Raw genomic sequence first — 144,179 nt, 5'->3', positions numbered from 1 at the left:
ACATAATGATCAAAGGATCAATCAAAGAAGAAGATATAACAATTATAAATATATATGCACCCAACATAGGAGCACCGCAATATGTACGGCAAACGCTAACGAGTATGAAAGAGGAAATTAATAGTAACACAATAATAGTGGGAGACTTTAATACCCCACTCACAACTATGGATAGATCAACTAAACAGAAAATTAACAAGGAAAAACAAACCTTAAATGACACAATGGACCAGCTAGACCTAATTGATATCTATAGGACATTTCACCCCAAAACAATCAACTTCAACTTTTTCTCAAGTGCACACGGAACATTCTTCAGAATAGATCACATCCTGGGCCATAAATCTGGTCTTGGAAAATTCAAAAAAATTGAAATCATTCCGGTCATCTTTTCTGACCACAGTGCAGTAAGATTAGATCTCAATTACAGGAAAAAAAACTGTTAAAACTTCAAACATATGGAGGCTAAATAACACGCTTCTGAATAACCAACAAATCATAGAAGAAATCAAAAAAGAAATCAAAATATGTATAGAAATGAATGAAAACGAAAACACAACAACCCAAAACCTATGGGACACTGTAAAAGCAGTGCTAAGGGGAAGGTTCATAGCATTACAAGCTTACATCAAGAAACAAGAAAAAAAAACAAATAAATAACCTAACTCTACACCTAAAGCAATTAGAGAAGGAAGAAATGAAGAACCCCAGAGTTAGCAGAAGGAAAGAAATCTTAAAAATCAGGGCAGAAATAAATGCAAAAGAAACTAAAGAGACCATAGCAAAAATCAACAAAGCTAAAAGCTGGTTTTTTGAAAAAATAAACAAAATTGACAAACCATTAGCAAGACTCATTAAGAAACAAAGAGAAAAGAACCAAATTAACAAAATTAGAAATGAAAATGGAGAGATCACAACAGACAACACTGAAATACAAAGGATCATAAGAGACTACTACCAGCAGCTCTATGCCAATAAAATGGACAACTTGGATGAAATGGACAAATTCTTAGAAAATTATAACTTTCCAAAACTGAACCAGGAAGAAATGGAAGATCTTAACAGACCCATCACAAGCAAGGAAATCGAAACTGTCATCAAAAATCTTCCAGCAAACAAAAGCCCAGGACCAGATGGCTTCACAGCTGAATTCGACCAAAAATTTAGAGAAGAGCTAACACCTATCTTACTCAAACTCTTCCAGAAAATTGCAGAAGAAGGTAAGCCTCCAAACTCATTCTATGAGGCCACCATCACCCTAATTCCAAAACCAGACAAAGATGCCACAAAAAAAGAAAACTATAGGCCAATATCACTGATGAACATAGATGCAAAAATCCTTAACAAAATTCTAGCAAACAGAATCCAACAACATATTAAAAAAATCATCCACCATGACCAAGTGGGCTTTATCCCAGGAATGCAAGGATTCTCTAATATCCACAAATCGATCAATGTAATACACCACATTAACAAATTGAAAGATAAAAATCATATGATTATCTCAATAGATGCAGAGAAAGCCTTTGACAAAATTCAACACTCATTTATGATTAAAACTCTCCAAAAAGCAGGAATAGAAGGAACATACCTCAACATAATAAAAGCTATATATGACAAACCCACAGCAAGCATCACCCTCAATGGTGAAAAATTCAAGGCATTTCCCCTGAAATCAGGAACAAGACAAGGGTGCCCACTCTCACCACTACTATTCAATGTAGTGTTGGAAGTTCTGGCCACAGCAATCAGAGCAGAAAAAGAAGTAAAAGGAATCCAGATAGGAAAAGAAGAAGTAAAACTCTCACTGTTTGCAGATGACATGATCCTCTACATAGAAAATCCTAAAGACTCTACCAGAAAATTACTAGAGCTAATCAATGAATATAGTAAAGTTGCAGGATATAAAATTAACACACAGAAATCCCTTGCATTCCTATATACTAACAATGAAAAAACAGAAAGAGAAATTAAGGAAACAATACCATTCACCATTGCAACAAAAAGAATAAAATACTTAGGAGTATATCTACCTAAAGAAACAAAGGACCTATACATAGAAAACTATAAAACAGTGATGAAAGAAATCAAAGAGGACACAAACAGATGGAGAAACATACTGTGTTCATGGATTGGAAGAATTAATATTGTCAAAATGGCTATTCTACCCAAAGCAGTCTATAGATTCAATGCAATCCCTATCAAGCTACCAACGGTATTTTTCACAGAACTAGACCAAAGAATTTCACAATTTGTATGGAAATACAAAAAACCTCGAATAGCCAAAGTAATCTTGAGAAAGAAGAATGGAACTGGAGGAATCAACCTGCCTGACTTCAGACTCTACTACAAAGCCACAGTCATCAAGACAGTATGGTACTGGCACAAAGACAGAAATATAGATCAATGGAACAGAATAGAAAGCCCAGAGATAAATCCACGAACCTATGGACACCTTATCTTTGACAAAGGAGGCAAGGATATACAATGGAAAAAAGACAACCTCTTTAACAAGTGGTGCTGGGAAAACTGGTCAACCACTTGTAAAAGAATGAAACTAAAACACTTTCTAACACCATACACAAAAATAAACTCAAAATGGATTAAAGATCTAAATGTAAGACCAGAAACTATAAAACTCCTAGAGGAGAACATAGGCAAAACACTCTCCGACATAAATCACAGCAAGATCCTCTATGACCCACCTCCCAGAATATTGGAAATAAAAGCAAAACTAAACAAATGGGACCTAATGAAACTTAAAAGCTTTTGCACTACAAAGGAAACTATAAGTAAGGTGAAAAGACAGCCCTCAGATTGGGAGAAAATAATAGCAAATGAAGAAACAGACAAAGGATTAATCTCAAAAATATACAAGCAACTCCTGCAGCTCAATTCCAGAAAAATAAATGACCCAATCAAAAAATGGGCCAAAGAACTAAACAGACATTTCTCCAAAGAAGACATACAGATGGCTAACAAACACATGAAAAGATGCTCAACATCACTCATTATCAGAGAAATGCAAATCAAAACCACAATGAGGTACCATTACACGCCAGTCAGGATGGCTGCTATCCAAAAGTCTACAAGCAATAAATGCTGGAGAGGGTGTGGAGAAAAGGGAACCCTCTTACACTGTTGGTGGGAATGCAAACTAGTACAGCCGCTATGGAAAACAGTGTGGAGATTTCTTAAAAAACTGGAAATAGAACTGCCATATGACCCAGCAATCCCACTTCTGGGCAGACACACTGAGGAAACCAGATCTGAAAGAGACACGTGCACCCCAATGTTCATCGCAGCACTGTTTATAATAGCCAGGACATGGAAGCAACCTACATGCCCATCAGCAGATGAATGGATAAGGAAGCTGTGGTACATATACACCATGGAATATTACTCAGCCATTAAAAAGAACTCATTTGAACCAGTCCTAATGAGATGGATGAAGCTGGAGCCCATTATACAGAGTGAAGTAAGCCAGAAAGATAAAGAACATTACAGCATACTAACACATATATATGGAATTTAGAAAGGTGATAACGATAACCCTATATGCAAAACAGAAAAAGAGACACAGAAATACAGAACAGACTTTTGAACTTTGTGGGAGAATGTGAGGGTGGGATATTTCAAAAGAACAGCATGTATACTATCTATGGTGAAACAGATCACCAGCCCAGGTTGGATGCATGAGACAAGTGCTCCGGCCTGGTGCACTGGGAAAACCCAGAGGAATCGGGTGGAGAGGGAGGTGGGAGGGGGGATCGGGACTGGGAATACATGTAAATCCATGGCTGATTCATATCAATGTATGACAAAACCCACTGGAAAAAAAAAATAATAATAATAATTTAAAAAAAAAAAAGAAAGAAAGAAAAGCACAAAAGTCCTTTTTACTGCTGCTGGGCATCTTGGGTCCAGGTGGCTGTGACGTCATAACAAGGGCAGCTTTAGGAGCTTGCAGCCCTGGGTACCACGGTCATGGTCATGGGATGGCCTGAATCCCCTGTGTGGCCCTAGGACTCCAAAAGCACAAATCCAGCAGCTTCCTGGACAGCTTTCCCCAAGCAAGACAGATTTCTGATCTTGATGTGAATGAGGGTCACATGGCAAAACTGAGGAAATGGTGTGTGCTTGTTCCATAGGCTTATCTAGGTGGCTTGTGTCTCCTGTGTGTAGTATGTACAATATTTTCGTCCCCAAAAACGTATATGCACGTGTGTGTTTATAATACATAAAGTCTGTAAACAGACAGTCCTCCACACTGCCCCGCAAATGTAGACCAAGCAGATGTGGAGGGCATCTGTGGATTTTGGTTTCCATGGGGGTCCCAGAACAAACCTCTCATGGATACCAAAGGACAGCTTTATGTTATTATACATTTAAGATTATGGAATGATGGAAATGTTGGCAATGATCTGAGCATAGTCAGGTCCTAAGCCCATGTAACCAAAGCTACGGTTTTTCACATAGTCATGTGTGGATGTGAAAGTTGGGCCATAAAGAAGGGTGAGTGCCCAAGAATTGATGCTTTTGTTGGAGAAGACTTGGGCTGCAAGGAGATCCAACCAGTCCATCCTAAAGGAAATCAGTCCTGAATATTGAATGGAAGGAGTTATGCTGAAGCTCCAATACTTTGGACACCTGATGCGAAGAACTGACTCCTTGGAAAAGACCCTGATGCTGGGAAAGGTTGAAGGCGGGAGGAGAAGGGGACAACAGAGGATGAGATGGTTGGATGGCATCACCAGCTCGATGGACATGCCTTTGAGCAAGCTCCGGGAGCTGGTGGTGGACAGGGAGGCCTGGCGTGCTGCAGTCTATGGGGTCGCAAAGAGTCTGACATGCTGAGGGACTGAACTGAACTGAACGGAAGCCTGTATCAAGACAGGCAGAACGAGCCCTGTTTAACGCGTGCAGAATTTTGGAGAATAGTCAAGGAAGAGAAGAGAGAGCCTCAGGGAGGTAAATGCCTGGAGAAGCCTGAGATACAGGAAGAGGCTATGATTACGACCAAATAAAAGCAAGTGTGTGCCTGTAGCGTCTCCATGACCACCACACGAAACCCTACCGTGGCCTGCGGGGGGAGAGGCACTCGCAGAGTCCTCTTGGGGCAGGATGAAGGTGAGTCCGGGGGGATATAGGTCGGAATAGGTCACACCAAGAGTGATGAGCCCTCAGAGAGCAGAGGAATTTAGAAGATGGGGGAATGGGGGAAGGGCTCACGTCCACGGCCATGGACCCTGCAGCCACATCTCAGGAGAGTCCAGGTTGCCCATCGAGATGGTGGGAGCAGCCGTTTTACTGGAGCAGAGAACCCGCTCCTCCTGGAGACCAGGCAGTCAGTTCAGTTCAGTCGCTCAGTCGTGTCCAACTCTGTGTGACCCCGTGGACTGCAGCACAGCAGGCTTCCCCATCCATCACCAACTCCTAGAGCTTGCTCAAACTCATGTCCGTTGAGTCAGTGATCCCATCCAATCATCTCATCCTCTGTCGTCCCCTTCTCTTCCCACCTTGTCTTTCTCAGCATCTGGGTCTCTTCAAGTGAGTCAGCTCTTCGCACCAGGTGGCCAAAGGATTGGAGCTTCAGCTTCAGCATCAGTCCTTCCGATGAATATTCAGGACTGATTTAGGACTTTAGGATGGACTGGCTGGATCTCCTTGCAGTCCAAGGGACTCTCAAGAGTCTTCTCCAACACCGCAGGTCAAAAGCATCTCCTCAATTTTCTTTATAGTCCAACTCTCCCATTCACACTCGACTACTGGAAAAACCATGACTTTGACTAGATGGAACTTTGTCAGTAAAGCAATGTCTCTGCTTTTTAATATGCTGTCTAGGTTGGCCATAACTTTCCTTCCAAGGAGTAAGCATGTTTTAATTTCATGGCTGCAGTCACTGTCTGCAGTGATTTTGGAGTCCCCCAAAATAGACTGCCACTCTTTCCCCATCTATTTGCCATGAAGTGCTGGGACCGGATGCCATGATCTTAGTTTTCTGAATGTTGAGTCTTAAGCCAAGTTTTTCACTCTCCTCTTTCACTTTCATCAAGAGGCTCTTTAGTTCTTCACTTTCTGCCATATGGGTGCTGTCATCTGCATATCTGAGGTTATTGATATTTCTCCTAGCAATCTTGATTCCAGCTGGTGCTTCTTCCAGCCCGGAGTTCCTCATGATGTACTCTGCATATAAGTTAAATAAGCAGGGTGACAATATACAGCCTTGATGTACTCCGTTCCCTGTTTAGAGCCAGTCTGTTGTCCCATGTCCAGTTCTAACTGTTGCTTCCTGATCTGCATATAGATTTCTCCAGAGGTAGGTCAGGTGGTCTGATATTCCCATCTCTAAGAATTTTCCTGAGTTTGTTGTGGTCCACACAGTCAAAGGCTTTGGCATAGTCAATAAAGAAAGAAGTGGATGTTTTCCTGGAACTCTCTTGCTTTTCTGATAATCCAGCAGATGCTGGCAATTTGATCTCTGGTTCCTCAACCTTTTCTAAATCCAGCTTAAACATCTGGAAGTTCACGGTTCATGTACTTTTGAAGCCTGGCTTGGAGAATTTCGAGCATTACTTTACTAGCGTGTGAGATGGGTGCAATTGTGCAGGAGTTTGAACATTCTTTGGCATTGCCTTTCTTTGGGATTGGAATGAAAACTGACCTTTTCCAGTCCTGTGGCCAGTGGTGAGATTTCCAGATTTGCCGTCATATTAAGTGCAGCACTTTCACAGCATCATCTTTGGGATCTGAAATAGCTCAACTGGAATTCCATCACCTCCACTAGCTTTGTTCGTCATGATGCTTCCTGAAGCCCACATGACTTTGCATTCAAGAATGTCTGGCTCTAGGTTGGTGATCACACCATCATGATCATTTGTGTGATGAAGCTTTTGCTTATATAATTCTTCTGGGTATTCTTGACACCTCTTCTTAACATCTTCTGCTCCTGTTAGGACCATACCACTTCTGTCCTTTATTGAGCCCATCTTTGTGTGAAATGTTCCCTTGGTATCTCTAATTTTCTTGAAGAGATCTCTAGTCTTTCCCATTCTATTGTTTTCCTCTATTTCTTTGCACTGATCCCTGAGGAAGGCTTTCTTGATGTTCTTTGGAACTCTGCATCCAGCCTGTGTTACAGGTCCCAGGCTTTTTGCAATGAGGACGGAGTGCTCCTGCCCCCTGCTGGAAGCTTGTGCTTACTACACCCAGGCATTTTTCAGCAAGAACAGAGCGCTCCTGCCCCCTGCTGGATCCTTGAGCTTACTACGCCCATGCTTTCTGCATAGAAGACAGAGCATTCCTGCCCCCTGCTGGCCGATTGTGCTTACTACTCCCAGGTTTTATGCATAGAAGAGGGAGCATTCCTGCCCCCTGCTCGACGCTTGTGCTTACTACTCCCATGCTTTCTGCATAGAAGACAGAGCATTCCTGCCCCCTGCTGGCCGCTTCTGCTTACTACTCCCAGGTTTTTTGCATAGAAGAGGGAGCATTCCTGCCCCCTGCTGGCCGCTTGTGCTTACTACTCCCGGGCTTTTGGCATAGAAGACAGAGCGATTCTGTCCCCTACTGGAAGCTTGTGCTTCCTACTCCCATTCTTTCTGCATAGAAGACAGAGCATTCCTGCCCCCTGCTGGCCGCTTGTGCTTACTACTCCCAGGTTTTTTGCATAGAAGAGGGAGCATTCCTGCACCCTGCTGGACGCTTGTGCTTACTACTCCCGGGCTTTTGGCATAGAAGACAGACCGATCCTGCCCCCTGCTGAACGCTTGTGTTTACTATTCCCAGGCTTTTTTTTTTTCTTTTTTTTCCCTCCCGTTTATATTTATTATACTCCCAGACTTTTTGCAGAGAAGACAGAACGCTCCTGCCCCCTGCTGGACGCTTGTGCTACCTACTCTCAGGCTTTTTGCATAGAAGCCAGAGCATTCCTTCCCCCAACCTTATGCTTGTGCTTACTACTCCTGGGCTTTTGGCATAGAAGACAGAGCGCTCCTGCCCCTGCTGGACGCTTGTGTTAACTATCCCCACGCTTTTTTTTCTTCCTTTTTTTCCCCCCATTTTTTTTAATAATGCTCCCAGGTTTTGCAGAGACTGCAGAGCGCTCCGCCCCCTGCTGGACGCTCGTGTTTACTACTCCCATGTTTTTTGTAGAGAAGGCGCAGCGCTCCTGCCCCTGCTGGAAACTTGTGCTTACTATTCCCAGGCGTTTTTACAGCAAGAACAGAGTGCTCCTGCCCCCTGCTGGACACTGTGTTTAGTACTCCCAGGCTTTTTGCATAGAAGACAGAGCATTCATGCCCCATGCTGGACGATTGTGTTCCCTACTCCCAGGCTATTTTCGGAGAAGGCAGTGCACTCCTGCCCCCTGTTGGAAACTTGTGTTTACTAATCCCGGGCTTTTCACATAGCAGACAGAGCACTCCTGCCCCTTGCTGTTTGCTTGTGTTTACTACTCCCAGGCTTTGTTGGCAGAAGGCAGAGCACTCCTGCCCCCTGTTGGAAGCTTGGTTTCTCTATTCCCAGGCTTTCATTGCTTTCCTTTTTTTTTTTTTTTCAACCTTTGTGTCTCTTGCAGAATGAAGTCAACTCCATCAAATGGGATCCCTCTGGCATGTTGAAGGCCTCTTGCTCTGATGACATCACATTGAAGGTAAGGCTGGAATGACCCTAGGTGACCCCCGGAGCCCCCACGCTGTCTTCAGTTCCAGTGCTGCTCCTGCAGCTGACAGTTGTGTCGTGAGCTCCCTTACTGTCTCTGTCATCTTTTGTCTTGGCAAACGGCGTCCCGCTTGGCCCGGCAATGAAGCCCTGTTTATCGGCCACAGTCCCGCGGAGCTTCCTTTCATTCCCGAGTCCTTTCTCCCATCCAAGTACTAACTAGACCCAACCGGACCCTGCCTAGCTTCTGAGATCAGAGTAGGGTAGTAAGGACCGCCCCCCTCCCCCCGTCCCCGCCCTCGCCCCCGCCCCCGGCCTTTCTCACGGGCGCCCCCTGGTGGTCAGCGGATGCCTCTGCCTGTGAAGCACCTGCTCTTTGTCAGCCGCCCACCCCGCTGACCCTGAGTTTCCCAGAGACAAGAGAAACCTCTGCAATACTCCAGGCAGGAGCCGTGACCAACTCCCCACACCCCGGTGGGAGAATCAGCCTTTGCTCACTGCGATCCCGTTGTGTCCCCTAGATCTGGAGTATGAAGCAGGACACGTGTGTCCACGACCTTCAGGCGCACAGCAAAGTGATATACACCATCAAGGGGAGACCCACCAGTCCAGCCACCACAACCCCAACTCCAGCATCATGCTGGCAAGGTAATGGACAGACAGCCCGCAACCCAGTCTCAGTTCCCGAAAGCTCCCTTGATTGCTGAGGCTGTGCCAGCCACGCAGCCGGTAAAAGTCACTCACGTCCCCAAGAGACCAAGAGATGCTGTCAGGGTGTCTTACAAACGTGTTTATGCCCTCAGATGCTAAAGAGTCTGCCTATAATGCAGGAGACTTGGGTCCGATCCCTGGGTTGGGAAGATTCCCCTGGAGAAGGAAATGGCAACCCACTCCAATATTTTTGCATGGAGAATCCCATGGACAGAGGAGCCTGGTGGGCTACAGTCTGTGGGGTCACAGAGAGTTGGACACAACTGAGCGACTCACACTCAAAGTTACTTAGAAACCAACTAACTCAACCAGAGAGACCGCTCACTGTGCAAGGGCTGCGAGATAGAGCTTATCACATCATGGCTAAATTGGGATGAACATGCTTTTAACCTTGAGGCTGGAAGAAGGAATCACGTACCTCCAGTCTCTCGGCACTTTGCTCTGATGAAGCTTTCTACTACAACTGAAAAAAGGAAACAATTGAGCTTGGACTTCACGCTTTGTCGGGCTTCCCTGATAGCTCAGTTGGTAAAGAATCCACCTGCATTGCAGGAGACCCAGGTGCGATTCCTGGGTCAGGAAGATCCCCTGGAGAAGGGAAAGGCTATCAACTCTAGTATTCTGGCCTGGAGAATCCCATGGACTGTGTAGTCCATGGGGTCCCAAACAGTCAGACACGACTGAGCGACTTTAACTTCGGGCTTGGTTTACTTGGCCCAACTTGGCTGCAGCTGGGAAGAATGTTGAATGGTGATCAAAGGTCCCCCAGCCGATACCAGATCCAGGCTAACTGTTCATCCTGGCTGTCCCTTGCTTTTTTGCCACCAGGGACCAGCTTTGTGGAAAATCACTTTCCCAAGGTTTCAGGATGATTGAAGCGCACTACATTTACTGTGCTCTTTATTGCTGTTATGATTGCATCTGCTTCAGCTCAGATCATCAGGCATCAGATCTCAGGGGATGGGGACCCCTGGTATAGGCAGAAAACCCCCTTAGACGCCAGCATTGGAGGCAGAAGACTAGTCAGTCAGTGATACGCTAGAAGGGAGCAGAGTGGTTAGACGTTCACAAAAGCTCATCACTGAGGCTGCATTCTGAAGTCTTGTGTGTTCCTGGTCCTGGTCCGACGTCACGCAGGATACAATGTTGCACTCCCAATAGGGTATTTTAGTAAGAACCTTGAGGGACACAAGCTAAAGATATTCCAAGTGAAGGAAGGATACCCTGAGGCTTCTAGAAACCATGATCCCACGAAGTGTGGGTGTGTCTGGCCTGGGAAAGACAGGACTTGGGAGGAAGCAGCAGTGGGTTTTTTTTCTGCGTATTTGCCGAGAATGGCGTGGTGGGGAGGAGTGGCCGGTGGCCCAGCCTTACTGTAAGTTAGAGGTAGCCCCCTCCCCTTGTCTTTGTCCCATAACAGTGGGATGAACAGGCTGTTACTGAAAGTGCATGACCCAAGGCCATCTCTCAGAAAACACAGAAAGGAATTGTTGCATCAGCTGAAAAGCTGATCCAGAAAAACATGAGATGTGTTATCCTCTTATTGCCAGTCACAGTCCTCAAATCCACTGAAAGGTCTAGGAACAAAACAGTGTCTTTTGTTTTGCATTGTTTTGTTTCTGAATCACATGGTACCCGTGACGGGCGTAAGTGAGGCTTCTAGACAACCAAGCATAAAGAGATGGATGTAAGTCCCAGAAGAGGGAAGAAATGCTGAGAGAAACAGCTTTGTGGTGGGTGAGCTTCCCAGGTGGCGCTAGTGGTCAAGAAGCCGCCTGCCAGTGCTGAAGATGTAAGTGACATGGGTTCGATCCCTTGGTCAGGAAGACTCCATGGAGGAGTGCACGGCAACCCACTGCAGTGTTCTTGCCTGGAAAATCCCAAGGACAGAGGAGCCTGGCGGGCTGCAATCCATGGGGTCACAAAGAGTCAAACATGAATGGGACAACTTGGCACACATACGTGCCTGCTCCTCTTTCAGATTTAGACACAACACAAATTTCCAGCTCCCGGGAGTTTGATTATATATTTGGATCCGATTATATTTTAATTCCCGTGGAGTTAATATTTGTGTTCGCTCACTTAGCTATTTCCCCAAATATGGCTCTCGGCTCTATTTTTGGCATTGTTTTCGTTGGCAGCGATAACATGTGTTGTCAGTGGTGGGACCGTTTTACAAAATGTCACGAAGATGTAACGTTCGTGTCTCAGAGACATGCAGAAATAAATGAGTGTGGTTCTCAATTTGTTCCCCTGACAACGGCACCCAAAAATAGAAAGAGATTTATTGCATGACTTTTTTTTCAAATTTATTTTAAATGGAAATGAAACACTTTACGAGGTTGTGGTGATGGTTTTTGGCATACCTCAGTGCGAGGTGGCCACAGGCATGCCTGTGTCCCCTCCCTGGACCATGGCTCTGTGCTCAGTGCATCTTGAGTCATGTTCTAGAAGAGGAAGAGGTACCCATTTACAGTCTCTGAAAGGTTCAGAGTCTGCGCAGGAGAGCCACTCTTTTACTGTGAGAGTCGCATCCTCGGGAGACTGGCGGGAAACTGCTGGCAGCTGTGGTGAGCTTTTCTGAACCCACGGGCATCCTCGGTGACCTCTGTGTCCTTCCAGCACCGCGTTCGATTCTACCGTCCGACTCTGGGACATGGAGCGGGGCGTGTGCATCCACACGCTCACCTAGCACCAGGAGCCCGTCTACAGTGTGGCCTTCAGCCCCGACGGGACGTACGTGGCCAGCGTCTCCTTCGACAAGTGCGCGCACATCTAGAACACTCAGGTCAGCCCCTTGCATTCCCGCCGCCCGTGTCTCCCCCCTCCCCAGCCCCACACCCAACACAGTCAAGTTCTCACTGACCCGTGGGCTTCCCTGGTGCCTCAGGTGGTAAAGAATCCGCCTGCAATGCGGGAGACTCGCGTTCGATCCCTGGGTTGGGAAGATTCTCCCGGAGAAGGGAACGGCAACCCACTCCAGTGTTCTCGCCTGAAGAACCCCATGGACAAAGAAGCCTGGCAGGCTACAGTCCATGGGGTCGCCAAGAGTCGGACAGGACTGAGTGACTGACGCTTTGATTTCACTTTCTTTGTGACCCCAGAACCCAAGTTTGCACTCAGGAGTGCCTCTCGTTGGACACATATCTAGACACATCCTCAGTTCCCTGGAGGGGAGCATAAGCCAACCCAGTGCCATCTACCCGGGGCTCTTTGTGGGAGCTGGGTCGCCCCTGCCAGAGACTCGGGTTATGTGTTTTCTGAGTCCTTGGCAGGAAACGTTGCACCCGCCACTGCCCTCCATTGGCAGCAGCAGATATTGCCTGTGGTCCCAGAATGGACCTGCCCTCTTGAACCTCCCTCTCCCCACCCATCTCAAGTCTTCAGGTTATCAGAGAGCACCGAGCTAAAGTCCCCATGGTCTATCCAGCAGCTTCCCACATTTTGCATTCTCCTCCCCCCACACCCCCTGCCGTGGCCGTAGTTCTGATTTAGACTTTCCGCAGCCGCCAGAGCCCCTTTCACTGAAAGTTCTATCAGCATCCGTGTCTTTGGAAGCTTCTGAGCTGACATACCCAGCGGGGGGTGGCCTCGTCAGTGTTCCCCTCTCGAGTGACGGTGCATTTGCTTTGCAGAGTGAAGTCTCGTCCACCGCTACCGAGGCACCGGGGGCATCTTCGAGGTGTGCTGGGTCCCCCAGATGCACAAAGTGGGCGCCAGTGCATCAGACGCTCCGAAACAGCACCCTGGGGTTCCCCCGGGTGGGAGAGAGAGGGGATGCAGGGGGAGTGAGGGTTCAGGGAAGGGGTCACGAACGGTCCAGATCCCTGAGACCCACGTGGGCGCGCTCCCAGGGCCGGGACGGGCCTCGGAGATGCCTGTTGGCGAAGGAAGCATCTGGGCTGGGCAGTGCTCTGGGAGCGGACATCTCTTCTCGCTTTCTGGATGTTGTTTTTCTTTTCTGGCAGAATTGGTGGTTCTCAGCTGGAACGATTGCACCCCTGGAGACATTGGAAGTGTCTGGAGGCATTCGGGCTGTGGCTTCTTTTGGGGGTGTGTGGGGGGCGTTGCTGGCATCTGATGTGGAAACTGTGGCTGCTGCTGGAACTCTCGGGTTGCTCGGGACCTCCCGCCACAGCAGAGAAGTTCCCCCCGTATCCCAGGTGCTGAGCAACTTGGCCCACCCTTGGCTTCTACGTTCGTCCTCCCACCCGGACCCTCTGGTGACGAAGGCCCAACCTTCCATTCCACCGGTCTCCTGGGTCCCAGTAACCGTCTGCTGGTGCCCTGAGGTGTCCAGCTTGCGGATTCACTCCTGCACTCTGGAATTGCCCTGAGCTGTAAGGCAGGGCGCTGGCTGGCTGAGTGTCAGCCTGCCCCCCTGCCACAGATGTGTGCTGAGGCTTCAGTTCCCTTCTGCTCCGCCGTGTAGTGGTCTGGTCTGTGACACCCACCCACGGCCGTGGCCTGTGGTTTGGGTGGTAATGATGTTTAGACAGTCACCTGTGCGCTAGAGCTGGTCGGAATGAGCCCTGAGTGAATTCACTCTGAATGAATGTTCATTCACGCTGAATGAACACAGAGTGGACTGTGTGCAAATAAAACTTTATTTATAAACAAACGGACGCCTGGCCAGGTTTGGTTAAGGGGCTGTGTGCCATCCTGTGGTATTAAAGGCATCTTATGGTGCCTCTCAAGATAACAGGTGCTTTTCTCTCTCCTTCCAGGTGTGCGTGTTAGATCTGTGAAAACAAACACACACAGAAAAAAATATTATAGACACGAGAAGAGAATTCTAATGGACCAGCAGTGAACATGTGGGGTTGTAGCACTATTCAGACACAATTCCGTCAGCTCTGAAACTGCACCAGCCAGAACGTAGGGAGTGTCCTTTGAGACCAAGTCATCCCTGGCTACCAGAGACTCTATTTTATTATTATTATTATTTTGGTAACCTTCACTGAGAAGTTTAAAACAGAAAACACACATGCAAGTCCTATCAGACGGCGAGGAAAGGAATGGTTTCCACCCGGAACCTCCAGCCCCATGGGAGCACGAAGCTGCCAGCTTGACATGGTGCACAAATCGGTTTCCACCCAGAACAGGCTCCGATGGTTGAGAGGAATGAGCAAAAAAGGAAAGGCTGTGCCGAAATGAAAAGAAGAAGAAAAAATGCCGTGATAAACCGAGAGGGGAGGAAAAACTCCTCCCGTCAATGGGTTTTTTGTTTTTTGGATTGTTCCCTAAAAATTTGGTCATTACAGTTAAACTCTCACAAGGACGTTCGAAAGACCAGTTTGTATGGATGAAATGGGTACCTTTGTAATCCCAACAGTTTCTGTTTTCTAGAATCTTTGTCTCCATGGTTTTCCTATGGGCTGGAATCCTGTCGTCTTGGTTCGTGGGGTTGGGGGGTGGGGTAAGGGGCGGGCGTTGGGTCCGAGGTGGAAACTGTTCCTGGGTGTCTTGCTTCTTTGCTGTTGTTTCACCCACCAGAGAGACAGCCCCTCTCTCTTGGATGGGGTGACAGTCTCTGAGGACAGCTTTCTTGCCTGCATCTTCCCCTCCCCACCCCCCCACGCCCATCCTCCTCCCGACTACCTTCCCCCTCCCTCCCCCATGCCCCTACCCATCCGCCTCCCTCATAGTCACCTCCCATGCTCCATCTCAAGGGCACTTTTGGCGCATAGTAAGTGCTTTACTTAAGAAGGCATGGCAAGGGGGACTTTTCACAGGAGGAGAAAGAAGGAAAAAAAACAGGACTTATAAGAGAAAGAGCCCGGAGTAGTTTTGGAGAAGAAAAAAAAAGATATTTTTTATGCTAAAACAATTTTAAAATTGTAAAATGGCCATTCAGACATGAGAGCTTTGTGTGATTCATATTTAACAACAACAAAAAAAAAAAAAGAAAGAAAGAAAGAAAGAAAGAAATCAAGATACCTTTAGGAAGAGACGGGTAGAAGAGACCCTTCACTTTCACTTTGGTGGAAGGCAGCGAGGGGACTCTGGGTGGGCAGCTCTGGGGTTGGCCTCGGGGCTGGTCTGTGCGGCTGGAGCTGAAGACCCCAGCCCCTTTTCTGCTCCAGGAAGACCTGGGCGTTGTTTTGTTTTCTTTTCCTGCTGCGGCCTACCATAGCCGTGGACAAGTGGATGCCCTGGAACCCAAGAAGCATTCCCAGAACCAACATCAGTGAAACGGGGTCGACAGAACCACCCCGCTCCACACCACCAATGCTGCCTAGTTCAAGACTCAGGGCCACAGGTGGGACCCCCACCCCAAAACCAGGAGCAGTTCGGCCAAGTCCCTCCAGGGATGACCAACCAGAGGGGCCTCTGGGACCTCATGGGCTTTCCCAGCAACAGAAGCAATCTGGGAGAGCTTTTCAGCCCTGGGGGCGGGGGGGTGAATTAACAGATGTAGGGTGTCTTCACAGGTCATCTTCACAGTTTGCTTTCTCTGGCAGCAGGTCAGGGGAAAAGAATTGTCTTTTTTTTTTTTAAAGCAAATCTTTTTACTGTTTAAAAAAAAAAATTAAAACATGGCTTTGTGTGTCCCTAGGAGAGTTTTCCTTTCCCTTGGATCAGGTGATCTTTGTACTTAACAGTTGTCTTGACCCAATGCTGACCCAGCTTGTAGATTAGCAGCGGGGACTCTGGGCTTATCAGTTTTCCCCCTACCCAGCAGTGGGGCTGGCCATGGGTGGGTAGGTTGCAGCACTTTTCTGTCCCAGCAACCAGCCCGGATGGTATATGGAGTGTGCTGGTATCTGTCCATGGACCCAAAAGCCAACCGCAGGGCATGGCCAGGCCTTTGTGCAGAAGGTGGATTGTCCCGGAAGCAGCCCCAAAGCCAGAGTGCATTCATCTCTCTCAGTACATTAACGAGTCTCCGTGGATCTGAGAGGTTTTCAAACCGCCCCGCCACCCCCAAAGGTACAAGACCAAAAGACACTCTCTTCAGGCTTCGGGCGTGTTATTCAGGCTCTGCTGTATCTAAACGCTTAACCTTTCAGAAGAAGGTCAGTGTTTGGTTGGAGTCTCCACTCCCACCTTTGAAGACAGCAGACGCCCTCAGGGGTCCACGGATAATCACTGCTCCCCCACCACCCCCTAAATGACTAACTTTGAGATGCAGTTTGCAGAGGGCTAGTTGAACACCATATCTGTACCCCTCCCTGAGTAAAAACGTCGCACTCTCCACACAGCACCAGCTGTCCGGGTTCCGGACGCAATTTGCGTTTGATGAGCCAAATGCTGCTGGAGGGTGGTGATGGTGGGATTCAGTATAAAAGGCTCAGGAGAGGATCATCACGGGGGAGGTCAGTACGCAGGGTCTCCCAAGTGTTGACATTGGCCTCCTGGTGAACGTGAACCAGTCTGGAAGTTGCCGGGTTGGAGCCAGTGGGAGGTCAAGGACGCGGACTGGATACCAGGTGCAGCGATGATGTGATGCTGGTGAGATAGGCAGAACTGCCGGTGTACCATCGGGGAAGAGGCCCCGGGGGGGGACCACGAGGAGGAGGCAGCCAGCATCCCTGGAAGCCATGCCTACCCTGAGTCAGCCCCGCTGTGCCTCCTGGCAGTGCTCGGCGGGAACATGGCCTCGGCAGTGCAAGCAGCTTCTAGACGTCGTGCAGAGCGCTTCGCGGTCCTCAGTGCCCGGATGGGACCTTGGTGCTGAAAGCAGAGAATAACGCACAGAACAATCCCAGAATCGTCCGCCGTGCCGGGGAGCTCGTCCGATGCGCACACACGCATGCAAGCCCCCAGAAGCGCATCCGATGCCAATGGATGGCTACAGAACCGCAATATTCACTTTGTCTTTCTGAAAAGAGATCTCGGAGCCAAGCGAAGTGCACTTTGTCGGGACTAAGGGTCTACTTTTTTTCCTGTTTTTTCTTCTCTTGTTTTTAACCTTTCCGCCCACTTTTTGTTGTCAGAGTTTCTTTTTTCCCGATCGTGTTTCCCATACAAAGCAGAGTGTCTCCCTCCCTCCGCTCCCCGAAGTTTGTGAATTTCTGGCTTCTGCGGTTTTTATTGTCTGTGTCAGTCGTGCAGGTATATGTTCTGTCCGCCTCTTCCAGCTTCTGTTCCATCCACACGGCCCCCACCCGCTGCCCGTTCCGTTCTCTCCCCCTATCCCCCACAAGAACCCTCACCCTCACGCGCTCCTGGAAAGAGAATCACAGTGTGTGTGTGTGTGTGTGCGTGTGTGTGTGCGTGTGCATGTGTGTGTGTGTGTGTGATGGCTCATTTGTTCCAAGAGAGAATCAACAGACCATATTCGGTTGGCTCGAATATATTGCTCTATTTTGATAGAGACCTTTCCGTGTGTGCTTTCTTCTTCGTCTGGGGCAGCATCTCTGGGGGGCCCATGCTGACTGCTCTGCTGAGTCAAGTCCCCAAGCTCTTGTGGTTTTTTTCTCCAGGAGAGATGGGCCCGGGCCGGGGCTGCTTTTACAACTGACTGGTTGTAAACCAGGTCAAGAGACCAGAGGGGTGTAGACGCATTAGGATGTGAAAGGCGAGCATGCTTTTTTTGTTTTTGTAACTAGTTTCTCTATCGTTAGTTTGTTTCAGGCTGGCTGTTTTAGAAAATCTTAAAGCAGATGGATGTTCTGTCGGCAGAATTGGGTCAATGGCAGTTTTTGAGTTCCACAATGAATAGACTTAGAAGAACCTAAAGTCATAGGGATGGCCGGTGACTGCAGGCAGACACGTGCAGACGATGACTGGTTCCCTTTATGCGGCTGTAATCCATAAACAGAAGCCACATTGTCACTTTGAAGCGATGTCCGCCCCACCCCCAGTGACAGGCAGCGGGGAACTGACACAGAGGCAGCCAGACGGGCTGCATCTGGCCATGCATGTGAGTCACCCCAAAGAACCTCCGGCCACAAGCTGACCCTGCGTGGGAATCGCACAGAACCTGGGCTGTTGCTTCTGCCCCAGTGTTGCCAGTGTGCAGACCTGCCTGATTCTAAATTTCTCTTTCTCTCTGTTTTTTTTTTCTTGTAATTATTACCGAGCTGACTGTGCATGCTCCCACGTGGCAGAACTGGGGTGAGACTCTGAGCACTCTCAAGCCCTTCTGCTGAAGAGTCTGGGGTGACCGGTGTCATGAACCCACAGGGTACAGGTTGTGTGGCAGGACTTAAGCACTGGTCAATGAGGGTGGCGGAACTCGGGCTTCTGTAGCTGTAGCCACGGACGCTGGTACCTCGGTCACAGCTTCAAGGAGGTCCATTTGTGCTGTGATGGAAACTGGGTTGAGACCAGATGGCCCGAGCTTTTACCTAAGTATCATCTCTGTGGAACCCTTTGCAGCACTGATTCTAAAAATATTTGCACTTTGAGACCCCTCCCCTCCGCAATTTGTTTTGGGAATCTGAGTTTCCACTCACAGAGCAGAGAGCTTGTTTTTTTTTTTTTTTTTCAGGGCCCCACGTCTGGGTGAATCTACCTGAAAAAGAATTTAGAATAATGATAATAAAAATGATCCAAAAATCTTGAAAACAAAATGGAGTTACAGATAAATAGCCTGGAAACAAACATTGAAAAGATTCAAGAACTGTTTAATAAAGACCTAGAAGAAATAAAAAAGAGTCAATTAAAAATGAATAATGCAATGAATGCGATCAAAAACACTTTGGAGGGAACCAAGAGTAGAATAACAGAGGCAGAAATAGGATAAGTGAGGTAGAAGATAAAATGGTGGAAATAAATGAAGCAGAGAGGAAAAAAGAAAAAAGGATCAAAAGAAATGAGGACAACTTCAGGGACCTCTGGGACACTGTGAAACGCCCCAACATTCGAATCATAGGAGTTCCAGAAGAAGAAGACAAAAAGAAAGGCCATGAGAAAGTACTCGAGCAGATAATAGCTGAAAACTTCCCTAAAATGGGGAAGGAAATAGCCACCCAAATCCAAGAAACCCAGAGAGTCCCAAACAGGATAAACCCAAGGCGAAACACCCCAAGACACATATTAATCAAATTAACAAAGATCAAACACAAAGAACAAATATTAAAAGCAGCAAGGGAAAAACAACAAATAACACACAAAGGGATTCCCATAAGGATAACAGCTGATCTATCAATAGAAACCCTCCAGGCCAGAAGGGAATGGCAGGACGTACTGAAAGTAATGAAAGAGAATAACCTACAACCTAGATTACTGTATCCAGCAAGGATCTCATTCAGATATGAAGAAGAATTCAAAAGCTTTACAGATAAGCAAAAGCTGAGAGAATTCAGCACCACCAAACCAGCTCTTCAACAAATGCTAAAGGATCTTCTCTAGACAGGAAATGCAGAAAGGTTGTATAAACATGAACCCAAAACAACAAAGTAAATGGCAACGGGCCCACACCTATCAATAATTACCCTAAATGTAAATGGGTTGAATGCCCCAACCAAAAGACAAAGATTGGCTGAATGGATACAAAAACAAGACCCCTACATATGCTGTCTACAAGAGACCCACCTCAAAACAAGAGACACATACAGAGTAAAAGTGAAGGGCTGGAAAAAAATATTTCATGCAAACAGAGACCAAAAGAAAGCAGGAGTCGCAATACTCATATCAGATAAAATAGACTTTCAAATAAAGGATGTGAAACGAGACAAAGAAGGACACTACATAATGATCAAAGGATCAATCAAAGAAGAAGATATAACAATTATAAATATATATGCACCCAACATAGGAGCACCGCAATATGTACGGCAAACGCTAACGAGTATGAAAGAGGAAATTAATAGTAACACAATAATAGTGGGAGACTTTAATACCCCACTCACAACTATGGATAGATCAACTAAACAGAAAATTAACAAGGAAAAACAAACCTTAAATGACACAATGGACCAGCTAGACCTAATTGATATCTATAGGACATTTCACCCCAAAACAATCAACTTCAACTTTTTCTCAAGTGCACACGGAACATTCTTCAGAATAGATCACATCCTGGGCCATAAATCTGGTCTTGGAAAATTCAAAAAAATTGAAATCATTCCGGTCATCTTTTCTGACCACAGTGCAGTAAGATTAGATCTCAATTACAGGAAAAAAAACTGTTAAAACTTCAAACATATGGAGGCTAAATAACACGCTTCTGAATAACCAACAAATCATAGAAGAAATCAAAAAAGAAATCAAAATATGTATAGAAATGAATGAAAACGAAAACACAACAACCCAAAACCTATGGGACACTGTAAAAGCAGTGCTAAGGGGAAGGTTCATAGCATTACAAGCTTACATCAAGAAACAAGAAAAAAAAACAAATAAATAACCTAACTCTACACCTAAAGCAATTAGAGAAGGAAGAAATGAAGAACCCCAGAGTTAGCAGAAGGAAAGAAATCTTAAAAATCAGGGCAGAAATAAATGCAAAAGAAACTAAAGAGACCATAGCAAAAATCAACAAAGCTAAAAGCTGGTTTTTTGAAAAAATAAACAAAATTGACAAACCATTAGCAAGACTCATTAAGAAACAAAGAGAAAAGAACCAAATTAACAAAATTAGAAATGAAAATGGAGAGATCACAACAGACAACACTGAAATACAAAGGATCATAAGAGACTACTACCAGCAGCTCTATGCCAATAAAATGGACAACTTGGATGAAATGGACAAATTCTTAGAAAATTATAACTTTCCAAAACTGAACCAGGAAGAAATGGAAGATCTTAACAGACCCATCACAAGCAAGGAAATCGAAACTGTCATCAAAAATCTTCCAGCAAACAAAAGCCCAGGACCAGATGGCTTCACAGCTGAATTCGACCAAAAATTTAGAGAAGAGCTAACACCTATCTTACTCAAACTCTTCCAGAAAATTGCAGAAGAAGGTAAGCCTCCAAACTCATTCTATGAGGCCACCATCACCCTAATTCCAAAACCAGACAAAGATGCCACAAAAAAAGAAAATTATAGGCCAATATCACTGATGAACATAGATGCAAAAATCCTTAACAAAATTCTAGCAAACAGAATCCAACAACATATTAAAAAAATCATCCACCATGACCAAGTGGGCTTTATCCCAGGAATGCAAGGATTCTCTAATATCCACAAATCGATCAATGTAATACACCACATTAACAAATTGAAAGATAAAAATCATATGATTATCTCAATAGATGCAGAGAAAGCCTTTGACAAAATTCAACACTCATTTATGATTAAAACTCTCCAAAAAGCAGGAATAGAAGGAACATACCTCAACATAATAAAAGCTATATATGACAAACCCACAGCAAGCATCACCCTCAATGGTGAAAAATTCAAGGCATTTCCCCTGAAATCAGGAACAAGACAAGGGTGCCCACTCTCACCACTACTATTCAATGTAGTGTTGGAAGTTCTGGCCACAGCAATCAGAGCAGAAAAAGAAGTAAAAGGAATCCAGATAGGAAAAGAAGAAGTAAAACTCTCACTGTTTGCAGATGACATGATCCTCTACATAGAAAATCCTAAAGAATCTACCAGAAAATTACTAGAGCTAATCAATGAATATAGTAAAGTTGCAGGATATAAAATTAACACACAGAAATCCCTTGCATTCCTATATACTAACAATGAAAAAACAGAAAGAGAAATTAAGGAAACAATACCATTCACCATTGCAACAAAAAGAATAAAATACTTAGGAGTATATCTACCTAAAGAAACAAAGGACCTATACATAGAAAACTATAAAACAGTGATGAAAGAAATCAAAGAGGACACAAACAGATGGAGAAACATACTGTGTTCATGGATTGGAAGAATTAATATTGTCAAAATGGCTATTCTACCCAAAGCAGTCTATAGATTCAATGCAATCCCTATCAAGCTACCAACGGTATTTTTCACAGAACTAGACCAAAGAATTTCACAATTTGTATGGAAATACAAAAAACCTCGAATAGCCAAAGTAATCTTGAGAAAGAAGAATGGAACTGGAGGAATCAACCTGCCTGACTTCAGACTCTACTACAAAGCCACAGTCATCAAGACAGTATGGTACTGGCACAAAGACAGAAATATAGATCAATGGAACAGAATAGAAAGCCCAGAGATAAATCCACGAACCTATGGACACCTTATCTTTGACAAAGGAGGCAAGGATATACAATGGAAAAAAAAAAACAACCTCTTTAACAAGTGGTGCTGGGAAAACTGGTCAACCACTTGTAAAAGAATGAAACTAAAACACTTTCTAACACCATACACAAAAATAAACTCAAAATGGATTAAAGATCTAAATGTAAGACCAGAAACTATAAAACTCCTAGAGGAGAACATAGGCAAAACACTCTCCGACATAAATCACAGCAAGATCCTCTATGACCCACCTCCCAGAATATTGGAAATAAAAGCAAAACTAAACAAATGGGACCTAATGAAACTTAAAAGCTTTTGCACTACAAAGGAAACTATAAGTAAGGTGAAAAGACAGCCCTCAGATTGGGAGAAAATAATAGCAAATGAAGAAACAGACAAAGGATTAATCTCAAAAGTATACAAGCAACTCCTGCAGCTCAATTCCAGAAAAATAAATGACCCAATCAAAAAATGGGCCAAAGAACTAAACAGACATTTCTCCAAAGAAGACATACAGATGGCTAACAAACACATGAAAAGATGCTCAACATCACTCATTATCAGAGAAATGCAAATCAAAACCACAATGAGGTACCATTACACGCCAGTCAGGATGGCTGCTATCCAAAAGTCTACAAGCAATAAATGCTGGAGAGGGTGTGGAGAAAAGGGAACCCTCTTACACTGTTGGTGGGAATGCAAACTAGTACAGCCGCTATGGAAAACAGTGTGGAGATTTCTTAAAAAACTGGAAATAGAACTGCCATATGACCCAGCAATCCCACTTCTGGGCAGACACACTGAGGAAACCAGATCTGAAAGAGACACGTGCACCCCAATGTTCATCGCAGCACTGTTTATAATAGCCAGGACATGGAAGCAACCTACATGCCCATCAGCAGATGAATGGATAAGGAAGCTGTGGTACATATACACCATGGAATATTACTCAGCCATTAAAAAGAACTCATTTGAACCAGTCCTAATGAGATGGATGAAGCTGGAGCCCATTATACAGAGTGAAGTAAGCCAGAAAGATAAAGAACATTACAGCATACTAACACATATATATGGAATTTAGAAAGGTGATAACGATAACCCTATATGCAAAACAGAAAAAGAGACACAGAAATACAGAACAGACTTTTGAACTTTGTGGGAGAATGTGAGGGTGGGATATTTCAAAAGAACAGCATGTATACTATCTATGGTGAAACAGATCACCAGCCCAGGTTGGATGCATGAGACAAGTGCTCCGGCCTGGTGCACTGGGAAAACCCAGAGGAATCGGGTGGAGAGGGAGGTGGGAGGGGGGATCGGGACTGGGAATACATGTAAATCCATGGCTGATTCATATCAATGTATGACAAAACCCACTGGAAAAAAAAAATAATAATAATAATTTAAAAAAAAAAAAGAAAGAAAGAAAAGCACAAAAGTCCTTTTTACTGCTGCTGGGCATCTTGGGTCCAGGTGGCTGTGACGTCATAACAAGGGCAGCTTTAGGAGCTTGCAGCCCTGGGTACCACGGTCATGGTCATGGGATGGCCTGAATCCCCTGTGTGGCCCTAGGACTCCAAAAGCACAAATCCAGCAGCTTCCTGGACAGCTTTCCCCAAGCAAGACAGATTTCTGATCTTGATGTGAATGAGGGTCACATGGCAAAACTGAGGAAATGGTGTGTGCTTGTTCCATAGGCTTATCTAGGTGGCTTGTGTCTCCTGTGTGTAGTATGTACAATATTTTCGTCCCCAAAAACGTATATGCACGTGTGTGTTTATAATACATAAAGTCTGTAAACAGACAGTCCTCCACACTGCCCCGCAAATGTAGACCAAGCAGATGTGGAGGGCATCTGTGGATTTTGGTTTCCATGGGGGTCCCAGAACAAACCTCTCATGGATACCAAAGGACAGCTTTATGTTATTATACATTTAAGATTATGGAATGATGGAAATGTTGGCAATGATCTGAGCATAGTCAGGTCCTAAGCCCATGTAACCAAAGCTACGGTTTTTCACATAGTCATGTGTGGATGTGAAAGTTGGGCCATAAAGAAGGGTGAGTGCCCAAGAATTGATGCTTTTGTTGGAGAAGACTTGGGCTGCAAGGAGATCCAACCAGTCCATCCTAAAGGAAATCAGTCCTGAATATTGAATGGAAGGAGTTATGCTGAAGCTCCAATACTTTGGACACCTGATGCGAAGAACTGACTCCTTGGAAAAGACCCTGATGCTGGGAAAGGTTGAAGGCGGGAGGAGAAGGGGACAACAGAGGATGAGATGGTTGGATGGCATCACCAGCTCGATGGACATGCCTTTGAGCAAGCTCCGGGAGCTGGTGGTGGACAGGGAGGCCTGGCGTGCTGCAGTCTATGGGGTCGCAAAGAGTCTGACATGCTGAGGGACTGAACTGAACTGAACGGAAGCCTGTATCAAGACAGGCAGAACGAGCCCTGTTTAACGCGTGCAGAATTTTGGAGAATAGTCAAGGAAGAGAAGAGAGAGCCTCAGGGAGGTAAATGCCTGGAGAAGCCTGAGATACAGGAAGAGGCTATGATTACGACCAAATAAAAGCAAGTGTGTGCCTGTAGCGTCTCCATGACCACCACACGAAACCCTACCGTGGCCTGCGGGGGGAGAGGCACTCGCAGAGTCCTCTTGGGGCAGGATGAAGATGAGTCCGGGGGGATATAGGTCGGAATAGGTCACACCAAGAGTGATGAGCCCTCAGAGAGCAGAGGAATTTAGAAGATGGGGGAATGGGGGAAGGGCTCACGTCCACGGCCATGGACCCTGCAGCCACATCTCAGGAGAGTCCAGGTTGCCCATCGAGATGGTGGGAGCAGCCGTTTTACTGGAGCAGAGAACCCGCTCCTCCTGGAGACCAGGCAGTCAGTTCAGTTCAGTCGCTCAGTCGTGTCCAACTCTGTGTGACCCCGTGGACTGCAGCACAGCAGGCTTCCCCATCCATCACCAACTCCTAGAGCTTGCTCAAACTCATGTCCGTTGAGTCAGTGATCCCATCCAATCATCTCATCCTCTGTCGTCCCCTTCTCTTCCCACCTTGTCTTTCTCAGCATCTGGGTCTCTTCAAGTGAGTCAGCTCTTCGCACCAGGTGGCCAAAGGATTGGAGCTTCAGCTTCAGCATCAGTCCTTCCGATGAATATTCAGGACTGATTTAGGACTTTAGGATGGACTGGCTGGATCTCCTTGCAGTCCAAGGGACTCTCAAGAGTCTTCTCCAACACCGCAGGTCAAAAGCATCTCCTCAATTTTCTTTATAGTCCAACTCTCCCATTCACACTCGACTACTGGAAAAACCATGACTTTGACTAGATGGAACTTTGTCAGTAAAGCAATGTCTCTGCTTTTTAATATGCTGTCTAGGTTGGCCATAACTTTCCTTCCAAGGAGTAAGCATGTTTTAATTTCATGGCTGCAGTCACTGTCTGCAGTGATTTTGGAGTCCCCCAAAATAGACTGCCACTCTTTCCCCATCTATTTGCCATGAAGTGCTGGGACCGGATGCCATGATCTTAGTTTTCTGAATGTTGAGTCTTAAGCCAAGTTTTTCACTCTCCTCTTTCACTTTCATCAAGAGGCTCTTTAGTTCTTCACTTTCTGCCATATGGGTGCTGTCATCTGCATATCTGAGGTTATTGATATTTCTCCTAGCAATCTTGATTCCAGCTGGTGCTTCTTCCAGCCCGGAGTTCCTCATGATGTACTCTGCATATAAGTTAAATAAGCAGGGTGACAATATACAGCCTTGATGTACTCCGTTCCCTGTTTAGAGCCAGTCTGTTGTCCCATGTCCAGTTCTAACTGTTGCTTCCTGATCTGCATATAGATTTCTCCAGAGGTAGGTCAGGTGGTCTGATATTCCCATCTCTAAGAATTTTCCTGAGTTTGTTGTGGTCCACACAGTCAAAGGCTTTGGCATAGTCAATAAAGAAAGAAGTGGATGTTTTCCTGGAACTCTCTTGCTTTTCTGATAATCCAGCAGATGCTGGCAATTTGATCTCTGGTTCCTCAACCTTTTCTAAATCCAGCTTAAACATCTGGAAGTTCACGGTTCATGTACTTTTGAAGCCTGGCTTGGAGAATTTCGAGCATTACTTTACTAGCGTGTGAGATGGGTGCAATTGTGCAGGAGTTTGAACATTCTTTGGCATTGCCTTTCTTTGGGATTGGAATGAAAACTGACCTTTTCCAGTCCTGTGGCCAGTGGTGAGATTTCCAGATTTGCCGTCATATTAAGTGCAGCACTTTCACAGCATCATCTTTGGGATCTGAAATAGCTCAACTGGAATTCCATCACCTCCACTAGCTTTGTTCGTCATGATGCTTCCTGAAGCCCACATGACTTTGCATTCAAGAATGTCTGGCTCTAGGTTGGTGATCACACCATCATGATCATTTGTGTGATGAAGCTTTTGCTTATATAATTCTTCTGGGTATTCTTGACACCTCTTCTTAACATCTTCTGCTCCTGTTAGGACCATACCACTTCTGTCCTTTATTGAGCCCATCTTTGTGTGAAATGTTCCCTTGGTATCTCTAATTTTCTTGAAGAGATCTCTAGTCTTTCCCATTCTATTGTTTTCCTCTATTTCTTTGCACTGATCCCTGAGGAAGGCTTTCTTGATGTTCTTTGGAACTCTGCATCCAGCCTGTGTTACAGGTCCCAGGCTTTTTGCAATGAGGACGGAGTGCTCCTGCCCCCTGCTGGAAGCTTGTGCTTACTACACCCAGGCATTTTTCAGCAAGAACAGAGCGCTCCTGCCCCCTGCTGGATCCTTGAGCTTACTACGCCCATGCTTTCTGCATAGAAGACAGAGCATTCCTGCCCCCTGCTGGCCGATTGTGCTTACTACTCCCAGGTTTTATGCATAGAAGAGGGAGCATTCCTGCCCCCTGCTCGACGCTTGTGCTTACTACTCCCATGCTTTCTGCATAGAAGACAGAGCATTCCTGCCCCCTGCTGGCCGCTTCTGCTTACTACTCCCAGGTTTTTTGCATAGAAGAGGGAGCATTCCTGCCCCCTGCTGGCCGCTTGTGCTTACTACTCCCGGGCTTTTGGCATAGAAGACAGAGCGATTCTGTCCCCTACTGGAAGCTTGTGCTTCCTACTCCCATTCTTTCTGCATAGAAGACAGAGCATTCCTGCCCCCTGCTGGCCGCTTGTGCTTACTACTCCCAGGTTTTTTGCATAGAAGAGGGAGCATTCCTGCACCCTGCTGGACGCTTGTGCTTACTACTCCCGGGCTTTTGGCATAGAAGACAGACCGATCCTGCCCCCTGCTGAACGCTTGTGTTTACTATTCCCAGGCTTTTTTTTTTCTTTTTTTTCCCTCCCGTTTATATTTATTATACTCCCAGACTTTTTGCAGAGAAGACAGAACGCTCCTGCCCCCTGCTGGACGCTTGTGCTACCTACTCTCAGGCTTTTTGCATAGAAGCCAGAGCATTCCTTCCCCCAACCTTATGCTTGTGCTTACTACTCCTGGGCTTTTGGCATAGAAGACAGAGCGCTCCTGCCCCTGCTGGACGCTTGTGTTAACTATCCCCACGCTTTTTTTTCTTCCTTTTTTTCCCCCCATTTTTCTTAATAATGCTCCCAGGTTTTGCAGAGACTGCAGAGCGCTCCGCCCCCTGCTGGACGCTCGTGTTTACTACTCCCATGTTTTTTGTAGAGAAGGCGCAGCGCTCCTGCCCCTGCTGGAAACTTGTGCTTACTATTCCCAGGCGTTTTTACAGCAAGAACAGAGTGCTCCTGCCCCCTGCTGGACACTGTGTTTAGTACTCCCAGGCTTTTTGCATAGAAGACAGAGCATTCATGCCCCATGCTGGACGATTGTGTTCCCTACTCCCAGGCTATTTTCGGAGAAGGCAGTGCACTCCTGCCCCCTGTTGGAAACTTGTGTTTACTAATCCCGGGCTTTTCACATAGCAGACAGAGCACTCCTGCCCCTTGCTCTTTGCTTCTGTTTACTACTCCCAGGCTTTGTTGGCAGAAGGCAGAGCACTCCTGCCCCCTGTTGGAAGCTTGGTTTCTCTATTCCCAGGCTTTCATTGCTTTCCTTTTTTTTTTTTTTTTCAACCTTTGTGTCTCTTGCAGAATGAAGTCAACTCCATCAAATGGGATCCCTCTGGCATGTTGAAGGCCTCTTGCTCTGATGACATCACATTGAAGGTAAGGCTGGAATGACCCTAGGTGACCCCCGGAGCCCCCACGCTGTCTTCAGTTCCAGTGCTGCTCCTGCAGCTGACAGTTGTGTCGTGAGCTCCCTTACTGTCTCTGTCATCTTTTGTCTTGGCAAACGGCGTCCCGCTTGGCCCGGCAATGAAGCCCTGTTTATCGGCCACAGTCCCGCGGAGCTTCCTTTCATTCCCGAGTCCTTTCTCCCATCCAAGTACTAACTAGACCCAACCGGACCCTGCCTAGCTTCTGAGATCAGAGTAGGGTAGTAAGGACCGCCCCCCTCCCCCCGTCCCCGCCCTCGCCCCCGCCCCCGGCCTTTCTCACGGGCGCCCCCTGGTGGTCAGCGGATGCCTCTGCCTGTGAAGCACCTGCTCTTTGTCAGCCGCCCACCCCGCTGACCCTGAGTTTCCCAGAGACAAGAGAAACCTCTGCAATACTCCAGGCAGGAGCCGTGACCAACTCCCCACACCCCGGTGGGAGAATCAGCCTTTGCTCACTGCGATCCCGTTGTGTCCCCTAGATCTGGAGTATGAAGCAGGACACGTGTGTCCACGACCTTCAGGCGCACAGCAAAGTGATATACACCATCAAGCGGAGACCCACCAGTCCAGCCACCACATCCCCAACTCCAGCATCATGCTGGCAAGGTAATGGACAGACAGCCCGCAACCCAGTCTCAGTTCCCGAAAGCTCCCTTGATTGCTGAGGCTGTGCCAGCCACGCAGCCGGTAAAAGTCACTCATGTCCCCAAGAGACCAAGAGATGCTGTCAGGGTGTCTTACAAACGTGTTTATGCCCTCAGATGCTAAAGAGTCTGCCTATAATGCAGGAGACTTGGGTCCGATCCCTGGGTTGGGAAGATTCCCCTGGAGAAGGAAATGGCAACCCACTCCAATATTTTTGCATGGAGAATCCCATGGACAGAGGAGCCTGGTGGGCTACAGTCTGTGGGGTCACAGAGAGTTGGACACAACTGAGCGACTCACACTCAAAGTTACTTAGAAACCAACTAACTCAACCAGAGAGACCGCTCACTGTGCAAGGGCTGCGAGATAGAGCTTATCACATCATGGCTAAATTGGGATGAACATGCTTTTAACCTTGAGGCTGGAAGAAGGAATCACGTACCTCCAGTCTCTCGGCACTTTGCTCTGATGAAGCTTTCTACTACAACTGAAAAAAGGAAACAATTGAGCTTGGACTTCACGCTTTGTCGGGCTTCCCTGATAGCTCAGTTGGTAAAGAATCCACCTGCATTGCAGGAGACCCAGGTGCGATTCCTGGGTCAGGAAGATCCCCTGGAGAAGGGAAAGGCTATCAACTCTAGTATTCTGGCCTGGAGAATCCCATGGACTGTGTAGTCCATGGGGTCCCAAACAGTCAGACACGACTGAGCGACTTTAACTTCGGGCTTGGTTTACTTGGCCCAACTTGGCTGCAGCTGGGAAGAATGTTGAATGGTGATCAAAGGTCCCCCAGCCGATACCAGATCCAGGCTAACTGTTCATCCTGGCTGTCCCTTGCTTTTTTGCCACCAGGGACCAGCTTTGTGGAAAATCACTTTCCCAAGGTTTCAGGATGATTGAAGCGCACTACATTTACTGTGCTCTTTATTGCTGTTATGATTGCATCTGCTTCAGCTCAGATCATCAGGCATCAGATCTCAGGGGATGGGGACCCCTGGTATAGGCAGAAAACCCCCTTAGACGCCAGCATTGGAAGCAGAAGACTAGTCAGTCAGTGATACGCTAGAAGGGAGCAGAGTGGTTAGACGTTCACAAAAGCTCATCACTGAGGCTGCATTCTGAAGTCTTGTGTGTTCCTGGTCCTGGTCCGACGTCACGCAGGATACAATGTTGCACTCCCAATAGGGTATTTTAGTAAGAACCTTGAGGGACACAAGCTAAAGATATTCCAAGTGAAGGAAGGATACCCTGAGGCTTCTAGAAACCATGATCCCACGAAGTGTGGGTGTGTCTGGCCTGGGAAAGACAGGACTTGGGAGGAAGCAGCAGTGGGTTTTTTTTCTGCGTATTTGCCGAGAATGGCGTGGTGGGGAGGAGTGGCCGGTGGCCCAGCCTTACTGTAAGTTAGAGGTAGCCCCCTCCCCTTGTCTTTGTCCCATAACAGTGGGATGAACAGGCTGTTACTGAAAGTGCATGACCCAAGGCCATCTCTCAGAAAACACAGAAAGGAATTGTTGCATCAGCTGAAAAGCTGATCCAGAAAAACATGAGATGTGTTATCCTCTTATTGCCAGTCACAGTCCTCAAATCCACTGAAAGGTCTAGGAACAAAACAGTGTCTTTTGTTTTGCATTGTTTTGTTTCTGAATCACATGGTACCCGTGACGGGCGTAAGTGAGGCTTCTAGACAACCAAGCATAAAGAGATGGATGTAAGTCCCAGAAGAGGGAAGAAATGCTGAGAGAAACAGCTTTGTGGTGGGTGAGCTTCCCAGGTGGCGCTAGTGGTCAAGAAGCCGCCTGCCAGTGCTGAAGATGTAAGTGACATGGGTTCGATCCCTTGGTCAGGAAGACTCCATGGAGGAGTGCACGGCAACCCACTGCAGTGTTCTTGCCTGGAAAATCCCAAGGACAGAGGAGCCTGGCGGGCTGCAATCCATGGGGTCACAAAGAGTCAAACATGAATGGGACAACTTGGCACACATACGTGCCTGCTCCTCTTTCAGATTTAGACACAACACAAATTTCCAGCTCCCGGGAGTTTGATTATATATTTGGATCCGATTATATTTTAATTCCCGTGGAGTTAATATTTGTGTTCGCTCACTTAGCTATTTCCCCAAATATGGCTCTCGGCTCTATTTTTGGCATTGTTTTCGTTGGCAGCGATAACATGTGTTGTCAGTGGTGGGACCGTTTTACAAAATGTCACGAAGATGTAACGTTCGTGTCTCAGAGACATGCAGAAATAAATGAGTGTGGTTCTCAATTTGTTCCCCTGACAACGGCACCCAAAAATAGAAAGAGATTTATTGCATGACTTTTTTTTCAAATTTATTTTAAATGGAAATGAAACACTTTACGAGGTTGTGGTGATGGTTTTTGGCATACCTCAGTGCGAGGTGGCCACAGGCATGCCTGTGTCCCCTCCCTGGACCATGGCTCTGTGCTCAGTGCATCTTGAGTCATGTTCTAGAAGAGGAAGAGGTACCCATTTACAGTCTCTGAAAGGTTCAGAGTCTGCGCAGGAGAGCCACTCTTTTACTGTGAGAGTCGCATCCTCGGGAGACTGGCGGGAAACTGCTGGCAGCTGTGGTGAGCTTTTCTGAACCCACGGGCATCCTCGGTGACCTCTGTGTCCTTCCAGCACCGCGTTCGATTCTACCGTCCGACTCTGGGACATGGAGCGGGGCGTGTGCATCCACACGCTCACCTAGCACCAGGAGCCCGTCTACAGTGTGGCCTTCAGCCCCGACGGGACGTACATGGCCAGCGTCTCCTTCGACAAGTGCGCGCACATCTAGAACACTCAGGTCAGCCCCTTGCATTCCCGCCGCCCGTGTCTCCCCCCTCCCCAGCCCCACACCCAACACAGTCAAGTTCTCACTGACCCGTGGGCTTCCCTGGTGCCTCAGGTGGTAAAGAATCCGCCTGCAATGCGGGAGACTCGCGTTCGATCCCTGGGTTGGGAAGATTCTCCCGGAGAAGGGAACGGCAACCCACTCCAGTGTTCTCGCCTGAAGAACCCCATGGACAAAGAAGCCTGGCAGGCTACAGTCCGTGGGGTCGCCAAGAGTCGGACAGGACTGAGTGACTGACGCTTTGATTTCACTTTCTTTGTGACCCCAGAACCCAAGTTTGCACTCAGGAGTGCCTCTCGTTGGACACATATCTAGACACATCCTCAGTTCCCTGGAGGGGAGCATAAGCCAACCCAGTGCCATCTACCCGGGGCTCTTTGTGGGAGCTGGGTCGCCCCTGCCAGAGACTCGGGTTATGTGTTTTCTGAGTCCTTGGCAGGAAACGTTGCACCCGCCACTGCCCTCCATTGGCAGCAGCAGATATTGCCTGTGGTCCCAGAATGGACCCGCCCTCTTGAACCTCCCTCTCCCCACCCATCTCAAGTCTTCAGGTTATCAGAGAGCACCGAGCTAAAGTCCCCATGGTCTATCCAGCAGCTTCCCACATTTTGCATTCTCCTCCCCCCACACCCCCTGCCGTGGCCGTAGTTCTGATTTAGACTTTCCGCAGCCGCCAGAGCCCCTTTCACTGAAAGTTCTATCAGCATCCGTGTCTTTGGAAGCTTCTGAGCTGACATACCCAGCGGGGGGTGGCCTCGTCAGTGTTCCCCTCTCGAGTGACGGTGCATTTGCTTTGCAGAGTGAAGTCTCGTCCACAGCTACCGAGGCACCGGGGGCATCTTCGAGGTGTGCTGGGTCCCCCAGATGCACAAAGTGGGCGCCAGTGCATCAGACGCTCCGAAACGGCACCCTGGGGTTCCCCCGGGTGGGAGAGAGAGGGGATGCAGGGGGAGTGAGGGTTCAGGGAAGGGGTCACGAACGGTCCAGATCCCTGAGACCCACGTGGGCGCGCTCCCAGGGCCGGGACGGGCCTCGGAGATGCCTGTTGGCGAAGGAAGCATCTGGGCTGGGCAGTGCTCTGGGAGCGGACATCTCTTCTCGCTTTCTGGATGTTGTTTTTCTTTTCTGGCAGAATTGGTGGTTCTCAGCTGGAACGATTGCACCCCTGGAGACATTGGAAGTGTCTGGAGGCATTCGGGCTGTGGCTTCTTTTGGGGGTGTGTGGGGGGCGTTGCTGGCATCTGATGTGGAAACCGTGGCTGCTGCTGGAACTCTCGGGGTGCTCGGGACCTCCCGCCACAGCAGAGAAGTTCCCCCCGTATCCCAGGTGCTGAGCAACTTGGCCCACCCTTGGCTTCTACGTTCGTCCTCCCACCCGGACCCTCTGGTGACGAAGGCCCAACCTTCCATTCCACCGGTCTCCTGGGTCCCAGTAACCGTCTGCTGGTGCCCTGAGGTGTCCAGCTTGCGGATTCACTCCTGCACTCTGGAATTGCCCTGAGCTGTAAGGCAGGGCGCTGGCTGGCTGAGTGTCAGCCTGCCCCCCTGCCACAGATGTGTGCTGAGGCTTCAGTTCCCTTCTGCTCCGCCGTGTAGTGGTCTGGTCTGTGACACCCACCCACGGCTGTGGCCTGTGGTTTGGGTGGTAATGATGTTTAGACAGTCACCTGTGCGCTAGAGCTGGTCGGAATGAGGCCTGAGTGAATTCACTCTGAATGAATGTTCATTCACGCTGAATGAACACAGAGTGGACTGTGTGCAAATAAAACTTTATTTATAAACAAACGGACGCCTGGCCAGGTTTGGTTAAGGGGCTGTGTGCCATCCTGTGGTATTACAGGCATCTTATGGTGCCTCTCAAGATAACAGGTGCTTTTCTCTCTCCTTCCAGGTGTGCGTGTTAGATCTGTGAAAACAAACACACACAGAAAAAAATATTATAGACACGAGAAGAGAATTCTAATGGACCAGCAGTGAACATGTGGGGTTGTAGCACTATTCAGACACAATTCCTTCAGCTCTGAAACTGCACCAGCCTGAACTTAGGGAGTGTCCTTTGAGACCAAGTCATCCCTGGCTACCAGAGACTCTATTTTATTATTATTATTATTTTTTTTTTGGTAACCTTCACTGAGAAGTTTAAAACAGAAAACACACATGCAAGTCCTATCAGAGGGCGAGGAAAGGAATGGTTTCCACCCGGAACATCCAGCCCCATGGGAGCACGAAGCTGCCAGCTTGACATGGTGCACAAATCGGTTTCCACCCAGAACAGGCTCCGATGGTTGAGAGGAATGAGCAAAAAAGGAAAGGCTGTGCCGAAATGAAAAGAAGAAGAAAAAATGCCGTGATAAACCGAGAGGGGAGGAAAAACTCCTCCCGTCAATGGGTTTTTTGTTTTTTGGATTGTTCCCTAAAAATTTGGTCATTACAGTTAAACTCTCACAAGGACGTTCGAAAGACCAGTTTGTATGGATGAAATGGGTACCTTTGTAATCCCAACAGTTTCTGTTTTCTAGAATCTTTGTCTCCATGGTTTTCCTATGGGCTGGAATCCTGTCGTCTTGGTTCGTGGGGTTGGGGGGTGGGGTAAGGGGCGGGCGTTGGGTCCGAGGTGGAAACTGTTCCTGGGTGTCTTGCTTCTTTGCTGTTGTTTCACCCACCAGAGAGACAGCCCCTCTCTCTTGGATGGGGTGACAGTCTCTGAGGACAGCTTTCTTGCCTGCATCTTCCCCTCCCCACCCCCCCACGCCCATCCTCCTCCCGACTACCTTCCCCCTCCCTCCCCCATGCCCCTACCCATCCGCCTCCCTCATAGTCACCTCCCATGCTCCATCTCAAGGGCACTTTTGGCGCATAGTAAGTGCTTTACTTAAGAAGGCATGGCAAGGGGGACTTTTCACAGGAGGAGAAAGAAGGAAAAAAACAGGACTTATAAGAGAAAGAGCCCGGAGTAGTTTTGGAGAAGAAAAAAAAAGATATTTTTTATGCTAAAACAATTTTAAAATTGTAAAATGGCCATTCAGACATGAGAGCTTTGTGTGATTCATATTTAACAACAACAAAAAAAAAAAAAGAAAGAAAGAAAGAAAGAAAGAAATCAAGATACCTTTAGGAAGAGACGGGTAGAAGAGACCCTTCACTTTCACTTTGGTGGAAGGCAGCGAGGGGACTCTGGGTGGGCAGCTCTGGGGTTGGCCTCGGGGCTGGTCTGTGCGGCTGGAGCTGAAGACCCCAGCCCCTTTTCTGCTCCAGGAAGACCTGGGCGTTGTTTTGTTTTCTTTTCCTGCTGCGGCCTACCATAGCCGTGGACAAGTGGATGCCCTGGAACCCAAGAAGCATTCCCAGAACCAACATCAGTGAAACGGGGTCGACAGAACCACCCCGCTCCACACCACCAATGCTGCCTAGTTCAAGACTCAGGGCCACAGGTGGGACCCCCACCCCAAAACCAGGAGCAGTTCGGCCAAGTCCCTCCAGGGATGACCAACCAGAGGGGCCTCTGGGACCTCATGGGCTTTCCCAGCAACAGAAGCAATCTGGGAGAGCTTTTCAGCCCTGGGGGCGGGGGGGTGAATTAACAGATGTAGGGTGTCTTCACAGGTCATCTTCACAGTTTGCTTTCTCTGGCAGCAGGTCAGGGGAAAAGAATTGTCTTTTTTTTTTTTAAAGCAAATCTTTTTACTGTTTAAAAAAAAAAATTAAAACATGGCTTTGTGTGTCCCTAGGAGAGTTTTCCTTTCCCTTGGATCAGGTGATCTTTGTACTTAACAGTTGTCTTGACCCAATGCTGACCCAGCTTGTAGATTAGCAGCGGGGACTCTGGGCTTATCAGTTTTCCCCCTACCCAGCAGTGGGGCTGGCCATGGGTGGGTAGGTTGCAGCACTTTTCTGTCCCAGCAACCAGCCCGGATGGTATATGGAGTGTGCTGGTATCTGTCCATGGACCCAAAAGCCAACCGCAGGGCATGGCCAGGCCTTTGTGCAGAAGGTGGATTGTCCCGGAAGCAGCCCCAAAGCCAGAGTGCATTCATCTCTCTCAGTACATTAACGAGTCTCCGTGGATCTGAGAGGTTTTCAAACCGCCCCGCCACCCCCAAAGGTACAAGACCAAAAGACACTCTCTTCAGGCTTCGGGCGTGTTATTCAGGCTCTGCTGTATCTAAACGCTTAACCTTTCAGAAGAAGGTCAGTGTTTGGTTGGAGTCTCCACTCCCACCTTTGAAGACAGCAGACGCCCTCAGGGTTCCACGGATAATCACTGCTCCCCCACCACCCCCTAAATGACTAACTTTGAGATGCAGTTTGCAGAGGGCTAGTTGAACACCATATCTGTACCCCTCCCTGAGTAAAAACGTCGCACTCTCCACACAGCACCAGCTGTCCGGGTTCCGGACGCAATTTGCGTTTGATGAGCCAAATGCTGCTGGAGGGTGGTGATGGTGGGATTCAGTATAAAAGGCTCAGGAGAGGATCATCACGGGGGAGGTCAGTACGCAGGGTCTCCCAAGTGTTGACATTGGCCTCCTGGTGAACGTGAACCAGGCTGGAAGTTGCCGGGTTGGAGCCAGTGGGAGGTCAAGGACGCGGACTGGATACCAGGTGCGGCGATGATGTGATGCTGGTGAGATAGGCAGAACTGCCGGTGTACCATCGGGGAAGAGGCCCCGGGGGGGGACCACGAGGAGGAGGCAGCCAGCATCCCTGGAAGCCATGCCTACCCTGAGTCAGCCCCGCTGTGCCTCCTGGCAGTGCTCGGCGGGAACATGGCCTCGGCAGTGCAAGCAGCTTCTAGACGTCGTGCAGAGCGCTTCGCGGTCCTCAGTGCCCGGATGGGACCTTGGTGCTGAAAGCAGAGAATAACGCACAGAACAATCCCAGAATCGTCCGCCGTGCCGGGGAGCTCGTCCGATGTGCACACACGCATGCAAGCCCCCAGAAGCGCATCCGATGCCAATGGATGGCTACAGAACCGCAATATTCACTTTGTCTTTCTGAAAAGAGATCTCGGAGCCAAGCGAAGTGCACTTTGTCGGGACTAAGGGTCTACTTTTTTTCCTGTTTTTTCTTCTCTTGTTTTTAACCTTTCCGCCCACTTTTTGTTGTCAGAGTTTCTTTTTTCCCGATCGTGTTTCCCATACAAAGCAGAGTGTCTCCCTCCCTCCGCTCCCCGAAGTTTGTGAATTTCTGGCTTCTGCGGTTTTTATTGTCTGTGTCAGTCGTGCAGGTATATGTTCTGTCCGCCTCTTCCAGCTTCTGTTCCATCCACACGGCCCCCACCCGCTGCCCGTTCCGTTCTCTCCCCCTATCCCCCACAAGAACCCTCACCCTCACGCGCTCCTGGAAAGAGAATCACAGTGTGTGTGTGTGTGTGTGCGTGTGTGTGTGCGTGTGCGTGTGTGTGTGTGTGTGTGATGGCTCATTTGTTCCAAGAGAGAATCAACAGACCATATTCGGTTGGCTCGAATATATTGCTCTATTTTGATAGAGACCTTTCCGTGTGTGCTTTCTTCTTCGTCTGGGGCAGCATCTCTGGGGGGCCCATGCTGACTGCTCTGCTGAGTCAAGTCCCCAAGCTCTTGTGGTTTTTTTCTCCAGGAGAGATGGGCCCGGGCCGGGGCTGCTTTTACAACTGACTGGTTGTAAACCAGGTCAAGAGACCAGAGGGGTGTAGACGCATTAGGATGTGAAAGGCGAGCATGCTTTTTTTGTTTTTGTAACTAGTTTCTCTATCGTTAGTTTGTTTCAGGCTGGCTGTTTTAGAAAATCTTAAAGCAGATGGATGTTCTGTCGGCAGAATTGGGTCAATGGCAGTTTTTGAGTTCCACAATGAATAGACTTAGAAGAACCTAAAGTCATAGGGATGGCCGGTGACTGCAGGCAGACACGTGCAGACGATGACTGGTTCCCTTTATGCGGCTGTAATCCATAAACAGAAGCCACATTGTCACTTTGAAGCGATGTCCGCCCCACCCCCAGTGACAGGCAGCGGGGAACTGACACAGAGGCAGCCAGACGGGCTGCATCTGGCCATGCATGTGAGTCACCCCAAAGAACCTCCGGCCACAAGCTGACCCTGCGTGGGAATCGCACAGAACCTGGGCTGTTGCTTCTGCCCCAGTGTCGCCAGTGTGCAGACCTGCCTGATTCTAAATTTCTCTTTCTCTCTGTTTTTTTTTTCTTGTAATTATTACCGAGCTGACTGTGCATGCTCCCACGTGGCAGAACTGGGGTGAGACTCTGAGCACTCTCAAGCCCTTCTGCTGAAGAGTCTGGGGTGACCGGTGTCATGAACCCACAGGGTACAGGTTGTGTGGCAGGACTTAAGCACTGGTCAATGAGGGTGGCGGAACTCGGGCTTCTGTAGCTGTAGCCACGGACGCTGGTACCTCGGTCACAGCTTCAAGGAGGTCCATTTGTGCTGTGATGGAAACTGGGTTGAGACCAGATGGCCCGAGCTTTTACCTAAGTATCATCTCTGTGGAACCCTTTGCAGCACTGATTCTAAAAATATTTGCACTTTGAGACCCCTCCCCTCCGCAATTTGTTTTGGGAATCTGAGTTTCCACTCACAGAGCAGAGAGCTTGTTTTTTTTTTTTTTTTTTCAGGGCCCCACGTCTGGGTGAATCTACCTGAAAAAGAATTTAGAATAATGATAATAAAAATGATCCAAAAATCTTGAAAACAAAATGGAGTTACAGATAAATAGCCTGGAAACAAACATTGAAAAGATTCAAGAACTGTTTAATAAAGACCTAGAAGAAATAAAAAAGAGTCAATTAAAAATGAATAATGCAATGAATGCGATCAAAAACACTTTGGAGGGAACCAAGAGTAGAATAACAGAGGCAGAAATAGGATAAGTGAGGTAGAAGATAAAATGGTGGAAATAAATGAAGCAGAGAGGAACAAAGAAAAAAGGATCAAAAGAAATGAGGACAACTTCAGGGACCTCTGGGACACTGTGAAACGCCCCAACATTCGAATCATAGGAGTTCCAGAAGAAGAAGACAAAAAGAAAGGCCATGAGAAAGTACTCGAGCAGATAATAGCTGAAAACTTCCCTAAAATGGGGAAGGAAATAGCCACCCAAATCCAAGAAACCCAGAGAGTCCCAAACAGGATAAACCCAAGGCGAAACACCCCAAGACACATATTAATCAAATTAACAAAGATCAAACACAAAGAACAAATATTAAAAGCAGCAAGGGAAAAACAACAAATAACACACAAAGGGATTCCCATAAGGATAACAGCTGATCTATCAATAGAAACCCTCCAGGCCAGAAGGGAATGGCAGGACGTACTGAAAGTAATGAAAGAGAATAACCTACAACCTAGATTACTGTATCCAGCAAGGATCTCATTCAGATATGAAGAAGAATTCAAAAGCTTTACAGATAAGCAAAAGCTGAGAGAATTCAGCACCACCAAACCAGCTCTTCAACAAATGCTAAAGGATCTTCTCTAGACAGGAAATGCAGAAAGGTTGTATAAACATGAACCCAAAACAACAAAGTAAATGGCAACGGGCCCACACCTATCAATAATTACCCTAAATGTAAATGGGTTCAATGCCCCAACCAAAAGGCAAAGATTGGCTGAATGGATACAAAAACAAGACCCCTACATATGCTGTCTACAAGAGACCCACCTCAAAACAAGAGACACATACAGAGTAAAAGTGAAGGGCTGGAAAAAAATATTTCATGCAAACAGAGACCAAAAGAAAGCAGGAGTCGCAATACTCATATCAGATAAAATAGACTTTCAAATAAAGGATGTGAAACGAGACAAAGAAGGACACTACATAATGATCAAAGGATCAATCAAAGAAGAAGATATAACAATTATAAATATATATGCACCCAACATAGGAGCACCGCAATATGTACGGCAAACGCTAACGAGTATGAAAGAGGAAATTAATAGTAACACAATAATAGTGGGAGACTTTAATACCCCACTCACAACTATGGATAGATCAACTAAACAGAAAATTAACAAGGAAAAACAAACCTTAAATGACACAATGGACCAGCTAGACCTAATTGATATCTATAGGACATTTCACCCCAAAACAATCAACTTCAACTTTTTCTCAAGTGCACACGGAACATTCTTCAGAATAGATCACATCCTGGGCCATAAATCTGGTCTTGGAAAATTCAAAAAAATTGAAATCATTCCGGTCATCTTTTCTGACCACAGTGCAGTAAGATTAGATCTCAATTACAGGAAAAAAAACTGTTAAAACTTCAAACATATGGAGGCTAAATAACACGCTTCTGAATAACCAACAAATCATAGAAGAAATCAAAAAAGAAATCAAAATATGTATAGAAATGAATGAAAACGAAAACACAACAACCCAAAACCTATGGGACACTGTAAAAGCAGTGCTAAGGGGAAGGTTCATAGCATTACAAGCTTACATCAAGAAACAAGAAAAAAAACCAAATAAATAACCTAACTCTACACCTAAAGCAATTAGAGAAGGAAGAAATGAAGAACCCCAGAGTTAGCAGAAGGAAAGAAATCTTAAAAATCAGGGCAGAAATAAATGCAAAAGAAACTAAAGAGACCATAGCAAAAATCAACAAAGCTAAAAGCTGGTTTTTTGAAAAAATAAACAAAATTGACAAACCATTAGCAAGACTCATTAAGAAACAAAGAGAAAAGAACCAAATTAACAAAATTAGAAATGAAAATGGAGAGATCACAACAGACAACACTGAAATACAAAGGATCATAAGAGACTACTACCAGCAGCTCTATGCCAATAAAATGGACAACTTGGATGAAATGGACAAATTCTTAGAAAATTATAACTTTCCAAAACTGAACCAGGAAGAAATGGAAGATCTTAACAGACCCATCACAAGCAAGGAAATCGAAACTGTCATCAAAAATCTTCCAGCAAACAAAAGCCCAGGACCAGATGGCTTCACAGCTGAATTCGACCAAAAATTTAGAGAAGAGCTAACACCTATCTTACTCAAACTCTTCCAGAAAATTGCAGAAGAAGGTAAGCCTCCAAACTCATTCTATGAGGCCACCATCACCCTAATTCCAAAACCAGACAAAGATGCCACAAAAAAAGAAAACTATAGGCCAATATCACTGATGAACATAGATGCAAAAATCCTTAACAAAATTCTAGCAAACAGAATCCAACAACATATTAAAAAAATCATCCACCATGACCAAGTGGGCTTTATCCCAGGAATGCAAGGATTCTCTAATATCCACAAATCGATCAATGTAATACACCACATTAACAAATTGAAAGATAAAAATCATATGATTATCTCAATAGATGCAGAGAAAGCCTTTGACAAAATTCAACACTCATTTATGATTAAAACTCTCCAAAAAGCAGGAATAGAAGGAACATACCTCAACATAATAAAAGCTATATATGACAAACCCACAGCAAGCATCACCCTCAATGGTGAAAAATTCAAGGCATTTCCCCTGAAATCAGGAACAAGACAAGGGTGCCCACTCTCACCACTACTATTCAATGTAGTGTTGGAAGTTCTGGCCACAGCAATCAGAGCAGAAAAAGAAGTAAAAGGAATCCAGATAGGAAAAGAAGAAGTAAAACTCTCACTGTTTGCAGATGACATGATCCTCTACATAGAAAATCCTAAAGACTCTACCAGAAAATTACTAGAGCTAATCAATGAATATAGTAAAGTTGCAGGATATAAAATTAACACACAGAAATCCCTTGCATTCCTATATACTAACAATGAAAAAACAGAAAGAGAAATTAAGGAAACAATACCATTCACCATTGCAACAAAAAGAATAAAATACTTAGGAGTATATCTACCTAAAGAAACAAAGGACCTATACATAGAAAACTATAAAACAGTGATGAAAGAAATCAAAGAGGACACAAACAGATGGAGAAACATACTGTGTTCATGGATTGGAAGAATTAATATTGTCAAAATGGCTATTCTACCCAAAGCAGTCTATAGATTCAATGCAATCCCTATCAAGCTACCAACGGTATTTTTCACAGAACTAGACCAAAGAATTTCACAATTTGTATGGAAATACAAAAAACCTCGAATAGCCAAAGTAATCTTGAGAAAGAAGAATGGAACTGGAGGAATCAACCTGCCTGACTTCAGACTCTACTACAAAGCCACAGTCATCAAGACAGTATGGTACTGGCACAAAGACAGAAATATAGATCAATGGAACAGAATAGAAAGCCCAGAGATAAATCCACGAACCTATGGACACCTTATCTTTGACAAAGGAGGCAAGGATATACAATGGAAAAAAGACAACCTCTTTAACAAGTGGTGCTGGGAAAACTGGTCAACCACTTGTAAAAGAATGAAACTAAAACACTTTCTAACACCATACACAAAAATAAACTCAAAATGGATTAAAGATCTAAATGTAAGACCAGAAACTATAAAACTCCTAGAGGAGAACATAGGCAAAACACTCTCCGACATAAATCACAGCAAGATCCTCTATGACCCACCTCCCAGAATATTGGAAATAAAAGCAAAACTAAACAAATGGGACCTAATGAAACTTAAAAGCTTTTGCACTACAAAGGAAACTATAAGTAAGGTGAAAAGACAGCCCTCAGATTGGGAGAAAATAATAGCAAATGAAGAAACAGACAAAGGATTAATCTCAAAAATATACAAGCAACTCCTGCAGCTCAATTCCAGAAAAATAAATGACCCAATCAAAAAATGGGCCAAAGAACTAAACAGACATTTCTCCAAAGAAGACATACAGATGGCTAACAAACACATGAAAAGATGCTCAACATCACTCATTATCAGAGAAATGCAAATCAAAACCACAATGAGGTACCATTACACGCCAGTCAGGATGGCTGCTATCCAAAAGTCTACAAGCAATAAATGCTGGAGAGGGTGTGGAGAAAAGGGAACCCTCTTACACTGTTGGTGGGAATGCAAACTAGTACAGCCGCTATGGAAAACAGTGTGGAGATTTCTTAAAAAACTGGAAATAGAACTGCCATATGACCCAGCAATCCCACTTCTGGGCAGACACACTGAGGAAACCAGATCTGAAAGAGACACGTGCACCCCAATGTTCATCGCAGCACTGTTTATAATAGCCAGGACATGGAAGCAACCTACATGCCCATCAGCAGATGAATGGATAAGGAAGCTGTGGTACATATACACCATGGAATATTACTCAGCCATTAAAAAGAACTCATTTGAACCAGTCCTAATGAGATGGATGAAGCTGGAGCCCATTATACAGAGTGAAGTAAGCCAGAAAGATAAAGAACATTACAGCATACTAACACATATATATGGAATTTAGAAAGGTGATAACGATAACCCTATATGCAAAACAGAAAAAGAGACACAGAAATACAGAACAGACTTTTGAACTTTGTGGGAGAATGTGAGGGTGGGATATTTCAAAAGAACAGCATGTATACTATCTATGGTGAAACAGATCACCAGCCCAGGTTGGATGCATGAGACAAGTGCTCCGGCCTGGTGCACTGGGAAAACCCAGAGGAATCGGGTGGAGAGGGAGGTGGGAGGGGGGATCGGGACTGGGAATACATGTAAATCCATGGCTGATTCATATCAATGTATGACAAAACCCACTGGAAAAAAAAAATAATAATAATAATTTAAAAAAAAAAAAGAAAGAAAGAAAAGCACAAAAGTCCTTTTTACTGCTGCTGGGCATCTTGGGTCCAGGTGGCTGTGACGTCATAACAAGGGCAGCTTTAGGAGCTTGCAGCCCTGGGTACCACGGTCATGGTCATGGGATGGCCTGAATCCCCTGTGTGGCCCTAGGACTCCAAAAGCACAAATCCAGCAGCTTCCTGGACAGCTTTCCCCAAGCAAGACAGATTTCTGATCTTGATGTGAATGAGGGTCACATGGCAAAACTGAGGAAATGGTGTGTGCTTGTTCCATAGGCTTATCTAGGTGGCTTGTGTCTCCTGTGTGTAGTATGTACAATATTTTCGTCCCCAAAAACGTATATGCACGTGTGTGTTTATAATACATAAAGTCTGTAAACAGACAGTCCTCCACACTGCCCCGCAAATGTAGACCAAGCAGATGTGGAGGGCATCTGTGGATTTTGGTTTCCATGGGGGTCCCAGAACAAACCTCTCATGGATACCAAAGGACAGCTTTATGTTATTATACATTTAAGATTATGGAATGATGGAAATGTTGGCAATGATCTGAGCATAGTCAGGTCCTAAGCCCATGTAACCAAAGCTACGGTTTTTCACATAGTCATGTGTGGATGTGAAAGTTGGGCCATAAAGAAGGGTGAGTGCCCAAGAATTGATGCTTTTGAACTGTGGTGTTGGAGAAGACTTGGGCTGCAAGGAGATCCAACCAGTCCATCCTAAAGGAAATCAGTCCTGAATATTGAATGGAAGGAGTTATGCTGAAGCTCCAATACTTTGGACACCTGATGCGAAGAACTGACTCCTTGGAAAAGACCCTGATGCTGGGAAAGGTTGAAGGCGGGAGGAGAAGGGGACAACAGAGGATGAGATGGTTGGATGGCATCACCAGCTCGATGGACATGCCTTTGAGCAAGCTCCGGGAGCTGGTGGTGGACAGGGAGGCCTGGCGTGCTGCAGTCTATGGGGTCGCAAAGAGTCTGACATGCTGAGGGACTGAACTGAACTGAACTGAACGGAAGCCTGTATCAAGACAGGCAGAACGAGCCCTGTTTAACGCGTGCAGAATTTTGGAGAATAGTCAAGGAAGAGAAGAGAGAGCCTCAGGGAGGTAAATGCCTGGAGAAGCCTGAGATACAGGAAGAGGCTATGATTACGACCAAATAAAAGCAAGTGTGTGCCTGTAGCGTCTCCACGACCACCACACGAAACCCTACCGTGGCCTGCGGGGGGAGAGGCACTCGCAGAGTCCTCTTGGGGCAGGATGAAGATGAGTCCGGGGGGATATAGGTCGGAATAGGTCACACCAAGAGTGATGAGCCCTCAGAGAGCAGAGGAATTTAGAAGATGGGGGAATGGGGGAAGGGCTCACATCCACGGCCATGGACCCTGCAGCCACATCTCAGGAGAGTCCAGGTTGCCCATCGAGATGGTGGGAGCAGCCGTTTTACTGGAGCAGAGAACCCGCTCCTCCTGGAGACCAGGCAGTCAGTTCAGTTCAGTCGCTCAGTCGTGTCCAACTCTGTGTGACCCCGTGGACTGCAGCACAGCAGGCTTCCCCATCCATCACCAACTCCTAGAGCTTGCTCAAACTCATGTCCGTTGAGTCAGTGATCCCATCCAATCATCTCATCCTCTGTCGTCCCCTTCTCTTCCCACCTTGTCTTTCTCAGCATCTGGGTCTCTTCAAGTGAGTCAGCTCTTCGCACCAGGTGGCCAAAGGATTGGAGCTTCAGCTTCAGCATCAGTCCTTCCGATGAATATTCAGGACTGATTTAGGACTTTAGGATGGACTGGCTGGATCTCCTTGCAGTCCAAGGGACTCTCAAGAGTCTTCTCCAACACCGCAGGTCAAAAGCATCTCCTCAATTTTCTTTATAGTCCAACTCTCCCATTCACACTCGACTACTGGAAAAACCATGACTTTGACTAGATGGAACTTTGTCAGTAAAGCAATGTCTCTGCTTTTTAATATGCTGTCTAGGTTGGCCATAACTTTCCTTCCAAGGAGTAAGCATGTTTTAATTTCATGGCTGCAGTCACTGTCTGCAGTGATTTTGGAGTCCCCAAAAATAGACTGCCACTCTTTCCCCATCTATTTGCCATGAAGTGCTGGGACCGGATGCCATGATCTTAGTTTTCTGAATGTTGAGTCTTAAGCCAAGTTTTTCACTCTCCTCTTTCACTTTCATCAAGAGGCTCTTTAGTTCTTCACTTTCTGCCATATGGGTGCTGTCATCTGCATATCTAAGGTTATTGATATTTCTCCTAGCAATCTTGATTCCAGCTGGTGCTTCTTCCAGCCCGGCGTTCCTCATGATGTACTCTGCATATAAGTTAAATAAGCAGGGTGACAATATACAGCCTTGATGTACTCCGTTCCCTGTTTAGAGCCAGTCTGTTGTCCCATGTCCAGTTCTAACTGTTGCTTCCTGATCTGCATATAGATTTCTCCAGAGGTAGGTCAGGTGGTCTGATATTCCCATCTCTAAGAATTTTCCTGAGTTTGTTGTGGTCCACACAGTCAAAGGCTTTGGCATAGTCAATAAAGAAAGAAGTGGATGTTTTCCTGGAACTCTCTTGCTTTTCTGATAATCCAGCAGATGCTGGCAATTTGATCTCTGGTTCCTCAACCTTTTCTAAATCCAGCTTAAACATCTGGAAGTTCACGGTTCATGTACTTTTGAAGCCTGGCTTGGAGAATTTCAAGCATTACTTTACTAGCGTGTGAGATGGGTGCAATTGTGCAGGAGTTTGAACATTCTTTGGCATTGCCTTTCTTTGGGATTGGAATGAAAACTGACCTTTTCCAGTCCTGTGGCCAGTGGTGAGATTTCCAGATTTGCCGTCATATTAAGTGCAGCACTTTCACAGCATCATCTTTGGGATCTGAAATAGCTCAACTGGAATTCCATCACCTCCACTAGCTTTGTTCGTCATGATGCTTCCTGAAGCCCACATGACTTTGCATTCAAGAATGTCTGGCTCTAGGTTGGTGATCACACCATCATGATCATTTGTGTGATGAAGCTTTTGCTTATATAATTCTTCTGGGTATTCTTGACACCTCTTCTTAACATCTTCTGCTCCTGTTAGGACCATACCACTTCTGTCCTTTATTGAGCCCATCTTTGTGTGAAATGTTCCCTTGGTATCTCTAATTTTCTTGAAGAGATCTCTAGTCTTTCCCATTCTATTGTTTTCCTCTATTTCTTTGCACTGATCCCTGAGGAAGGCTTTCTTGATGTTCTTTGGAACTCTGCATCCAGCCTGTGTTACAGGTCCCAGGCTTTTTGCAATGAGGACGGAGTGCTCCTGCCCCCTGCTGGAAGCTTGTGCTTACTACACCCAGGCATTTTTCAGCAAGAACAGAGCGCTCCTGCCCTCTGCTGGATCCTTGAGCTTACTACGCCCATGCTTTCTGCATAGAAGACAGAGCATTCCTGCCCCCTGCTGGCCGATTGTGCTTACTACTCCCAGGTTTTATGCATAGAAGAGGGAGCATTCCTGCCCCCTGCTCGACGCTTGTGCTTACTACTCCCATGCTTTCTGCATAGAAGACAGAGCATTCCTGCCCCCTGCTGGCCGCTTCTGCTTACTACTCCCAGGTTTTTTGCATAGAAGAGGGAGCATTCCTGCCCCCTGCTGGCCGCTTGTGCTTACTACTCCCGGGCTTTTGGCATAGAAGACAGAGCGATTCTGTCCCCTACTGGAAGCTTGTGCTTCCTACTCCCATTCTTTCTGCATAGAAGACAGAGCATTCCTGCCCCCTGCTGGCCGCTTGTGCTTACTACTCCCAGGTTTTTTGCATAGAAGAGGGAGCATTCCTGCACCCTGCTGGACGCTTGTGCTTACTACTCCCGGGCTTTTGGCATAGAAGACAGACCGATCCTGCCCCCTGCTGAACGCTTGTGTTTACTATTCCCAGGCTTTTTTTTTTCTTTTTTTTCCCTCCCGTTTATATTTATTATACTCCCAGACTTTTTGCAGAGAAGACAGAACGCTCCTGCCCCCTGCTGGACGCTTGTGCTACCTACTCTCAGGCTTTTTGCATAGAAGCCAGAGCATTCCTTCCCCCAACCTTATGCTTGTGCTTACTACTCCTGGGCTTTTGGCATAGAAGACAGAGCGCTCCTGCCCCTGGTGGACGCTTGTGTTAACTATCCCCACGCTTTTGTTTCTTCCTTTTTTTCCCCCCATTTTTTTAATAATGCTCCCAGGTTTTGCAGAGGCTGCAGAGCGCTCCGCCCCCTGCTGGACGCTCGTGTTTACTACTCCCATGTTTTTTGTAGAGAAGGCGCAGCGCTCCTGCCCCTGCTGGAAACTTGTGCTTACTATTCCCAGGCGTTTTTACAGCAAGAACAGAGTGCTCCTGCCTCCTGCTGGACACTGTGTTTAGTACTCCCAGGCTTTTTGCATAGAAGACAGAGCATTCATGCCCCATGCTGGACGATTGTGTTCCCTACTCCCAGGCTATTTTCGGAGAAGGCAGTGCACTCCTGCCCCCTGTTGGAAACTTGTGTTTACTAATCCCGGGCTTTTCACATAGCAGACAGAGCACTCCTGCCCCTTGCTGTTCGCTTGTGTTTACTACTCCCAGGCTTTTTTGGCAGAAGGCAGAGCACTCCTGCCCCCTGTTGGAAGCTTGGTTTCTCTATTCCCAGGCTTTCATTGCTTTCCTTTTTTTTTTTTTCAACCTTTGTGTCTCTTGCAGAATGAAGTCAACTCCATCAAATGGGATCCCTCTGGCATGTTGAAGGCCTCTTGCTCTGATGACATCACATTGAAGGTAAGGCTGGAATGACCCTAGGTGACCCCCGGAGCCCCCACACTGTCTTCAGTTCCAGTGCTGCTCCTGCAGCTGACAGTTGTGTCGTGAGCTCCCTTACTGTCTCTGTCATCTTTTGTCTTGGCAAACGGCGTCCCGCTTGGCCCGGCAATGAAGCCCTGTTTATCGGCCACAGTCCTGCGGAGCTTCCTTTCATTCCCGAGTCCTTTCTCCCATCCAAGTACTAACTAGACCCAACCGGACCCTGCCTAGCTTCTGAGATCAGAGTAGCGTAGTAAGGACCGCCCCCCTCCCCCCGTCCCCGCCCTCGCCCCCGCCCCCGGCCTTTCTCACGGGCGCCCCCTGGTGGTCAGCGGATGCCTCTGCCTGTGAAGCACCTGCTCTTTGTCAGCCGCCCACCCCGCTGACCCTGAGTTTCCCAGAGACAAGAGAAACCTCTGCAATACTCCAGGCAGGAGCCGTGACCAACTCCCCACACCCCGGTGGGAGAATCAGCCTTTGCTCACTGCGATCCCGTTGTGTCCCCTAGATCTGGAGTATGAAGCAGGACACGTGTGTCCACGACCTTCAGGCGCACAGCAAAGTGATATACACCATCAAGCGGAGACCCACCAGTCCAGCCACCACATCCCCAACTCCAGCATCATGCTGGCAAGGTAATGGACAGACAGCCCGCAACCCAGTCTCAGTTCCCGAAAGCTCCCTTGATTGCTGAGGCTGTGCCAGCCACGCAGCCGGTAAAAGTCACTCATGTCCCCAAGAGACCAAGAGATGCTGTCAGGGTGTCTTACAAACGTGTTTATGCCCTCAGATGCTAAAGAGTCTGCCTATAATGCAGGAGACTTGGGTCCGATCCCTGGGTTGGGAAGATTCCCCTGGAGAAGGAAATGGCAACCCACTCCAATATTTTTGCATGGAGAATCCCATGGACAGAGGAGCCTGGTGGGCTACAGTCTGTGGGGTCACAGAGAGTTGGACACAACTGAGCGACTCACACTCAAAGTTACTTAGAAACCAACTAACTCAACCAGAGAGACCGCTCACTGTGCAAGGGCTGCGAGATAGAGCTTATCACATCATGGCTAAATTGGGATGAACATGCTTTTAACCTTGAGGCTGGAAGAAGGAATCACGTACCTCCAGTCTCTCGGCACTTTGCTCTGATGAAGCTTTCTACTACAACTGAAAAAAGGAAACAATTGAGCTTGGACTTCACGCTTTGTCGGGCTTCCCTGATAGCTCAGTTGGTAAAGAATCCACCTGCATTGCAGGAGACCCTGGTGCGATTCCTGGGTCAGGAAGATCCCCTGGAGAAGGGAAAGGCTATCAACTCTAGTATTCTGGCCTGGAGAATCCCATGGACAGTGTAGTCCATGGGGTCCCAAACAGTCAGACACGACTGAGCGACTTTAACTTCGGGCTTGGTTTACTTGGCCCAACTTGGCTGCAGCTGGGAAGAATGTTGAATGGTGATCAAAGGTCCCCCAGCCGATACCAGATCCAGGCTAACTGTTCATCCTGGCTGTCCCTTGCTTTTTTGCCACCAGGGACCAGCTTTGTGGAAAATCACTTTCCCAAGGTTTCAGGATGATTGAAGCGCACTACATTTACTGTGCTCTTTATTGCTGTTATGATTGCATCTGCTTCAGCTCAGATCATCAGGCATCAGATCTCAGGGGATGGGGACCCCTGGTATAGGCAGAAAACCCCCTTAGACGCCAGCATTGGAAGCAGAAGACTAGTCAGTCAGTGATACGCTAGAAGGGAGCAGAGTGGTTAGACGTTCACAAAAGCTCATCACTGAGGCTGCATTCTGAAGTCTTGTGTGTTCCTGGTCCTGGTCCGACGTCACGCAGGATACAATGTTGCACTCCCAATAGGGTATTTTAGTAAGAACCTTGAGGGACACAAGCTAAAGATATTCCAAGTGAAGGAAGGATACCCTGAGGCTTCTAGAAACCATGATCCCACGAAGTGTGGGTGTGTCTGGCCTGGGAAAGACAGGACTTGGGAGGAAGCAGCAGTGGGTTTTTTTTCTGCGTATTTGCCGAGAATGGCGTGGTGGGGAGGAGTGGCCGGTGGCCCAGCCTTACTGTAAGTTAGAGGTAGCCCCCTCCCCTTGTCTTTGTCCCATAACAGTGGGATGAACAGTCTGTTCCTGAAAGTGCATGACCCAAGGCCATCTCTCAGAAAACACAGAAAGGAATTGTTGCATCAGCTGAAAAGCTGATCCAGAAAAACATGAGATGTGTTATCCTCTTATTGCCAGTCACAGTCCTCAAATCCACTGAAAGGTCTAGGAACAAAACAGTGTCTTTTGTTTTGCATTGTTTTGTTTCTGAATCACATGGTACCCGTGACGGGCGTAAGTGAGGCTTCTAGACAACCAAGCATAAAGAGATGGATGTAAGTCCCAGAAGAGGGAAGAAATGCTGAGAGAAACAGCTTTGTGGTGGGTGAGCTTCCCAGGTGGCGCTAGTGGTCAAGAAGCCGCCTGCCAGTGCTGAAGATGTAAGTGACATGGGTTCGATCCCTTGGTCAGGAAGACTCCATGGAGGAGTGCACGGCAACCCACTGCAGTGTTCTTGCCTGGAAAATCCCAAGGACAGAGGAGCCTGGCGGGCTGCAATCCATGGGGTCACAAAGAGTCAAACATGAATGGGACAACTTGGCACACATACGTGCCTGCTCCTCTTTCAGATTTAGACACAACACAAATTTCCAGCTCCCGGGAGTTTGATTATATATTTGGATCCGATTATATTTTAATTCCCGTGGAGTTAATATCTGTGTTCGCTCACTTAGCTATTTCCCCAAATATGGCTCTCGGCTCTGTTTTTGGCATTGTTTTCGTTGGCAGCGATAACATGTGTTGTCAGTGGTGGGACCGTTTTACAAAATGTCACGAAGATGTAACGTTCGTGTCTCAGAGACATGCAGAAATAAATGAGTGTGGTTCTCAATTTGTTCCCCTGACAACGGCACCCAAAAATAGAAAGAGATTTATTGCATGACTTTTTTTTCAAATTTATTTTAAATGGAAATGAAACACTTTACGAGGTTGTGGTGATGGTTTTTGGCATACCTCAGTGCGAGGTGGCCACAGGCATGCCTGTGTCCCCTCCCTGGACCATGGCTCTGTGCTCAGTGCATCTTGAGTCATGTTCTAGAAGAGGAAGAGGTACACATTTACAGTCTCTGAAAGGTTCAGAGTCTGCGCAGGAGAGCCACTCTTTTACTGTGAGAGTCGCATCCTCGGGAGACTGGCGGGAAACTGCTGGCAGCTGTGGTGAGCTTTTCTGAACCCACGGGCATCCTCGGTGACCTCTGTGTCCTTCCAGCACCGCGTTCGATTCTACCGTCCGACTCTGGGACATGGAGCGGGGCGTGTGCATCCACACGCTCACCTAGCACCAGGAGCCCGTCTACAGTGTGGCCTTCAGCCCCGACGGGACGTACGTGGCCAGCGTCTCCTTCGACAAGTGCGCGCACATCTAGAACACTCAGGTCAGCCCCTTGCATTCCCGCCGCCCGTGTCTCCCCCCTCCCCAGCCCCACACCCAACACAGTCAAGTTCTCACTGACCCGTGGGCTTCCCTGGTGCCTCAGGTGGTAAAGAATCCGCCTGCAATGCGGGAGACTCGCGTTCGATCCCTGGGTCGGGAAGATTCTCCCGGAGAAGGGAACGGCAACCCACTCCAGTGTTCTCGCCTGAAGAACCCCATGGACAAAGAAGCCTGGCAGGCTACAGTCCGTGGGGTCGCCAAGAGTCGGACAGGACTGAGTGACTGACGCTTTGATTTCACTTTCTTTGTGACCCCAGAACCCAAGTTTGCACTCAGGAGTGCCTCTCGTTGGACACATATCTAGACACATCCTCAGTTCCCTGGAGGGGAGCATAAGCCAACCCAGTGCCATCTACCCGGGGCTCTTTGTGGGAGCTGGGTCGCCCCTGCCAGAGACTCGGGTTATGTGTTTTCTGAGTCCTTGGCAGGAAACGTTGCACCCGCCACTGCCCTCCATTGGCAGCAGCAGATATTGCCTGTGGTCCCAGAATGGACCCGCCCTCTTGAACCTCCCTCTCCCCACCCATCTCAAGTCTTCAGGTTATCAGAGAGCACCGAGCTAAAGTCCCCATGGTCTATCCAGCAGCTTCCCACATTTTGCATTCTCCTCCCCCCACACCCCCTGCCGTGGCCGTAGTTCTGATTTAGACTTTCCGCAGCCGCCAGAGCCCCTTTCACTGAAAGTTCTATCAGCATCCGTGTCTTTGGAAGCTTCTGAGCTGACATACCCAGCGGGGGGTGGCCTCGTCAGTGTTCCCCTCTCGAGTGACGGTGCACTTGCTTTGCAGAGTGAAGTCTCGTCCACCGCTACCGAGGCACCGGGGGCATCTTCGAGGTGTGCTGGGTCCCCCAGATGCACAAAGTGGGCGCCAGTGCATCAGACGCTCCGAAGCGGCACCCTAGGGTTCCCCCGGGTGGGAGAGAGAGGGGATGCAGGGGGAGTGAGGGTTCAGGGAAGGGGTCACGAACGGTCCAGATCCCTGAGACCCACGTGGGCGCGCTCCCAGGGCCGGGACGGGCCTCGGAGATGCCTGTTGGCGAAGGAAGCATCTGGGCTGGGCAGTGCTCTGGGAGTGGACATCTCTTCTCGCTTTCTGGATGTTGTTTTTCTTTTCTGGCAGAATTGGTGGTTCTCAGCTGGAACGATTGCACCCCTGGAGACATTGGAAGTGTCTGGAGGCATTCGGGACGTGGCTTCTTTTGGGGGTGTGTGGGGGGCGTTGCTGGCATCTGATGTGGAAACCGTGGCTGCTGCTGGAACTCTCGGGGTGCTCGGGACCTCCAGCCACAGCAGAGAAATGCCCTCCATATCCCAGGTGCTGAGCAACTTGGCCCACCCTTGGCTTCCACGTTCATCCTCCCACCCGGACCCTCTGGTGACGAAGGCCCAGCCTTCCATTCCACCAGTCTCCTGGGTCCCAGTAACTGTCTGCTGGTGCCCTGAGGTGTCCAGCTTGCGGATTCACTCCTGCACTCTGGAATTGCCCTGAGCTGTAAGGCAGGGCGCTGGCTGGCTGAGTGTCAGCCTGCCCCCCTGCCACAGATGTGTGCTGAGGCTTTAGTTCCCTTCTGCTCCGCCGTGTAGTGGTCTGGTCTGTGACACCCACCCACGGCCGTGGCCTGTGGTTTGGGTGGTAATGATGTTTAGACAGTCACCTGTGCGCTAGAGCTGGTCGGAATGAGCCCTGAGTGAATTCACTCTGAATGAATGTTCATTCACGCTGAATGAACACAGAGTGGACTGTGTGCAAATAAAACTTTATTTATAAACAAGCGGACGCCTGGCCAGGTTTGGTTAAGGGGCTGTGTGCCATCCTGTGGTATTAAAGGCATCTTATGGTTCCTCTCAAGATAACAGGTGCTTTTCTCTCTCCTTCCAGGTGTGCGTGTTAGATCTGTGAAAACAAACACACACAGAAAAAAATATTATAGACACGAGAAGAGAATTCTAATGGACCAGCAGTGAACATGTGGGGTTGTAGCACTACTCAGACACAATTCCGTCAGCTCTGAAACTGCACCAGCCTGAACTTAGGGAGTGTCCTTTGAGACCAAGTCATCCCTGGCTACCAGAGACTCTATTTTATTATTATTATTATTATTTTTTTTTGGTAACCTTCACTGAGAAGTTTAAAACAGAAAACACACATGCAAGTCCTATCAGAGGGCGAGGAAAGGAATGGTTTCCACCCGGAACATCCAGCCCCATGGGAGCACGAAGCCGCCAGTTTGACATGGTGCACAAATCGGTTTCCACCCAGAACAGGCTCCGATGGTTGAGAGGAATGAGCAAAAAAGGAAAGGCTGTGCCGAAATGAAAAGAAGAAGAAACAATGCCGTGATAAACCGAGAGGGGAGGAAAAACTCCTCCCATCAATGGGTTTTTTGTTTTTTGGATTGTTCCCTAAAAATTTGGTCATTACAGTTAAACTCTCACAAGGACGTTCGAAAGACCAGTTTGTATGGATGAAATGGGTACCTTTGTAATCCCAACAGTTTCTATTTTCTAGAATCTTTGTCTCCATGGTTTTCCTATGGGCTGGAATCCTGTCGTCTTGGTTCGTGGGGTTGGGGGGTGGGGTAAGGGGCGGGCGTTGGGTCCGAGGTGGAAACTGTTCCTGGGTGTCTTGCTTCTTTGCTGTTGTTTCACCCACCAGAGAGACAGCCCCTCTCTCTTGGATGGGGTGACAGTCTCTGAGGACAGCTTTCTTGCCTGCATCTTCCCCTCCCCACCCCCCCACGCCCATCCTCCTCCCGACTACCTTCCCCCTCCCTCCCCCATGCCCCTACCCATCCGCCTCCCTCATAGTCACCTCCCATGCTCCATCTCAAGGGCACTTTTGGCGCATAGTAAGTGCTTTACTTAAGAAGGCATGGCAAGGGGGACTTTTCACAGGAGGAGAAAGAAGAAAAAAAAACAGGACTTATAAGAGAAAGAGCCCGGAGTAGTTTTGGAGAAGAAAAAAAAAGATATTTTTTACGCTAAAACAATTTTAAAATTGTAAAATGGCCATTCAGACATGAGAGCTTTGTGTGATTCATATTTAACAACAACAAAAAAAAAAAAAATGAAAGAAAGAAAGAAAGCAAGATACCTTTAGGAAGAGACGGGTAGAAGAGACCCTTCACTTTCACTTTGGTGGAAGGCAGCGAGGGGACTCTGGGTGGGCAGCTCTGGGGTTGGCCTCGGGGCTGGTCTGTGCGGCTGGAGCTGAAGACCCCAGCCCCTTTTCTGCTCCAGGAAGACCTGGGCGTTGTTTTGTTTTCTTTTCCTGCTGCGGCCTACCATAGCCGTGGACAAGTGGATGCCCTGGAACCCAAGAAGCATTCCCAGAACCAACATCAGTGAAACGGGGTCGACAGAACCACCCCGCTCCACACCACCAATGCTGCCTAGTTCAAGACTCAGGGTCACAGGTGGGACCCCCACCCCAAAACCAGGAGCAGTTCGGCCAAGTCCCTCCAGGGATGACCAACCAGAGGGGCCTCTGGGACCTCATGGGCTTTCCCAGCAACAGAAGCAATCTGGGAGAGCTTTTCAGCCCTGGGGGCGGGGGGGTGAATTAACAGATGTAGGGTGTCTTCACAGGTCATCTTCACAGTTTGCTTTCTCTGGCAGCAGGTCAGGGGAAAAGAATTGTCTGTTTTTTTTTTTAAAGCAAATCTTTTTACTGTTTAAAAAAAAAAAATTAAAACCTGGCTTTGTGTGTCCCTAGGAGAGTTTTCCTTTCCCTTGAATCAGGTGATCTTTGTACTTAACAGTTGTCTTGACCCGATGCTGACCCAGCTTGTAAATTAGCAGCGGGGACTCTGGGCTTATCAGTTTTCCCCCTACCCAGCAGTGGGGCTGGCCGTGGGTGGGTAGGTTGCAGCACTTTTCTATCCCAGCAACCAGCCCGGATGGTATATGGAGTGTGCTGGTATCTGTCCATGGACCCAAAAGCCAACCGCAGGGCATGGCCAGGCCTTTGTGCAGAAGGTGGATTGTCCCGGAAGCAGCCCCAAAGCCAGAGTGCATTCACCTCTCTCAGTACATTAACGAGTCTCCGTGGATCTGAGAGGTTTTCAAACCGCCCCGCCACCCCCAAAGGTACAAGACCAAAAGACACTCTCTTCAGGCTTCGGGCGTGTTCTTCAGGCTCTGCTGTATCTAAATGCTTAACCTTTCAGAAGAAGGTCAGTGTTTGGTTGGAGTCTCCACTCCCACCTTTGAAGACAGCAGACGCCCTCAGGGGTCCACGGATAATCACTGCTCCCCCACCACCCCCTAAATGACTAACTTTGAGATGCAGTTTGCAGAGGGCTAGTTGAACACCATATCTGTACCCCTCCCTGAGTAAAAACGTCGCACTCTCCACACAGCACCAGCTGTCCGGGTTCCGGACGCAATTTGCGTTTGATGAGCCAAATGCTGCTGGAGGGTGGTGATGGTGGGATTCAGTATAAAAGGCTCAGGAGAGGATCATCACGGGGGAGGTCAGTACGCAGGGTCTCCCAAGTGTTGACATTGGCCTCCTGGTGAACGTGAACCAGTCTGGAAGTTGCCGGGTTGGAGCCAGTGGGAGGTCAAGGACGCGGACTGGATACCAGGCGCGGCGATGATGTGACGCTGCTCAGATAGGCAGAACTGCCGGTGTACCATCGGGGAAGAGGCCCCGGGGGGGGACCACGAGGAGGAGGCAGCCAGCATCCCTGGAAGCCATGCCTACCCTGAGTCACCCCCGCTGTGCCTCCTGGCAGTGCTCGGCGGGAACATGGCCTCGGCAGTGCAAGCAGCTTCTAGACGTCGTGCAGAGCGCTTCGCGGTCCTCAGTGCCCGGATGGGACCTTGGTGCTGAAAGCAGAGAATAACGCACAGAACAATCCCAGAATCGTCCGCCGTGCCGGGGAGCTCGTCCGATGCGCACACACGCATGCAAGCCCCCAGAAGCGCATCCGATGCCAATGGATGGCTACAGAACCGCAATATTCACTTTGTCTTTCTGAAAAGAGATCTCGGAGCCAAGCGAAGTGCACTTTGTCGGGACTAAGGGTCTACTTTTTATCCTGTTTTTTCTTCTCTTGTTTTTAACCTTTCCGCCCACTTTTTGTTGTCAGAGTTTCTTTTTTCCCGATCGTGTTTCCCATACAAAGCAGAGTGTCTCCCTCCCTCCGCTCCCCGAGGTTTGTGAATTTCTGGCTTCTGCGGTTTTTATTGTCTGTGTCAGACGTGCAGGTATATGTCCTGTCCGCATCTTCCAGCTTCTGTTCCATCCACACAGCCCCCACCCGCTGCCCGTTCCGTTCTCTCCCCCTATCCCCCACAACAACCCTCACCCTCACGCGCTCCTGGAAAGAGAATCACAGTGTGTGTGTGTGTGTGTGTGTGTGTGTGTGTGTGTGTGTGTGATGGCTCATTTGTTCCAAGAGAGAATCAACAGACCATATTCGGTTGGCTCGAATATATTGCTCTATTTTGATAGAGACCTTTCCGTGTGTGCTTTCTTCTTCGTCTGGGGCAGCATCTCTGGGGGGCCCATGCTGACTGCTCTGCTGAGTCAAGTCCCCAAGCTCTTGTGGTTTTTTTCTCCAGGAGAGATGGGCCCGGGCCGGGGCTGCTTTTACAAATGACTGGTTGTAAACCAGGTCAAGAGACCAGAGGGGTGTAGACGCATTAGGATGTGAAAGGCGAGCATGCTTTTTTTGTTTTTGTAACTAGTTTCTCTATCGTTAGTTTGTTTCAGGCTGGCTGTTTTAGAAAATCTTAAAGCAGATGGATGTTCTGTCGGCAGAATTGGGTCAATGGCAGTTTTTGAGTTCCACAATGAATAGACTTAGAAGAACCTAAAGTCATAGGGATGGCCGGTGACTGCAGGCAGACACGTGCAGACGATGACTGGTTCCCTTTATGCGGCTGTAATCCATAAACAGAAGCCACATTGTCACTTTGAAGTGATGTCCGCCCCACCCCCAGTGACAGGCAGCGGGGAACTGACACAGAGGCAGCCAGACGGGCTGCATCTGGCCATGCATGTGAGTCACCCCAAAGAGCCTCCGGCCACAAGCTGACCCTGCGTGGGAATCGCACAGGACCTGGGCTGTTGCTTCTGCCCCAGTGTCGCCAGGGTGCAGACCTGCCTGATTCTAAATTTCTCTCTCTCTCTGTTTTTTTTTTTTTCTTGTAATAATTACCGAGCTGACCGAGCATGCTCCCACGTGGCAGAACTGGGGTGAGACTCTGAGCACTCTCAAGCCCTTCTGCTGAAGAGTCTGGGGTGACCGGTGTCATGAACCCACAGGGTACAGGTTGTGTGGCAGGGCTTAAGCACCGGTCAATGAGAGTGGCGGAACTTGGGCTTCTGTAGCTGTAGCCACGGACGCTGGTACCTCGGTCACAGCTTCAAGGAGGTCCATTTGTGCTGTGATGGAAACTGGGTTGAGACCAGATGGCCCGAGCTTTTACCTAAGTATCATCTCTGTGGAACCCTTTGCTGCACTGATTCTAAAAATATTTGCACTTTGAGACCCCTCCCTTCCGCAATTTGTTTTGGGAATCTGAGTTTCCACTCACAGAGCAGAGAGCTTGTTTTTTTTTTTTTTTCAGGGGCCCACGTCTGGGTGAATCTAACTGAAAAAGAATTTAGAATAATGATAATAAAAATGATCCAAAATCTTGAAAACAAAATGGAGTTACAGATAAATAGCCTGGAAACAAACATTGAAAAGATTCAAGAACTGTTTAATAAAGACCTAGAAGAAATAAAAAAGAGTCAATTAAAAATGAATAATGCAATGAATGCGATCAAAAACACTTTGGAGGGAACCAAGAGTAGAATAACAGAGGCAGAAATAGGATAAGTGAGGTAGAAGATAAAATGGTGGAAATAAATGAAGCAGAGAGGAAAAAAGAAAAAAGGATCAAAAGAAATGAGGACAACTTCAGGGACCTCTGGGACACTGTGAAACACCCCAACATTCGAATCATAGGAGTTCCAGAAGAAGAAGACAAAAAGAAAGGCCATGAGAAAGTACTCGAGCAGATAATAGCTGAAAACTTCCCTAAAATGGGGAAGGAAATAGCCACCCAAATCCAAGAAACCCAGAGAGTCCCAAACAGGATAAACCCAAGGCGAAACACCCCAAGACACATATTAATCAAATTAACAAAGATCAAACACAAAGAACAAATATTAAAAGCAGCAAGGGAAAAAGAACAAATAACACACAAAGGGATTCCCATAAGGATAACAGCTGATCTATCAATAGAAACCCTCCAGGCCAGAAGGGAATGGCAGGACGTACTGAAAGTAATGAAAGAGAATAACCTACAACCTAGATTACTGTATCCAGCAAGGATCTCATTCAGATATGAAGAAGAATTCAAAAGCTTTACAGATAAGCAAAAGCTGAGAGAATTCAGCACCACCAAACCAGCTCTTCAACAAATGCTAAAGGATCTTCTCTAGACAGGAAATGCAGAAAGGTTGTATAAACATGAACCCAAAACAACAAAGTAAATGGCAACAGGCCCACACCTATCAATAATTACCCTAAATGTAAATGGGTTGAATGCCCCAACCAAAAGGCAAAGATTGGCTGAATGGATACAAAAACAAGACCCCTACATATGCTGTCTACAAGAGACCCACCTCAAAACAAGAGACACATACAGAGTAAAAGTGAAGGGCTGGAAAAAAATATTTCATGCAAACAGAGACCAAAAGAAAGCAGGAGTCGCCATACTCATATCAGATAAAATAGACGTTCAAATAAAGGATGTGAAAAGAGACAAAGAAGGACACTACATAATGATCAAAGGATCAATCAAAGAAGAAGATATAACAATTATAAATATATATGCACCCAACATAGGAGCACCGCAATATGTACGGCAAATGCTAACGAGTATGAAAGAGGAAATTAATAGTAACACAATAATAGTGGGAGACTTTAATACCCCACTCACAACTATGGATAGATCAACTAAACAGAAAATTAACAAGGAAACACAAACCTTAAATGACACAATGGACCAGCTAGACCTAATTGATATCTATAGGACATTTCACCCCAAAACAATCAACTTCAACTTTTTCTCAAGTGCACACGGAACATTCTTCAGAATAGATCACATCCTGGGCCATAAATCTGGTCTTGGAAAATTCAAAAAAATTGAAATCATTCCAGTCATCTTTTCTGACCACAGTGCAGTAAGATTAGATCTCAATTACAGGAAAAAAAACTGTTAAAACTTCAAACATATGGAGGCTAAATAACACGCTTCTGAATAACCAACAAATCATAGAAGAAATCAAAAAAGAAATCAAAATATGTATAGAAATGAATGAAAATGAAAACACAACAACCCAAAACCTATGGGACACTGTAAAAGCAGTGCTAAGGGGAAGGTTCATAGCATTACAGGCTTACATCAAGAAACAAGAAAAAAAAAACAAATAAATAACCTAACTCTACACCTAAAGCAATTAGAGAAGGAAGAAATGAAGAACCCCAGAGTTAGCAGAAGGAAAGAAATCTTAAAAATCAGGGCAGAAATAAATGCAAAAGAAACTAAAGAGACCATAGCAAAAATCAACAAAGCTAAAAGCTGGTTTTTTGAAAAAATAAACAAAATTGACAAACCATTAGCAAGACTCATTAAGAAACAAAGAGAAAAGAACCAAATTAACAAAATTAGAAATGAAAATGGAGAGATCACAACAGACAACACTGAAATACAAAGGATCATAAGAGACTACTACCAGCAGCTCTATGCCAATAAAATGGACAACTTGGATGAAATGGACAAATTCTTAGAAAATTATAACTTTCCAAAACTGAACCAGGAAGAAATGGAAGATCTTAACAGACCCATCACAAGCAAGGAAATCGAAACTGTCATCAAAAATCTTCCAGCAAACAAAAGCCCAGGACCAGATGGCTTCACAGCTGAATTCGACCAAAAATTTAGAGAAGAGCTAACACCTATCTTACTCAAACTCTTCCAGAAAATTGCAGAAGAAGGTAAGCCTCCAAACTCATTCTATGAGGCCACCATCACCCTAATTCCAAAACCAGACAAAGATGCCACAAAACAAGAAAACTATAGGCCAATATCACTGATGAACATAGATGCAAAAATCCTTAACAAAATTCTAGCAAACAGAATCCAACAACATATTAAAAAAATCATCCACCATGACCAAGTGGGCTTTATCCCAGGAATGCAAGGATTCTCTAATATCCGCAAATCAATCAATGTAATACACCACATTAACAAATTGAAAGATAAAAATCATATGATTATCTCAATAGATGCAGAGAAAGCCTTTGACAAAATTCAACACTCATTTATGATTAAAACTCTCCAAAAAGCAGGAATAGAAGGAACATACCTCAACATAATAAAAGCTATATATGACAAACCCACAGCAAGCATCACCCTCAATGGTGAAAAATTCAAGGCATTTCCCCTGAAATCAGGAACAAGACAAGGGTGCCCACTCTCACCACTACTATTCAACGTAGTGTTGGAAGTTCTGGCCACAGCAATCAGAGCAGAAAAAGAAGTAAAAGGAATCCAGATAGGAAAAGAAGAAGTAAAACTCTCACTGTTTGCAGATGACATGATCCTCTACATAGAAAATCCTAAAGACTCTACCAGAAAATTACTAGAGCTAATCAATGAATATAGTAAAGTTGCAGGATATAAAATTAACACACAGAAATCCCTTGCATTCCTATATACTAACAATGAAAAAACAGAAAGAGAAATTAAGGAAACAATACCATTCACCATTGCAACAAAAAGAATAAAATACTTAGGAGTATATCTACCTAAAGAAACAAAGGACCTATACATAGAAAACTATAAAACAGTGATGAAAGAAATCAAAGAGGACACAAACAGATGGAGAAACATACCGTGTTCATGGATTGGAAGAATTAATATTGTCAAAATGGCTATTCTACCCAAAGCAGTCTATAGATTCAATGCAATCCCTATCAAGCTACCAACGGTATTTTTCACAGAACTAGACCAAAGAATTTCACAATTTGTATGGAAATACAAAAAACCTCGAATAGCCAAAGTAATCTTGAGAAAGAAGAATGGAACTGGAGGAATCAACCTGCCTGACTTCAGACTCTACTACAAAGCCACAGTCATCAAGACAGTATGGTACTGGCACAAAGACAGAAATATAGATCAATGGAACAGAATAGAAAGCCCAGAGATAAATCCACGAACCTATGGACACCTTATCTTTGACAAAGGAGGCAAGGATATACAATGGAAAAAAGACAACCTCTTTAACAAGTGGTGCTGGGAAAACTGGTCAACCACTTGTAAAAGAATGAAACTAAAACACTTTCTAACACCATACACAAAAATAAACTCAAAATGGATTAAAGATCTAAATGTAAGACCAGAAACTATAAAACTCCTAGAGGAGAACATAGGCAAAACACTCTCCGACATAAATCACAGCAAGATCCTCTATGACCCACCTCCCAGAATATTGGAAATAAAAGCAAAACTAAACAAATGGGACCTAATGAAACTTAAAAGCTTTTGCACTACAAAGGAAACTATAAGTAAGGTGAAAAGACAGCCCTCAGATTGGGAGAAAATAATAGCAAATGAAGAAACAGACAAAGGATTAATCTCAAAAATATACAAGCAACTCCTGCAGCTCAATTCCAGAAAAATAAATGACCCAATCAAAAAATGGGCCAAAGAACTAAACAGACATTTCTCCAAAGAAGACATACAGATGGCTAACAAACACATGAAAAGATGCTCAACATCACTCATTATCAGAGAAATGCAAATCAAAACCACAATGAGGTACCATTACACGCCAGTCAGGATGGCTGCTATCCAAAAGTCTACAAGCAATAAATGCTGGAGAGGGTGTGGAGAAAAGGGAACCCTCTTACACTGTTGGTGGGAATGCAAACTAGTACAGCCGCTATGGAAAACAGTGTGGAGATTTCTTAAAAAACTGGAAATAGAACTGCCATATGACCCAGCAATCCCACTTCTGGGCAGACACACTGAGGAAACCAGATCTGAAAGAGACACGTGCACCCCAATGTTCATCGCAGCACTGTTTATAATAGCCAGGACATGGAAGCAACCTACATGCCCATCAGCAGATGAATGGATAAGGAAGCTGTGGTACATATACACCATGGAATATTACTCAGCCATTAAAAAGAACTCATTTGAACCAGTCCTAATGAGATGGATGAAGCTGGAGCCCATTATACAGAGTGAAGTAAGCCAGAAAGATAAAGAACATTACAGCATACTAACACATATATATGGAATTTAGAAAGGTGATAACGATAACCCTATATGCAAAACAGAAAAAGAGACACAGAAATACAGAACAGACTTTTGAACTTTGTGGGAGAATGTGAGGGTGGGATATTTCAAAAGAACAGCATGTATACTATCTATGGTGAAACAGATCACCAGCCCAGGTTGGATGCATGAGACAAGTGCTCCGGCCTGGTGCACTGGGAAAACCCAGAGGAATCGGGTGGAGAGGGAGGTGGGAGGGGGGATCGGGACTGGGAATACATGTAAATCCATGGCTGATTCATATCAATGTATGACAAAACCCACTGGAAAAAAAAAATAATAATAATAATTTAAAAAAAAAAAAGAAAGAAAGAAAAGCACAAAAGTCCTTTTTACTGCTGCAGGGCATCTTGGGTCCAGGTGGCTGTGACGTCATAACAAGGGCAGCTTTAGGAGCTTGCAGCCCTGGGTACCACGGTCATGGTCATGGGATGGCCTGAATCCCCTGTGTGGCCCTAGGACTCCAAAAGCACAAATCCAGCAGCTTCCTGGACAGCTTTCCCCAAGCAAGACAGATTTCTGATCTTGATGTGAATGAGGGTCACATGGCAAAACTGAGGAAATGGTGTGTGCTTGTTCCATAGGCTTATCTAGGTGGCTTGTGTCTCCTGTGTGTAGTATGTACAATATTTTCGTCCCCAAAAACGTATATGCACGTGTGTGTTTATAATACATAAAGTCTGTAAACAGACAGTCCTCCACACTGCCCCACAAATGTAGACCAAGCAGATGTGGAGGGCATCTGTGGATTTTGGTTTCCATGGGGGTCCCAGAACAAACCTCTCATGGATACCAAAGGACAGCTTTATGTTATTATACATTTAAGATTATGGAATGATGGAAATGTTGGCAATGATCTGAGCATAGTCAGGTCCTAAGCCCATGTAACCAAAGCTACGGTTTTTCACATAGTCATGTGTGGATGTGAAAGTTGGGCCATAAAGAAGGGTGAGTGCCCAAGAATTGATGCTTTTGAACTGTGGTGTTGGAGAAGACTTGGGCTGCAAGGAGATCCAACCAGTCCATCCTAAAGGAAATCAGTCCTGAATATTGAATGGAAGGAGTTATGCTGAAGCTCCAATACTTTGGACACCTGATGCGAAGAACTGACTCCTTGGAAAAGACCCTGATGCTGGGAAAGGTTGAAGGCGGGAGGAGAAGGGGACAACAGAGGATGAGATGGTTGGATGGCATCACCAGCTCGATGGACATGCCTTTGAGCAAGCTCCGGGAGCTGGTGGTGGACAGGGAGGCCTGGCGTGCTGCAGTCTATGGGGTCGCAAAGAGTCTGACATGCTGAGGGACTGAACTGAACTGAACGGAAGCCTGTATCAAGACAGGCAGAACGAGCCCTGTTTAACGCGTGCAGAATTTTGGAGAATAGTCAAGGAAGAGAAGAGAGAGCCTCAGGGAGGTAAATGCCTGGAGAAGCCTGAGATACAGGAAGAGGCTATGATTACGACCAAATAAAAGCAAGTGTGTGCCTGTAGCATCTCCACGACCACCACACGAAACCCTACCGTGGCCTGCGGGGGGAGAGGCACTCGCAGAGTCCTCTTGGGGCAGGATGAAGATGAGTCCGGGGGGATATAGGTCGGAATAGGTCACACCAAGAGTGATGAGCCCTCAGAGAGCAGAGGAATTTAGAAGATGGGGGAATGGGGGAAGGGCTCACGTCCACGGCCATGGACCCTGCAGCCACATCTCAGGAGAGTCCAGGTTGCCCATCGAGATGGTGGGAGCAGCCGTTTTACTGGAGCAGAGAACCCGCTCCTCCTGGAGACCAGGCAGTCAGTTCAGTTCAGTCGCTCAGTCGTGTCCAACTCTGTGTGACCCCGTGGACTGCAGCACAGCAGGCTTCCCCATCCATCACCAACTCCTAGAGCTTGCTCAAACTCATGTCCGTTGAGTCAGTGATCCCATCCAATCATCTCATCCTCTGTCGTCCCCTTCTCTTCCCACCTTGTCTTTCTCAGCATCTGGGTCTTTTCAAGTGAGTCAGCTCTTCGCACCAGGTGGCCAAAGGATTGGAGCTTCAGCTTCAGCATCAGTCCTTCCGATGAATATTCAGGACTGATTTAGGACTTTAGGATGGACTGGCTGGATCTCCTTGCAGTCCAAGGGACTCTCAAGAGTCTTCTCCAACACCGCAGGTCAAAAGCATCTCCTCAATTTTCTTTATAGTCCAACTCTCCCATTCACACTCGACTACTGGAAAAACCATGACTTTGACTAGATGGAACTTTGTCAGTAAAGCAATGTCTCTGCTTTTTAATATGCTGTCTAGGTTGGCCATAACTTTCCTTCCAAGGAGTAAGCATGTTTTAATTTCATGGCTGCAGTCACTGTCTGCAGTGATTTTGGAGTCCCCAAAAATAGACTGCCACTCTTTCCCCATCTATTTGCCATGAAGTGCTGGGACCAGATGCCATGATCTTAGTTTTCTGAATGTTGAGTCTTAAGCCAAGTTTTTCACTCTCCTCTTTCACTTTCATCAAGAGGCTCTTTAGTTCTTCACTTTCTGCCATATGGGTGCTGTCATCTGCATATCTAAGGTTATTGATATTTCTCCTAGCAATCTTGATTCCAGCTGGTGCTTCTTCCAGCCCGGCGTTCCTCATGATGTACTCTGCATATAAGTTAAATAAGCAGGGTGACAATATACAGCCTTGATGTACTCCGTTCCCTGTTTAGAGCCAGTCTGTTGTCCCATGTCCAGTTCTAACTGTTGCTTCCTGATCTGCATATAGATTTCTCCAGAGGTAGGTCAGGTGGTCTGATATTCCCATCTCTAAGAATTTTCCTGAGTTTGTTGTGGTCCACACAGTCAAAGGCTTTGGCATAGTCAATAAAGAAAGAAGTGGATGTTTTCCTGGAACTCTCTTGCTTTTCTGATAATCCAGCAGATGCTGGCAATTTGATCTCTGGTTCCTCAACCTTTTCTAAATCCAGCTTAAACATCTGGAAGTTCACGGTTCATGTACTTTTGAAGCCTGGCTTGGAGAATTTCAAGCATTACTTTACTAGCGTGTGAGATGGGTGCAATTGTGCAGGAGTTTGAACATTCTTTGGCATTGCCTTTCTTTGGGATTGGAATGAAAACTGACCTTTTCCAGTCCTGTGGCCAGTGGTGAGATTTCCAGATTTGCCGTCATATTAAGTGCAGCACTTTCACAGCATCATCTTTGGGATCTGAAATAGCTCAACTGGAATTCCATCACCTCCACTAGCTTTGTTCGTCATGATGCTTCCTGAAGCCCACATGACTTTGCATTCAAGAATGTCTGGCTCTAGGTTGGTGATCACACCATCATGATCATTTGTGTGATGAAGCTTTTGCTTATATAATTCTTCTGGGTATTCTTGACACCTCTTCTTAACATCTTCTGCTCCTGTTAGGACCATACCACTTCTGTCCTTTATTGAGCCCATCTTTGTGTGAAATGTTCCCTTGGTATCTCTAATTTTCTTGAAGAGATCTCTAGTCTTTCCCATTCTATTGTTTTCCTCTATTTCTTTGCACTGATCCCTGAGGAAGGCTTTCTTGATGTTCTTTGGAACTCTGCATCCAGCCTGTGTTACAGGTCCCAGGCTTTTTGCAATGAGGACGGAGTGCTCCTGCCCCCTGCTGGAAGCTTGTGCTTACTACACCCAGGCATTTTTCAGCAAGAACAGAGCGCTCCTGCCCCCTGCTGGATCCTTGAGCTTACTACGCCCATGCTTTCTGCATAGAAGACAGAGCATTCCTGCCCCCTGCTGGCCGATTGTGCTTACTACGCCCAGGTTTTTTGCATAGAAGAGGGAGCATTCCTGCCCCCTGCTCGACGCTTGTGCTTACTACTCCCATGCTTTCTGCATAGAAGACAGAGCATTCCTGCCCCCTGCTGGCCGCTTCTGCTTACTACTCCCAGGTTTTTTGCATAGAAGAGGGAGCATTCCTGCCCCCTGCTGGCCGCTTGTGCTTACTACTCCCGGGCTTTTGGCATAGAAGACAGAGCGATTCTGTCCCCTACTGGAAGCTTGTGCTTCCTACTCCCATTCTTTCTGCATAGAAGACAGAGCATTCCTGCCCCCTGCTGGCCGCTTGTGCTTACTACTCCCAGGTTTTTTGCATAGAAGAGGGAGCATTCCTGCACCCTGCTGGACGCTTGTGCTTACTACTCCCGGGCTTTTGGCATAGAAGACAGACCGATCCTGCCCCCTGCTGAACGCTTGTGTTTACTATTCCCAGGCTTTTTTTTTTTCTTTTTTTTCCCTCCCGTTTATATTTATTATACTCCCAGACTTTTTGCAGAGAAGACAGAACGCTCCTGCCCCCTGCTGGACGCTTGTGCTACCTACTCTCAGGCTTTTTGCATAGAAGCCAGAGCATTCCTTCCCCCAACCTTATGCTTGTGCTTACTACTCCTGGGCTTTTGGCATAGAAGACAGAGCGCTCCTGCCCCTGCTGGACGCTTGTGTTAACTATCCCCACGCTTTTTTTTCTTCCTTATTTTCCCCCCATTTTTTTTAATAATGCTCCCAGGTTTTGCAGAGGCTGCAGAGCGCTCCGCCCCCTGCTGGACGCTCGTGTTTACTACTCCCATGTTTTTTGTAGAGAAGGCGCAGCGCTCCTGCCCCTGCTGGAAACTTGTGCTTACTATTCCCAGGCGTTTTTACAGCAAGAACAGAGTGCTCCTGCCTCCTGCTGGACACTGTGTTTAGTACTCCCAGGCTTTTTGCATAGAAGACAGAGCATTCATGCCCCATGCTGGACGATTGTGTTCCCTACTCCCAGGCTATTTTCGGAGAAGGCAGTGCACTCCTGCCCCCTGTTGGAAACTTGTGTTTACTAATCCCGGGCTTTTCACATAGCAGACAGAGCACTCCTGCCCCTTGCTGTTCGCTTGTGTTTACTACTCCCAGGCTTTTTTGGCAGAAGGCAGAGCACTCCTGCCCCCTGTTGGAAGCTTGGTTTCTCTATTCCCAGGCTTTCATTGCTTTCCTTTTTTTTTTTTTCAACCTTTGTGTCTCTTGCAGAATGAAGTCATCTCCATCAAATGGGATCCCTCTGGCATGTTGAAGGCCTCTTGCTCTGATGACATCACATTGAAGGTAAGGCTGGAATGACCCTCGGTGACCCCCGGAGCCCCCACGCTGTCTTCAGTTCCAGTGCTGCTCCTGCAGCTGACAGTTGTGTCGTGAGCTCCCTTACTGTCTCTGTCATCTTTTGTCTTGGCAAACGGCGTCCCGCTTGGCCCGGCAATGAAGCCCTGTTTATCGGCCACAGTCCTGCGGAGCTTCCTTTCATTCCCGAGTCCTCTCTCCCATCCAAGTACTAACTAGACCCAACCGGACCCTGCCTAGCTTCTGAGATCAGAGTAGGGTAGTAAGGACCACCCCCCTCCCCCCCGTCCCCGCCCTCGCCCCCGCCCCCGGCCTTTCTCACAGGCGCCCCCTGGTGGTCAGCGGATGCCTCTGCCTGTGAAGCACCTGCCCTTTGTCAGCCGCCCACCCTGCTGGCCCTGAGTTTCCCAGAGACAAGAGAAACCTCTGCAATACTCCAGGCAGGAGCCGTGAGCAACTCCCCACACCCCGGTGGGAGAATCACCCTTTGCTCACTGCGATCCCGTTGTGTCCCGTAGATCTGGAGTATGAAGCAGGACACGTGTGTCCACGACCTTCAGGCGCACAGCAAAGTGATATACACCATCAAGCGGAGACCCACCAGTCCAGCCACCACAACCCCAACTCCAGCATCATGCTGGCAAGGTAATGGACAGACAGCCTGCAACCCAGTCTCAGTTCCCGAAAGCTCCCTTGATTGCTGAGGCTGTGCCTGCCATGCAGCCGGTAAAAGTCACTCACGTCCCCAAGAGACCAAGAGATGCTGTCAGGGTGTCTTACAAACGTGTTTATGCCCTCAGATGCTAAAGAGTCTGCCTATAATGCAGGAGACTTGGGTCCGATCCCTGGGTTGGGAAGATTCCCCTGGAGAAGGAAATGGCAACCCACTCCAATATTTTTGCATGGAGAATCCCATGGACAGAGGAGCCTGGTGGGCTACAGTCTGTGGGGTCACAGAGAGTTGGACACAACTGAGCGACTCACACTCAAAGTTACTTAGAAACCAACTAACTCAACCAGAGAGACCGCTCACTGTGCAAGGGCTGCGAGATAGAGCTTATCACATCATGGCTAAATTGGGATGAACATGCTTTTAACCTTGAGGCTGGAAGAAGGAATCACGTACCTCCAGTCTCTCGGCACTTTGCTCTGATGAAGCTTTCTACTACAACTGAAAAAAGGAAACAATTGAGCTTGGACTTCACGCTTTGTCGGGCTTCCCTGATAGCTCAGTTGGTAAAGAATCCACCTGCATTGCAGGAGACCCTGGTGCGATTCCTGGGTCAGGAAGATCCCCTGGAGAAGGGAAAGGCTATCAACTCTAGTATTCTGGCCTGGAGAATCCCATGGACTGTGTAGTCCATGGGGTCCCAAACAGTCAGACACGACTGAGCGACTTTAACTTCGGGCTTGGTTTACTTGGCCCAACTTGGCTGCAGCTGGGAAGAATGTTGAATGGTGATCAAAGGTCCCCCAGCCGATACCAGATCCAGGCTAACTGTTCATCCTGGCTGTCCCTTGCTTTTTTGCCACCAGGGACCAGCTTTGTGGAAAATCACTTTCCCAAGGTTTCAGGATGATTGAAGTGCACTACATTTACTGTGCTCTTTATTGCTGTTATGACTGCATCTGCTTCAGCTCAGATCATCAGGCATCAGATCTCAGGGGATGGGGACCCCTGGTATAGGCAGAAAACCCCCTTAGACGCCAGCATTGGAGGCAGAAGACTAGTCAGTCAGTGATACGCTAGAAGGGAGCAGAGTGGTTAGACGTTCACAAAAGCTCATCACTGAGGCTGCATTCTGAAGTCTTGTGTGTTCCTGGTCCTGGTCCGACGTCACGCAGGATACAATGTTGCACTCCCAATAGGGTATTTTAGTAAGAACCTTGAGGGACACAAGCTAAAGATATTCCAAGTGAAGGAAGGATACCCTGAGGCTTCTAGAAACCATGATCCCATGAAGTGTGGGTGTCTCTGGCCTGGGAAAGACAGGACTTGGGAGGAAGCAGCAGTGGGTTTTTTTCTGCGTATTTGCCGAGAATGGCGTGGTGGGGAGGAGTGGCCGGTGGCCCAGCCTTACTGTAAGTTAGAGGTAGCCCCCTCCCCTTGTCTTTCTCCCATAACAGTGGGATGAACAGTCTGTTCCTGAAAGTGCATGACCCAAGGCCATCTCTCAGAAAACACAGAAAGGAATTGTTGCATCAGCTGAAAAGCTGATCCAGAAAAACATGAGATGTGTTATCCTCTTATTGCCAGTCACAGTCCTCAAATCCACTGAAAGGTCTAGGAACAAAACAGTGTCTTTTGTTTTGCATTGTTTTGTTTCTGAATCACATGGTACCCGTGACGGGCGTAAGTGAGGCTTCTAGACAACCAAGCATAAAGAGATGGATGTAAGTCCCAGAAGAGGGAAGAAATGCTGAGAGAAACAGCTTTGTGGTGGGTGAGCTTCCCAGGTGGCGCTAGTGGTCAAGAAGCCGCCTGCCAGTGCTGAAGATGTAAGTGACATGGGTTCGATCCCTTGGTCAGGAAGACTCCATGGAGGAGTGCACGGCAACCCACTGCAGTGTTCTTGCCTGGAAAATCCCAAGGACAGAGGAGCCTGGCGGGCTGCAATCCATGGGGTCACAAAGAGTCAAACATGAATGGGACAACTTGGCACACATACGTGCCTGCTCCTCTTTCAGATTTAGACACAACACAAATTTCCAGCTCCCGGGAGTTTGATTATATATTTGGATCCGATTATATTTTAATTCCCGTGGAGTTAATATTTGTGTTCGCTCACTTAGCTATTTCCCCAAATATGGCTCTCGGCTCTGTTTTTGGCATTGTTTTCGTTGGCAGCGATAACATGTGTTGTCAGTGGTGGGACCGTTTTACAAAATGTCACGAAGATGTAACGTTCGTGTCTCAGAGACATGCAGAAATAAATGAGTGTGGTTCTCAATTTGTTCCCCTGACAACGGCACCCAAAAATAGAAAGAGATTTATTGCATGACTTTTTTTTCAAATTTATTTTAAATGGAAATGAAACACTTTACGAGGTTGTGGTGATGGTTTTTGGCATACCTCAGTGCGAGGTGGCCACAGGCATGCCTGTGTCCCCTCCCTGGACCATGGCTCTGTGCTCAGTGCATCTTGAGTCATGTTCTAGAAGAGGAAGAGGTACCCATTTACAGTCTCTGAAAGGTTCAGAGTCTGCGCAGGAGAGCCACTCTTTTACTGTGAGAGTCGCATCCTCGGGAGACTGGCGGGAAACTGCTGGCAGCTGTGGTGAGCTTTTCTGAACCCACGGGCATCCTCGGTGACCTCTGTGTCCTTCCAGCACCGCGTTCGATTCTACCGTCCGACTCTGGGACATGGAGCGGGGCGTGTGCATCCACACGCTCACCTAGCACCAGGAGCCCGTCTACAGTGTGGCCTTCAGCCCCGACGGGACGTACGTGGCCAGCGTCTCCTTCGACAAGTGCGCGCACATCTAGAACACTCAGGTCAGCCCCTTGCATTCCCGCCGCCCGTGTCTCCCCCCTCCCCAGCCCCACACCCAACACAGTCAAGTTCTCACTGACCCGTGGGCTTCCCTGGTGCCTCAGGTGGTAAAGAATCCGCCTGCAATGCGGGAGACTCGCGTTCGATCCCTGGGTTGGGAAGATTCTCCCGGAGAAGGGAACGGCAACCCACTCCAGTGTTCTCGCCTGAAGAACCCCATGGACAAAGAAGCCTGGCAGGCTACAGTCCATGGGGTCGCCAAGAGTCGGACAGGACTGAGTGACTGACGCTTTGATTTCACTTTCTTTGTGACCCCAGAACCCAAGTTTGCACTCAGGAGTGCCTCTCGTTGGACACATATCTAGACACATCCTCAGTTCCCTGGAGGGGAGCATAAGCCAACCCAGTGCCATCTACCCGGGGCTCTTTGTGGGAGCTGGGTCGCCCCTGCCAGAGACTCGGGTTATGTGTTTTCTGAGTCCTTGGCAGGAAACGTTGCACCCGCCACTGCCCTCCATTGGCAGCAGCAGATATTGCCTGTGGTCCCAGAATGGACCCACCCTCTTGAACCTCCCTCTCCCCACCCATCTCAAGTCTTCAGGTTATCAGAGAGCACCGAGCTAAAGTCCCCATGGTCTATCCAGCAGCTTCCCACATTTTGCATTCTCCTCCCCCCACACCCCCTGCCGTGGCCGTAGTTCTGATTTAGACTTTCCGCAGCCGCCAGAGCCCCTTTCACTGAAAGTTCTATCAGCATCCGTGTCTTTGGAAGCTTCTGAGCTGACATACCCAGCGGGGGGTGGCCTCGTCAGTGTTCCCCTCTCGAGTGACGGTGCACTTGCTTTGCAGAGTGAAGTCTCGTCCACAGCTACCGAGGCACCGGGGGCATCTTCGAGGTGTGCTGGGTCCCCCAGATGCACAAAGTGGGCGCCAGTGCATCAGACGCTCCGAAGCGGCACCCTGGGGTTCCCCCGGGTGGGAGAGAGAGGGGATGCAGGGGGAGTGAGGGTTCAGGGAAGGGGTCACGAACGGTCCAGATCCCTGAGACCCACGTGGGCGCGCTCCCAGGGCCGGGACGGGCCTCGGAGATGCCTGTTGGCGAAGGAAGCATCTGGGCTGGGCAGTGCTCTGGGAGCGGACATCTCTTCTCGCTTTCTGGATGTTGTTTTTCTTTTCTGGCGGAATTGGTGGTTCTCAGCTGGAACGATTGCACCCCTGGAGACATTGGAAGTGTCTGGAGGCATTCGGGCTGTGGCTTCTTTTGGGGGTGTGTGGGGGGCGTTGCTGGCATCTGATGTGGAAACCGTGGCTGCTGCTGGAACTCTCGGCATGCTTGGGACCTCCTGCCACAGCAGAGAAGTTCCCCCCATATCCCAGGTGCTGAGCAACTTGGCCCACCCTTGGCTTCCACGTTCGTCCTCCCACCCGGACCCTCTGGTGACGAAGGCCCAACCTTCCATTCCACCGGTCTCCTGGGTCCCAGTAACCGTCTGCTGGTGCCCTGAGGTGTCCAGCTTGCGGATTCACTCCTGCACTCTGGAATTGCCCTGAGCTGTAAGGCAGGGCGCTGGCTGGCTGAGTGTCAGCCTGCCCCCCTGCCACAGATGTGTGCTGAGGCTTCAGTTCCCTTCTGCTCCGCCGTGTAGTGGTCTGGTCTGTGACACCCACCCACGGCCGTGGCCTGTGGTTTGGGTGGTAATGATGTTTAGACAGTCACCTGTCCGCTAGAGCTGGTCGGAATGAGGCCTGAGTGAATTCACTCTGAATGAATGTTCATTCACGCTGAATGAACACAGAGTGGACTGTGTGCAAATAAAACTTTATTTATAAACAAGCAGACGCCTGGCCAGGTTTGGTTAAGGGGCTGTGTGCCATCCTGTGGTATTACAGGCATCTTATGGTGCCTCTCAAGATAACAGGTGCTTTTCTCTCTCCTTCCAGGTGTGCGTGTTAGATCTGTGAAAACAAACACACACAGAAAAAAATATTATAGACACGAGAAGAGAATTCTAATGGACCAGCAGTGAACATGTGGGGTTGTAGCACTATTCAGACACAATTCCTTCAGCTCTGAAACTGCACCAGCCTGAACTTAGGGAGTGTCCTTTGAGACCAAGTCATCCCTGGCTACCAGAGACTCTATTTTATTATTATTATTATTATTTTTTTGGTAACCTTCACTGAGAAGTTTAAAACAGAAAACACACATGCAAGTCCTATCAGAGGGCGAGGAAAGAAATGGTTTCCACCCGGAACCTCCAGCCCCATGGGAGCACGAAGCTGCCAGCTTGACATGGTGCACAAATCGGTTTCCACCCAGAACAGACTCCGATGGTTGAGAGGAATGAGCAAAAAAGGAAAGGCTGTGCCGAAATGAAAAGAAGAAGAAAAAATGCCGTGATAAACCGAGAGGGGACGAAAAACTCCTCCCGTCAATGGGTTTTTTGTTTTTTGGATTGTTCCCTAAAAATTTGGTCATTACAGTTAAACTCTCACAAGGACGTTTGAAAGACCAGTTTGTATGGATGAAATGGGTACCTTTGTAATCCCAACAGTTTCTATTTTCTAGAATCTTTGTCTCCATGGTTTTCCTATGGGCTGGAATCCTGTCGTCTTGGTTCGTGGGGTTGGGGGGTGGGGTAAGGGGCGGGCGTTGGGTCCGAGGTGGAAACTGTTCCTGGATGTCTTGCTTCTTTGCTGTTGTTTCACCCACCAGAGAGACAGCCCCTCTCTCTTGGATGGGGTGACAGTCTCTGAGGACAGCTTTCTTGCCTGCATCTTCCCCTCCCCACCCCCCACGCCCATCCTCCTCCCGACTACCTTCCCCCTCCCTCCCCCATGCCCCTACCCATCCGCCTCCGTCATAGTCACCTCCCATTCTCCATCTCAAGGGCACTTTTGGCGCATAGTAAGTGCTTTACTTAAGAAGGCATGGCAAGGGGGACTTTTCACAGGAGGAGAAAGAAGAGAAAAAAACAGGACTTATAAGAGAAAGAGCCCGGAGTAGTTTTGGAGAAGAAAAAAAAAGATATTTTTTATGCTAAAACAATTTTAAAATTGTAAAATGGCCATTCAGACATGAGAGCTTTGTGTGATTCATATTTAACAACAACAAAAAAAAAAAAAAAAAGAAAGAAAGAAAGAAAGCAAGAAAGCAAGATACCTTTAGGAAGAGACGGGTAGAAGAGACCCTTCACTTTCACTTTGGTGGAAGGCAGCGAGGGGACTCTGGGTGGGCAGCTCTGGGGTTGGCCTCGGGGCTGGTCTGTGCGGCTGGAGCTTAAGACCCCAACCCCTTTTCTGCTCCAGGAAGACCTGGGCGTTGTTTTGTTTTCTTTTCCTGCTGCGGCCTACCATAGCCGTGGACAAGTGGATGCCCTGGAACCCAAGAAGCATTCCCAGAACCAACATCAGTGAAACGGGGTCGACAGAACCACCCCGCTCCACACCACCAATGCTGCCTAGTTCAAGAATCAGGGTCACAGGTGGGACCCCCACCCCAAAACCAGGAGCAGTTCGGCCAAGTCCCTCCAGGGATGACCAACCAGAGGGGCCTCTGGGACCTCATGGGCTTTCCCAGCAACAGAAGCAATCTGGGAGAGCTTTTCAGCCCTGGGGGCGGGGGGGGTGAATTAACAGATGTAGGGTGTCTTCACAGGTCATCTTCACAGTTTGCTTTCTCTGGCAGCAGGTCAGGGGAAAAGAATTGTCTTTTTTTTTTTTTAAAGCAAATCTTTTTACTGTTTAAAAAAAAAAATTGAAACCTGGCTTTGTGTGTCCCTAGGAGAGTTTTCCTTTCCCTTGGATCAGGTGATCTTTGTACTTAACAGTTGTCTTGACCCGATGCTGACCCAGCTTGTAGATTAGCAGCGGGGACTCTGGGCTTATCAGTTTTCCCCCTACCCAGCAGTGGGGCTGGCCGTGGGTGGGTAGGTTGCAGCACTTTTCTGTCCCAGCAACCAGCCCGGATGGTATATGGAGTGTGCTGGTATCTGTCCATGGACCCAAAAGCCAACCGCAGGGCATGGCCAGGCCTTTGTGCAGAAGGTGGATTGTCCCGGAAGCAGCCCCAAAGCCAGAGTGCATTCATCTCTCTCAGTACATTAACGAGTCTCCGTGGATCTGAGAGGTTTTCAAACCGCCCCGCCACCCCCAAAGGTACAAGACCAAAAGACACTCTCTTCAGGCATCGGGCGTGTTATTCAGGCTCTGCTGTATCTAAACGCTTAACCTTTCAGAAGAAGGTCAGTGTTCGGTTGGAGTCTCCACTCCCACCTTTGAAGACAGCAGACGCCCTCAGGGGTCCACGGATAATCACTGCTCCCCCACCACCCCCTAAATGACTAACTTTGAGATGCAGTTTGCAGAGGGCTAGTTGAACACCATATCTGTACCCCTCCCTGAGTAAAAACGTCGCACTCTCCACACAGCACCAGCTGTCCGGGTTCCGGACGCAATTTGCGTTTGATGAGCCAAATGCTGCTGGAGGGTGGTGATGGTGGGATTCAGTATAAAAGGCTCAGGAGAGGATCATCACGGGGGAGGTCAGTACGCAGGGTCTCCCAAGTGTTGACATTGGCCTCCTGGTGAACGTGAACCAGTCTGGAAGTTGCCGGGTTGGAGCCAGTGGGAGGTCAAGGACGCGGACTGGATACCAGGCGCGGCGATGATGTGACGCTGCTGAGATAGGCAGAACTGCCGGTGTACCATCGGGGAAGAGGCCCCGGGGGGGGACCACGAGGAGGAGGCAGCCAGCATCCCTGGAAGCCATGCCTACCCTGAGTCACCCCCGCTGTGCCTCCTGGCAGTGCTCGGCGGGAACATGGCCTCGGCAGTGCAAGCAGCTTCTAGACGTCGTGCAGAGCGCTTCGCGGTCCTCAGTGCCCGGATGGGACCTTGGTGCTGAAAGCAGAGAATAACGCACAGAACAATCCCAGAATCGTCCGCCGTGCCGGGGAGCTCGTCCGATGCGCACACACGCATGCAAGCCCCCAGAAGCGCATCCGATGCCAATGGATGGCTACAGAACCGCAATATTCACTTTGTCTGTCTGAAAAGAGATCTCGGAGCCAAGCGAAGTGCACTTTGTCGGGACTAAGGGTCTACTTTTTTTCCTGTTTTTTCTTCTCTTGTTTTTAACCTTTCCGCCCACTTTTTGTTGTCAGAGTTTCTTTTTTCCCGATCGTGTTTCCCATACAAAGCAGAGTGTCTCCCTCCCTCCGCTCCCCAAAGTTTGTGAATTTCTGGCTTCTGCGGTTTTTATTGTCTGTGTCAGACGTGCACGTATATGTCCTGTCCGCATCTTCCAGCTTCTGTTCCATCCACACGGCCCCCACCCGCTGCCCGTTCCGTTCTCTCCCCCTATCTCCCACAACAACCCTCACCCTCACGCGCTCCTGGAAAGAGAATCACAGTGTGTGTGTGTGTGTGTGTGTGTGTGTGTGTGTGTGTGTGTGTGTGCGTGTGCGTGTGTGTGTGTGTGTGTGATGGCTCATTTGTTCCAAGAGAGAATCAACAGACCATATTCGGTTGGCTCGAATATATTGCTCTATTTTGATAGAGAACTTTCCGTGTGTGCTTTCTTCTTCGTCTGGGGCAGCATCTCTGGGGGGCCCATGCTGACTGCTCTGCTGAGTCAAGTCCCCAAGCTCTTGTGGTTTTTTTCTCCAGGAGAGATGGGCCCGGGCCGGGGCTGCTTTTACAACTGACTGGTTGTAAACCAGGTCAAGAGACCAGAGGGGTGTAGACGCATTAGGATGTGAAAGGCGAGCATGCTTTTTTTGTTTTTGTAACTAGTTTCTCTATCGTTAGTTTGTTTCAGGCTGGCTGTTTTAGAAAATCTTAAAGCAGATGGATGTTCTGTCGGCAGAATTGGGTCAATGGCAGTTTTTGAGTTCCACAATGAATAGACTTAGAAGAACCTAAAGTCATAGGGATGGCTGGTGACTGCAGGCAGACACGTGCAGACGATGACTGGTTCCCTTTATGCGGCTGTAATCCATAAACAGAAGCCACATTGTCACTTTGAAGTGATGTCCGCCCCACCCCCAGTGACAGGCAGCGGGGAACTGACACAGAGGCAGCCAGACGGGCTGCATCTGGCCATGCATGTGAGTCACCCCAAAGAGCCTCCGGCCACAAGCTGACCCTGCGTGGGAATCGCACAGGACCTGGGCTGTTGCTTCTGCCCCAGTGTCGCCAGGGTGCAGACCTGCCTGATTCTAAATTTCTCTCTCTCTCTGTTTTTTTTTTTTTTTCTTGTAATAATTACCGAGCTGACCGAGCATGCTCCCACGTGGCAGAACTGGGGTGAGACTCTGAGCACTCTCAAGCCCTTCTGCTGAAGAGTCTGGGGTGACCGGTGTCATGAACCCACAGGGTACAGGTTGTGTGGCAGGACTTAAGCACCGGTCAATGAGGGTGGCGGAACTCGGGCTTCTGTAGCTGTAGCCACGGACGCTGGTAGCTCGGTCACAGCTTCAAGGAGGTCCATTTGTGCTGTGATGGAAACTGGGTTGAGACCAGATGGCCCGAGCTTTTACCTAAGTATCATCTCTGTGGAACCCTTTGCTGCACTGATTCTAAAAATATTTGCACTTTGAGACCCCTCCCCTCCGCAATTTGTTTTGGGAATCTGAGTTTCCACTCACAGAGCAGAGAGCTTGTTTTTTTTTTTTTTTCAGGGGCCCACGTCTGGGTGAATCTACCTGAAAAAGAATTTAGAATAATGATAATAAAAATGATCCAAAATCTTGAAAACAAAATGGAGTTACAGATAAATAGCCTGGAACCAAACATTGAAAAGATTCAAGAACTGTTTAATAAAGACCTAGAAGAAATAAAAAAGAGTCAATTAAAAATGAATAATGCAATGAATGCGATCAAAAACACTTTGGAGGGAACCAAGAGTAGAATAACAGAGGCAGAAATAGGATAAGTGAGGTAGAAGATAAAATGGTGGAAATAAATGAAGCAGAGAGGAAAAAAGAAAAAAGGATCAAAAGAAATGAGGACAACTTCAGGGACCTCTGGGACACTGTGAAACGCCCCAACATTCGAATCATAGGAGTTCCAGAAGAAGAAGACAAAAAGAAAGGCCATGAGAAAGTACTCGAGCAGATAATAGCTGAAAACTTCCCTAAAATGGGGAAGGAAATAGCCACCCAAATCCAAGAAACCCAGAGAGTCCCAAACAGGATAAACCCAAGGCGAAACACCCCAAGACACATATTAATCAAATTAACAAAGATCAAACACAAAGAACAAATATTAAAAGCAGCAAGGGAAAAACAACAAATAACACACAAAGGGATTCCCATAAGGATAACAGCTGATCTATCAATAGAAACCCTCCAGGCCAGAAGGGAATGGCAGGACGTACTGAAAGTAATGAAAGAGAATAACCTACAACCTAGATTACTGTATCCAGCAAGGATCTCATTCAGATATGAAGAAGAATTCAAAAGCTTTACAGATAAGCAAAAGCTGAGAGAATTCAGCACCACCAAACCAGCTCTTCAACAAATGCTAAAGGATCTTCTCTAGACAGGAAATGCAGAAAGGTTGTATAAACATGAACCCAAAACAACAAAGTAAATGGCAACGGGCCCACACCTATCAATAATTACCCTAAATGTAAATGGGTTGAATGCCCCAACCAAAAGACAAAGATTGGCTGAATGGATACAAAAACAAGACCCCTACATATGCTGTCTACAAGAGACCCACCTCAAAACAAGAGACACATACAGAGTAAAAGTGAAGGGCTGGAAAAAAATATTTCATGCAAACAGAGACCAAAAGAAAGCAGGAGTCGCAATACTCATATCAGATAAAATAGACGTTCAAATAAAGGATGTGAAACGAGACAAAGAAGGACACTACATAATGATCAAAGGATCAATCAAAGAAGAAGATATAACAATTATAAATATATATGCACCCAACATAGGAGCACCGCAATATGTACGGCAAACGCTAACGAGTATGAAAGAGGAAATTAATAGTAACACAATAATAGTGGGAGACTTTAATACCCCACTCACAACTATGGATAGATCAACTAAACAGAAAATTAACAAGGAAACACAAACCTTAAATGACACAATGGACCAGCTAGACCTAATTGATATCTATAGGACATTTCACCCCAAAACAATCAACTTCAACTTTTTCTCAAGTGCACACGGAACATTCTTCAGAATAGATCACATCCTGGGCCATAAATCTGGTCTTGGAAAATTCAAAAAAATTGAAATCATTCCAGTCATCTTTTCTGACCACAGTGCAGTAAGATTAGATCTCAATTACAGGAAAAAAAACTGTTAAAACTTCAAACATATGGAGGCTAAATAACACGCTTCTGAATAACCAACAAATCATAGAAGAAATCAAAAAAGAAATCAAAATATGTATAGAAATGAATGAAAATGAAAACACAACAACCCAAAACCTATGGGACACTGTAAAAGCAGTGCTAAGGGGAAGGTTCATAGCATTACAGGCTTACATCAAGAAACAAGAAAAAAAAAACAAATAAATAACCTAACTCTACACCTAAAGCAATTAGAGAAGGAAGAAATGAAGAACCCCAGAGTTAGCAGAAGGAAAGAAATCTTAAAAATCAGGGCAGAAATAAATGCAAAAGAAACTAAAGAGACCATAGCAAAAATCAACAAAGCTAAAAGCTGGTTTTTTGAAAAAATAAACAAAATTGACAAACCATTAGCAAGACTCATTAAGAAACAAAGAGAAAAGAACCAAATTAACAAAATTAGAAATGAAAATGGAGAGATCACAACAGACAACACTGAAATACAAAGGATCATAAGAGACTACTACCAGCAGCTCTATGCCAATAAAATGGACAACTTGGATGAAATGGACAAATTCTTAGAAAATTATAACTTTCCAAAACTGAACCAGGAAGAAATGGAAGATCTTAACAGACCCATCACAAGCAAGGAAATCGAAACTGTCATCAAAAATCTTCCAGCAAACAAAAGCCCAGGACCAGATGGCTTCACAGCTGAATTCGACCAAAAATTTAGAGAAGAGCTAACACCTATCTTACTCAAACTCTTCCAGAAAATTGCAGAAGAAGGTAAGCCTCCAAACTCATTCTATGAGGCCACCATCACCCTAATTCCAAAACCAGACAAAGATGCCACAAAACAAGAAAACTATAGGCCAATATCACTGATGAACATAGATGGAAAAATCCTTAACAAAATTCTAGCAAACAGAATCCAACAACATATTAAAAAAATCATCCACCATGACCAAGTGGGCTTTATCCCAGGAATGCAAGGATTCTCTAATATCCGCAAATCAATCAATGTAATACACCACATTAACAAATTGAAAGATAAAAATCATATGATTATCTCAATAGATGCAGAGAAAGCCTTTGACAAAATTCAACACTCATTTATGATTAAAACTCTCCAAAAAGCAGGAATAGAAGGAACATACCTCAACATAATAAAAGCTATATATGACAAACCCACAGCAAGCATCACCCTCAATGGTGAAAAATTCAAGGCATTTCCCCTGAAATCAGGAACAAGACAAGGGTGCCCACTCTCACCACTACTATTCAACGTAGTGTTGGAAGTTCTGGCCACAGCAATCAGAGCAGAAAAAGAAGTAAAAGGAATCCAGATAGGAAAAGAAGAAGTAAAACTCTCACTGTTTGCAGATGACATGATCCTCTACATAGAAAATCCTAAAGACTCTACCAGAAAATTACTAGAGCTAATCAATGAATATAGTAAAGTTGCAGGATATAAAATTAACACACAGAAATCCCTTGCATTCCTATATACTAACAATGAAAAAACAGACAGAGAAATTAAGGGAACAATACCATTCACCATTGCAACAAAAAGAAGAAAATACTTAGGAGTATATCTACCTAAAGAAACAAAGGACCTATACATAGAAAACTATAAAACAGTGATGAAAGAAATCAAAGAGGACACAAACAGATGGAGAAACATACCGTGTTCATGGATTGGAAGAATTAATATTGTCAAAATGGCTATTCTACCCAAAGCAGTCTATAGATTCAATGCAATCCCTATCAAGCTACCAACGGTATTTTTCACAGAACTAGACCAAAGAATTTCACAATTTGTATGGAAATACAAAAAACCTCGAATAGCCAAAGTAATCTTGAGAAAGAAGAATGGAACTGGAGGAATCAACCTGCCTGACTTCAGACTCTACTACAAAGCCACAGTCATCAAGACAGTATGGTACTGGCACAAAGACACAAATATAGATCAATGGAACAGAATAGAAAGCCCAGAGATAAATCCACGAACCTATGGACACCTTATCTTTGACAAAGGAGGCAAGGATATACAATGGAAAAAAAGACAACCTCTTTAACAAGTGGTGCTGGGAAAACTGGTCAACCACTTGTAAAAGAATGAAACTAAAACACTTTCTAACACCATACACAAAAATAAACTCAAAATGGATTAAAGATCTAAATGTAAGACCAGAAACTATAAAACTCCTAGAGGAGAACATAGGCAAAACACTCTCCGACATAAATCACAGCAAGATCCTCTATGACCCACCTCCCAGAATATTGGAAATAAAAGCAAAACTAAACAAATGGGACCTAATGAAACTTAAAAGCTTTTGCACTACAAAGGAAACTATAAGTAAGGTGAAAAGACAGCCCTCAGATTGGGAGAAAATAATAGCAAATGAAGAAACAGACAAAGGATTAATCTCAAAAGTATACAAGCAACTCCTGCAGCTCAATTCCAGAAAAATAAATGACCCAATCAAAAAATGGGCCAAAGAACTAAACAGACATTTCTCCAAAGAAGACATACAGATGGCTAACAAACACATGAAAAGATGCTCAACATCACTCATTATCAGAGAAATGCAAATCAAAACCACAATGAGGTACCATTACACGCCAGTCAGGATGGCTGCTATCCAAAAGTCTACAAGCAATAAATGCTGGAGAGGGTGTGGAGAAAAGGGAACCCTCTTACACTGTTGGTGGGAATGCAAACTAGTACAGCCGCTATGGAAAACAGTGTGGAGATTTCTTAAAAAACTGGAAATAGAACTGCCATATGACCCAGCAATCCCACTTCTGGGCAGACACACTGAGGAAACCAGATCTGAAAGAGACACGTGCACCCCAATGTTCATCGCAGCACTGTTTATAATAGCCAGGACATGGAAGCAACCTACATGCCCATCAGCAGATGAATGGATAAGGAAGCTGTGGTACATATACACCATGGAATATTACTCAGCCATTAAAAAGAACTCATTTGAACCAGTCCTAATGAGATGGATGAAGCTGGAGCCCATTATACAGAGTGAAGTAAGCCAGAAAGATAAAGAACATTACAGCATACTAACACATATATATGGAATTTAGAAAGGTGATAACGATAACCCTATATGCAAAACAGAAAAAGAGACACAGAAATACAGAACAGACTTTTGAACTTTGTGGGAGAATGTGAGGGTGGGATATTTCAAAAGAACAGCATGTATACGATCTATGGTGAAACAGATCACCAGCCCAGGTTGGATGCATGAGACAAGTGCTCCGGCCTGGTGCACTGGGAAAACCCAGAGGAATCGGGTGGAGAGGGAGGTGGGAGGGGGGATCGGGACTGGGAATACATGTAAATCCATGGCTGATTCATATCAATGTATGACAAAACCCACTGGAAAAAATAATAATAATAATAATAATAATTTTAAAAAAAAAAAAAAAGAAAGAAAAGCACAAAAGTCCTTTTTACTGCTGCTGGGCATCTTGGGTCCAGGTGGCTGTGACGTCATAACAAGGGCAGCTTTAGGAGCTTGCAGCCCTGGGTACCACGGTCATGGTCATGGGATGGCCTGAATCCCCTGTGTGGCCCTAGGACTCCAAAAGCACAAATCCAGCAGCTTCCTGGACAGCTTTCCCCAAGCAAGACAGATTTCTGATCTTGATGTGAATGAGGGTCACATGGCAAAACTGAGGAAATGGTGTGTGCTTGTTCCATAGGCTTATCTAGGTGGCTTGTGTCTCCTGTGTGTAGTATGTACAATATTTTCGTCCCCAAAAACGTATATGCACGTGTGTGTTTATAATACATAAAGTCTGTAAACAGACAGTCCTCCACACTGCCCCGCAAATGTAGACCAAGCAGATGTGGAGGGCATCTGTGGATTTTGGTTTCCATGGGGGTCCCAGAACAAACCTCTCATGGATACCAAAGGACAGCTTTATGTTATTATACATTTAAGATTATGGAATGATGGAAATGTTGGCAATGATCTGAGCATAGTCAGGTCCTAAGCCCATGTAACCAAAGCTACGGTTTTTCACATAGTCATGTGTGGATGTGAAAGTTGGGCCATAAAGAAGGGTGAGTGCCCAAGAATTGATGCTTTTGAACTGTGGTGTTGGAGAAGACTTGGGCTGCAAGGAGATCCAACCAGTCCATCCTAAAGGAAATCAGTCCTGAATATTGAATGGAAGGAGTTATGCTGAAGCTCCAATACTTTGGACACCTGATGCGAAGAACTGACTCCTTGGAAAAGACCCTGATGCTGGGAAAGGTTGAAGGCGGGAGGAGAAGGGGACAACAGAGGATGAGATGGTTGGATGGCATCACCAGCTCGATGGACATGCCTTTGAGCAAGCTCCGGGAGCTGGTGGTGGACAGGGAGGCCTGGCGTGCTGCAGTCTATGGGGTCGCAAAGAGTCTGACATGCTGAGGGACTGAACTGAACTGAACGGAAGCCTGTATCAAGACAGGCAGAACGAGCCCTGTTTAACGCGTGCAGAATTTTGGAGAATAGTCAAGGAAGAGAAGAGAGAGCCTCAGGGAGGTAAATGCCTGGAGAAGCCTGAGATACAGGAAGAGGCTATGATTACGACCAAATAAAAGCAAGTGTGTGCCTGTAGCGTCTCCACGACCACCACACGAAACCCTACCGTGGCCTGCGGGGGGAGAGGCACTCGCAGAGTCCTCTTGGGGCAGGATGAAGATGAGTCCGGGGGGATATAGGTCGGAATAGGTCACACCAAGAGTGATGAGCCCTCAGAGAGCAGAGGAATTTAGAAGATGGGGGAATGGGGGAAGGGCTCACGTCCACGGCCATGGACCCTGCAGCCACATCTCAGGAGAGTCCAGGTTGCCCATCGAGATGGTGGGAGCAGCCGTTTTACTGGAGCAGAGAACCCGCTCCTCCTGGAGACCAGGCAGTCAGTTCAGTTCAGTCGCTCAGTCGTGTCCAACTCTGTGTGACCCCGTGGACTGCAGCACAGCAGGCTTCCCCATCCATCACCAACTCCTAGAGCTTGCTCAAACTCATGTCCGTTGAGTCAGTGATCCCATCCAATCATCTCATCCTCTGTCGTCCCCTTCTCTTCCCACCTTGTCTTTCTCAGCATCTGGGTCTTTTCAAGTGAGTCAGCTCTTCGCACCAGGTGGCCAAAGGATTGGAGCTTCAGCTTCAGCATCAGTCCTTCCGATGAATATTCAGGACTGATTTAGGACTTTAGGATGGACTGGCTGGATCTCCTTGCAGTCCAAGGGACTCTCAAGAGTCTTCTCCAACACCGCAGGTCAAAAGCATCTCCTCAATTTTCTTTATAGTCCAACTCTCCCATTCACACTCGACTACTGGAAAAACCATGACTTTGACTAGATGGAACTTTGTCAGTAAAGCAATGTCTCTGCTTTTTAATATGCTGTCTAGGTTGGCCATAACTTTCCTTCCAAGGAGTAAGCATGTTTTAATTTCATGGCTGCAGTCACTGTCTGCAGTGATTTTGGAGTCCCCAAAAATAGACTGCCACTCTTTCCCCATCTATTTGCCATGAAGTGCTGGGACCGGATGCCATGATCTTAGTTTTCTGAATGTTGAGTCTTAAGCCAAGTTTTTCACTCTCCTCTTTCACTTTCATCAAGAGGCTCTTTAGTTCTTCACTTTCTGCCATATGGGTGCTGTCATCTGCATATCTAAGGTTATTGATATTTCTCCTAGCAATCTTGATTCCAGCTGGTGCTTCTTCCAGCCCGGCGTTCCTCATGATGTACTCTGCATATAAGTTAAATAAGCAGGGTGACAATATACAGCCTTGATGTACTCCGTTCCCTGTTTAGAGCCAGTCTGTTGTCCCATGTCCAGTTCTAACTGTTGCTTCCTGATCTGCATATAGATTTCTCCAGAGGTAGGTCAGGTGGTCTGATATTCCCATCTCTAAGAATTTTCCTGAGTTTGTTGTGGTCCACACAGTCAAAGGCTTTGGCATAGTCAATAAAGAAAGAAGTGGATGTTTTCCTGGAACTCTCTTGCTTTTCTGATAATCCAGCAGATGCTGGCAATTTGATCTCTGGTTCCTCAACCTTTTCTAAATCCAGCTTAAACATCTGGAAGTTCACGGTTCATGTACTTTTGAAGCCTGGCTTGGAGAATTTCGAGCATTACTTTACTAGCGTGTGAGATGGGTGCAATTGTGCAGGAGTTTGAACATTCTTTGGCATTGCCTTTCTTTGGGATTGGAATGAAAACTGACCTTTTCCAGTCCTGTGGCCAGTGGTGAGATTTCCAGATTTGCCGTCATATTAAGTGCAGCACTTTCACAGCATCATCTTTGGGATCTGAAATAGCTCAACTGGAATTCCATCACCTCCACTAGCTTTGTTCGTCATGATGCTTCCTGAAGCCCACATGACTTTGCATTCAAGAATGTCTGGCTCTAGGTTGGTGATCACACCATCATGATCATTTGTGTGATGAAGCTTTTGCTTATATAATTCTTCTGGGTATTCTTGACACCTCTTCTTAACATCTTCTGCTCCTGTTAGGACCATACCACTTCTGTCCTTTATTGAGCCCATCTTTGTGTGAAATGTTCCCTTGGTATCTCTAATTTTCTTGAAGAGATCTCTAGTCTTTCCCATTCTATTGTTTTCCTCTATTTCTTTGCACTGATCCCTGAGGAAGGCTTTCTTGATGTTCTTTGGAACTCTGCATCCAGCCTGTGTTACAGGTCCCAGGCTTTTTGCAATGAGGACGGAGTGCTCCTGCCCCCTGCTGGAAGCTTGTGCTTACTACACCCAGGCATTTTTCAGCAAGAACAGAGCGCTCCTGCCCCCTGCTGGATCCTTGAGCTTACTACGCCCATGCTTTCTGCATAGAAGACAGAGCATTCCTGCCCCCTGCTGGCCGATTGTGCTTACTACGCCCAGGTTTTTTGCATAGAAGAGGGAGCATTCCTGCCCCCTGCTCGACGCTTGTGCTTACTACTCCCATGCTTTCTGCATAGAAGACAGAGCATTCCTGCCCCCTGCTGGCCGCTTCTGCTTACTACTCCCAGGTTTTTTGCATAGAAGAGGGAGCATTCCTGCCCCCTGCTGGCCGCTTGTGCTTACTACTCCCGGGCTTTTGGCATAGAAGACAGAGCGATTCTGTCCCCTACTGGAAGCTTGTGCTTCCTACTCCCATTCTTTCTGCATAGAAGACAGAGCATTCCTGCCCCCTGCTGGCCGCTTGTGCTTACTACTCCCAGGTTTTTTGCATAGAAGAGGGAGCATTCCTGCACCCTGCTGGACGCTTGTGCTTACTACTCCCGGGCTTTTGGCATAGAAGACAGACCGATCCTGCCCCCTGCTGAACGCTTGTGTTTACTATTCCCAGGCTTTTTTTTTTTTCTTTTTTTTTCCCTCCCGTTTATATTTATTATACTCCCAGACTTTTTGCAGAGAAGACAGAACGCTCCTGCCCCCTGCTGGACGCTTGTGCTACCTACTCTCAGGCTTTTTGCATAGAAGCCAGAGCATTCCTTCCCCCAACCTTATGCTTGTGCTTACTACTCCTGGGCTTTTGGCATAGAAGACAGAGCGCTCCTGCCCCTGCTGGACGCTTGTGTTAACTATCCCCACGCTTTTTTTTCTTCCTTTTTTTCCCCCCATTTTTTTTAATAATGCTCCCAGGTTTTGCAGAGACTGCAGAGCGCTCCGCCCCCTGCTGGACGCTCGTGTTTACTACTCCCATGTTTTTTGTAGAGAAGGCGCAGCGCTCCTGCCCCTGCTGGAAACTTGTGCTTACTATTCCCAGGCGTTTTTACAGCAAGAACAGAGTGCTCCTGCCTCCTGCTGGACACTGTGTTTAGTACTCCCAGGCTTTTTGCATAGAAGACAGAGCATTCATGCCCCATGCTGGACGATTGTGTTCCCTACTCCCAGGCTATTTTCGGAGAAGGCAGTGCACTCCTGCCCCCTGTTGGAAACTTGTGTTTACTAATCCCGGGCTTTTCACATAGCAGACAGAGCACTCCTGCCCCTTGCTGTTCGCTTGTGTTTACTACTCCCAGGCTTTTTTGGCAGAAGGCAGAGCACTCCTGCCCCCTGTTGGAAGCTTGGTTTCTCTATTCCCAGGCTTTCATTGCTTTCCTTTTTTTTTTTTTCAACCTTTGTGTCTCTTGCAGAATGAAGTCATCTCCATCAAATGGGATCCCTCTGGCATGTTGAAGGCCTCTTGCTCTGATGACATCACATTGAAGGTAAGGCTGGAATGACCCTCGGTGACCCCCGGAGCCCCCACGCTGTCTTCAGTTCCAGTGCTGCTCCTGCAGCTGACAGTTGTGTCGTGAGCTCCCTTACTGTCTCTGTCATCTTTTGTCTTGGCAAACGGCGTCCCGCTTGGCCCGGCAATGAAGCCCTGTTTATCGGCCACAGTCCTGCGGAGCTTCCTTTCATTCCCGAGTCCTCTCTCCCATCCAAGTACTAACTAGACCCAACCGGACCCTGCCTAGCTTCTGAGATCAGAGTAGGGTAGTAAGGACCGCCCCCCTCCCCCCCGTCCCCGCCCTCGCCCCCGCCCCCGGCCTTTCTCACAGGCGCCCCCTGGTGGTCAGCAGATGCCTCTGCCTGTGAAGCACCTGCCCTTTGTCAGCCGCCCACCCTGCTGGCCCTGAGTTTCCCAGAGACAAGAGAAACCTCTGCAATACTCCAGGCAGGAGCCGTGAGCAACTCCCCACACCCCGGTGGGAGAATCACCCTTTGCTCACTGCGATCCCGTTGTGTCCCGTAGATCTGGAGTATGAAGCAGGACACGTGTGTCCACGACCTTCAGGCGCACAGCAAAGTGATATACACCATCAAGCGGAGACCCACCAGTCCAGCCACCACAACCCCAACTCCAGCATCATGCTGGCAAGGTAATGGACAGACAGCCTGCAACCCAGTCTCAGTTCCCGAAAGCTCCCTTGATTGCTGAGGCTGTGCCTGCCATGCAGCCGGTAAAAGTCACTCACGTCCCCAAGAGACCAAGAGATGCTGTCAGGGTGTCTTACAAACGTGTTTATGCCCTCAGATGCTAAAGAGTCTGCCTATAATGCAGGAGACTTGGGTCCGATCCCTGGGTTGGGAAGATTCCCCTGGAGAAGGAAATGGCAACCCACTCCAATATTTTTGCATGGAGAATCCCATGGACAGAGGAGCCTGGTGGGCTACAGTCTGTGGGGTCACAGAGAGTTGGACACAACTGAGCGACTCACACTCAAAGTTACTTAGAAACCAACTAACTCAACCAGAGAGACCGCTCACTGTGCAAGGGCTGCGAGATAGAGCTTATCACATCATGGCTAAATTGGGATGAACATGCTTTTAACCTTGAGGCTGGAAGAAGGAATCACGTACCTCCAGTCTCTCGGCACTTTGCTCTGATGAAGCTTTCTACTACAACTGAAAAAAGGAAACAATTGAGCTTGGACTTCACGCTTTGTCGGGCTTCCCTGATAGCTCAGTTGGTAAAGAATCCACCTGCATTGCAGGAGACCCTGGTGCGATTCCTGGGTCAGGAAGATCCCCTGGAGAAGGGAAAGGCTATCAACTCTAGTATTCTGGCCTGGAGAATCCCATGGACTGTGTAGTCCATGGGGTCCCAAACAGTCAGACACGACTGAGCGACTTTAACTTCGGGCTTGGTTTACTTGGCCCAACTTGGCTGCAGCTGGGAAGAATGTTGAATGGTGATCAAAGGTCCCCCAGCCGATACCAGATCCAGGCTAACTGTTCATCCTGGCTGTCCCTTGCTTTTTTGCCACCAGGGACCAGCTTTGTGGAAAATCACTTTCCCAAGGTTTCAGGATGATTGAAGTGCACTACATTTACTGTGCTCTTTATTGCTGTTATGACTGCATCTGCTTCAGCTCAGATCATCAGGCATCAGATCTCAGGGGATGGGGACCCCTGGTATAGGCAGAAAACCCCCTTAGACGCCAGCATTGGAGGCAGAAGACTAGTCAGTCAGTGATACGCTAGAAGGGAGCAGAGTGGTTAGACGTTCACAAAAGCTCATCACTGAGGCTGCATTCTGAAGTCTTGTGTGTTCCTGGTCCTGGTCCGACGTCACGCAGGATACAATGTTGCACTCCCAATAGGGTATTTTAGTAAGAACCTTGAGGGACACAAGCTAAAGATATTCCAAGTGAAGGAAGGATACCCTGAGGCTTCTAGAAACCATGATCCCATGAAGTGTGGGTGTCTCTGGCCTGGGAAAGACAGGACTTGGGAGGAAGCAGCAGTGGGTTTTTTTCTGCGTATTTGCCGAGAATGGCGTGGTGGGGAGGAGTGGCCGGTGGCCCAGCCTTACTGTAAGTTAGAGGTAGCCCCCTCCCCTTGTCTTTCTCCCATAACAGTGGGATGAACAGTCTGTTCCTGAAAGTGCATGACCCAAGGCCATCTCTCAGAAAACACAGAAAGGAATTGTTGCATCAGCTGAAAAGCTGATCCAGAAAAACATGAGATGTGTTATCCTCTTATTGCCAGTCACAGTCCTCAAATCCACTGAAAGGTCTAGGAACAAAACAGTGTCTTTTGTTTTGCATTGTTTTGTTTCTGAATCACATGGTACCCGTGACGGGCGTAAGTGAGGCTTCTAGACAACCAAGCATAAAGAGATGGATGTAAGTCCCAGAAGAGGGAAGAAATGCTGAGAGAAACAGCTTTGTGGTGGGTGAGCTTCCCAGGTGGCGCTAGTGGTCAAGAAGCCGCCTGCCAGTGCTGAAGATGTAAGTGACATGGGTTCGATCCCTTGGTCAGGAAGACTCCATGGAGGAGTGCACGGCAACCCACTGCAGTGTTCTTGCCTGGAAAATCCCAAGGACAGAGGAGCCTGGCGGGCTGCAATCCATGGGGTCACAAAGAGTCAAACATGAATGGGACAACTTGGCACACATACGTGCCTGCTCCTCTTTCAGATTTAGACACAACACAAATTTCCAGCTCCCGGGAGTTTGATTATATATTTGGATCCGATTATATTTTAATTCCCGTGGAGTTAATATCTGTGTTCGCTCACTTAGCTATTTCCCCAAATATGGCTCTCGGCTCTGTTTTTGGCATTGTTTTCGTTGGCAGCGATAACATGTGTTGTCAGTGGTGGGACCGTTTTACAAAATGTCACGAAGATGTAACGTTCGTGTCTCAGAGACATGCAGAAATAAATGAGTGTGGTTCTCAATTTGTTCCCCTGACAACGGCACCCAAAAATAGAAAGAGATTTATTGCATGACTTTTTTTTCAAATTTATTTTAAATGGAAATGAAACACTTTACGAGGTTGTGGTGATGGTTTTTGGCATACCTCAGTGTGAGGTGGCCACAGGCATGCCTGTGTCCCCTCCCTGGACCATGGCTCTGTGCTCAGTGCATCTTGAGTCATGTTCTAGAAGAGGAAGAGGTACCCATTTACAGTCTCTGAAAGGTTCAGAGTCTGCGCAGGAGAGCCACTCTTTTACTGTGAGAGTCGCATCCTCGGGAGACTGGCGGGAAACTGCTGGCAGCTGTGGTGAGCTTTTCTGAACCCACGGGCATCCTCGGTGACCTCTGTGTCCTTCCAGCACCGCGTTCGATTCTACCGTCCGACTCTGGGACATGGAGCGGGGCGTGTGCATCCACACGCTCACCTAGCACCAGGAGCCCGTCTACAGTGTGGCCTTCAGCCCCGACGGGACGTACGTGGCCAGCGTCTCCTTCGACAAGTGCGCGCACATCTAGAACACTCAGGTCAGCCCCTTGCATTCCCGCCGCCCGTGTCTCCCCCCTCCCCAGCCCCACACCCAACACAGTCAAGTTCTCACTGACCCGTGGGCTTCCCTGGTGCCTCAGGTGGTAAAGAATCCGCCTGCAATGCGGGAGACTCGCGTTCGATCCCTGGGTTGGGAAGATTCTCCCGGAGAAGGGAACGGCAACCCACTCCAGTGTTCTCGCCTGAAGAACCCCATGGACAAAGAAGCCTGGCAGGCTACAGTCCATGGGGTCGCCAAGAGTCGGACAGGACTGAGTGACTGACGCTTTGATTTCACTTTCTTTGTGACCCCAGAACCCAAGTTTGCACTCAGGAGTGCCTCTCGTTGGACACATATCTAGACACATCCTCAGTTCCCTGGAGGGGAGCATAAGCCAACCCAGTGCCATCTACCCGGGGCTCTTTGTGGGAGCTGGGTCGCCCCTGCCAGAGACTCGGGTTATGTGTTTTCTGAGTCCTTGGCAGGAAACGTTGCACCCGCCACTGCCCTCCATTGGCAGCAGCAGATATTGCCTGTGGTCCCAGAATGGACCCACCCTCTTGAACCTCCCTCTCCCCACCCATCTCAAGTCTTCAGGTTATCAGAGAGCACCGAGCTAAAGTCCCCATGGTCTATCCAGCAGCTTCCCACATTTTGCATTCTCCTCCCCCCACACCCCCTGCCGTGGCCGTAGTTCTGATTTAGACTTTCCGCAGCCGCCAGAGCCCCTTTCACTGAAAGTTCTATCAGCATCCGTGTCTTTGGAAGCTTCTGAGCTGACATACCCAGCGGGGGGTGGCCTCGTCAGTGTTCCCCTCTCGAGTGACGGTGCACTTGCTTTGCAGAGTGAAGTCTCGTCCACAGCTACCGAGGCACCGGGGGCATCTTCGAGGTGTGCTGGGTCCCCCAGATGCACAAAGTGGGCGCCAGTGCATCAGACGCTCCGAAGCGGCACCCTGGGGTTCCCCCGGGTGGGAGAGAGAGGGGATGCAGGGGGAGTGAGGGTTCAGGGAAGGGGTCACGAACGGTCCAGATCCCTGAGACCCACGTGGGCGCGCTCCCAGGGCCGGGACGGGCCTCGGAGATGCCTGTTGGCGAAGGAAGCATCTGGGCTGGGCAGTGCTCTGGGAGCGGACATCTCTTCTCGCTTTCTGGATGTTGTTTTTCTTTTCTGGCGGAATTGGTGGTTCTCAGCTGGAACGATTGCACCCCTGGAGACATTGGAAGTGTCTGGAGGCATTCGGGCTGTGGCTTCTTTTGGGGGTGTGTGGGGGGCGTTGCTGGCATCTGATGTGGAAACCGTGGCTGCTGCTGGAACTCTCGGCATGCTTGGGACCTCCTGCCACAGCAGAGAAGTTCCCCCCATATCCCAGGTGCTGAGCAACTTGGCCCACCCTTGGCTTCCACGTTCGTCCTCCCACCCGGACCCTCTGGTGACGAAGGCCCAACCTTCCATTCCACCGGTCTCCTGGGTCCCAGTAACCGTCTGCTGGTGCCCTGAGGTGTCCAGCTTGCGGATTCACTCCTGCACTCTGGAATTGCCCTGAGCTGTAAGGCAGGGCGCTGGCTGGCTGAGTGTCAGCCTGCCCCCCTGCCACAGATGTGTGCTGAGGCTTCAGTTCCCTTCTGCTCCGCCGTGTAGTGGTCTGGTCTGTGACACCCACCCACGGCCGTGGCCTGTGGTTTGGGTGGTAATGATGTTTAGACAGTCACCTGTCCGCTAGAGCTGGTCGGAATGAGGCCTGAGTGAATTCACTCTGAATGAATGTTCATTCACGCTGAATGAACACAGAGTGGACTGTGTGCAAATAAAACTTTATTTATAAACAAGCAGACGCCTGGCCAGGTTTGGTTAAGGGGCTGTGTGCCATCCTGTGGTATTACAGGCATCTTATGGTGCCTCTCAAGATAACAGGTGCTTTTCTCTCTCCTTCCAGGTGTGCGTGTTAGATCTGTGAAAACAAACACACACAGAAAAAAATATTATAGACACGAGAAGAGAATTCTAATGGACCAGCAGTGAACATGTGGGGTTGTAGCACTATTCAGACACAATTCCTTCAGCTCTGAAACTGCACCAGCCTGAACTTAGGGAGTGTCCTTTGAGACCAAGTCATCCCTGGCTACCAGAGACTCTATTTTATTATTATTATTATTATTTTTTTGGTAACCTTCACTGAGAAGTTTAAAACAGAAAACACACATGCAAGTCCTATCAGAGGGCGAGGAAAGAAATGGTTTCCACCCGGAACCTCCAGCCCCATGGGAGCACGAAGCTGCCAGCTTGACATGGTGCACAAATCGGTTTCCACCCAGAACAGACTCCGATGGTTGAGAGGAATGAGCAAAAAAGGAAAGGCTGTGCCGAAATGAAAAGAAGAAGAAAAAATGCCGTGATAAACCGAGAGGGGAGGAAAAACTCCTCCCGTCAATGGGTTTTTTGTTTTTTGGATTGTTCCCTAAAAATTTGGTCATTACAGTTAAACTCTCACAAGGACGTTTGAAAGACCAGTTTGTATGGATGAAATGGGTACCTTTGTAATCCCAACAGTTTCTATTTTCTAGAATCTTTGTCTCCATGGTTTTCCTATGGGCTGGAATCCTGTCGTCTTGGTTCGTGGGGTTGGGGGGTGGGGTAAGGGGCGGGCGTTGGGTCCGAGGTGGAAACTGTTCCTGGATGTCTTGCTTCTTTGCTGTTGTTTCACCCACCAGAGAGACAGCCCCTCTCTCTTGGATGGGGTGACAGTCTCTGAGGACAGCTTTCTTGCCTGCATCTTCCCCTCCCCACCCCCCACGCCCATCCTCCTCCCGACTACCTTCCCCCTCCCTCCCCCATGCCCCTACCCATCCGCCTCCCTCATAGTCACCTCCCATTCTCCATCTCAAGGGCACTTTTGGCGCATAGTAAGTGCTTTACTTAAGAAGGCATGGCAAGGGGGACTTTTCACAGGAGGAGAAAGAAGAGAAAAAAACAGGACTTATAAGAGAAAGAGCCCGGAGTAGTTTTGGAGAAGAAAAAAAAAGATATTTTTTATGCTAAAACAATTTTAAAATTGTAAAATGGCCATTCAGACATGAGAGCTTTGTGTGATTCATATTTAACAACAACAAAAAAAAAAAAAAAAAAGAAAGAAAGAAAGAAAGCAAGAAAGCAAGATACCTTTAGGAAGAGACGGGTAGAAGAGACCCTTCACTTTCACTTTGGTGGAAGGCAGCGAGGGGACTCTGGGTGGGCAGCTCTGGGGTTGGCCTCGGGGCTGGTCTGTGCGGCTGGAGCTGAAGACCCCAGCCCCTTTTCTGCTCCAGGAAGACCTGGGCGTTGTTTTGTTTTCTTTTCCTGCTGCGGCCTACCATAGCCGTGGACAAGTGGAAGCCCTGGAACCCAAGAAGCATTCCCAGAACCAACATCAGTGAAACGGGGTCGACAGAACCACCCCGCTCCACACCACCAATGCTGCCTAGTTCAAGAATCAGGGTCACAGGTGGGACCCCCACCCCAAAACCAGGAGCAGTTCGGCCAAGTCCCTCCAGGGATGACCAACCAGAGGGGCCTCTGGGACCTCATGGGCTTTCCCAGCAACAGAAGCAATCTGGGAGAGCTTTTCAGCCCTGGGGGCGGGGGGGTGAATTAACAGATGTAGGGTGTCTTCACAGGTCATCTTCACAGTTTGCTTTCTCTGGCAGCAGGTCAGGGGAAAAGAATTGTCTTTTTTTTTTTTAAAGCAAATCTTTTTACTGTTTAAAAAAAAAAATTGAAACCTGGCTTTGTGTGTCCCTAGGAGAGTTTTCCTTTCCCTTGGATCAGGTGATCTTTGTACTTAACAGTTGTCTTGACCCGATGCTGACCCAGCTTGTAGATTAGCAGCGGGGACTCTGGGCTTATCAGTTTTCCCCCTACCCAGCAGTGGGGCTGGCCGTGGGTGGGTAGGTTGCAGCACTTTTCTGTCCCAGCAACCAGCCCGGATGGTATATGGAGTGTGCTGGTATCTGTCCATGGACCCAAAAGCCAACCGCAGGGCATGGCCAGGCCTTTGTGCAGAAGGTGGATTGTCCCGGAAGCAGCCCCAAAGCCAGAGTGCATTCATCTCTCTCAGTACATTAACGAGTCTCCGTGGATCTGAGAGGTTTTCAAACCGCCCCGCCACCCCCAAAGGTACAAGACCAAAAGACACTCTCTTCAGGCATCGGGCGTGTTATTCAGGCTCTGCTGTATCTAAACGCTTAACCTTTCAGAAGAAGGTCAGTGTTCGGTTGGAGTCTCCACTCCCACCTTTGAAGACAGCAGACGCCCTCAGGGGTCCACGGATAATCACTGCTCCCCCACCACCCCCTAAATGACTAACTTTGAGATGCAGTTTGCAGAGGGCTAGTTGAACACCATATCTGTACCCCTCCCTGAGTAAAAACGTCGCACTCTCCACACAGCACCAGCTGTCCGGGTTCCGGACGCAATTTGCGTTTGATGAGCCAAATGCTGCTGGAGGGTGGTGATGGTGGGATTCAGTATAAAAGGCTCAGGAGAGGATCATCACGGGGGAGGTCAGTACGCAGGGTCTCCCAAGTGTTGACATTGGCCTCCTGGTGAACGTGAACCAGTCTGGAAGTTGCCGGGTTGGAGCCAGTGGGAGGTCAAGGACGCGGACTGGATACCAGGCGCGGCGATGATGTGACGCTGCTGAGATAGGCAGAACTGCCGGTGTACCATCGGGGAAGAGGCCCCGGGGGGGGACCACGAGGAGGAGGCAGCCAGCATCCCTGGAAGCCATGCCTACCCTGAGTCACCCCCGCTGTGCCTCCTGGCAGTGCTCGGCGGGAACATGGCCTCGGCAGTGCAAGCAGCTTCTAGACGTCGTGCAGAGCGCTTCGCGGTCCTCAGTGCCCGGATGGGACCTTGGTGCTGAAAGCAGAGAATAACGCACAGAACAATCCCAGAATCGTCCGCCGTGCCGGGGAGCTCGTCCGATGCGCACACACGCATGCAAGCCCCCAGAAGCGCATCCGATGCCAATGGATGGCTACAGAACCGCAATATTCACTTTGTCTGTCTGAAAAGAGATCTCGGAGCCAAGCGAAGTGCACTTTGTCGGGACTAAGGGTCTACTTTTTTTCCTGTTTTTTCTTCTCTTGTTTTTAACCTTTCCGCCCACTTTTTGTTGTCAGAGTTTCTTTTTTCCCGATCGTGTTTCCCATACAAAGCAGAGTGTCTCCCTCCCTCCGCTCCCCAAAGTTTGTGAATTTCTGGCTTCTGCGGTTTTTATTGTCTGTGTCAGACGTGCACGTATATGTCCTGTCCGCATCTTCCAGCTTCTGTTCCATCCACACGGCCCCCACCCGCTGCCCGTTCCGTTCTCTCCCCCTATCTCCCACAACAACCCTCACCCTCACGCGCTCCTGGAAAGAGAATCACAGTGTGTGTGTGTGTGTGTGTGTGTGTGTGTGTGTGTGTGTGCGTGTGCGTGTGTGTGTGTGTGTGTGATGGCTCATTTGTTCCAAGAGAGAATCAACAGACCATATTCGGTTGGCTCGAATATATTGCTCTATTTTGATAGAGAACTTTCCGTGTGTGCTTTCTTCTTCGTCTGGGGCAGCATCTCTGGGGGGCCCATGCTGACTGCTCTGCTGAGTCAAGTCCCCAAGCTCTTGTGGTTTTTTTCTCCAGGAGAGATGGGCCCGGGCCGGGGCTGCTTTTACAACTGACTGGTTGTAAACCAGGTCAAGAGACCAGAGGGGTGTAGACGCATTAGGATGTGAAAGGCGAGCATGCTTTTTTTGTTTTTGTAACTAGTTTCTCTATCGTTAGTTTGTTTCAGGCTGGCTGTTTTAGAAAATCTTAAAGCAGATGGATGTTCTGTCGGCAGAATTGGGTCAATGGCAGTTTTTGAGTTCCACAATGAATAGACTTAGAAGAACCTAAAGTCATAGGGATGGCCGGTGACTGCAGGCAGACACGTGCAGACGATGACTGGTTCCCTTTATGCGGCTGTAATCCATAAACAGAAGCCACATTGTCACTTTGAAGTGATGTCCGCCCCACCCCCAGTGACAGGCAGCGGGGAACTGACACAGAGGCAGCCAGACGGGCTGCATCTGGCCATGCATGTGAGTCACCCCAAAGAGCCTCCGGCCACAAGCTGACCCTGCGTGGGAATCGCACAGGACCTGGGCTGTTGCTTCTGCCCCAGTGTCGCCAGGGTGCAGACCTGCCTGATTCTAAATTTCTCTCTCTCTCTGTTTTTTTTTTTTTTTCTTGTAATAATTACCGAGCTGACCGAGCATGCTCCCACGTGGCAGAACTGGGGTGAGACTCTGAGCACTCTCAAGCCCTTCTGCTGAAGAGTCTGGGGTGACCGGTGTCATGAACCCACAGGGTACAGGTTGTGTGGCAGGACTTAAGCACCGGTCAATGAGGGTGGCGGAACTCGGGCTTCTGTAGCTGTAGCCACGGACGCTGGTAGCTCGGTCACAGCTTCAAGGAGGTCCATTTGTGCTGTGATGGAAACTGGGTTGAGACCAGATGGCCCGAGCTTTTACCTAAGTATCATCTCTGTGGAACCCTTTGCTGCACTGATTCTAAAAATATTTGCACTTTGAGACCCCTCCCCTCCGCAATTTGTTTTGGGAATCTGAGTTTCCACTCACAGAGCAGAGAGCTTGTTTTTTTTTTTTTTTCAGGGGCCCACGTCTGGGTGAATCTACCTGAAAAAGAATTTAGAATAATGATAATAAAAATGATCCAAAATCTTGAAAACAAAATGGAGTTACAGATAAATAGCCTGGAACCAAACATTGAAAAGATTCAAGAACTGTTTAATAAAGACCTAGAAGAAATAAAAAAGAGTCAATTAAAAATGAATAATGCAATGAATGCGATCAAAAACACTTTGGAGGGAACCAAGAGTAGAATAACAGAGGCAGAAATAGGATAAGTGAGGTAGAAGATAAAATGGTGGAAATAAATGAAGCAGAGAGGAAAAAAGAAAAAAGGATCAAAAGAAATGAGGACAACTTCAGGGACCTCTGGGACACTGTGAAACGCCCCAACATTCGAATCATAGGAGTTCCAGAAGAAGAAGACAAAAAGAAAGGCCATGAGAAAGTACTCGAGCAGATAATAGCTGAAAACTTCCCTAAAATGGGGAAGGAAATAGCCACCCAAATCCAAGAAACCCAGAGAGTCCCAAACAGGATAAACCCAAGGCGAAACACCCCAAGACACATATTAATCAAATTAACAAAGATCAAACACAAAGAACAAATATTAAAAGCAGCAAGGGAAAAACAACAAATAACACACAAAGGGATTCCCATAAGGATAACAGCTGATCTATCAATAGAAACCCTCCAGGCCAGAAGGGAATGGCAGGACGTACTGAAAGTAATGAAAGAGAATAACCTACAACCTAGATTACTGTATCCAGCAAGGATCTCATTCAGATATGAAGAAGAATTCAAAAGCTTTACAGATAAGCAAAAGCTGAGAGAATTCAGCACCACCAAACCAGCTCTTCAACAAATGCTAAAGGATCTTCTCTAGACAGGAAATGCAGAAAGGTTGTATAAACATGAACCCAAAACAACAAAGTAAATGGCAACGGGCCCACACCTATCAATAATTACCCTAAATGTAAATGGGTTGAATGCCCCAACCAAAAGACAAAGATTGGCTGAATGGATACAAAAACAAGACCCCTACATATGCTGTCTACAAGAGACCCACCTCAAAACAAGAGACACATACAGAGTAAAAGTGAAGGGCTGGAAAAAAATATTTCATGCAAACAGAGACCAAAAGAAAGCAGGAGTCGCAATACTCATATCAGATAAAATAGACGTTCAAATAAAGGATGTGAAACGAGACAAAGAAGGACACTACATAATGATCAAAGGATCAATCAAAGAAGAAGATATAACAATTATAAATATATATGCACCCAACATAGGAGCACCGCAATATGTACGGCAAACGCTAACGAGTATGAAAGAGGAAATTAATAGTAACACAATAATAGTGGGAGACTTTAATACCCCACTCACAACTATGGATAGATCAACTAAACAGAAAATTAACAAGGAAACACAAACCTTAAATGACACAATGGACCAGCTAGACCTAATTGATATCTATAGGACATTTCACCCCAAAACAATCAACTTCAACTTTTTCTCAAGTGCACACGGAACATTCTTCAGAATAGATCACATCCTGGGCCATAAATCTGGTCTTGGAAAATTCAAAAAAATTGAAATCATTCCAGTCATCTTTTCTGACCACAGTGCAGTAAGATTAGATCTCAATTACAGGAAAAAAAACTGTTAAAACTTCAAACATATGGAGGCTAAATAACACGCTTCTGAATAACCAACAAATCATAGAAGAAATCAAAAAAGAAATCAAAATATGTATAGAAATGAATGAAAATGAAAACACAACAACCCAAAACCTATGGGACACTGTAAAAGCAGTGCTATGGGGAAGGTTCATAGCATTACAGGCTTACATCAAGAAACAAGAAAAAAAAAAACAAATAAATAACCTAACTCTACACCTAAAGCAATTAGAGAAGGAAGAAATGAAGAACCCCAGAGTTAGCAGAAGGAAAGAAATCTTAAAAATCAGGGCAGAAATAAATGCAAAAGAAACTAAAGAGACCATAGCAAAAATCAACAAAGCTAAAAGCTGGTTTTTTGAAAAAATAAACAAAATTGACAAACCATTAGCAAGACTCATTAAGAAACAAAGAGAAAAGAACCAAATTAACAAAATTAGAAATGAAAATGGAGAGATCACAACAGACAACACTGAAATACAAAGGATCATAAGAGACTACTACCAGCAGCTCTATGCCAATAAAATGGACAACTTGGATGAAATGGACAAATTCTTAGAAAATTATAACTTTCCAAAACTGAACCAGGAAGAAATGGAAGATCTTAACAGACCCATCACAAGCAAGGAAATCGAAACTGTCATCAAAAATCTTCCAGCAAACAAAAGCCCAGGACCAGATGGCTTCACAGCTGAATTCGACCAAAAATTTAGAGAAGAGCTAACACCTATCTTACTCAAACTCTTCCAGAAAATTGCAGAAGAAGGTAAGCCTCCAAACTCATTCTATGAGGCCACCATCACCCTAATTCCAAAACCAGACAAAGATGCCACAAAACAAGAAAACTATAGGCCAATATCACTGATGAACATAGATGCAAAAATCCTTAACAAAATTCTAGCAAACAGAATCCAACAACATATTAAAAAAATCATCCACCATGACCAAGTGGGCTTTATCCCAGGAATGCAAGGATTCTCTAATATCCGCAAATCAATCAATGTAATACACCACATTAACAAATTGAAAGATAAAAATCATATGATTATCTCAATAGATGCAGAGAAAGCCTTTGACAAAATTCAACACTCATTTATGATTAAAACTCTCCAAAAAGCAGGAATAGAAGGAACATACCTCAACATAATAAAAGCTATATATGACAAACCCACAGCAAGCATCACCCTCAATGGTGAAAAATTCAAGGCATTTCCCCTGAAATCAGGAACAAGACAAGGGTGCCCACTCTCACCACTACTATTCAACGTAGTGTTGGAAGTTCTGGCCACAGCAATCAGAGCAGAAAAAGAAGTAAAAGGAATCCAGATAGGAAAAGAAGAAGTAAAACTCTCACTGTTTGCAGATGACATGATCCTCTACATAGAAAATCCTAAAGACTCTACCAGAAAATTACTAGAGCTAATCAATGAATATAGTAAAGTTGCAGGATATAAAATTAACACACAGAAATCCCTTGCATTCCTATATACTAACAATGAAAAAACAGACAGAGAAATTAAGGGAACAATACCATTCACCATTGCAACAAAAAGAAGAAAATACTTAGGAGTATATCTACCTAAAGAAACAAAGGACCTATACATAGAAAACTATAAAACAGTGATGAAAGAAATCAAAGAGGACACAAACAGATGGAGAAACATACCGTGTTCATGGATTGGAAGAATTAATATTGTCAAAATGGCTATTCTACCCAAAGCAGTCTATAGATTCAATGCAATCCCTATCAAGCTACCAACGGTATTTTTCACAGAACTAGACCAAAGAATTTCACAATTTGTATGGAAATACAAAAAACCTCGAATAGCCAAAGTAATCTTGAGAAAGAAGAATGGAACTGGAGGAATCAACCTGCCTGACTTCAGACTCTACTACAAAGCCACAGTCATCAAGACAGTATGGTACTGGCACAAAGACAGAAATATAGATCAATGGAACAGAATAGAAAGCCCAGAGATAAATCCACGAACCTATGGACACCTTATCTTTGACAAAGGAGGCAAGGATATACAATGGAAAAAAAGACAACCTCTTTAACAAGTGGTGCTGGGAAAACTGGTCAACCACTTGTAAAAGAATGAAACTAAAACACTTTCTAACACCATACACAAAAATAAACTCAAAATGGATTAAAGATCTAAATGTAAGACCAGAAACTATAAAACTCCTAGAGGAGAACATAGGCAAAACACTCTCCGACATAAATCACAGCAAGATCCTCTATGACCCACCTCCCAGAATATTGGAAATAAAAGCAAAACTAAACAAATGGGACCTAATGAAACTTAAAAGCTTTTGCACTACAAAGGAAACTATAAGTAAGGTGAAAAGACAGCCCTCAGATTGGGAGAAAATAATAGCAAATGAAGAAACAGACAAAGGATTAATCTCAAAAGTATACAAGCAACTCCTGCAGCTCAATTCCAGAAAAATAAATGACCCAATCAAAAAATGGGCCAAAGAACTAAACAGACATTTCTCCAAAGAAGACATACAGATGGCTAACAAACACATGAAAAGATGCTCAACATCACTCATTATCAGAGAAATGCAAATCCAAACCACAATGAGGTACCATTACACGCCAGTCAGGATGGCTGCTATCCAAAAGTCTACAAGCAATAAATGCTGGAGAGGGTGTGGAGAAAAGGGAACCCTCTTACACTGTTGGTGGGAATGCAAACTAGTACAGCCGCTATGGAAAACAGTGTGGAGATTTCTTAAAAAACTGGAAATAGAACTGCCATATGACCCAGCAATCCCACTTCTGGGCAGACACACTGAGGAAACCAGATCTGAAAGAGACACGTGCACCCCAATGTTCATCGCAGCACTGTTTATAATAGCCAGGACATGGAAGCAACCTACATGCCCATCAGCAGATGAATGGATAAGGAAGCTGTGGTACATATACACCATGGAATATTACTCAGCCATTAAAAAGAACTCATTTGAACCAGTCCTAATGAGATGGATGAAGCTGGAGCCCATTATACAGAGTGAAGTAAGCCAGAAAGATAAAGAACATTACAGCATACTAACACATATATATGGAATTTAGAAAGGTGATAACGATAACCCTATATGCAAAACAGAAAAAGAGACACAGAAATACAGAACAGACTTTTGAACTTTGTGGGAGAATGTGAGGGTGGGATATTTCAAAAGAACAGCATGTATACTATCTATGGTGAAACAGATCACCAGCCCAGGTTGGATGCATGAGACAAGTGCTCCGGCCTGGTGCACTGGGAAAACCCAGAGGAATCGGGTGGAGAGGGAGGTGGGAGGGGGGATCGGGACTGGGAATACATGTAAATCCATGGCTGATTCATATCAATGTATGACAAAACCCACTGGAAAAAATAATAATAATAATAATAATAATTTAAAAAAAAAAAAAAAAAGAAAGAAAAGCACAAAAGTCCTTTTTACTGCTGCTGGGCATCTTGGGTCCAGGTGGCTGTGACGTCATAACAAGGGCAGCTTTAGGAGCTTGCAGCCCTGGGTACCACGGTCATGGTCATGGGATGGCCTGAATCCCGTGTGGCCCTAGGACTCCAAAAGCACAAATCCAGCAGCTTCCTGGACAGCTTTCCCCAAGCAAGACAGATTTCTGATCTTGATGTGAATGAGGGTCACATGGCAAAACTGAGGAAATGGTGTGTGCTTGTTCCATAGGCTTATCTAGGTGGCTTGTGTCTCCTGTGTGTAGTATGTACAATATTTTCGTCCCCAAAAACGTATATGCACGTGTGTGTTTATAATACATAAAGTCTGTAAACAGACAGTCCTCCACACTGCCCCGCAAATGTAGACCAAGCAGATGTGGAGGGCATCTGTGGATTTTGGTTTCCATGGGGGTCCCAGAACAAACCTCTCATGGATACCAAAGGACAGCTTTATGTTATTATACATTTAAGATTATGGAATGATGGAAATGTTGGCAATGATCTGAGCATAGTCAGGTCCTAAGCCCATGTAACCAAAGCTACGGTTTTTCACATAGTCATGTGTGGATGTGAAAGTTGGGCCATAAAGAAGGGTGAGTGCCCAAGAATTGATGCTTTTGAACTGTGGTGTTGGAGAAGACTTGGGCTGCAAGGAGATCCAACCAGTCCATCCTAAAGGAAATCAGTCCTGAATATTGAATGGAAGGAGTTATGCTGAAGCTCCAATACTTTGGACACCTGATGCGAAGAACTGACTCCTTGGAAAAGACCCTGATGCTGGGAAAGGTTGAAGGCGGGAGGAGAAGGGGACAACAGAGGATGAGATGGTTGGATGGCATCACCAGCTCGATGGACATGCCTTTGAGCAAGCTCCGGGAGCTGGTGGTGGACAGGGAGGCCTGGCGTGCTGCAGTCTATGGGGTCGCAAAGAGTCTGACATGCTGAGGGACTGAACTGAACTGAACGGAAGCCTGTATCAAGACAGGCAGAACGAGCCCTGTTTAACGCGTGCAGAATTTTGGAGAATAGTCAAGGAAGAGAAGAGAGAGCCTCAGGGAGGTAAATGCCTGGAGAAGCCTGAGATACAGGAAGAGGCTATGATTACGACCAAATAAAAGCAAGTGTGTGCCTGTAGCGTCTCCACGACCACCACACGAAACCCTACCGTGGCCTGCGGGGGGAGAGGCACTCGCAGAGTCCTCTTGGGGCAGGATGAAGATGAGTCCGGGGGGATATAGGTCGGAATAGGTCACACCAAGAGTGATGAGCCCTCAGAGAGCAGAGGAATTTAGAAGATGGGGGAATGGGGGAAGGGCTCACGTCCACGGCCATGGACCCTGCAGCCACATCTCAGGAGAGTCCAGGTTGCCCATCGAGATGGTGGGAGCAGCCGTTTTACTGGAGCAGAGAACCCGCTCCTCCTGGAGACCAGGCAGTCAGTTCAGTTCAGTCGCTCAGTCGTGTCCAACTCTGTGTGACCCCGTGGACTGCAGCACAGCAGGCTTCCCCATCCATCACCAACTCCTAGAGCTTGCTCAAACTCATGTCCGTTGAGTCAGTGATCCCATCCAATCATCTCATCCTCTGTCGTCCCCTTCTCTTCCCACCTTGTCTTTCTCAGCATCTGGGTCTTTTCAAGTGAGTCAGCTCTTCGCACCAGGTGGCCAAAGGATTGGAGCTTCAGCTTCAGCATCAGTCCTTCCGATGAATATTCAGGACTGATTTAGGACTTTAGGATGGACTGGCTGGATCTCCTTGCAGTCCAAGGGACTCTCAAGAGTCTTCTCCAACACCGCAGGTCAAAAGCATCTCCTCAATTTTCTTTATAGTCCAACTCTCCCATTCACACTCGACTACTGGAAAAACCATGACTTTGACTAGATGGAACTTTGTCAGTAAAGCAATGTCTCTGCTTTTTAATATGCTGTCTAGGTTGGCCATAACTTTCCTTCCAAGGAGTAAGCATGTTTTAATTTCATGGCTGCAGTCACTGTCTGCAGTGATTTTGGAGTCCCCAAAAATAGACTGCCACTCTTTCCCCATCTATTTGCCATGAAGTGCTGGGACCGGATGCCATGATCTTAGTTTTCTGAATGTTGAGTCTTAAGCCAAGTTTTTCACTCTCCTCTTTCACTTTCATCAAGAGGCTCTTTAGTTCTTCACTTTCTGCCATATGGGTGCTGTCATCTGCATATCTAAGGTTATTGATATTTCTCCTAGCAATCTTGATTCCAGCTGGTGCTTCTTCCAGCCCGGCGTTCCTCATGATGTACTCTGCATATAAGTTAAATAAGCAGGGTGACAATATACAGCCTTGATGTACTCCGTTCCCTGTTTAGAGCCAGTCTGTTGTCCCATGTCCAGTTCTAACTGTTGCTTCCTGATCTGCATATAGATTTCTCCAGAGGTAGGTCAGGTGGTCTGATATTCCCATCTCTAAGAATTTTCCTGAGTTTGTTGTGGTCCACACAGTCAAAGGCTTTGGCATAGTCAATAAAGAAAGAAGTGGATGTTTTCCTGGAACTCTCTTGCTTTTCTGATAATCCAGCAGATGCTGGCAATTTGATCTCTGGTTCCTCAACCTTTTCTAAATCCAGCTTAAACATCTGGAAGTTCACGGTTCATGTACTTTTGAAGCCTGGCTTGGAGAATTTCGAGCATTACTTTACTAGCGTGTGAGATGGGTGCAATTGTGCAGGAGTTTGAACATTCTTTGGCATTGCCTTTCTTTGGGATTGGAATGAAAACTGACCTTTTCCAGTCCTGTGGCCAGTGGTGAGATTTCCAGATTTGCCGTCATATTAAGTGCAGCACTTTCACAGCATCATCTTTGGGATCTGAAATAGCTCAACTGGAATTCCATCACCTCCACTAGCTTTGTTCGTCATGATGCTTCCTGAAGCCCACATGACTTTGCATTCAAGAATGTCTGGCTCTAGGTTGGTGATCACACCATCATGATCATTTGTGTGATGAAGCTTTTGCTTATATAATTCTTCTGGGTATTCTTGACACCTCTTCTTAACATCTTCTGCTCCTGTTAGGACCATACCACTTCTGTCCTTTATTGAGCCCATCTTTGTGTGAAATGTTCCCTTGGTATCTCTAATTTTCTTGAAGAGATCTCTAGTCTTTCCCATTCTATTGTTTTCCTCTATTTCTTTGCACTGATCCCTGAGGAAGGCTTTCTTGATGTTCTTTGGAACTCTGCATCCAGCCTGTGTTACAGGTCCCAGGCTTTTTGCAATGAGGACGGAGTGCTCCTGCCCCCTGCTGGAAGCTTGTGCTTACTACACCCAGGCATTTTTCAGCAAGAACAGAGCGCTCCTGCCCCCTGCTGGATCCTTGAGCTTACTACGCCCATGCTTTCTGCATAGAAGACAGAGCATTCCTGCCCCCTGCTGGCCGATTGTGCTTACTACGCCCAGGTTTTTTGCATAGAAGAGGGAGCATTCCTGCCCCCTGCTCGACGCTTGTGCTTACTACTCCCATGCTTTCTGCATAGAAGACAGAGCATTCCTGCCCCCTGCTGGCCGCTTCTGCTTACTACTCCCAGGTTTTTTGCATAGAAGAGGGAGCATTCCTGCCCCCTGCTGGCCGCTTGTGCTTACTACTCCCGGGCTTTTGGCATAGAAGACAGAGCGATTCTGTCCCCTACTGGAAGCTTGTGCTTCCTACTCCCATTCTTTCTGCATAGAAGACAGAGCATTCCTGCCCCCTGCTGGCCGCTTGTGCTTACTACTCCCAGGTTTTTTGCATAGAAGAGGGAGCATTCCTGCACCCTGCTGGACGCTTGTGCTTACTACTCCCGGGCTTTTGGCATAGAAGACAGACCGATCCTGCCCCCTGCTGAACGCTTGTGTTTACTATTCCCAGGCTTTTTTTTTTTTCTTTTTTTTTCCCTCCCGTTTATATTTATTATACTCCCAGACTTTTTGCAGAGAAGACAGAACGCTCCTGCCCCCTGCTGGACGCTTGTGCTACCTACTCTCAGGCTTTTTGCATAGAAGCCAGAGCATTCCTTCCCCCAACCTTATGCTTGTGCTTACTACTCCTGGGCTTTTGGCATAGAAGACAGAGCGCTCCTGCCCCTGCTGGACGCTTGTGTTAACTATCCCCACGCTTTTTTTTCTTCCTTTTTTTCCCCCCATTTTTTTTAATAATGCTCCCAGGTTTTGCAGAGACTGCAGAGCGCTCCGCCCCCTGCTGGACGCTCGTGTTTACTACTCCCATGTTTTTTGTAGAGAAGGCGCAGCGCTCCTGCCCCTGCTGGAAACTTGTGCTTACTATTCCCAGGCGTTTTTACAGCAAGAACAGAGTGCTCCTGCCTCCTGCTGGACACTGTGTTTAGTACTCCCAGGCTTTTTGCATAGAAGACAGAGCATTCATGCCCCATGCTGGACGATTGTGTTCCCTACTCCCAGGCTATTTTCGGAGAAGGCAGTGCACTCCTGCCCCCTGTTGGAAACTTGTGTTTACTAATCCCGGGCTTTTCACATAGCAGACAGAGCACTCCTGCCCCTTGCTGTTCGCTTGTGTTTACTACTCCCAGGCTTTTTTGGCAGAAGGCAGAGCACTCCTGCCCCCTGTTGGAAGCTTGGTTTCTCTATTCCCAGGCTTTCATTGCTTTCCTTTTTTTTTTTTTCAACCTTTGTGTCTCTTGCAGAATGAAGTCATCTCCATCAAATGGGATCCCTCTGGCATGTTGAAGGCCTCTTGCTCTGATGACATCACATTGAAGGTAAGGCTGGAATGACCCTCGGTGACCCCCGGAGCCCCCACGCTGTCTTCAGTTCCAGTGCTGCTCCTGCAGCTGACAGTTGTGTCGTGAGCTCCCTTACTGTCTCTGTCATCTTTTGTCTTGGCAAACGGCGTCCCGCTTGGCCCGGCAATGAAGCCCTGTTTATCGGCCACAGTCCTGCGGAGCTTCCTTTCATTCCCGAGTCCTCTCTCCCATCCAAGTACTAACTAGACCCAACCGGACCCTGCCTAGCTTCTGAGATCAGAGTAGGGTAGTAAGGACCGCCCCCCTCCCCCCCGTCCCCGCCCTCGCCCCCGCCCCCGGCCTTTCTCACAGGCGCCCCCTGGTGGTCAGCAGATGCCTCTGCCTGTGAAGCACCTGCCCTTTGTCAGCCGCCCACCCTGCTGGCCCTGAGTTTCCCAGAGACAAGAGAAACCTCTGCAATACTCCAGGCAGGAGCCGTGAGCAACTCCCCACACCCCGGTGGGAGAATCACCCTTTGCTCACTGCGATCCCGTTGTGTCCCGTAGATCTGGAGTATGAAGCAGGACACGTGTGTCCACGACCTTCAGGCGCACAGCAAAGTGATATACACCATCAAGCGGAGACCCACCAGTCCAGCCACCACAACCCCAACTCCAGCATCATGCTGGCAAGGTAATGGACAGACAGCCTGCAACCCAGTCTCAGTTCCCGAAAGCTCCCTTGATTGCTGAGGCTGTGCCTGCCATGCAGCCGGTAAAAGTCACTCACGTCCCCAAGAGACCAAGAGATGCTGTCAGGGTGTCTTACAAACGTGTTTATGCCCTCAGATGCTAAAGAGTCTGCCTATAATGCAGGAGACTTGGGTCCGATCCCTGGGTTGGGAAGATTCCCCTGGAGAAGGAAATGGCAACCCACTCCAATATTTTTGCATGGAGAATCCCATGGACAGAGGAGCCTGGTGGGCTACAGTCTGTGGGGTCACAGAGAGTTGGACACAACTGAGCGACTCACACTCAAAGTTACTTAGAAACCAACTAACTCAACCAGAGAGACCGCTCACTGTGCAAGGGCTGCGAGATAGAGCTTATCACATCATGGCTAAATTGGGATGAACATGCTTTTAACCTTGAGGCTGGAAGAAGGAATCACGTACCTCCAGTCTCTCGGCACTTTGCTCTGATGAAGCTTTCTACTACAACTGAAAAAAGGAAACAATTGAGCTTGGACTTCACGCTTTGTCGGGCTTCCCTGATAGCTCAGTTGGTAAAGAATCCACCTGCATTGCAGGAGACCCTGGTGCGATTCCTGGGTCAGGAAGATCCCCTGGAGAAGGGAAAGGCTATCAACTCTAGTATTCTGGCCTGGAGAATCCCATGGACTGTGTAGTCCATGGGGTCCCAAACAGTCAGACACGACTGAGCGACTTTAACTTCGGGCTTGGTTTACTTGGCCCAACTTGGCTGCAGCTGGGAAGAATGTTGAATGGTGATCAAAGGTCCCCCAGCCGATACCAGATCCAGGCTAACTGTTCATCCTGGCTGTCCCTTGCTTTTTTGCCACCAGGGACCAGCTTTGTGGAAAATCACTTTCCCAAGGTTTCAGGATGATTGAAGTGCACTACATTTACTGTGCTCTTTATTGCTGTTATGACTGCATCTGCTTCAGCTCAGATCATCAGGCATCAGATCTCAGGGGATGGGGACCCCTGGTATAGGCAGAAAACCCCCTTAGACGCCAGCATTGGAGGCAGAAGACTAGTCAGTCAGTGATACGCTAGAAGGGAGCAGAGTGGTTAGACGTTCACAAAAGCTCATCACTGAGGCTGCATTCTGAAGTCTTGTGTGTTCCTGGTCCTGGTCCGACGTCACGCAGGATACAATGTTGCACTCCCAATAGGGTATTTTAGTAAGAACCTTGAGGGACACAAGCTAAAGATATTCCAAGTGAAGGAAGGATACCCTGAGGCTTCTAGAAACCATGATCCCATGAAGTGTGGGTGTCTCTGGCCTGGGAAAGACAGGACTTGGGAGGAAGCAGCAGTGGGTTTTTTTCTGCGTATTTGCCGAGAATGGCGTGGTGGGGAGGAGTGGCCGGTGGCCCAGCCTTACTGTAAGTTAGAGGTAGCCCCCTCCCCTTGTCTTTCTCCCATAACAGTGGGATGAACAGTCTGTTCCTGAAAGTGCATGACCCAAGGCCATCTCTCAGAAAACACAGAAAGGAATTGTTGCATCAGCTGAAAAGCTGATCCAGAAAAACATGAGATGTGTTATCCTCTTATTGCCAGTCACAGTCCTCAAATCCACTGAAAGGTCTAGGAACAAAACAGTGTCTTTTGTTTTGCATTGTTTTGTTTCTGAATCACATGGTACCCGTGACGGGCGTAAGTGAGGCTTCTAGACAACCAAGCATAAAGAGATGGATGTAAGTCCCAGAAGAGGGAAGAAATGCTGAGAGAAACAGCTTTGTGGTGGGTGAGCTTCCCAGGTGGCGCTAGTGGTCAAGAAGCCGCCTGCCAGTGCTGAAGATGTAAGTGACATGGGTTCGATCCCTTGGTCAGGAAGACTCCATGGAGGAGTGCACGGCAACCCACTGCAGTGTTCTTGCCTGGAAAATCCCAAGGACAGAGGAGCCTGGCGGGCTGCAATCCATGGGGTCACAAAGAGTCAAACATGAATGGGACAACTTGGCACACATACGTGCCTGCTCCTCTTTCAGATTTAGACACAACACAAATTTCCAGCTCCCGGGAGTTTGATTATATATTTGGATCCGATTATATTTTAATTCCCGTGGAGTTAATATCTGTGTTCGCTCACTTAGCTATTTCCCCAAATATGGCTCTCGGCTCTGTTTTTGGCATTGTTTTCGTTGGCAGCGATAACATGTGTTGTCAGTGGTGGGACCGTTTTACAAAATGTCACGAAGATGTAACGTTCGTGTCTCAGAGACATGCAGAAATAAATGAGTGTGGTTCTCAATTTGTTCCCCTGACAACGGCACCCAAAAATAGAAAGAGATTTATTGCATGACTTTTTTTTCAAATTTATTTTAAATGGAAATGAAACACTTTACGAGGTTGTGGTGATGGTTTTTGGCATACCTCAGTGTGAGGTGGCCACAGGCATGCCTGTGTCCCCTCCCTGGACCATGGCTCTGTGCTCAGTGCATCTTGAGTCATGTTCTAGAAGAGGAAGAGGTACCCATTTACAGTCTCTGAAAGGTTCAGAGTCTGCGCAGGAGAGCCACTCTTTTACTGTGAGAGTCGCATCCTCGGGAGACTGGCGGGAAACTGCTGGCAGCTGTGGTGAGCTTTTCTGAACCCACGGGCATCCTCGGTGACCTCTGTGTCCTTCCAGCACCGCGTTCGATTCTACCGTCCGACTCTGGGACATGGAGCGGGGCGTGTGCATCCACACGCTCACCTAGCACCAGGAGCCCGTCTACAGTGTGGCCTTCAGCCCCGACGGGACGTACGTGGCCAGCGTCTCCTTCGACAAGTGCGCGCACATCTAGAACACTCAGGTCAGCCCCTTGCATTCCCGCCGCCCGTGTCTCCCCCCTCCCCAGCCCCACACCCAACACAGTCAAGTTCTCACTGACCCGTGGGCTTCCCTGGTGCCTCAGGTGGTAAAGAATCCGCCTGCAATGCGGGAGACTCGCGTTCGATCCCTGGGTTGGGAAGATTCTCCCGGAGAAGGGAACGGCAACCCACTCCAGTGTTCTCGCCTGAAGAACCCCATGGACAAAGAAGCCTGGCAGGCTACAGTCCATGGGGTCGCCAAGAGTCGGACAGGACTGAGTGACTGACGCTTTGATTTCACTTTCTTTGTGACCCCAGAACCCAAGTTTGCACTCAGGAGTGCCTCTCGTTGGACACATATCTAGACACATCCTCAGTTCCCTGGAGGGGAGCATAAGCCAACCCAGTGCCATCTACCCGGGGCTCTTTGTGGGAGCTGGGTCGCCCCTGCCAGAGACTCGGGTTATGTGTTTTCTGAGTCCTTGGCAGGAAACGTTGCACCCGCCACTGCCCTCCATTGGCAGCAGCAGATATTGCCTGTGGTCCCAGAATGGACCCACCCTCTTGAACCTCCCTCTCCCCACCCATCTCAAGTCTTCAGGTTATCAGAGAGCACCGAGCTAAAGTCCCCATGGTCTATCCAGCAGCTTCCCACATTTTGCATTCTCCTCCCCCCACACCCCCTGCCGTGGCCGTAGTTCTGATTTAGACTTTCCGCAGCCGCCAGAGCCCCTTTCACTGAAAGTTCTATCAGCATCCGTGTCTTTGGAAGCTTCTGAGCTGACATACCCAGCGGGGGGTGGCCTCGTCAGTGTTCCCCTCTCGAGTGACGGTGCACTTGCTTTGCAGAGTGAAGTCTCGTCCACAGCTACCGAGGCACCGGGGGCATCTTCGAGGTGTGCTGGGTCCCCCAGATGCACAAAGTGGGCGCCAGTGCATCAGACGCTCCGAAGCGGCACCCTGGGGTTCCCCCGGGTGGGAGAGAGAGGGGATGCAGGGGGAGTGAGGGTTCAGGGAAGGGGTCACGAACGGTCCAGATCCCTGAGACCCACGTGGGCGCGCTCCCAGGGCCGGGACGGGCCTCGGAGATGCCTGTTGGCGAAGGAAGCATCTGGGCTGGGCAGTGCTCTGGGAGCGGACATCTCTTCTCGCTTTCTGGATGTTGTTTTTCTTTTCTGGCAGAATTGGTGGTTCTCAGCTGGAACGATTGCACCCCTGGAGACATTGGAAGTGTCTGGAGGCATTCGGGCTGTGGCTTCTTTTGGGGGTGTGTGGGGGGCGTTGCTGGCATCTGATGTGGAAACCGTGGCTGCTGCTGGAACTCTCGGCATGCTTGGGACCTCCTGCCACAGCAGAGAAGTTCCCCCCATATCCCAGGTGCTGAGCAACTTGGCCCACCCTTGGCTTCCACGTTCGTCCTCCCACCCGGACCCTCTGGTGACGAAGGCCCAACCTTCCATTCCACCGGTCTCCTGGGTCCCAGTAACCGTCTGCTGGTGCCCTGAGGTGTCCAGCTTGCGGATTCACTCCTGCACTCTGGAATTGCCCTGAGCTGTAAGGCAGGGCGCTGGCTGGCTGAGTGTCAGCCTGCCCCCCTGCCACAGATGTGTGCTGAGGCTTCAGTTCCCTTCTGCTCCGCCGTGTAGTGGTCTGGTCTGTGACACCCACCCACGGCCGTGGCCTGTGGTTTGGGTGGTAATGATGTTTAGACAGTCACCTGTCCGCTAGAGCTGGTCGGAATGAGCCCTGAGTGAATTCACTCTGAATGAATGTTCATTCACGCTGAATGAACACAGAGTGGACTGTGTGCAAATAAAACTTTATAAACAAGCAGACGCCTGGCCAGGTTTGGTTAAGGGGCTGTGTGCCATCCTGTGGTATTAAAGGCATCTTATGATGCCTCGCAAGATAACAGGTGCTTTTCTCTCTCCTTCCAGGTGTGCGTGTTAGATCTGTGAAAACAAACACACACAGAAAAAAATATTATAGACACGAGAAGAGAATTCTAATGGACCAGCAGTGAACATGTGGGGTTGTAGCACTATTCAGACACAATTCCTTCAGCTCTGAAACTGCACCAGCCTGAACTTAGGGAGTGTCCTTTGAGACCAAGTCATCCCTGGCTACCAGAGACTCTATTTTATTATTATTATTATTATTTTTTTGGTAACCTTCACTGAGAAGTTTAAAACAGAAAACACACATGCAAGTCCTATCAGAGGGCGAGGAAAGAAATGGTTTCCACCCGGAACCTCCAGCCCCATGGGAGCACGAAGCTGCCAGCTTGACATGGTGCACAAATCGGTTTCCACCCAGAACAGACTCCGATGGTTGAGAGGAATGAGCAAAAAAGGAAAGGCTGTGCCGAAATGAAAAGAAGAAGAAAAAATGCCGTGATAAACCGAGAGGGGAGGAAAAACTCCTCCCGTCAATGGGTTTTTTGTTTTTTGGATTGTTCCCTAAAAATTTGGTCATTACAGTTAAACTCTCACAAGGACGTTTGAAAGACCAGTTTGTATGGATGAAATGGGTACCTTTGTAATCCCAACAGTTTCTATTTTCTAGAATCTTTGTCTCCATGGTTTTCCTATGGGCTGGAATCCTGTCGTCTTGGTTCGTGGGGTTGGGGGGTGGGGTAAGGGGCGGGCGTTGGGTCCGAGGTGGAAACTGTTCCTGGATGTCTTGCTTCTTTGCTGTTGTTTCACCCACCAGAGAGACAGCCCCTCTCTCTTGGATGGGGTGACAGTCTCTGAGGACAGCTTTCTTGCCTGCATCTTCCCCTCCCCACCCCCCCACGCCCATCCTCCTCCCGACTACCTTCCCCCTCCCTCCCCCATGCCCCTACCCATCCGCCTCCCTCATAGTCACCTCCCATTCTCCATCTCAAGGGCACTTTTGGCGCATAGTAAGTGCTTTACTTAAGAAGGCATGGCAAGGGGGACTTTTCACAGGAGGAGAAAGAAGAAAAAAAAACAGGACTTATAAGAGAAAGAGCCCGGAGTAGTTTTGGAGAAGAAAAAAAAAGATATTTTTTATGCTAAAACAATTTTAAAATTGTAAAATGGCCATTCAGACATGAGAGCTTTGTGTGATTCATATTTAACAACAACAAAAAAAAAAAAAAGAAAGAAAGAAAGAAAGCAAGAAAGCAAGATACCTTTAGGAAGAGACGGGTAGAAGAGACCCTTCACTTTCACTTTGGTGGAAGGCAGCGAGGGGACTCTGGGTGGGCAGCTCTGGGGTTGGCCTCGGGGCTGGTCTGTGCGGCTGGAGCTGAAGACCCCAACCCCTTTTCTGCTCCAGGAAGACCTGGGCGTTGTTTTGTTTTCTTTTCCTGCTGCGGCCTACCATAGCCGTGGACAAGTGGAAGCCCTGGAACCCAAGAAGCATTCCCAGAACCAACATCAGTGAAACGGGGTCGACAGAACCACCCCGCTCCACACCACCAATGCTGCCTAGTTCAAGAATCAGGGTCACAGGTGGGACCCCCACCCCAAAACCAGGAGCAGTTCGGCCAAGTCCCTCCAGGGATGACCAACCAGAGGGGCCTCTGGGACCTCATGGGCTTTCCCAGCAACAGAAGCAATCTGGGAGAGCTTTTCAGCCCTGGGGGTGGGGGGGTGAATTAACAGATGTAGGGTGTCTTCACAGGTCATCTTCACAGTTTGCTTTCTCTGGCAGCAGGTCAGGGGAAAAGAATTGTCTTTTTTTTTTAAAGCAAATCTTTTTACTGTTTAAAAAAAAAAAATTGAAACCTGGCTTTGTGTGTCCCTAGGAGAGTTTTCCTTTCCCTTGGATCAGGTGATCTTTGTACTTAACAGTTGTATTGACCCGATGCTGACCCAGCTTGTAGATTAGCAGCGGGGACTCTGGGCTTATCAGTTTTCCCCCTACCCAGCAGTGGGGCTGGCCGGGGGTGGGTAGGTTGCAGCACTTTTCTGTCCCAGCAACCAGCCCGGATGGTATATGGAGTGTGCTGGTATCTGTCCATGGACCCAAAAGCCAACCGCAGGGCATGGCCAGGCCTTTGTGCAGAAGGTGGATTGTCCCGGAAGCAGCCCCAAAGCCAGAGTGCATTCATCTCTCTCAGTACATTAACGAGTCTCCGTGGATCTGAGAGGTTTTCAAACCGCCCCGCCACCCCCAAAGGTACAAGACCAAAAGACACTCTCTTCAGGCATCGGGCGTGTTATTCAGGCTCTGCTGTATCTAAACGCTTAACCTTTCAGAAGAAGGTCAGTGTTCGGTTGGAGTCTCCACTCCCACCTTTGAAGACAGCAGACGCCCTCAGGGGTCCACGGATAATCACTGCTCCCCCACCACCCCCTAAATGACTAACTTTGAGATGCAGTTTGCAGAGGGCTAGTTGAACACCATATCTGTACCCCTCCCTGAGTAAAAACGTCGCACTCTCCACACAGCACCAGCTGTCCGGGTTCCGGACGCAATTTGCGTTTGATGAGCCAAATGCTGCTGGAGGGTGGTGATGGTGGGATTCAGTATAAAAGGCTCAGGAGAGGATCATCACGGGGGAGGTCAGTACGCAGGGTCTCCCAAGTGTTGACATTGGCCTCCTGGTGAACGTGAACCAGTCTGGAAGTTGCCGGGTTGGAGCCAGTGGGAGGTCAAGGACGCGGACTGGATACCAGGCGCGGCGATGATGTGACGCTGCTGAGATAGGCAGAACTGCCGGTGTACCATCGGGGAAGAGGCCCCGGGGGGGGGACCACGAGGAGGAGGCAGCCAGCATCCCTGGAAGCCATGCCTACCCTGAGTCACCCCCGCTGTGCCTCCTGGCAGTGCTCGGCGGGAACATGGCCTCGGCAGTGCAAGCAGCTTCTAGACGTCGTGCAGAGCGCTTCGCGGTCCTCAGTGCCCGGATGGGACCTTGGTGCTGAAAGCAGAGAATAACGCACAGAACAATCCCAGAATCGTCCGCCGTGCCGGGGAGCTCGTCCGATGTGCACACACGCATGCAAGCCCCCAGAAGCGCATCCGATGCCAATGGATGGCTACAGAACCGCAATATTCACTTTGTCTGTCTGAAAAGAGATCTCGGAGCCAAGCGAAGTGCACTTTGTTGGGACTAAGGGTCTACTTTTTTTCCTGTTTTTTCTTCTCTTGTTTTTAACCTTTCCGCCCACTTTTTGTTGTCAGAGTTTCTTTTTTCCCGATCGTGTTTCCCATACAAAGCAGAGTGTCGCCCTCCCTCCGCTCCCCGAAGTTTGTGAATTTCTGGCTTCTGCGGTTTTTATTGTCTGTGTCAGACGTGCACGTATATGTCCTGTCCGCATCTTCCAGCTTCTGTTCCATCCACACGGCCCCAACCCGCTGACCGTTCCGTTCTCTCCCCCTATCTCCCACAACAACCCTCACCCTCACGCGCTCCTGGAAAGAGAATCACAGTGTGTGTGTGTGTGTGTGTGTGTGTGTGTGTGTGTGTGTGTGTGCATGTGCGTGTGTGTGTGTGTGTGTGATGGCTCATTTGTTCCAAGAGAGAATCAACAGACCATATTCGGTTGGCTCGAATATATTGCTCTATTTTGATAGAGAACTTTCCGTGTGTGCTTTCTTCTTCGTCTGGGGCAGCATCTCTGGGGGGCCCATGCTGACTGCTCTGCTGAGTCAAGTCCCCAAGCTCTTGTGGTTTTTTTCTCCAGGAGAGATGGGCCCGGGCCGGGGCTGCTTTTACAACTGACTGGTTGTAAACCAGGTCAAGAGACCAGAGGGGTGTAGACGCATTAGGATGTGAAAGGCGAGCATGCTTTTTTTGTTTCTGTAACTAGTTTCTCTATCGTTAGTTTGTTTCAGGCTGGCTGTTTTAGAAAATCTTAAAGCAGATGGATGTTCTGTCGGCAGAATTGGGTCAATGGCAGTTTTTGAGTTCCACAATGAATAGACTTAGAAGAACCTAAAGTCATAGGGATGGCCGGTGACTGCAGGCAGACACGTGCAGACGATGACTGGTTCCCTTTATGCGGCTGTAATCCATAAACAGAAGCCACATTGTCACTTTGAAGTGATGTCCGCCCCACCCCCAGTGACAGGCAGCGGGGAACTGACACAGAGGCAGCCAGACGGGCTGCATCTGGCCATGCATGTGAGTCACCCCAAAGAGCCTCCGGCCACAAGCTGACCCTGCGTGGGAATCGCACAGGACCTGGGCTGTTGCTTCTGCCCCAGTGTCGCCAGGGTGCAGACCTGCCTGTTTCTAAATTTCTCTCTCTCTCTGTTTTTTTTTTTTTTTTCTTGTAATAATTACCGAGCTGACCGAGCATGCTCCCACGTGGCAGAACTGGGGTGAGACTCTGAGCACTCTCAAGCCCTTCTGCTGAAGAGTCTGGGGTGACCGGTGTCATGAACCCACAGGGTACAGGTTGTGTGGCAGGACTTAAGCACCGGTCAATGAGGGTGGCGGAACTCGGGCTTCTGTAGCTGTAGCCACGGACGCTGGTAGCTCGGTCACAGCTTCAAGGAGGTCCATTTGTGCTGTGATGGAAACTAGGTTGAGACCAGATGGCCCGAGCTTTTACCTAATTATCATCTCTGTGGAACCCTTTGCTGCACTGATTCTAAAAATATTTGCACTTTGAGACGCCTCCCTCCGCAATTTATTTTGGGAATCTGAGTTTCCACTCACAGAGCAGAGAGCTTGTTTTTTTTTTTTTTTCAGGGGCCCACGTCTGGGTGAATCTACCTGAAAAAGAATTTAGAATAATGATAATAAAAATGATCCAAAATCTTGAAAACAAAATGGAGTTACAGATAAATAGCCTGGAACCAAACATTGAAAAGATTCAAGAACTGTTTAATAAAGACCTAGAAGAAATAAAAAAGAGTCAATTAAAAATGAATAATGCAATGAATGCGATCAAAAACACTTTGGAGGGAACCAAGAGTAGAATAACAGAGGCAGAAATAGGATAAGTGAGGTAGAAGATAAAATGGTGGAAATAAATGAAGCAGAGAGGAAAAAAGAAAAAAGGATCAAAAGAAATGAGGACAACTTCAGGGACCTCTGGGACACTGTGAAATGCCCCAACATTCGAATCATAGGAGTTCCAGAAGAAGAAGACAAAAAGAAAGGCCATGAGAAAGTACTCGAGCAGATAATAGCTGAAAACTTCCCTAAAATGGGGAAGGAAATAGCCACCCAAATCCAAGAAACCCAGAGAGTCCCAAACAGGATAAACCCAAGGTGAAACACCCCAAGACACATATTAATCAAATTAACAAAGATCAAACACAAAGAACAAATATTAAAAGCAGCAAGGGAAAAACAACAAATAACACACAAAGGGATTCCCATAAGGATAACAGCTGATCTATCAATAGAAACCCTCCAGGCCAGAAGGGAATGGCAGGACGTACTGAAAGTAATGAAAGAGAATAACCTACAACCTAGATTACTGTATCCAGCAAGGATCTCATTCAGATATGAAGAAGAATTCAAAAGCTTTACAGATAAGCAAAAGCTGAGAGAATTCAGCACCACCAAACCAGCTCTTCAACAAATGCTAAAGGATCTTCTCTAGACAGGAAATGCAGAAAGGTTGTATAAACGTGAACCCAAAACAACAAAGTAAATGGCAACGGGCCCACACCTATCAATAATTACCCTAAATGTAAATGGGTTGAATGCCCCAACCAAAAGACAAAGATTGGCTGAATGGATACAAAAACAAGACCCCTACATATGCTGTCTACAAGAGACCCACCTCAAAACAAGAGACACATACAGAGTAAAAGTGAAGGGCTGGAAAAAAATATTTCATGCAAACAGAGACCAAAAGAAAGCAGGAGTCGCAATACTCATATCAGATAAAATAGACTTTCAAATAAAGGATGTGAAACGAGACAAAGAAGGACACTACATAATGATCAAAGGATCAATCAAAGAAGAAGATATAACAATTATAAATATATATGCACCCAACATAGGAGCACCGCAATATGTACGGCAAACGCTAACGAGTATGAAAGAGGAAATTAATAGTAACACAATAATAGTGGGAGACTTTAATACCCCACTCACAACTATGGATAGATCAACTAAACAGAAAATTAACAAGGAAACACAAACCTTAAATGACACAATGGACCAGCTAGACCTAATTGATATCTATAGGACATTTCACCCCAAAACAATCAACTTCAACTTTTTCTCAAGTGCACACGGAACATTCTTCAGAATAGATCACATCCTGGGCCATAAATCTGGTCTTGGAAAATTCAAAAAAATTGAAATCATTCCAGTCATCTTTTCTGACCACAGTGCAGTAAGATTAGATCTCAATTACAGGAAAAAAAACTGTTAAAACTTCAAACATATGGAGGCTAAATAACACGCTTCTGAATAACCAACAAATCATAGAAGAAATCAAAAAAGAAATCAAAATATGTATAGAAATGAATGAAAATGAAAACACAACAACCCAAAACCTATGGGACACTGTAAAAGCAGTGCTAAGGGGAAGGTTCATAGCATTACAGGCTTACATCAAGAAACAAGAAAAAAAAAAACAAATAAATAACCTAACTCTACACCTAAAGCAATTAGAGAAGGAAGAAATGAAGAACCCCAGAGTTAGCAGAAGGAAAGAAATCTTAAAAATCAGGGCAGAAATAAATGCAAAAGAAACTAAAGAGACCATAGCAAAAATCAACAAAGCTAAAAGCTGGTTTTTTGAAAAAATAAACAAAATTGACAAACCATTAGCAAGACTCATTAAGAAACAAAGAGAAAAGAACCAAATTAACAAAATTAGAAATGAAAATGGAGAGATCACAACAGACAACACTGAAATACAAAGGATCATAAGAGACTACTACCAGCAGCTCTATGCCAATAAAATGGACAACTTGGATGAAATGGACAAATTCTTAGAAAATTATAACTTTCCAAAACTGAACCAGGAAGAAATGGAAGATCTTAACAGACCCATCACAAGCAAGGAAATCGAAACTGTCATCAAAAATCTTCCAGCAAACAAAAGCCCAGGACCAGATGGCTTCACAGCTGAATTCGACCAAAAATTTAGAGAAGAGCTAACACCTATCTTACTCAAACTCTTCCAGAAAATTGCAGAAGAAGGTAAGCCTCCAAACTCATTCTATGAGGCCACCATCACCCTAATTCCAAAACCAGACAAAGATGCCACAAAACAAGAAAACTATAGGCCAATATCACTGATGAACATAGATGCAAAAATCCTTAACAAAATTCTAGCAAACAGAATCCAACAACATATTAAAAAAATCATCCACCATGACCAAGTGGGCTTTATCCCAGGAATGCAAGGATTCTCTAATATCCGCAAATCGATCAATGTAATACACCACATTAACAAATTGAAAGATAAAAATCATATGATTATCTCAATAGATGCAGAGAAAGCCTTTGACAAAATTCAACACTCATTTATGATTAAAACTCTCCAAAAAGCAGGAATAGAAGGAACATACCTCAACATAATAAAAGCTATATATGACAAACCCACAGCAAGCATCACCCTCAATGGTGAAAAATTCAAGGCATTTCCCCTGAAATCAGGAACAAGACAAGGGTGCCCACTCTCACCACTACTATTCAACGTAGTGTTGGAAGTTCTGGCCACAGCAATCAGAGCAGAAAAAGAAGTAAAAGGAATCCAGATAGGAAAAGAAGAAGTAAAACTCTCACTGTTTGCAGATGACATGATCCTCTACATAGAAAATCCTAAAGACTCTACCAGAAAATTACTAGAGCTAATCAATGAATATAGTAAAGTTGCAGGATATAAAATTAACACACAGAAATCCCTTGCATTCCTATATACTAACAATGAAAAAACAGACAGAGAAATTAAGGAAACAATACCATTCACCATTGCAACAAAAAGAATAAAATACTTAGGAGTATATCTACCTAAAGAAACAAAGGACCTATACATAGAAAACTATAAAACAGTGATGAAAGAAATCAAAGAGGACACAAACAGATGGAGAAACATACCGTGTTCATGGATTGGAAGAATTAATATTGTCAAAATGGCTATTCTACCCAAAGCAGTCTATAGATTCAATGCAATCCCTATCAAGCTGCCAACGGTATTTTTCACAGAACTAGACCAAAGAATTTCACAATTTGTATGGAAATACAAAAAACCTCGAATAGCCAAAGTAATCTTGAGAAAGAAGAATGGAACTGGAGGAATCAACCTGCCTGACTTCAGACTCTACTACAAAGCCACAGTCATCAAGACAGTATGGTACTGGCACAAAGACAGAAATATAGATCAATGGAACAGAATAGAAAGCCCAGAGATAAATCCACGAACCTATGGACACCTTATCTTTGACAAAGGAGGCAAGGATATACAATGGAAAAAAGACAACCTCTTTAACAAGTGGTGCTGGGAAAACTGGTCAACCACTTGTAAAAGAATGAAACTAAAACACTTTCTAACACCATACACAAAAATAAACTCAAAATGGATTAAAGATCTAAATGTAAGACCAGAAACTATAAAACTCCTAGAGGAGAACATAGGCAAAACACTCTCCGACATAAATCACAGCAAGATCCTCTATGACCCACCTCCCAGAATATTGGAAATAAAAGCAAAACTAAACAAATGGGACCTAATGAAACTTAAAAGCTTTTGCACTACAAAGGAAACTATAAGTAAGGTGAAAAGACAGCCCTCAGATTGGGAGAAAATAATAGCAAATGAAGAAACAGACAAAGGATTAATCTCAAAAGTATACAAGCAACTCCTGCAGCTCAATTCCAGAAAAATAAATGACCCAATCAAAAAATGGGCCAAAGAACTAAACAGACATTTCTCCAAAGAAGACATACAGATGGCTAACAAACACATGAAAAGATGCTCAACATCACTCATTATCAGAGAAATGCAAATCAAAACCACAATGAGGTACCATTACACGCCAGTCAGGATGGCTGCTATCCAAAAGTCTACAAGCAATAAATGCTGGAGAGGGTGTGGAGAAAAGGGAACCCTCTTACACTGTTGGTGGGAATGCAAACTAGTACAGCCGCTATGGAAAACAGTGTGGAGATTTCTTAAAAAACTGGAAATAGAACTGCCATATGACCCAGCAATCCCACTTCTGGGCAGACACACTGAGGAAACCAGATCTGAAAGAGACACGTGCACCCCAATGTTCATCGCAGCACTGTTTATAATAGCCAGGACATGGAAGCAACCTACATGCCCATCAGCAGATGAATGGATAAGGAAGCTGTGGTACATATACACCATGGAATATTACTCAGCCATTAAAAAGAACTCATTTGAACCAGTCCTAATGAGATGGATGAAGCTGGAGCCCATTATACAGAGTGAAGTAAGCCAGAAAGATAAAGAACATTACAGCATACTAACACATATATATGGAATTTAGAAAGGTGATAACGATAACCCTATATGCAAAACAGAAAAAGAGACACAGAAATACAGAACAGACTTTTGAACTTTGTGGGAGAATGTGAGGGTGGGATATTTCAAAAGAACAGCATGTATACTATCTATGGTGAAACAGATCACCAGCCCAGGTTGGATGCATGAGACAAGTGCTCCGGCCTGGTGCACTGGGAAAACCCAGAGGAATCGGGTGGAGAGGGAGGTGGGAGGGGGGATCGGGACTGGGAATACATGTAAATCCATGGCTGATTCATATCAATGTATGACAAAACCCACTGGAAAAAATAATAATAATAATAATAATTTAAAAAAAAAAAAAAGAAAGAAAAGCACAAAAGTCCTTTTTACTGCTGCTGGGCATCTTGGGTCCAGGTGGCTGTGACGTCATAACAAGGGCAGCTTTAGGAGCTTGCAGCCCTGGGTACCACGGTCATGGTCATGGGATGGCCTGAATCCCCTGTGTGGCCCTAGGACTCCAAAAGCACAAATCCAGCAGCTTCCTGGACAGCTTTCCCCAAGCAAGACAGATTTCTGATCTTGATGTGAATGAGGGTCACATGGCAAAACTGAGGAAATGGTGTGTGCTTGTTCCATAGGCTTATCTAGGTGGCTTGTGTCTCCTGTGTGTAGTATGTACAATATTTTCGTCCCCAAAAACGTATATGCACGTGTGTGTTTATAATACATAAAGTCTGTAAACAGACAGTCCTCCACACTGCCCCACAAATGTAGACCAAGCAGATGTGGAGGGCATCTGTGGATTTTGGTTTCCATGGGGGTCCCAGAACAAACCTCTCATGGATACCAAAGGACAGCTTTATGTTATTATACATTTAAGATTATGGAATGATGGAAATGTTGGCAATGATCTGAGCATAGTCAGGTCCTAAGCCCATGTAACCAAAGCTATGGTTTTTCACATAGTCATGTGTGGATGTGAAAGTTGGGCCATAAAGAAGGGTGAGTGCCCAAGAATTGATGCTTTTGAACTGTGGTGTTGGAGAAGACTTGGGCTGCAAGGAGATCCAACCAGTCCATCCTAAAGGAAATCAGTCCTGAATATTGAATGGAAGGAGTTATGCTGAAGCTCCAATACTTTGGACACCTGATGCGAAGAACTGACTCCTTGGAAAAGACCCTGATGCTGGGAAAGGTTGAAGGCGGGAGGAGAAGGGGACAACAGAGGATGAGATGGTTGGATGGCATCACCAGCTCGATGGACATGCCTTTGAGCAAGCTCCGGGAGCTGGTGGTGGACAGGGAGGCCTGGCGTGCTGCAGTCTATGGGGTCGCAAAGAGTCTGACATGCTGAGGGACTGAACTGAACTGAACGGAAGCCTGTATCAAGACAGGCAGAACGAGCCCTGTTTAACGCGTGCAGAATTTTGGAGAATAGTCAAGGAAGAGAAGAGAGAGCCTCGGGGAGGTAAATGCCTGGAGAAGCCTGAGATACAGGAAGAGGCTATGATTACGACCAAATAAAAGCAAGTGTGTGCCTGTAGCGTCTCCACGACCACCACACGAAACCCTACCGTGGCCTGCGGGGGGAGAGGCACTCACAGAGTCCTCTTGGGGCAGGATGAAGATGAGTCCAGGGGGATATAGGTCGGAATAGGTCACACCAAGAGTGATGAGCCCTCAGAGAGCAGAGGAATTTAGAAGATGGGGGAATGGGGGAAGGGCTCACGTCCACGGCCATGGACCCTGCAGCCACATCTCAGGAGAGTCCAGGTTGCCCATCGAGATGGTGGGAGCAGCCGTTTTACTGGAGCAGAGAACCCGCTCCTCCTGGAGTCCAGGCAGTCAGTTCAGTTCAGTCGCTCAGTCGTGTCCAACTCTGTGTGACCCCGTGGACTGCAGCACAGCAGGCTTCCCCATCCATCACCAACTCCTAGAGCTTGCTCAAACTCATGTCCGTTGAGTCAGTGATCCCATCCAATCATCTCATCCTCTGTCGTCCCCTTCTCTTCCCACCTTGTCTTTCTCAGCATCTGGGTCTTTTCAAGTGAGTCAGCTCTTCGCACCAGGTGGCCAAAGGATTGGAGCTTCAGCTTCAGCATCAGTCCTTCCGATGAATATTCAGGACTGATTTAGGACTTTAGGATGGACTGGCTGGATCTCCTTGCAGTCCAAGGGACTCTCAAGAGTCTTCTCCAACACCGCAGGTCAAAAGCATCTCCTCAATTTTCTTTATAGTCCAACTCTCCCATTCACACTCGACTACTGGAAAAACCATGACTTTGACTAGATGGACCTTTGTCAGTAAAGCAATGTCTCTGCTTTTTAATATGCTGTCTAGGTTGGCCATAACTTTCCTTCCAAGGAGTAAGCATGTTTTAATTTCATGGCTGCAGTCACTGTCTGCAGTGATTTTGGAGTCCCCAAAAATAGACTGCCACTCTTTCCCCATCTATTTGCCATGAAGTGCTGGGACCGGATGCCATGATCTTAGTTTTCTGAATGTTGAGTCTTAAGCCAAGTTTTTCACTCTCCTCTTTCACTTTCATCAAGAGGCTCTTTAGTTCTTCACTTTCTGCCATATGGGTGCTGTCATCTGCATATCTAAGGTTATTGATATTTCTCCTAGCAATCTTGATTCCAGCTGGTGCTTCTTCCAGCCCGGCGTTCCTCATGATGTACTCTGCATATAAGTTAAATAAGCAGGGTGACAATATACAGCCTTGATGTACTCCGTTCCCTGTTTAGAGCCAGTCTGTTGTCCCATGTCCAGTTCTAACTGTTGCTTCCTGATCTGCATATTGATTTCTCCAGAGGTAGGTCAGGTGGTCTGATATTCCCATCTCTAAGAATTTTCCTGAGTTTGTTGTGGTCCACACAGTCAAAGGCTTTGGCATAGTCAATAAAGAAAGAAGTGGATGTTTTCCTGGAACTCTCTTGCTTTTCTGATAATCCAGCAGATGCTGGCAATTTGATCTCTGGTTCCTCAACCTTTTCTAAATCCAGCTTAAACATCTGGAAGTTCACGGTTCACGTACTTTTGAAGCCTGGCTTGGAGAATTTCGAGCATTACTTTACTAGCGTGTGAGATGGGTGCAATTGTGCAGGAGTTTGAACATTCTTTGGCATTGCCTTTCTTTGGGATTGGAATGAAAACTGACCTTTTCCAGTCCTGTGGCCAGTGGTGAGATTTCCAGATTTGCCGTCATATTAAGTGCAGCACTTTCACAGCATCATCTTTGGGATCTGAAATAGCTCAACTGGAATTCCATCACCTCCACTAGCTTTGTACGTCATGATGCTTCCTGAAGCCCACATGACTTCGCATTCAAGAATGTCTGGCTCTAGGTTGGTGATCACACCATCATGATCATTTGTGTGATGAAGCTTTTGCTTATATAGTTCTTCTGGGTATTCTTGACACCTCTTCTTTACATCTTCTGCTCCTGTTAGGACCATACCACTTCTGTCCTTTATTGAGCCCATCTTTGCGTGAAATGTTCCCTTGGTATCTCTAATTTTCTTGAAGAGATCTCTAGTCTTTCCCATTCTATTGTTTTCCTCTATTTCTTTGCACTGATCCCTGAGGAAGGCTTTCTTGATGTTCTTTGGAACTCTGCATCCAGCCTGTGTTACAGGTCCCAGGCTTTTTGCAATGAGGACGGAGTGCTCCTGCCCCCTGCTGGAAGCTTGTGCTTACTACACCCAGGCATTTTTCAGCAAGAACAGAGCGCTCCTGCCCCCTGCTGGATCCTTGAGCTTACTACGCCCATGCTTTCTGCATAGAAGACAGAGCATTCCTGCCCCCTGCTGGCCGATTGTGCTTACTACTCCCAGGTTTTATGCATAGAAGAGGGAGCATTCCTGCCCCCTGCTAGACGCTTGTGCTTACTACTCCCGGGCTATTGCATAGAGGACAGAGCGATTCTGTCCCCTACTGGAAGCTTGTGCTTCCTACTCCCATGCTTTCTGCATAGAAGACAGAGCATTCCTGCCCCCTGCTGGCCGCTTGTGCTTACTACTCCCAGGTTTTTTGCATAGAAGAGGGAGCATTCCAGCACCCTGTTGGACGCTTGTGCTTACTACTCCCGGGCTTTTGGTATAGAATACAGACCGATCCTGCCCCCTGCTGAACGCTTGTGTTTACTATTCCCAGGCATTTTTTTTTCCTCCCCCCCCCCCCCGTTTATTTTTATTATACTCCCAGACTTTTTGCAGAGAAGACAGAACGCTCCTGCCCCCTGCTGGACGCTTGTGCTACCTACTCTCAGGCTTTTTGCATAGAAGCCAGAGCATTCCTTCCCCCAAACTTATGCTTGTGCTTACTACTCCTGGGCTTTTGGCATAGAAGACAGAGCGCTCCTGCCCCTGCTGGACGCTTGTGTTAACTATCCCCACGCTTTTTTTTCTTCCTTTTTTTCCCCCCATTTTTTAAATAATGCTCCCAGGTTTTGCAGAGACCACAGAGCGCTCCGCCCCCTGCTGGACGCTCGTGTTTACTACTCCCAGGTTTTTTGTAGAGAAGGTGGAGCGCTCCTACCCCCTGCTGGAAACTTGTGCTTACTATTCCCAGGCGTTTTTACAGCAAGAACAGAGTGCTCCTGCCTCCTGCTGGACAGTGTTTAGTACTCCCAGTCTTTTTGCATAGAAGACAGAGCATTCATGCCCCATGCTGGACGATTGTGTTCACTACTCCCAGGCTATTTTCGGAGATGGCAGTGCACTCCTGCCCCCTGTTGGAAACTTCTGTTTACTAATCCCAGGCTTTTCACATAGCAGACAGAGCACTCCTGCCCCCTGCTGGACGCTTGTGTTTACTACTCCCAGGCTTTTTTGGCAGAAGGCAGAGCACTCCTGCCCCCTGTTGGAAGCTTGGTTTCTCTAATCCCAGGCATTTCAAAGAGCAGACAGAGCACTCCCGCCCCCTGCTGGATGCTTGTGTTTCGTACTGCCAGGGTTTCTGCATAGATGACAGAGCATTACTGCCCCGTCCTGGAAACTTCTGTTTACTACTCCCAGGCTTTCATTTCTTTCCTTTTTTTTTTTTTCAACCTTTGTCTCTCTTGCAGAATGAAGTCAACTCCATCAAATGGGATCCCTCTGGCATGTTGAAGGCCTCTTGCTCTGATGACATCACATTGAAGGTAAGGCTGGAATGACCCTAGGTGACCCCCGGAGCCCCCACACTGTCTTCAGTCCCAGTGCTGCTCCTGCAGCTGACAGTTGTGTCGTGAGCACCCTTACTGTCTCTGTCGTCTTTTGTCTTGGCAAACAGCGAACCGCTTACCCCGGCAAAGAAGCCCTGTTTATCGGCCACCGTCCCACGGAGCTTCCTTTCGTTCCCGAGTCCTTTCTCCCATCCAAGTACTAACTAGACCCAACCGGACCCTGCCTAGCTTCTGAGATCAGAGTAGGGTAGTATGGACCGCCCCCCTACCCCCGTCCCCGCCCTCGTCCCCGCCCCCGGCCTTTCTCACGGGCGCCCCCTGGTGGTCAGCGGATGCCTCTGCCTGTGAAGCACCTGCCCTTTGTCAGCCACCCACCCCACTGGCCCTGAGCTTCCCAGAGACAAGAGAAACCTCTGCAATGCTCCAGGCAGGAGCCGTGACCAACTCCCCACACCCCGGTGGGAGAATCAGCCTTTGCTCACTGCGATCCCGTTGTTTCCCCTAGATCTGGAGTATGAAGCACGACACGTGTGTCCACGACCTTCAGGCGCACAGCAAAGAGATATACACCGTCAAGCGGAGACCCACCAGTCCAACCTCCACAACCCCAACTCCAGCATCATGCTGGCAAGGTAATGGACAGACAGCCCGCAACCCAGTCTCAGTTCCCGAAAGTTCCCTTGATTGCTGAGGCTGTGCCAGCCACGCAGCCGGTAAAAGTCACTCACGTCCCCAAGAGACCAAGAGATGCTGTCAGGGTGTCTTACAAACGTGTTTATGCCCTCAGATGCTAAAGAGTCTGCCTATAATGCAGGAGACTTGGGTCCGATCCCTGGGTTGGGAAGATTCCCCTGGAGAAGGAAATGGCAACCCACTCCAGTATTTTTGCATGGAGAATCCCATGGACAGAGGAGCCTGGTGGGCTACAGTCTGTGGGGTCACAGAGAGTTGGACACAACTGAGCGACTCACACTCAAAGTTACTTAGAAACCAACTAACTCAACCAGAGAGACCGCTCACTGTGCAAGGGCTGCGAGATAGAGCTTATCACATCATGGCTAAATTGGGATGAACATGCTTTTAACCTTGAGGCTGGAAGAAGGAATCACGTACCTCCAGTCTCTCGGCACTTTGCTCTGATGAAGCTTTCTACTACAACTGAAAAAAGGAAACAATTGAGCTTGGACTTCACGCTTTGTCGGGCTTCCCTGATAGCTCAGTTGGTAAAGAATCCACCTGCATTGCAGGAGACCCTGGTGCGATTCCTGGGTCAGGAAGATCCCCTGGAGAAGGGAAAGGCTATCAACTCTAGTATTCTGGCCTGGAGAATCCCATGGACTGTGTAGTCCATGGGGTCCCAAACAGTCAGACACGACTGAGCGACTTTAACTTCGGGCTTGGTTTATTGGCCCAACTTGGCTGCAGCTGGGAAGAATGTTGAATGGTGATCAAAGGTCCCCCAGCTGATACCAGATCCAGGCTATCTGTTCATCCTGGCTGTCCCTTGCTTTTTTGCCACCAGGGACCAGCTTTGTGGAAAATCACTTTCCCAAGGTTACAGGATGATTGAAGCGCACTACATTTACTGTGCCTTTTATTGCTGTTATGATTGCATCTGCTTCAGCTCGGATCATCAGGCATCAGATCTCAGGGGATGGGGACCCCTGGTATAGGCAGTAAACCCCCTTAGATGCCAGCATTGGAGGCAGAAGACTAGTCAGTCAGTGATACGCCAGAAGGGAGCAGAGTGGTTAGACGTTTACAAAAGTTCATCACTGAGGCTGCCTTCTGCAGTCTTGTGTGTTCCTGGTCCTGGTCCGTCACGCAGGATACAATGTTGCACTCCCAATAGGGTATTTTAGTAAGAACCTTGAGGGACACAAGCTAAAGATATTCCAAGTGAAGGAAGGATACCCTGAGGCTTCTAGAAACCATGATACCACGAAGTGTGGGTGTGTCTGGCCTGGGAAAGGCAGGACTTGGGAGGAAGCAGCAGTGGGTTTTTTTTCTGCGTATTTGCCGAGAATGGCGTGGTGGGGAGGAGTGGCCGGTGGCCCAGCCTTACTGTAAGTTAGAGGTAGCCCCCCTCCCCTTGTCTTTGTCCCATAACAGTGGGATGAACAGTCTGTTCCTGAAAGTGCATGACCCAAGGCCATCTCTCAGAAAACACAGAAAGGAATTGTTGCATCAGCTGAAAAGCTGATCCAGAAAAACATGAGATGTGTTATCCTCTTATTGCCAGTCACAGTCCTCAAATCCACTGAAAGGTCTAGGAACAAAACAGTGTCTTTTGTTTTGCATTGTTTTGTTTCTGAATCACATGGTACCCGTGACGGGCGTAATTGAGGCTTCTAGACAACCAAGCATAAAGAGATGGATGTAAGTCCCAAAAGAGGGAAGAAATGCTGAGAGAAACAGCTTTGTGGTGGGTGGGCTTCCCAGGTGGTGCTAGTGGTCAAGAAGCCGCCTGCCAGTGCTGAAGATGTAAGTGACATGGGTTCGATCCCTGGGTCAGGAAGACTCCATGGAGGAGTGCACGGCAACCCACTGCAGTGTTCTTGCCTGGAGAATCCCAAGGACAGTGGAGCCTGGCGGGCTGCAATCCATGGGGGTCACAAAGAGTCAGACATGAATGGGACAACTTGGCACACATACGTGCCTGCTCTTCTTTCAGATTTAGACACAACACAAATTTCCAGCTCCCGGGAGTTTGATTATATATTTGGATCCGATTATATTTTAATTCCCGTGGAGTTAACATTTGTGTTCGCTCACTTAGCTATTTCCCCAAATATGGCTCTCGGCTCTATTTTTGGCATTGTTTTCGTTGGCAGCGATAACATGTGTTGTCAGTGGTGGGACCGTTTTACAAAATGTCACGAAGATGTAACGTTCGTGTCTCAGAGACATGCAGAAATAAATGAGTGTGGTTCTCAATTTGTTCCCCTGACAACGGCACCCAAAAATAGAAAGAGATTTATTGCATGACTTTTTTTTTTCAAATTTATTTTAAATGGAAATGAAACACTTTACGAGGTTGTGGTGATGGTTTTTGGCATACCTCAGTGCGAGGTGGCCACAGGCATGCCTGTGTCCCCTCCCTGGACCATGGCTCTGTGCTCAGTGCATCTTGAGTCATGTTCTAGAAGAGGAAGAGGTACCCATTTACAGTCTCTGAAAGGTTCAGAGTCTGCGCAGGAGAGCCACTCTTTTACTGTGAGAGTCGCATCCTCGGGAGACTGGCGGGAAACTGCTGGCAGCTGTGGTGAGCTTTTCTGAACCCACGGGCATCCTCGGTGACCTCTGTGTCCTTCCAGCACCGCGTTCGATTCTACCGTCCGACTCTGGGACATGGAGCGGGGCGTGTGCATCCACACGCTCACCTAGCACCAGGAGCCCGTCTACAGTGTGGCCTTCAGCCCCGACGGGACGTACGTGGCCAGCGTCTCCTTCGACAAGTGCGCGCACATCTAGAACACTCAGGTCAGCCCCTTGCATTCCCGCCGCCCGTGTCTCCCCCCTCCCCAGCCCCACACCCAACACAGTCAAGTTCTCACTGACCCGTGGGCTTCCCTGGTGCCTCAGGTGGTAAAGAATCCGCCTGCAATGCGGGAGACTCGCGTTCGATCCCTGGGTTGGGAAGATTCTCCCGGAGAAGGGAACGGCAACCCACTCCAGTGTTCTCGCCTGAAGAACCCCATGGACAAAGAAGCCTGGCAGGCTACAGTCCGTGGGGTCGCCAAGAGTCGGACAGGACTGAGCGACTGACGCTTTGATTTCACTTTCTTTGTGACCCCAGAACCCAAGTTTGCACTCAGGAGTGCCTCTCGTCAGACACATATCTAGACACATCCTCAGTTCCCTGGAGGGGAACATAAGCCAACCCAGCGCCATCTACCCGGGGCTCTTTGTGGGAGCTGGGTCGCCCCTGCCAGAGACTCGGGTTATGTGTTTTCTGAGTCCTTGGCAGGAAACGTTGCACCCGCCACTGCCCTCCATTGGCAGCAGCAGATATTGCCTGTGGTCCCAGAATGGAACCGCCCTCTTGAAACTCCCTCTCCCCACCCATCTCAAGCCTTCAGGATATCAGAGAGCACCGAGCTAAAGTCCCCATGGTCTATCCAGCAGCTTCCCACATTTTGCATTCTCCTCCCCCCGCACCCACTGCCGTGGCCTTAGTTCTGATTTAGACTTTCCGCAGCCGCCAGAGCCCCTTTCACTGAAAGTTCTATCAGCATCCGTGTCTTTGGAAGCTTCTGAGCTGACATACCCAGCGGGGGGGGGGGGGGGGGTGGCCTCGTCAGTGTTCCCCTCTCAAGTGACGGTGCACTTGCTTTGCAGAGTGAAGTCTCGTCCACAGCTACCGAGGCACCGGGGGCATCTTCGAGGTGTGCTGGGTCCCCCAGATGCACAAAGTGGGCGCCAATGCATCACACGGCTTCGAAGTGGCACCCTGGGGTTCCCCCGGGCGGGAGAGAGAGGGGATGCAGGGGGAGTGAAGGTTCAGGGAAGGGGTCACGAACGGTCCAGATCCCTGAGACCCACGTGGGTGCGCTCCCAGGGCCGGGACGGGCCTCGGAGATGCCTGTTGGCGAAGGAAGCATCTGGGCTGGGCAGTGCTCTGGGAGCGGACATCTCTTCTCGCTTCCTGGATGTTGTTTCTCTTTTCTGGCGGAATTGGTGGTTCTCAGCTGGAACGATTGCACCCCTGGAGACATTGGAAGTGTCTGGAGGCATTCGGGCTGTGGCTTCTTTTGGGGGTGTGTGGGGGGCGTTGCTGGCATCCGATGTGGAAACCGTGGCTGCTGCTGGAACTCTCGGGGTACTCGGGACCTCCCGCCACAGCAGAGAAGTCCCCCCCATATCCCAGGTGCTGAGCAACTTGGCCCACCCTTGGCATCCACGTTCATCCTCCCACCTGAACTCTCTGGTGACGAAGGCCCAACCTTCCATTCCACCGGTCTCTTGGGTCCCAGTAACCGTCTGCTGGTGCCCTGAGGTGTCCAGCTTGCGGATTCACGCCTGCACTCTGGAATTGCCCTGAGCTGTAAGGCAGGGGGCTGGCTGGCTGAGTGTCAGCCTGCCCCCCTGCCACAGATGTGTGCTGAGGCTTCAGTTCCCTTCTGCTCTGCCGTGTAGTGGTCTGGTCTGTGACACCCACCCACGGCCGTGGCCTGCGGTTGGGTGGTAATGATGTTTAGACAGTCACCTGTCCGCTAGAGCTGGTCGGAATGAGCCCTGAGTGAATTCACTCTGAATGAATGTTCATTCATGCTGAATGAACACAGAGTGGACTGTGTGCAAATAAAACTTTATTTATAAACAAGCGGATGCCGGGCCAGGTTTGGTTCAGGGGCTGTGTGCCATCCTGTGGTATTAAAGGCAGCTTATGGTGCCTCTCAAGATAACAGGTGCTTTTCTCTCTCCTTCCAGGTGTGCGTGTTAGATCTGTGAAAACAAACACACACAGAAAAAAAATATTATAGACACGAGAAGAGAATTCTAATGGACCAGCAGTGAACATGTGGGGTTGTAGCACTATTCAGACACAATTCCGTCAGCTCCGAAACTGCACCAGCCTGAACTTAGGGAGTGTCCTTTGAGACCAAGTCATCCCTGGCTACCAGATACTCTATTTTATTATTTTATTTTTTTGGTAACCTTCACTGAGAAGTTTAAAACAGAAAACACACATGCAAGTCCTATCAGAGGGCGAGGAAAGGAATGGTTTCCACCCGGAACATCCAGCCCCATGGGAGCGCGAAGCCGCCAGCTTGACATGGTGCACAAATTGGTTTCCACCCGGAACAGGCTCCGATGGTTGAGAGGAATGAGCAAAAAAGGAAAGGCTGTGCCGAAATGAAAAGAAGAAGAAAAAATGCCGTGATAAACCGAGAGGGGAGGAAAAACTCCTCCCGTCAATGGGTTTTTTGTTTTTTGGATTGTTCCCTAAAAATTTGGTCATTACAGTTAAACTCTCACAAGGACGTTCGAAAGACCAGTTTGTATGGATGAAATGGGTACCTTTGTAATCCCAACAGTTTCTATTTTCTAGAATCTTTGTCTCCATGGTTTTCCTATGGGCTGGAATCCTGTCGTCTTGGTTGGTGGGGTTGGGGAGTGGGATAAGGGGCGGGCGTTGGGTCCGAGGTGGAAACTGTTCCTGGGTGTCTTGTTTCTTTGCTGTTGTTTCACCCACCACAGAGACAGACCCTCTCTCTTGGATGGGGTGACAGTCTCTGACGACAGCTTTCTTGCCTGCATCTTCCCCTCCCCACCCCCCCATGCCCATCCTCCTACCCACTACTTTCCCCCTCCCTCCCCCATGCCCCTACCCATCCGCCTCCCTCATAGTCACCTCCCATGCTCCATCTCAAGGGCACTTTTGGCGCGTAGTAAGTGCTTTACTTAAGAAGGCATGGCAAGGGGGACTTTTCACAGGAGGAGAAAGAAGAAAAAAAAAAACAGGACTTATAAGAGAAAGAGTCCGGAGTAGTTTTGGAGAAGAAAAAAAAAATATTTTTTATGCTAAAATAATTTTAAAATCGTAAAATGGCCATTTAGACATGAGAGCTTTGTGTGATTCATATTTAACAACAACAAAAAAAAAAAGAAAGCAAGATACCTTTAGGAAGAGACGGGTAGAAGAGACCCTTCACTTTCAGTTTGGTGGAAGGCAGCGAGGGGACTCTGGGTGGGCAGCTCTGGGGTTGGCCTCAGGACTGGTCTGTGCGGCTGGAGCTGAAGACCCCAGCCCCTTTTCTGCTCCAGGAAGACCTGGGCGTTGTTTTGTTTTCTTTTCCTGCTGCGCCCTACCATAGCCGTGGACTAGTGGATGCCCTGGAACCCAAGAAGCATTCCCAGAACCAGCATCAGTGAAACGGGGTCGACAGAACCGCCCCGCTCCACACCACCAATGCTGCCTAGTTCAAGACTCAGGGCCACAGGTGGGACCCCCACCCCAAAACCAGGAGCAGTTCGGCCAAGTCCCTCCAGGGATGACCAACCAGAGGGGCCTCTGGGACCTCATGGGCTTTCCCAGCAACAGAAGCAATCTGGGAGAGCTTTTCAGCCCTGGGGGCGGGGGGGTGAATTAACAGATGTAGGGTGTCTTCACAGGTCATCTTCACAGTTTGCTTTCTCTGGCAGCAGGTCAGGGGAAAAGAATTGTCTTTTTTTTTTTTTTAAAGCAAATCTTTTTACTGTTTAAAAAAAAAAAAATTAAAACCTGGCTTTGTGTGTCCCTAGGAGAGTTTTCCTTTCCCTTGGATCAGGTGATCTTTGTACTTAACAGTTGTCTTGACCCGATGCTGACCCAGCTTGTAAATTAGCAGCGGGGCCTCTGGGCTTATCAGTTTCCCCCCTAGCCAGCAGTGGGGCTGGCCGGGGGTGGGTAGGTTGCAGCACTTTTCTGTCCCAGCAACCAGCCCGGATGGTATATGGAGTGTGCTGGTATCTGTCCATGGACCCAAAAGCCAACCGCAGGGCATGGCCAGGCCTTTGTGCAGAAGGTGGATTGTCCCGGAAGCAGCCCCAAAGTCAGAGTGCATTCATCTCTCTCAGTACATTAACGAGTCTCCGTGGATCTGAGAGGTTTTCAAACCGCCCCGCCACCCCCAAAGGTACAAGACCAAAAGGCACTCTGTTCAGGCGTCGGGCGTGTTCTTCAGGCTCTGCTGTATCTAAACGCTTAACCTTTCAGAAGAAGGTCAGTGTTCGGTTGGAGTCTCCACTCCCACCTTTGAAGACAGCAGACGCCCTCAGGGGTCCACGGATAATCACTGCTCCCCCACCACCCCCTAAATGACTAACTTTGAGATGCAGTTTGCAGAGGGCTAGTTGAACACCATATCTGTACCCCTCCCTGAGTAAAAACGTCGCACTCTCCACACAGCACCAGCTGTCCGGGTTCTGGACGCAATTTGCGTTTGATGAGCCAAATGCTGCTGGAGGGTGGTGATGGTGGGATTCAGTATAAAAGGCTCAGGAGAGGATCATCACGGGGGAGGTCAGTACGCAGGGTCTCCCAAGTGTTGACATTGGCCTCCTGGTGAACGTGAACCAGTCTGGAAGTTGCCGGGTTGGAGCCAGTGGGAGGTCAAGGACGCAGACTGGATACCAGGCGCGGCGATGATGTGACGCTGCTGAGATAGGCAGAACTGCCGGTGTACCATCGGGGAAGAGGCCCCGGGGGGCGACCACGAGGAGGAGGCAGCCAGCATCCCTGGAAGCCATGCCTACCCTGAGTCACCCCCGCTGTGCCTCCTGGCAGTGCTCGGCGGGAACATGGCCTCGGCAGTGCAAGCAGCTTCTAGACGTCGTGCAGAGCGCTTCGCGGTCCTCAGTGCCCGGATGGGACCTTGGTGCTGAAAGCAGAGAATAACGCACAGAACAATCCCAGAATCGTCCGCCGTGCCCGGGAGCTCGTCCGATGCGCACACACGAATGCAAGCCCCCAGAAGCGCATCCGATGCCAATGGATGGCTACAGAACCGCAATGTTCACTTTGTCTTTCTGAAAACAGATCTCGGAGCCAAGTGAAGTGCACTTTCTTGGGACTAAGAATCTACTTTTTTTTCTTGTTTTTTCTTCTGTTTTTTTTTTTTTTAACTTTTCCGCCCACTTTTTGTTGTCAGAGTTTCTTTTTTCCTGATCGTGTTTCCCATACAAAGCAGAGTGTCTCCCTCCCTCCGCTCCCCGAGATTGGTGAATTTCTGGCTTCTGGGATTTTTATTGTCTGTGTCAGACGTGCAGGTATATGTCCTGTCCGCATCTTCCAGCTTCTGTTCCATCCACACAGCCCCCACCCGCTGCCCCGTTCCGTTCTACCCCCCTATCCGCCACAACAACCCTCTCCCTCACAAGCTCCTGGAAAGAGAATCATGGTGTGCGTGTGTGTGTGTGTGTGTGTGTGTGTGTGTGTGATGGCTCATTTGTCCGAAGAGAGAATCAACAGACCATATTCGGTTGGCTCGAATATATTGCTCTATTTTGATAGAGAACTTTCCGTGTGTGCTTTCTTCTTCGTCTGGGGCAGCATCTCTGGGGGGCCCATGCTGACTGCTCTTCTGAGTCAAGTCCCCAAGCTCTTGTGGTTTTTTTCTCCAGGAGAGATGGGCCCGGGCCGGGGCTGCTTTTACAACTGACTGGTTGTAAACCAGGTCAAGAGACCAGAGGGGTGTAGAAGCATTAGGATGTGAAAGGCGAGCATGCTTTTTTTATTTTTGTAACTAGTTTCTCTATCGTTAGTTTGTCTCAGGCTGGCTGTTTTAGAAAATCTTAAAGCAGATGGATGTTCTGTCGGCAGAATTGGGTCAATGGCAGTTTTTGAGTTCCACAATGAATAGACTTAGAAGAACCTAAAGTCATAGGGATGGCCGGTGACTGCAGGCAGACACGTGCAGACGATGACTGGTTCCCTTTATGCGGCTGTAATCCATAAACAGAAGCCACATTGTCACTTTGAAGCGATGTCCGCCCCACCCCCAGTGACAGGCAGCGGGGAACTGACACAGAGGCAGCCAGACGGGCTGCATCTGGCCATGCATGTGAGTCACCCCAAAGAGCCTCCGGCCACAAGCTGACCCTGCGTGGGAATCGCACAGGACCTGGGCTGTTGCTTCTGCCCCAGTGTCGCCAGGGTGCAGACCTGCCTGATTCTAAATTTCTCTCTCTCTCTGTTTTTTTTTTTTTCTTGTAATAATTACCGAGCTGACCGAGCATGCTCCCACGTGGCAGAACTGGGGTGAGGCTCTGAGCACTCTGGAGCCCTTCTGCTGAAGAGTCTGGGGTGACCGGTGTCATGAACCCACAGGGTACAGGTTGTGTTGCAGGGCTTAAGCACCGGTCAATGTGGGTGGCGGAACTCGGGCTTCTGTAGCTGTAGCCACGGACGCTGGTATCTCGGTCACATCTTCAAGGAGGTCCATTTGTGCTGTGATGGAAACTGGGTTGAGACCAGATGGCCTGAGCTTTTACCTAAGTATCATCTCTGTGGAACCCTTTGCTGCACTGATTCTAAAAATATTTGCCCTTTGAGACCCCTCCCCTCCCCAGTTTGTTTTGGGAATCTGAATTTCCACTCACAGAGCAGAGAGCTTGTTTTTTTTTTCAGGGGCCCACATCTGGGTGAATCTACCTGAAAAAGAATATAGAATAATGATAATAAAAATGATCCAAAATCTTGAAAACAAAATGGAGTTACAGATAAATAGCCTGGAAACAAAGATTGAAAAGATTCAAGAACTGTTTAATAAAGACCTAGAAGAAATAAAAAAGAGTCAATTAAAAATGAATAATGCAATGAATGCGATCAAAAACACTTTGGAGGGAACCAAGAGTAGAATAACGGAGGCAGAAGATAAGATAAGTGAGGCAGAAGACAAAATGGTGGAAATAAATGAAGCAGAGAGGAAAAAAGAAAAAAGGATCAAAAGAAATGAGGACAACCTCAGGGACCTCTGGGACACTGTGAAACGCCCCAACATTCGAATCATAGGAGTTCCAGAAGAAGAAGACAAAAAGAAAGGCCATGAGAAAATACTCGAGGAGATAATAGCTGAAAACTTCCCTAAAATGGGGAAGGAAATAGCCACCCAAATCCAAGAAACCCAGAGAGTCCCAAACAGGATAAACCCAAGGCGAAACACCCCAAGACACATATTAATCAAATTAACAAAGATCAAACACAAAGAACAAATATTAAAAGCAGCAAGGGAAAAACAACAAATAACACACAAAGGGATTCCCATAAGGATAACAGCTGATCTATCAATAGAAACCCTCCAGGCCAGAAGGGAATGGCAGGACGTACTGAACGTAATGAAAGAGAATAACCTACAACCTAGATTACTGTATCCAGCAAGGATCTCATTCAGATATGAAGAAGAATTCAAAAGCTTTACAGATAAGCAAAAGCTGAGAGAATTCAGCACCACCAAACCAGCTCTTCAACAAATGCTAAAGGATCTTCTCTAGACAGGAAATGCAGAAAGGTTGTATAAACGTGAACCCAAAACAACAAAGTAAATGGCAACGGGCCCACACCTATCAATAATTACCCTAAATGTAAATGGGTTGAATGCCCCAACCAAAAGACAAAGATTGGCTGAATGGATACAAAAACAAGACCCCTACATATGCTGTCTACAAGAGACCCACCTCAAAACAAGAGACACATACAGACTAAAAGTGAAGGGCTGGAAAAAAATATTTCATGCAAACGGAGACCAAAAGAAAGCAGGAGTTGCGATACTCATATCAGATAAAATAGACTTTCAAATAAAGGATGTGAAAAGAGACAAAGAAGGACACTACATAATGATCAAAGGATCAATCAAAGAAGAAGATATAACAATTATAAATATATATGCACCCAACATAGGAGCACCGCAATATGTACGGCAAACGCTAACGAGTATGAAAGAGGAAATTAATAGTAACACAATAATAGTGGGAGACTTTAATACCCCACTCACAACTATGGATAGATCAACTAAACAGAAAATTAACAAGGAAACACAAACCTTAAATGACACAATGGACCAGCTAGACCTAATTGATATCTATAGGACATTTCACCCCAAAACAATCAACTTCACCTTTTTCTCAAGTGCACACGGAACATTCTTCAGAATAGATCACATCCTGGGCCATAAATCTGGTCTTGGAAAATTCAAAAAAATTGAAATCATTCCAGTCATCTTTTCTGACCACAGTGCAGTAAGATTAGATCTCAATTATGGGGAAAAAAACTGTTAAAACTTCAAACATATGGAGGCTAAATAACACGCTTCTGAATAACCAACAAATCATAGAAGAAATCAAAAAAGAAATCAAAATATGTATAGAAATGAATGAAAATGAAAACACAACAACCCAAAACCTATGGGACACTGTAAAAGCAGTGCTAAGGGGAAGGTTCATAGCATTACAGGCTTACATCAAGAAACAAGAAAAAAAACCAAATAAATAACCTAACTCTACACTTAAAGCAATTAGAGAAGGAAGAAATGAAGAACCCCAGAGTTAGCAGAAGGAAAGAAATCTTAAAAATCAGGGCAGAAATAAATGCAAAAGAAACTAAAGAGACCATAGCAAAAATCAACAAAGCTAAAAGCTGGTTTTTTGAAAAAATAAACAAAATTGACAAACCATTAGCAAGACTCATTAAGAAACAAAGAGAAAAGAACCAAATTAACAAAATTAGAAATGAAAATGGAGAGATCACAACAGACAACACTGAAATACAAAGGATCATGAGACTACTACCAGCAGCTCTATGCCAATAAAATGGACAACTTGGATGAAATGGACAAATTCTTAGAAAAATATAACTTTCCAAAACTGAACCAGGAAGAAATGGAAGATCTTAACAGACCCATCACAAGCAAGGAAATCGAAACTGTCATCAAAAATCTTCCAGCAAACAAAAGCCCAGGACCAGATGGCTTCACAGCTGAATTCGACCAAAAATTTAGAGAAGAGCTAACACCTATCTTACTCAAACTCTTCCAGAAAATTGCAGAAGAAGGTAAGCCTCCAAACTCATTCTATGAGGCCACCATCACCCTAATTCCAAAACCAGACAAAGATGCCACAAAAAAAGAAAACTATAGGCCAATATCACTGATGAACATAGATGGAAAAATCCTTAACAAAATTCTAGCAAACAGAATCCAACAACATATTAAAAAAATCATCCACCATGACCAAGTGGGCTTTATCCCAGGAATGCAAGGATTCTCTAATATCCGCAAATCAATCAATGTAATACACCACATTAACAAATTGAAAGATAAAAATCATATGATTATCTCAATAGATGCAGAGAAAGCCTTTGACAAAATTCAACACTCATTTATGATTAAAACTCTCCAAAAAGCAGGAATAGAAGGAACATACCTCAACATAATAAAAGCTATATATGACAAACCCACAGCAAGCATCACCCTCAATGGTGAAAAATTCAAGGCATTTCCCCTGAAATCAGGAACAAGACAAGGGTGCCCACTCTCACCACTACTATTCAACATAGTGTTGGAAGTTCTGGCCACAGCAATCAGAGCAGAAAAAGAAGTAAAAGGAATCCAGATAGGAAAAGAAGAAGTAAAACTCTCACTGTTTGCAGATGACATGATCCTCTACATAGAAAACCCTAAAGACTCTACCAGAAAATTACTAGAGCTAATCAATGAATATAGTAAAGTTGCAGGATATAAAATTAACACACAGAAATCCCTTGCATTCCTATATACTAACAATGAAAAAACAGACAGAGAAATTAAGGAAACAATACCATTCACCATTGCAACAAAAAGAATAAAATACTTAGGAGTATATCTACCTAAAGAAACAAAGGACCTATACATAGAAAACTATAAAACAGTGATGAAAGAAATCAAAGAGGACACAAACAGATGGAGAAACATACCGTGTTCATGGATTGGAAGAATTAATATTGTCAAAATGGCTATTCTACCCAAAGCAGTCTATAGATTCAATGCAATCCCTATCAAGCTACCAACGGTATTTTTCACAGAACTAGACCAAAGAATTTCACAATTTGTATGGAAATACAAAAAACCTCGAATAGCCAAAGTAATCTTGAGAAAGAAGAATGGAACTGGAGGAATCAACCTGCCTGACTTCAGACTCTACTACAAAGCCACAGTCATCAAGACAGTATGGTACTGGCACAAAGACACAAATATAGATCAATGGAACAGAATAGAAAGCCCAGAGATAAATCCACGAACCTATGGACACCTTATCTTTGACAAAGGAGGCAAGGATATACAATGGAAAAAAAACAACCTCTTTAACAAGTGGTGCTGGGAAAACTGGTCAACCACTTGTAAAAGAATGAAACTAAAACACTTTCTAACACCATACACAAAAATAAACTCAAAATGGATTAAAGATCTAAATGTAAGACCAGAAACTATAAAACTCCTAGAGGAGAACATAGGCAAAACACTCTCCGACATAAATCACAGCAAGATCCTCTATGACCCACCTCCCAGAATATTGGAAATAAAAGCAAAACTAAACAAATGGGACCTAATGAAACTTAAAAGCTTTTGCACTACAAAGGAAACTATAAGTAAGGTGAAAAGACAGCCCTCAGATTGGGAGAAAATAATAGCAAATGAAGAAACAGACAAAGGATTAATCTCAAAAATATACAAGCAACTCCTGCAGCTCAATTCCAGAAAAATAAATGACCCAATCAAAAAATGGGCCAAAGAACTAAACAGACATTTCTCCAAAGAAGACATACAGATGGCTAACAAACACATGAAAAGATGCTCAACATCACTCATTATCAGAGAAATGCAAATCAAAACCACAATGAGGTACCATTACACGCCAGTCAGGATGGCTGCTATCCAAAAGTCTACAAGCAATAAATGCTGGAGAGGGTGTGGAGAAAAGGGAACCCTCCTACACTGTTGGTGGGAATGCAAACTAGTACAGCCGCTATGGAAAAGAGTGTGGAGATTTCTTAAAAAACTGGAAATAGAACTGCCATATGACCCAGCAATCCCACTTCTGGGCAGACACACTGAGGAAACCAGATCTGAAAGAGACACGTGCACCCCAATGTTCATCGCAGCACTGTTTATAATAGCCAGGACATGGAAGCAACCTACATGCCCATCAGCAGATGAATGGATAAGGAAGCTGTGGTACATATACACCATGGAATATTACTCAGCCATTAAAAAGAACTCATTTGAACCAGTCCTAATGAGATGGATGAAGCTGGAGCCCATTATACAGAGTGAAGTAAGCCAGAAAGATAAAGAACATTACAGCATACTAACACATATATATGGAATTTAGAAAGGTGATAACGATAACCCTATATGCAAAACAGAAAAAGAGACACAGAAATACAGAACAGACTTTTGAACTTTGTGGGAGAATGTGAGGGTGGGATGTTTCAAAAGAACAGCATGTATACTATCTATGGTGAAACAGATCACCAGCCCAGGTTGGATGCATGAGACAAGTGCTCCGGCCTGGTGCACTGGGAAAACCCAGCAGAATCAGGTGGAGAGGGAGGTGGGAGGGGGGATTGGGATGGGGAATACGTGTAAATCTATGGCTGATTCATATCAATGTATGACAAAACCCACTGAAATGTTGTGAAGTAATTAGCCTCCAACTAATAAAAAAGAAAATAAACAAAACAAAACAAACAAACAAAAAACCAAAAAACACACATGGGGATTCCTGTAAGGATAACAGTTTATCTTTCAGGCCAGAAGGGAATGGCAGGTCATACTTAAAGTGATGAAAG

The sequence above is a fragment of the Dama dama genome, chromosome Y (genome assembly GCF_033118175.1).
Source record: "Dama dama isolate Ldn47 chromosome Y, ASM3311817v1, whole genome shotgun sequence".
NCBI classification, from domain to species: Eukaryota; Metazoa; Chordata; class Mammalia; order Artiodactyla; family Cervidae; genus Dama; species Dama dama.
This window is presented reverse-complemented; position numbering follows the sequence as displayed.